Source organism: Dendrobates tinctorius, unplaced genomic scaffold (assembly GCF_039654945.1).
Source record: "Dendrobates tinctorius isolate UK_male_01 unplaced genomic scaffold, ASM3965494v1 ptg000012l, whole genome shotgun sequence".
Taxonomy (NCBI): domain Eukaryota; kingdom Metazoa; phylum Chordata; class Amphibia; order Anura; family Dendrobatidae; genus Dendrobates; species Dendrobates tinctorius.
This window is the reverse complement of record NW_027361680.1, coordinates 9,251,628-9,395,806: the sequence shown is the minus strand read 5'-3', so window position 1 is coordinate 9,395,806 and position 144,179 is coordinate 9,251,628. Positions and strand designations below refer to the sequence as shown.

Here is a 144,179-nt window from a genome sequence, read left to right as displayed (position 1 = left end):
AAAAATAACAAAGCTCCTGGTCCAGATGGTCTCCCAGGGGAATTCTATAAATTGTTAAATGAAGAAATAACAACAACCCTGGTTGAAGTGTTTAATTTTACGTTAGAAAACAAGATCCTTCTAGACTAGGGAAACATGGCTTATATTAAAGTTCTCCATAAGCAAGGGAAGGATGAGAAGGATCAAGGGTCTTATAGACCCATTTCATTAATAAATCAGGACATAAAAATCTTATAGAAAATATTGGCAGACCGATTGGCTGATATGCTACCAGATCTGATCGGCACACATCAAGTAGGCTTCATAAAAAAATAAGCAGCAGTATTTAATATCAGAACAGTATTAGCCATCCGAGATGGGTTCAGACGAGATGGGAGGGGTGGAGAATCCAGCTCTCTTGGCACTAGATGCTGAGAAAGCATTTGATAACACAATGGGAATGGTTATATAATGTTTTAGATACATTTGGAATAACTGGTACTCTCACAAACAATCTTATGGCATTATATACTGCACCGCAGGCAAAAATGTACACTCCAGGATATATGTCTGAAGCTTTCCAGCTACGAAAGGGAACAAGGCAGGGGTGCTCACTCTCACCGTTGTTGTTTAACCTTGCTGTAGAACCACTTGCTCGATTCATGATTAATTCTGATTGTTTTGAAGGTATAAAATTGGGCGAAGCAGAAATTTTGCGGACGATATGTTGCTGTTTATGTCAGATCCGGGGAAACACCTGCAACGATTATTAGATAAACTGACATGTTTTGACTCATTCTCAGGGTATAAAATAAATATAAGCAAGTGTCAACTTTTGTACCTGAGAGGAACAAAAGATCCTGGAAAAATCACTCAAGTTTCAGTTGCACAACAATATATTACTTATTTGGGGGTGAAAATAGGAAGGGACGCTAAGTCTCTCTATAGATTAAATTAACCTAATTTGATTGAAAAAATATTGAAAGAGCTTGAGAGATGGAGAAATCTAAACCTTTCATTGTTTGAAAGAATGCATTTGATAAAAATGATTAGTTTCTCACTATTATTATACCCATAGCAGACAATCCCACTCTTGTTAAAACACTCTGATAGAAAAAAAATTCCAATCGGCTTTCACAAACTTTATGTGGCAAGGTAAAAGGCAGAGGATTGCCTACAGTAAGTTGGCCTTACAAAAAGGTGATGGGGGAATGCAGATGCCATTGACTATAATTTTTAACTTGGCAGCTCTGATGAGGCACATTAGGGACTGGTTACAGGGCACATCATTCTTCTCTAACTTACTATTGGAGAGAGAACTAGCTAATCCACTGAATCTCAGCACAATTTTACACACAAAGTTTGGACTTCAACCAAGTTTTGTAAAAGCGAGTAGTTTGCATAGGGTCATATTATGTGCTTGGAAAGCAATCAGGAAATTATTTACACTGTGTTCCAAATTATTATGCAAAAAATATTTCCTCATATTTTCTCTAAATTACCGTCATTGTTATTTTCCAGTCATCTAATATTCTAGTATAATTGCAATGTTTTTGAACAAACTGCCTATGAAAACAGTATATTTTTAAAAATAAGAAACACTCAAAATGCATGTTCCAAATTATTATGCACAGCAGAGTTTTCAACCTTTTTATTTTTATTCTGAACAAAAAAATGGTCAGTTGTGAAATTATAAGCATTATCAGCTTATTACAAAATGAAATCAAACAGTTTTCAAGTCAAAACTTTATTCTAGGTGATGTTACATTTGCACATAGAACCCCTTGTTCGAAAGAAGCTTCTGAACTCTCTCGTCCATTGAATTTGTCAGTTTTTGGATGGTTTGTGCTTCACTTGTTTTGCATGTGGACAGAATACCCTCCCAGAGCAGTTGCTTAGATGTGAACTGCCTCCCGCCATCATAGACACTCCTTTTGATGATGCTCCAGAGGTTCTCAATGGGGTTGAGGTCAGGGGAAGATGGTGGCCACACCATAAGTTTGTCCTCTTTTATGCCCATAGCAGCCAGAGATGCAGATGTGTTATTTGCAGCATGAGACGGTGCATTATCATGCATGAAAATGATCTTGCTGCGGAAAGCACGGTTCTTCCTCTTGAACCATGGCAGGAAGTGCTGTTTTAGAAACTCCACATAGATTATGGAGTTCATCTTTACCCCTTCAGGGATCCAGAGGGGCCGACAATCTCTCTCCCCATGATTCCAGCCCAAAACATTACTCCACCTCCTCCTTGTTGGCGCCTTAGCCGTGTTTTCATGGGGTGTCCATCAACCAGCCATCCTCCACTCCATCCATCTGGACCATCGAGCGTTGCACGGCACTCATCGGTGAAGAAAACAGTTTGGAAGTCAGTCTTCATGTATCGTTTGGCCCACTGGAGCCGTTTCTGCTTGTGTGCAGTGGATAGAGGTGGTCAACAGGATGGCTTACGCACAGCTGCAAACCTCTGAAGGACCCTGCATCTTGTTGTTCGGGGGACGTTGGAGGCACCAGCAGCTTCAAAAACTTGTCTGCTGCTATGACAAGGCATTTTTGCAGCTGCTCTTTTAACCTGATGCAATTGCCTGTTGGAAAGAGTCCTCAATTTTTCCTTATCAGCACGCACACGTGTGTGCTGGGAATCAGCTACATACTTCTTGATTGTGCGATGATCACGATGAAGTGTCTTGGCAATGTTGATTGTAGTCATACCTTGACCTAAATACTCCACAATTTGTTGCTTTTCAGCAGCCGACACATCCTTTTTCTTTCCCATTTTGGCAAAAAATGTAGGCTGCTTAAAGGGAATCTGTCACCCCTTTTTTGAGATATCATATAATGATATCATTTAATTGTGTGTCACATAAGGATTCTCTTAGTAGTTTTGCTTCCCCCTGACCCCGCACCTTTCATGCATAAAAACCTTTTTTTACATCGGTTCAGATGTATGTAAACTGCCGTCCGGTCCGATGGGCGGGGCTTATTCAACTGCTCCCCCCTCCCTGTCTTGCTCTACACAAGAAATGCGTAGAGCAAGACAGGGAGGGGGGAGCAGTTGAATAAGCCCCGCCCAGAGGCAGTTTACATACATCGGAACCAATATAAAAAAGGTATTTATGCATGAAAGGTGCGGAGTCAGGGGGAAAGCAAAAGTGCTAAGAGAATCCTTATGTGACACACAAATGAATGATGTCATTATATGATATCTCAAAAAAGGGGTGACAGATTCCCTTTAATAATGTGGAACAGCCTTCTTAAGTAGTCTTGCCATTATTTGGACACACCTGCCAAACTAATTTGCACAGGTATCTGCAATTGCTTTCAGTGATATAAAGAGCCCTGACACACATCACCATCAATGAGTTTAAATGACAAACAAAAAAATTCTAACCTTATCACTCCTAAACTTTTTTGCATAATAATTTGGAACACAGTTTAATCTCCCGTTTTGTGTTTCCAAATATATGATGATCTAGAAAGATCCGAATTTTACACAAGGGACACAGAATAAATTATTCAAGGAATGGAAAGAAAGGGGAATCACACTAAAAGATATTTTGCAACCTGCAGAAGGAAGAGTGTTGAACTGGTCAGAACTGTCAAACAAATTCGGACTGCAGAACAATCAATATCCACAATATCTACAGGTTATAAAACATTACACAGCCTTAGTGAAAGACTTAGGGAAAGTGGAAAAAAACAAATAACTTTGATACCATGATAAGAATAAGCACAAATCTAGAATCGCTTGCTAAAATTTATGATCATATACGTAAAACGCCTTGGAGCTCCAAAATATTCAAAGCATGGAATAAACTTATTCCAGATGAAGACTTAGGCGACAAAATGCTGATTGGATGGACAAAAATAAGAAAGGTAATTATTAATGAGCAATGGAGGAAGATGCACTTTAAACTGATACACCAAGCGACATACACTTTTAATTTTCTCTACAAAAACACACCTGTCCACATTCTTACAAGTTGGCCAAAATCTAATTTACACAAGGCCAATTTGTTGCATGGCATCTGGGACTGCCCATTTATCCAAAGGGTTTGGGACGAAGCTATTAAGTACATACAAAAAATTTGGAAGGTTAAATTACCCTGAACTGTACAGGCATGTATCTTTCATTTTTTCAGTCTGATGCTCCTGATGTTATGCATATTGTATTACTGTACATGCAAGGAGAAAATATGAGTAACTAGGTGAGTATAATAAAAATACGTCTTTATTAGTTAGCATATGTATCACTTTATACAAAAACACAAAGAGTAAAGTGACACCACAGGGTAGAAAACAATATGACCCGGGAAGAACACCCAGCCACAAGATATCAAATAACAAAGCAGTGTATATAAGATATAGCCACATCTAGGTAAGTAACCAGTGTCTGCTAATTCCCCATCTCCCAATTGGGAGACTCCTACGCCACATTATAGATCCGTTATAGTAACCTAGTGTGCACAAATAGATCTCATATGGCCAGTTTAAAAAGATATCTTACCAGATGTACGAATAGAGGCTGAGTGGACCCGGGACCAGGTGAGGGGAACGCCCGACGCGCGATTCGCGTGACTAGAGGCACGCTTTCTCAAGGGAAGTATACCGGGGAGTGCGCACAGGACCTTCTTAAGCCCATGTGACTGATCACATGGTTCCCAATCAGCCAATCAAAGCGGTTTGACGCGGCGCATGCTCGCTGTACACCCGAAGGGCCGGACAATGCAGGAGAAAGCGTCATACGTTACCCCGGGCAGCAGGGGAGGAGGAGTCCCCGGGAGCCCGGAGGAAGGCAAAAGACACTCCTCCGCATGTCGGCCACAAACAGGGACAGTGGGCATGCGCACAACCACTGATACCAATGAATGTAAACATACATCAAGGTAGTGCACAGAATATTGGGCACAGGTCAAAAATGGACAGAAATATATAATTACATAACGCAGGCAAATGCAAGTAGAGGTTTATACATATACATCAGAGGATACTGGAAAATTCAAATATAACATCAAAGCGCATTTAATCTCTTCAAATTGCAGCATCCCATAGTCGTCCATAGACACCAATGTCCAAGATAGTGAGCATCCAGTATAGATATAAAAATTAGGGCCAGTGGAACAGCCAAGTATAAGTGTAAAATATGGGTCCAATTGATGGATGGAAAAGAGGTCCAGCATAAACTAAAAAAGAGATGAGTGAAACAACATACATTAAAAAAACACATAAAAAATAATGAATAAAACCAACCCAAAAACCTGGGATATGGGGAAACAGCGGAGGAGAAGGGGCACAAGATAAATAAATGAAAGGACCAAAAAAGCCCAATAGGAAATATTCAACGTTCAGGATACCCTACAAAAAAGAGGCAAACGACAATGATTCATTAAGCCCTTTAGGGGCCATTGTGTCAAGTGTAATAATCCATTTGGCCTCAATTTGAGCCAACCTACGTTTATAATTCCCCCTCACCCCTAAATGTACTTGATCAATCTCTCTAATTTTAAGGGAAGTTGATTCGCCATTATGATGTTGTCGAAAATGGCGGGGCAAGGTTTTAAGGAGGGACATATCGGTCACTGTCTTGGATGCACAAATGTCCCACACGTGTTCACGCACCCTCATCCTAAGTTCCCTTGACGTAAGTCCAATATAAATTTTTGGACAATCACATGTAGCGTAATAGATCACGTTCATACTGCCACAGGATATTCGATGGCGTATATCGAACTGTCTCCTTCCATCGGAGGTAATGAAGGTGGTGCAGCGCAGTACATTTGTGCATGCAAGACAGTGACCGCAGGGTATGGAACCAGGTGTAGGGCCCCTAGAGCCAAACGGATTAACCTGTACAGGTAGGTAGTGACTCTGCACAAGGAGGTCCTTAAGATTTTTAGACCTTCTTGGAGTCATTGAAGGATACGGTCCCAAAGATGCTCCCAGGGAGGGTTCGGTACCCAAAATAGACCAGTGTTTCATAAGGATCTGTCTCATATCCTCCCATTGATGATTGAAAGTAGATATAAATCTAATAGGTTCCTCCTTATTTGAACAAGAGGGCCTCTTCAGAGACTCCAGGAGACTGCCGCGTGGTGTGGCCCTTGCTCTTAAATAGCCTTTTTTAATACTTCTATTTGAGTATCCACGGTTCAGAAATCGCATCTTCAAATCAGCCGATTGAGTCTCAAATTTAGTATCCGAAAAGCAGATCCGCCTCACCCGTAGGAACTGTCCGACCGGGACGGCCCCTATGGTGGAAGGGTTGTGGGCAGAGGACGCATGAACCAAAGAATTAACGGATGTCGGTTTGCGATAAACATCCGTCTGAATATAACCAGAGTGATCAACACTCATGGTAATATCCAGAAAACTAATTTTAGTACTATCATAGGAATAAGTCACATGAATATTAAATTCATTATGGTTCAGCGTCCTCATAAAATCCCTGAGCTGCTGCACCGATCCGTCCCACAAAAAGAAAATATCATCTATATACCTGTGCCAGCACAGCACATGGGAAGCGGCCTGCACGCCTGCATCGCCAAAAATTAATCTCTCCCACGAACCGAGGAAGAGATTAGCATACGCAGGCGCACAGGCCGCGCCCATGGCCGTGCCGCGCTTCTGTAGAAAAAATTGATCTTTAAAGGTAAAGAAATTGTGGGTGAGGATAAAGCGCAACAGCTCGAGGGTAAGCCCACACAAGGGGCCACCCAGATCGGAAGCACCCAGGAAGAGGCGGACCGCATCCAAACCGTGAGAATGTTCAATACACGTATAGAGGCTTTCCACATCGGCAGTCACCATATGCATTTTGTATTACTGGTTGTTAAAAAAAAAATGTATCTTGAGACACTGGCTGGAAAAGCAAGTGCCTAAAGTCTCGGATATAACAGACACTGGACAAAATAGATACAGAATATCAAAAGGAAAGAAGTACTGGAAAATGTTTCAAAAAATGGAGAACTTTTATTGAATGCAGTTATACACAGGCAGAAATCAATCAATTGATGGTAGCATTCATTTAAAGGTACAACACGGTATAATCTTGAGGACCTAGTAGGTAATTTGGGGATTTTGAAGACATAATATTGTTTTCTTTTGTCGTTTTTATTTTCTTTATATCTTTATATTTTGGTTTTATATTGATCGGTTGAAGTACTGTTGTAACATTCAAAAAGATAAATTGAATATGGATGAGAACCTTGTGTCATCAAAGGTTGTACATTTGATGTATTTTTGATGGATCTTTGGCTACATGATTATATGTCAACTCATTTAATAAAAAAGTTTTTGAAAAAAATAAAAATAATTAGTTCAGATTTGAGGTCATCTATGAAGGAGGATCTGATGGAGGCAATACTGTTGTAAATATGCAAAAGTTGTTTGCTCTAGAGTTGTAATCCAATAAATATATTTTATGTTCTATCCAAATGGCTTGATTGCTGTATCATAATAATGATTAAAAGACTGATGTTACCATTTTACTACAGTAAATTTATCACTTAAAACTTAAACATGAGCCATCTATGAGTGAGTCGGAGTTGTGGAGTCGGAGTCGGTGTCATGGAAATTGAGGAGTTGGAGTCGGAGATTTGGCTTACCGACTCCACAGCCCTGCAAACAATCCAACATCATCATCAGATTAACACCGTATTATTGGCAGGGTGTGGCCTGAGGGAGATGTGAGTGGACGCGTGCTGAAGGAGCTCCCGCTCGACATAGGACAGTTTGATAGATTGAAGCCACTATTTAGCTGTCAAATTCACATTCCCTGGAGAGGGTGCTGACCCTGACTGCAGGCTCTGTAAATCAGGAGTGCACGAACAAATGGCAGGGAAGAAAGGAGGCAGAAGGCCGGCAGGGGAGTCGGAGAAGAAAGCTCAAGATGGCGCTGGCGGGGAGGACGTAATGATGGCGGGCCCGGAGGAGGATGGGGGATTCCCCAAGAAGTCAGACGCCGTGTCTAAGCTGTGGAGGTTTACCAGGCTGGAGGAAGACACGCCGAGCCCGGCACATGCAAGTGGAGGTCAGCCTGCGGAGGAGCCAGAGGAATCTGGTGTGGAGGAGGGTGAGGAGAGTGACTGTGGGAGCCGGGAGGAAGAGCAAGGAACCATGAGGTGGGAGAGCGGAGGTGAGCTGGAGAAATGTAAGTAGCAAATGGGGGGATGGTGATTCCAGAGGTGCCCACATTAAAAGACTTGTTCAGGCTGGCACTGCACTCTCACACTACTGTTACTGTTGTGGCAGCACAGATGGGGGTCCTGCAGGCCAGTATGTCTAAGTTACAACACTCTATGCATGTCACTAAGGAGAGGATGGGGGAAGCTGAGAAACCTATTAGCACTATGGAAGATACTATTGCAAAATCTGACAAGCAGCATCAGCGTATGGCCACTGCAATATCAGCTGTGCAGGTAAAGACTGATGACCTAGAGAACAGGTCAAGACGCAACAATATGCGGATCATTGGGGTGCCGGAAAAAACCAAAGGCTCTGCGCCCACCGAGTTCTTTGAACAGTGGCTGTTAAACACTATTGGCCAGAATAACCTGTCCCGTTTATACGCCGTGGAAAGAGCTCACCGCGTTCCCACGTTTTCCCTCCCCCCTGGTCGTCCTCCAAGCCAGGTGCTTGTCAAGGTTCTGCATTATCGGGACAGGGATGCTATTCTTCGCTTTTCCAAGAATCATCCGGACCTGAAAATCAACGGCTCCAGGATTTCCATTTACCCGGACTTCTCTATGGAGGTTCAAAAGCAGAGGACCAAATTCGTTGACATTAAGAAGAGGTTGAGAGCTCTGGGTGTGCCCCGTACGCAATGCTATATCCGGCTAAACTAAGAGTGGTAGATGAGGACATTGTCCATTTCTTCCCGGATGCAAAGGAGGCCCTCAACTGGCTGGACAGCAATGAGATGCATCTCCGCAAGGTGAATTCTAAGGACTCCGCTGGCTGACTGAGCTGACTTGTCCTTTAATCGGGACGGGACTTGTCCTTTAATCGGGACGGAATCCTACATATATTCGCTCTTCCTTCCTGTATACCTTTTTCTCAGGAGGAGGACCCTCCCTCTCATTTTGGGAAATAATCTTGCTGTGCTTTGGAGGGGGAGGGAGAAATTTTCCTAACTCTTTCTATTTTTCTAGTTCACATGTTCTAGACATGTTGAAGGTATTTAACAGAAAGTTAATGTGAATGTTTTATGGTTAACTGTTGAGAATTGTTTGGCTGCAATCACTAGTCATATGCTACTCCCAGAGATTGGGGAGTAAAGCGGGCTTGCTTCGGTGAAGTGGATACTCTGAATCGGATAAAGTACGCCCTCTCCTCCGTGACACCTGGAGGAGATTGAAAGCTTAAGTTGGGTGAAGTTTGGGTATTGTGTGGGTGGGGGGTTTGGGAGGGAGGGGTTAATGTTAAATTATTGTCTATGTCACACAGGTTTGAGTGGAGACAGCCTTACTAATTCACAAATGTGGAAATGGATGGCACGGTATTTGGGGTTGCAGGGTAATGGCGGATAAAATAAAGATAATAAGTTGGAACGTTAAGGGGTTGGCGTCCGGAGTAAAAAGACAGGCAATGTTTACGTTCTTGCTCGATGCCAAACCTGCAGTCATATGCTTGCAAGAAACCCACTTGATAGAGAGTAGAACGCATCTTTGTAAAAAAAGGTGGCTGCAGGCGGGGTATCATGCAATATATTCCTCATACTCACGGGGGTCAGTGTTCTTGTTCGCACAGGTATGCCTTTTGAACAGTGTAAAGTGATTATAGACCCGCTGGGATGGTTCGTATGCTTGCTATGTAAATTGTCTGGTATACTGATCTCGATATATATCCCTCCGCCAAATTGTGGGAAATTGCTGTACAAGGTCATGGAGGTAGTGGGCGATTTCCCAGGGATTCCCTTTCTGATAATTGGCGACTTCAACAATGTTCGTGATGCCCATTGGGACAGGGGTGGTCGGGAGGCGCGGAGACCAGGTGGTACCTGCACCCCCTTTGGGGCGGTTCTGAAGGAGACTGCACTAATAGACATATGGAGAATCCATCACCCTGGAACCTATAAGTACACCTGCTTCTCGCCCGCCTCTGCCTCGCTGTCCAGGATTGATATGGCTCTGGGGAATGGTCCGATGTTAAGTCTAGTGGGTGAGGTAACTTATTTGGCTAGAACTCTGTTGGATCACTCGCCTATGTGTGTGGTGCTTCAGGATCAGGGCTCCGAGTTTTCCAGGAGACCTCTGTGGAGGCTAAATCCGTTCTGGCTCCAGCTGATTGATCTGGACGGCCATGTGGGGACTGACCTGACAGAGTTCTTTAAAATTAATATGGGCTTGGCCTCGGTATTAATGGTATGGGAAACCATGAAGGCCTACTTTAGAGGGCTGTGCATTAAAGACATATCGCTAGTTAAGACCGAGACGGGCAGGAGAGACCAGTAACTGATTAGGTCATTAGAGGGAGCAGAGGCGGCACTAATTGAGGAGCAAACACCTGAGGCCCAGGACCGTTTGAGATGAGCGCAGAGAGAGGTTTGTAATATGACTATGAAAACTGCGGAGAGGAAAAGGCTGTTTTGCACAATGAAGTTTTTTGAAGAGGGAAAGAGAGTGGGTCACCTTCTGTCCAGGGTGGTGGTGGCCCAAAGGGAATCGGCGTATATTGCTAAATTAAAGGGGAAAGACGGATGTGAGCATACAGGCAGTAGGGTCATACTGGAGGTGATGATGGGATTTTACTCTAATCTGTACCAGTCACACGTGCAGCCGTCGGAGGAGGAAATTGATAACTTTTTAGTGGGGGTGCAGCTTCCACGACTCTCATTAGCGGAGCAGAGGCTTCTTGAGGAGCCCTTTGATATTGAGGAACTTGAGGCAGCTCTGGCCTCTGTACCCAGTGACAGGGCCCCGGGGAGGACGGTATCCCAGGGGAAGTCTACAAAAAATACAAGGAGGTGTTGCTTCCCAAGTTGATGGAGGTTTACGCTGCGGGTTTGGCGGGGGGAGCTGCCCCGGTCCATGCGAGAGGCGATAATTGTTGTCTTACCAAAGCAGGGAAAAGATTTGACGGACCCAGCTTCATATCGTCCGATCTCTTTGTTGACCACTGACATTAAGTTATTGGCCAAAATGCTGGCGAACCGACTTAACAAGGTCATCGAATCCCTAATTCACCAAGACCAGTCAGGGTTTATGCCCAATAAATCCACAGCTATAAATCTCCGGCGATTATACTTAAACATGCAGGCGAGGGCGGATAATGTGGGACAGAGGGTAATTGTTTCCCTAGATGCCGCTAAGGCGTTCGACAGTGTGGAGTGGAGGTATTTGTGGGCGGTAATGAGAACCATGGGATTTGGTGATCAGTTTGTGAGTTGGGTGCGTTTGCTATATACATCCCCTAGTGCTAAAATACGGGTTAATGGTTTGCTGTCTGAGAGTTTCTCTCTATATAGGGGAATGAGGCAGGGGTGTCCCCTGTCCCCCCTGCTGTTTGCGATTGAGGTAGAGCCGTTAGCGGCAAAGATTCGGGGTACTACGGATATCCGGGGATTCCAACATGGCTGCCACGTAGCGAAAGTGGCTTTATACGCGGATGATGTGCTGCTGTTTCTGGCTGACCCGAGCGACTCCCTGAGTTCGGCTATGGCAGTTATTGGTAAATTCGGCTCTATTTCTGGACTATCAACTGGGATAAATCCGTGTTGCTTTCCGTGGACTCGGCTGCTCCCCTAACGCTAGACCCTGGGACCCCTTTGAGGGTGGTTAGGGAGTTTAAATATTTGGGCATTGTGGTCTCGGCTAAATTGGAGGAATATGAACAGCTCAATCTTTCCCCCCTTATCAATAAGTTTCAACAAAAAATTGGAGCATGGAAGAAACTATTCCTGTCTGTGGCAGGTAGAGCAAATTTATTAAAAATGATCCTCATGCCCCAGCTCCTATATATACTTCATAATACGCCTGTCTGGTTGGCGCAAAATAAATTCTACCGGATTGATTCTCTTTTCCGGGACTTGATCTGGAAGGGTAGTAGGGCACGCATTAAACTTGAACATCTACAGAGGTCAAAAGAGGAGGGGGGCCTGGCAACCCCAAACCCGTGGGTTTATTATGTGTCATCCCAATGTCAGCATATGGTGGGGTGGGGGGAGCCAACTCAATCTACGTCGGCTGGGAAGGTCCTTGAGTTTATAGTGGGCAGAGGTCCGCTGCTGGCTAGTCTAGAGGCTGGTAGGTTCCGGGTGAACCCTAAAAGGCTCCCGACGATTGCTATGGCGGACAAGATTTGGCAAAGAGTTAGACAATGGAGGGGCATTACAGAGTTCACACGCTTTTCGTCGGTTTGGTTTGATCCGAGATTGGGGGAGTTAATACGTCTGAGGGGATTTGCTCAATGGAGAAGGGTCAGGATATGGTTTGTGTCACAGTTGTTGGTTGACGGCATGCTTAAGACTTTTGACGAGATCAGGAGGGAGTTCCCTCTGAGTCAATCCCTCTTTCAATATCTGCAGCTGCGGCATGCAGTCGATCGACAGCTTAAAACATCAAGAATAGTGGTGCAATCAGATGTGATGGTGAATCTTATAGGGTCACTGAGGGGCACTAAGGGTTTCATCTCTCTCGTTTATAGGGGTTTTTTGGATTCATTCCTAGTAAGGCACCCGGCTAAGTCCAGAGAAAAATGGGAAGAGGATGTGGGACCAATCTCGGACTCTCAGTGGGAGAGCATATTACAAATCATCCCCAAGGTCTCTATGAGTGAAGCCAGGAGAGTCTCACAACTCTACCTAACACATAGGGTATACAGGACCCCAGTCTGGACGAAGAGGGCGGGACTGAGGGGGGATTCTTGCTGCCTGCGTTGCTCTGAGGATGGGGCAGATCTCCTACATATGATGTGGTCCTGCCCTGCCCTACGGAACTTTTGGGTACAAACACTTAATTTGACTCAGGAGGTAATGGGAGTGGATCTTATAAGGAACCTGCTGACGTGTGTATTGGGATGCATGGAGGATATTGCAGTTGATGAGTGGGGGAAGCTGACAATAGCCAGAATCCTATATGCTGCCAGAAAGCTCATTGCGGCCCACTGGTTAGATGACAAACCACCAGTTAGACAGGAACTGATTAATAAGGTTAACTTTATTGTTTTGATGGAACAGAACATATATGCGAAAAGCGGTCAACACATGCAGTTTGAGAATGTGTGGGGTGGTTGGATGGAGCACCCAGGCCTGGCTTTGGAGGCTCTTATGAGAGAAAGAATGCATCTACCTAGGCGCCCTTGACCCTCTATGTTGGTACTTTAAACAGGGATCTTAAGTGGCTGTCTCGAAAAAAGATTCAAAATGTGACATGGTGTGTGATAAGTGCAATAATTTAAAGGGATGGGGTTAGGGTGGATGGTGGGAGGGTAGGGGATTTAGGATGTAAGTACAGTTATATCCCCTGTCAGGTTGAACATGGTTTATATTATATGCTAAAGTTAAATGTATTTTCAAAGTTTCATGCTGACAATTTTTAAATAAAAATCATCTGATTTAAAAAAAACCCACCGTATTATTGGCACTGGAGGATCAAGAGAACCAAAGCAGAAGAAAGAACATCCGCTTGAAGGGAATTCCAGAGACTTTTTGCCCCTGAATCCCTAGGGAAAATTGTTAAGGAAATTTTTACTTCAATACTTGGTCAGGAAAGGGCTGACATTATCATTAATGAGAGAGTGCACAGAGCCCTCAGACCTAGACCGAAACTGGCGGATCCTCCTAGATGTTATATGTGGTCTACTTAGTTTTGTGGATGCATCAGCAGTTTGGTCTGGAGCAAAGAAAAAACAACTGTAATGGTGGCTCCCATTTTTTGTTCCAGGACATTTCCCCAAGTACCCTAGCTAAAAGGAGAAAGATGAAATCACTTTTGGATACCTTAAGATCTAATAAGTTCATTTACAGGTAGAATTTTCCCTTCGGTCTGGGAATATTTAAAGATGGGAGGCATATTACTATAAGAACCCCTGAAGACCTCAACAAAGCTTGGGATATTCTGGAAATACCACATATGGATATGGAGCGCCCTCGCAGGGCCTGAGGTTACTCAGTACCAGGCCGGTCAGGTTCTTTAAAGAGGATGTGTCACGGTGGCAGTGACCCGGTCCGTGGCCCTGGGCGTCCAGTAAAAAATAAAGGAAAGTTATGTGGAATTTAATCTTGATGCCATCGGTGTTCGGCAACGGGTGGCCGACGCTGCGGTTTTGGTTCACTGGAGCTGATGGTGACGCAGCAAAGATGGTTCAGCTCCCCACAGGTAGAGCAGGGCCCCAGGGCAAATATATTTGATTGTTCAGATGGTGGTGAACGTTGGGGTGCAGAGAATAAGTGAAGGACACAGAGAGGTGCAGTTTTCTTTACCTTTTACTTGAAAGTAGTTGCAATCTGGGGTACCACATTACAGATGACAGATGGAGTCTGGCATGCCTCGAGGCATTCAGGGGATCCACCCTGCCAGGTGTGGTTGGGGACCTTCCTTCTGCGCTCTCTTTTTGGGTCCCTGCTGCTTGTAGCTAAGCTGCGGCCCTCTCCTGCGTGATGATTGCTAACATGTATGGCAGACAGCGTGAGCCTATATCACGGGCACTGTCCTTTTCACTGTCAGCCCTGGGCTCTTGGTCTGCTGTCGTGCCTTCAGGTGTGGCCAAGGAACTTGCAGTCCGCTGCACTCCAGATTCGGCTGTCAGGGCGTACAGCTCTTGCCCAGCCAAGGACTCTGGTGTCCTTTTTTTTAATCAGCGCTTCACTCTGGGGTCAGCTACATGCAATTTTTGTTCCCCAGAGCCCCTTGTCTCTGCTCCTGTCCCTTCCCTCTCCACAGACCAACTCCCAACTGTCTTGTCATGAGCCCCAACTGCCCAGTCATGAGCTCCAACTGCTCTTGTTTCCATGACAACTCTCTTGTTTACTCTCTCAGCTGTCTTCTTACTGACTCACTAACCCCACCTGCTGGCCAGAATTTGTAAGGAAGCTCCCCTTTTTGGCCTGCAGCAGGCCAACATTTATTGCAAAAAATATTAAAAACAGAGATCACAGGATAAGCTATACATATTCAGACATGCAACACGTTTCAAACAAACAAGTTTTTTTTTATCAAAGCTGATTACCATTAGGACATGATGAGGTTATATACCCAGGCTCCCCAATCGCAAGTCCCAACCACATCAAATGCATAATTGCCATAAACATGATAATAACGCAAGTTAAAACTTATGTCACTAAGAGAAAAAAGAAACAACACTAACAGCAAAAAAACAAAAACCAGCAAACAAAAAAGTATTAAACATATATACATATATTTCATGTCACCTAATAATGAAACATTATTTCTTTTCTGGCATTTAAGCCAGCAGGAAAGCATGTTTTCAGGCAAACCATCCAATACCCCTCTCGAGTCATGAGGCGTCTTTTGATATCTCCTCCTCTAGCTGGTATCGCAACTCTTTCGATTCCCATTACTTGTAATGAAGCGGTGCTTCTCTGATGTTGGGAAACAAAGTGCTTAGGCTACTTTCACATTTGCGCCGTTTTGCGCAGCGTTTCGTGCGCACATAAAGCGCAAGCAAAAATCGCTTGCAAACGCAGTGATTTTTTGACGCATCAGCGTACGCATGATGACAAAAAAACAGTGTTTGTATGTGTTTTCATGCATTTTTGCATGCGTTTGCGTTTTTTATGCGCATGCATTGTCTAGGTGTCACATTTCACAGGAGGAAAATCCTTGAAAAATTCTTGAAACAGACTCCACCAATGGGACACCAGTGGGCGTGTGTCATGGGAATTCTTTATTTATATCCTGTTTACAGCTGAATTCTTCAGATTAGGTTGCTTTTTCCTTTGTGATCATGGATCTGCGTTGGAAGAGTTTTCACTTTAACTTGGATTTGGACATCTCGCTGGCTCAGGCTTTTGCATTTGCTTGCCAGCAACAAAGGGAGACAGCGAAGACGGCAGCGGGGGCGTTTGTGGATACATCCGATTATTGAACTCCGGGAGAGCCGTGGAGTGTACCACACCCTCTACAGCGAGCTCCAGGGAAACCCAGCGAAATTTAGTGACTATACCCGGATGTCCCAAGAAAGCTTCATGGATTTGCTTGCTCGTGTTCAAGAAGCCATCCGGAGAAAGGACACACAGCTCCGTCGTGCAATTCCTCCTGAGGAACGGCTCCTGGTCACATTACGGTACGTAATATTTACAAACCAATGCCTGCATAATTTTCTTTGTTCTGCCATGTACTATTCCAAAGCCTGCAGAATTATTGTTCTACCATGTAGTAAACAAAAGCCTGCAGAATTATTGTTATGCCATGTACTAATGTTTTTTTATGTTAGTGTTTTAAAAAACCCTAGACATAAATATTAATTTTTGTTCTTTCTCTGTTTGGCAGATTCCTGGCTACTGGAGAGACCCTATCTTCACTCCATTTCCAGTATCGGCTTGGAATCTCCACCTTGTCGGGAATAGTTGCGGACACCTGCCGGGCTTTGTGGGACATTCTCTGTCCGGAATTTATGCCCCTGCCCACCGCGGAAAAGTGGATGGAAATCAGTGAAAAATTCTGGACAGTCTGCAATTTCCCCAATTGTTTGGGAGCGGTGGATGGGAAACACATCCGGATAATAAAACCCAAAAGAAGTGGATCGGAGTACTATAACTACAAAAAGTACTTTTCTACAGTACTCATGGGCATTGCGGATGCAGACTTTCTGTTTGTTGCAGTGGACATTGGGGCATTTAGCCGTGGGAATGACTCCCAGGCTTTTAAGAACTCTGACATGGGCGGGAGGTTGTATGGCAACCATTTCAATTTCCCCATGCCACAGCCTCTTCCCCACAACGAAGGTCCGCCACAGCCATTTGTAAAGGTTGGGGATGAGGCATTTCAAATGTGCCAAAACCTGATGAAACCATACTCCAGCCAGGACTTGGACCACACCAAAAAAATATTTAATTACAGACTGACCAGGGCGAGAAGAACTGTAGAGTGTGCTTTTGGTATTCTTGTCTCCAGATGGCGCATTCTCGGCACAGCCATTAATCTTAAAATGGAAACAGTGGATGAGGTGGTGAAGGCGTGTGTGGTTCTTCATAATTTTGTTATGGGTAAAGAGCACCGTAACTTTGAACTCGATGAACCAGCTGCAAACCCATTGCCTAAAATCACTCAGCACCCTCTCAGGTCATCAGTTGAAGTTGGCCAAATGAGGGACCAATTTGAGGCCTACTTTATCTCTGATGTAGGACGTGTGGAATGGCAAGATCAAAGGGTGTAAAATTGTTTTCTTGTGTGTATGTTAATAAAAAACCTGTTTTGAAACCTGTACCGAGTGCACTCTGTTTTTATACACTCCAATACAATAATCACCTGCCCAGGTGTTCCAGTGAATTCATGATGCTGTGTTTTGTGCATCATGAATTTACTAGGACTCCTGGCCAGGTGAATACATACACACAAGTTGTATGACCTTTATCATCTTTACAGTTTGTGTTCAATGTGCAGCAATGGTGGAGATAATACAACTAATATTTATATCACATGGCCTGATGTTACAAATAGTGATTTTATTTGTAGTGATTTTAGTGATTTCACTCTTTATGACACCTGACAATGTGAGTATAAATATTATTTGTAGGATCTCTGCTGTGGCTTCAGTATGAACGCAGACTGGAGAGATGATAAACTTTATACAACTTCTATAATCCCCAGGCCTGGTGTCATGGTGAAGTTATCACACCTGGGCAGGTGAATACACATATGAGTTAAACTCCAGCATCGCTCCAGTCTGCGTGCAATAAATAATGCAGACTGAAGGGACACTGCAGGTTAACTCATATGTGTATTCACCTGCCCAGGTGTGATAAATAGTTATGATACGAGGCCAGGGTATTGTACATATGACGTGTATTTTCTCCATCATCTCTTCAGTTTATTCACCATACACTGAATATAGGATGCGGTTAATTACAAGGTACATCAAGGTAAAAACACACCATCCTCAATTCACTCTTTATGATACCTGGCAATGTAACAATAGATATGCCTTGCACGCAACACCATCCTCTATTCAGTCTGTGCAATATTAGCAGACTGAAGAGACTGGTGGTGAAAATACAAGTCATATATTTGTGTTTTTGACTACACATATCTCCAGAACTGACAAGAAACATGTGTCAGTAATGGAGCTACGTGGTGGCAAGAACGCAAAGTGTACAGCGCAGTGTGTGTACGGCGCAGTGTGTGTAGGCAAGGAAAGACACATTAATCAAACAGTATTAGGGGAAACCAGAAATTGACATTTATTTAAAAAAAAGAAAAAAATAGCATGTTTTATTGGGACCGACGTTTGGGGGAAGATGGTGGCAAGTTGGGGGTGTGGAGAGACGAGGAACGGCTTAAAGGTGAGGAAGGGGTTCTAGGGGAAGGGGCGACTAAAGTAGTGGGGGAAGGGAGCTCAGGGATGGAACTGGAGGCAGGGTGAGACACAGTATGAGGAGAGGGGGGAGGAACAGGCTAAGTTTTCGGGTTTTTTGTTCTTCTGTGTCCTGGAGTGTCCTGCCTGGACCTCCTAGCACTGTGTGACCGCCTTGACCTGGGTGACGGCCTGGAGCTGGTGGATCTTGGCCTGGTTTTGGCAAAGATGGTATGCGGGTCACCCCTCTGCTGCTGATGCTCAGTGGTGGCGGTGGCAATGCTGGTCCAGGCAGGAGGAGCAGTGGTGGTGGTGGTGCTTAAAGCAGGAGTAGTGGTGGTGGTGCTCCATGCAGGAGCGGTGGCGGTGCTCCTAGCAGCAGGAGGAGCGGTGGCGGTGCTCCTAGCAGCAGGAGGAGCGGTGGCGGTGCTCCTAGCAGGAGGAGTGGTGGCGGTGACCCTAGCAGGAGGAGTATTGGCAACGGCGGTGCTCCTAGCAGGAAGATTGTTGGCAGCGGCAGTGCTCCTAGCAGGAGGAGTGTTGGCAGCGGCGGTGCTCCAAGCAGGAGGAGTGTTTTCGGTGGCGGTGCTCTAAGCTGGAGGAGTGGTTTCGGCAGCGGTGCACCAAGCAGGAGGAGTTGTGGTGGTGGTGGTACTCCAAGCCGGCGTGGTGGTGGTGGTCCAGACAGGAGCAGTGCTTGCCATGGTGGTGGCGGTGGAGTGTCCAGTAGCACTCGGCCTTGGGGTGGTGTAGTGGTGTCCGGCTTGGCTTGGAATGCAAGTGGCCATGCAGTGGTATGCAGCAGAAGTCGGTAGTGAGGTAAAGCAAGTCAGTGGTGGCACAGTTGGAAATGCCACCACTGACTGCTGCACGTACTGACTCTGCTCCATAGCCTGCAAGAAAGCAGTGTTGCAGGCCTGCATCACAGTCAGCTGGAGATGTGGACTAAGGTGTTCCACCATGGCCTGTTCAATTTTGCTGAAAAAATGGTGCGCTGGTCTGTTGAGGTCGGCTTCCAGACGGTCAAGGCGACTGTCGACAGACTGGAAGCGGTGGTCCATGTGGTTAAAACCGCTTTCCACTCTGTCTGACAGCGCCTTGATGCCATTCTGAAAGACCGAGCTCAAGTGAAGAAACTCGGGCATGACATTCCTGTCCGAGGCCCTCTGCTGCTGGCGGGAAATGCCCGCAAAACCAGTGGCAGAGACCTGGGACAGGGGAAGACCTGACATACCAGCTTCCTTATCTCTAGCTGTCTGTGTTGTCGACCTGCAAGCTGCTTCCTGGCTGTCAGATGGCTGGGACGGGTCCGAGGTCATTCGATGAAGGACCGCTCCAGGGACAGGTTGCAGGGTGCTGTTCCAGGTGCTGTGAAAAGAAAAGAAAAACATTACTATCATGTATTTACAAGCGCCAACTCCTGTGGAATAGAAAAGCACAGAGTAAAAAACAATACAATACAAAAAAATACTTATGTTCTGGTGGCAAGGACCGGTCTTAGGAATGCCAACGCCCTATGGTATCTGTATTTTTTTCTGGTCCTTCACACAGCACCACTGCGACCCTGACCCTACTGACGAACATCCCTGTTGAAGTGGTCCTTCATCGAGCGCCAACAGATTCTGACTTTGTTCACTGTGGGAAAAAGAAATAAAAAAAATTATACAATGCACTGATAGGCAAATCACTAGCATCACACACACTTGTGTGTTCACGGTTCAAGGTGACTGGCATCACACAGCAATACAATAGACAATGTACTGCTGGCCATGATAACACAAATGTGTATGATGCTAGAAAATCTCTAGCATCACACACCTGTGTGATCACGGCCAAGAGTCACTGCGGCATCACACAGCAATACAATAGACAATGCACTGTTGGCCATGATCACACAAATGTGTGTGATGCTAGAAAATCTCTAGCATCACACACACCTGTGTGATCATGGCCAAGAGTCACTGCCACATCACAGAGCATTGAAATACTTATGAAAATCCTTGCAGATTCGGGGAGAGGCATTGTCCCAGCCATCCATCAGCGCTGCGGCCACCTCATTCCAGAGCTGCCAGGTCACCACCTTGTCCACGTGCTGCGGATCACGGCTGTCCCACAACGGGACTCGCTCTTGGACCAAGTTGATCAGGGCGTCGTTGTCCAGGGCAATTTCTTCGTCCTGTTAGAAAAAAAAGGAAAAACCTTATAATCGTGGAAAGATTTGGAAATGAAAGAGATAGAAAAAGATACAGAAAAGAAGAAAGAGTGAAGATGAAAAACAGGACAGAAAAAAGGTAGGGGGAAAAAAAATAAAAAAAGGACATTCACAGTCAGTCTATACTTACAGGCCGTCTCCCCACCAGTACTTGGACTGGCTGCTCTTACTATTTGTCCTCCAAAACCGTGGCCGATGAGATCGGAAAAAGAACAAAAATTAGTTTGCCACATATGTGGCGCCCCTGATGCTCAGTAGTCACAGAGGTACTGTACCTTCTCCTAAGGTGTAGTGCCCCACCATCCAGGTAAGGTGGGAACTCCTTTTCACGCTCCAACACTCGCACCCCACACAACAGGGTAGTTCTGCACAACCATATTGCAGCTCAGTGCTTAGAGAGTTGCAGAGCACCTCTGGTGGTTCCCTGCATGGAACACTGGATGTGCTGGGAGGTGGGTGGAGTTTAGATATATGAGAGAGTGGGTAAGTGTATGATGAGAGATCAGTCGAGGTTCAGTCTGACAGAAGGTCAGAGAGGAAGGAAGCCACTCGGGAGGAGTGGGGATCCCTGGAGGAAGGGATGGAGGAAGGATTGCTGCAGCTGCCTCAGTGATCTGAGCATCTAGGCGCACACCTGGAAAAAGCGCATGCGCATGAAATCGCATATGAACGCGTGGAAGCACTAGAGCATGCGCCCGCCATGTTAAAAATAGGGGTGCATGGCGCATGCGACCGATAGCGCACGATGCACTGCATGAAAAAACGCTAATGTGAAACCAGCCTTAGAGGCAAATGATATCGCACGACTTGAGCTGTTGAGAGAAATTATGTCAGTGATATGTTCTGATATTCTTGTTTTTAACATGCGTGTTGTACAACCCACATAACTTAATCTGCATGCAGTGCACGTAATGAGATACACCACATTTTTGCTATTACAATTAATGAACTGTTTGATTTTATATTCATTGACATTATCACTATCAGAAAAAGAATGCTTCTTTATAGAGTGACTACATGTCCTAAACCTCGCCATACCATAGTGGTAAAAACCAGTGTGATGTAGTCTGGTGTGTTTTTTACTCATAGGGTTAAAGAAGCTTGGTGAAATGACTTTAGCCAATGTATTTGCTTTTTAAGATACAATCTGACACCCATCCGATAATATGGCAGATAGAATATCATCCTCATGTAAAATACCAATTTTTCTTTGGATTAATGCCTTTATTTCATTAAATTGTGGGCTGAATTGAATTGAACATACCAATTTTTTATTTGTGTTTTTATTACCCACTCTTGGTTCCAACAAGTCTTGACGCTTTTTTTTACTAACAGTATTTTTAGCCCACTCAAGTGTCCAATTAGGATAGCCTCTTTTACTTAATCTCTCACAGCAAGCATCCATTTTTTGAGTAAGTATATTTTTGTCACTACAATTTCTGGTGATTTGGGTTAATTTCCCCACTGGGACAGATTTCACAGTATGATTTGGATGACTGCTGGAGGCATGAAGGATACTATTGCCTGCTAGAAGCTTACAGTGGGTTGAGGTAACAATAGATTTACCTATCACACCCTTCAAATTTAGGTCTAAAAATGAGATTCCACAAGGATCAGTTTTATACGTGAAATGAAGGTTAAATATTTTCTGATTAAGAAATCCGACAAATTCCGGTATGGCAGACACATCACCACTCCAAATGAGGAGTGTATCGTCAATGTATCTGCCATACCAGAAGATGTTGGACACAAAAGGGTTGTCATCTGTATGCAGAAACAACTCCTCCCAATAAGCCATAACTAAATTGGCAATAGATGGGGAGTGTTTACCCCCCATTGAAACGCCCTTACATTGAAGGAAGAACTCCTGATCCAATGAAAAATAGTTACGTCCTGTAATAAAATGTATAACTTGAATAACGAATTCACATAAATCCTTGGTATTTTCACTATACTTATGAAGGTGAAATTCAATTGCTTCCATGACAAGTTGTTGCGGTATTGAAGTATACAATGCAACGTCGCATCCAATCCAATAAAAACCGTCTCTCCAAATAATTTTGGATAATTGATTTAACACATCTTTGGAGTCTATAAAAAAATGCAAGTGCGAGTGCAAAGAGGCTGCAAGAGAGAGTCAAGCCATTGGCTTAGACGTTCTGTTACTGACCCAATGCCTGATACAATCGGACGCATAGGAGGAGGTGATACACCCTTATGCACCTTGGGTAACCCATATAATATGGGGACAATAGGATGATCAATTTTTAAAAATTCTACCTGAGTTTTTGTAAACACCCCCAAAGTATATCCTTTATCAATAAATTGCAATAGTTGTTTATGGTAACCTGCTGTGGGATCTCTAGACATTTTTTTATATGTGGAACTATCATTCAACAAAAGACCAATTTGATCTCTGTACATACTAGTATCCATCACTACTATCAACCCACCATTATCTGTTTTACCGTAATTCCTGCCATATTCCTAATTTCCTGTACCGCTCTTCGTTGCCTTGAATTTAAGTTAAATTTACAGCCATTAGACATAGAAGACTGATGAAGTCATATCACTTTCCATAGCAAGCTGGAACCTTTCCATACAGTCCACTCTGGAGTTAACTGGATAAAAAAAAAGGATTTTTAGTAATTAAGTGTTCAGCCTGCTTGACATTTTTTGGGACATAGTGCTTTCTGCAGCAGAAATACTTTCCCTGCAGATTTTTCTTTACTCCTTTCCGCTTGACATTTTTTGGGACATAGTGCTTTCTGTATTGAGATCATATAAATTCTTTAAAGCACACTGCTCCTTGAACATAAGATTACAGAATTCGTTATCATAGAATAATTCTTGACTTCTTATTTCTTGTGTGTCTTCCCCCAAAAAATGTTTCCTCGCTGTGAGGTTGCACACAAACTTATTAATACCCAGGAGTGTGTGGAATAAGTCAAAATGCTGATCAGGGGCAAAATTGAGTCCCAATGACAAAACTTGTAACTGTTCCGTAGTAAGGGTACACTTAGAGATATAAATATTTTTTTTATAACATCATTTTTATTGATTTTTTTGAACATAACATTGGTAGGATAACGTAGCATAGGATAGGATATAGCATCAGCAATGACACTGTAAATTACCAAAAGTACATATACAAATCTTACTTGTCAGACTACAGGTCCACATAACTTTTTGAAATAATATATCGATACATAGATAGATCTCCGTCAATGCCTTGTAACACAAATTTTGGGGAAACAGTAAGAGAAAGAAAAGACTGACTACATAGAAGGGTAATAGGGGAAGGAAGAGAATTTCTTCTACTGTATTTTGCATTGTCAAGAGTGTCGTTCTACGGTAATATATGTTGTATCTTTAATAGACATTATACATCTGGAATAGTTCCCATGACCCCTAGTGTCCCTCTCAGATCCTCCAGACAGTACCATTCCGTGTGGCGGAAGGGACTAATCATTCTCGATATTTCGTGAGGGCTATAGTGAAAACCAATGAAAGTTTTCCACAGCGGAAATACTTTCCCTGCAGATTTTTCTTTACTCCTTTCCACATCTATTAATTCAATTCCCAGTAAATGTTTCATCTGGGCTATTATCATCACCATCGATGGGGTGCTTGGTTTAAGCCATTCGCCAAATAAACCACGTAAGGCTACAACTAAAAATGTGTGGATGTTTTTAGGGATCTTTGCTTTAACTCCTGTGGGTTGTGTCTCCGGGGGTCTTAGCTGGTGAAATAGCATAGTTTGTGGGAGATGGATTCCTCAGCACAATCGAGCCTGCTCCCCTACCTGTTTCCAGTACTCTTTAGCTGCCCTGCATTCCCACACCCCGTGCCAGAGATTTGTTGAAGGCGTTCCGCACAGGGCACGCTGTAATCCAGTCAGGGAATCTAGGGGAGGATGGGATATTGAAACCATATAATGCTGTATTTTTTTAACCTGTTCCTACCCCTGTAGAATTGCCTCTGCGATATCCTTATCCCCGGTCCATTTCTCCCAAGTCTTAAACAGCTTGTTCTGCTTTAGCTTCAGGAATTTATGTCTTACAGTGTGGTATATTGAGGATATGCTCACATTCTGAGTGCTCATACCCACTCTATTATCTAGAATATGTAGTTTCACTTTATTTACCAGCCTACGAAGTCTAGATAGGCAGAAAGAATGGACCTGCATGACCTGTAGAAAGTGTCTGCTTTCTATATGGAATTTGTCCATGATTTCTTGTGGGCTCAGCCATCGATTAACCTCTGTATACATAATATCCCCTGCTTTCTTCATGTTATCGCCTGCTTGTCCTATCGCTCTTTTGATTTCTGTTCCCTGGGGAAATTCCGGGTGACCAAATAGTGGCATATGTTTAGAGATCTGGAAGGGAAGTCCAAATGCCTTCCTTACTATCTTCCAGCATACAATAGTATCCCGAAGCAATAGGGAGGATTTTATATTTTGCCGGAGTTTGGCCTGTTTTGTATGTAAGTGGGCATTTAATTCCCAAGGCGCTGCCAGCTGTCTTTCCAGTTGGGTATTAGAGTAGCAGTTACTCTCCTGTAGCCAATCTATCACATGTCTAAAATGACTTGCTATGTTGTAGGCTCTGACATTCCGAAAATTGATCCCACCTTCACTCCTAGTTAGCATCAGTTTTCCCAATGCGATTCTGGGCCTTTTACCCGCCCATATAAAATGGGTAAAAGCTCTATTTATTTCGTTTATATCTAGATGTTTGAGTATCAGGGTTAATGTCTGTAATGGGTATAGTAGTCTGGCAAAGCTGATCATTTTAATTAAATGGCATCTTCCCAGAAGAGATAGAGGTAGATTCTGCCATCTCCGAAGTTCTCCTAGCATTTTTTCAATGAGTGGTGGGCAGCATGGTGGCTCAGTGAATACCACTGCAGCCTTGCAGCGCTGGAGTCCTGGCTTTGAATCCCACCAAGGACAACATCTGCAAGGAGCTGTATGGTCTCCCCGTGTTTGCGTGTGTTTCCTCTGGGTACTCTGGTTTGCTCCCGCATTCCAAAGACATACTGATAGGGAATTTAGATTGTGAGCCCCATCGGGGACAGTGATGATAATGTGTGCAAACTGTAAAGCGCTGCAGAATATGTTAGTGCTATATAAAAATAAAGATTATTATTATTAACTAGCTGAAGAGCCCGGCGCTGCCCAGGCATAGTAACTAACTACTATATCTATATATATAAAGCTGAGTGTATAGCCCCGCATAGCCCCATTCACTATAATATCCCACATCGCCCCGTCAGCCAGAGCCACAGGACTACTACCCCTAATATCCCACATCATCCCATCACAGCCGCTGGACTACTATCCCTAATATCCCACATCATCTCGTCAGCCAGAGCCACCGGACTACTATCCCTAATATCACACATCATCCCGTCAGCCAGAGCCACCGGACTGCTACTACTAATATCCCACATCATCCCGTCAGCCAGAGCCACCAGACTACCCCTAATATACCACATCGTCCCACCAGCCTGGGGTCAGAACAAGAACGCTGAGTGGAACGGTCAGTCGTAACTTCCATACCGGGGATCCCTTTAAGAGAGGCCTGGTGTTAGAACCAGAGCGCTGAGTGGATTTGCCCTGACTTGCATACCAATGATCCCTTTAATAGAACCCTGGGGTCAGAATCAGAGCGCTGAGTGGATTTGCCCTAACTTCCATACCGGGGATCCCTTTAAGAGAGCCTGGGATCAGTACCAGAGCATTTGAAGGCAATTGCCCTGACTTCCATACTGGGGATCCCTTTAAGAGAGGCCTGGGATCAGAACAAAAGAGCTGGATGGATTTGCCTGACTCCCATACCGGAGATCCGATTAAGAAAGTCCTGGGGTCAGTAGCAATGCACAGAGTGGATTTGCCCTCACTTCCATACCAATGATCCCTTTAAGAGACTCTGGGGTCAGAACCACAGAGCTGAGAGGAATGGTCCTAACTTTCATACCGATGATCCCTTTTAAAGAGGCCTGGGGTCAAAACCAAAGCGCTGGATGGATTTGCTCTGACTTCCATACCAATGATCCCTTTAAGAGGGAAGATGCCTATAGGATAAAGGATGTGTGATGGGTATATGGGCACGGGAAGGGGAATTCATTTCTGTCATGTGTTTTCTGCTCCTTTCTGGGGGCAGACAATGGCTGGGAAATGAAAGATGCTTCATGATTGGTTGGTGATACATATTAAATAGAAAATGGTAGCACACCAAATATGAAATATCTGAAATACGAATAGCAAAATGGCTTTAGTAATACATTTCATAATGGCTTTTGTAAGGCATATCAAATATGAAATAAGTGAAACATGAATAGCATAATGGCTTTTGTAATCTAGAAAAACATATGAGATACTTAGCACAAAATTTGGCCAAAAGATGTGAGCCCATTCACCAACGACAAGGTGATCTCAGATTGAATGGGTCCCTATACTGACTGCCTGGTGTGAACTGACCTCTGGCTAGTAACATGATAAAGCCTGTATATATAGGACGATAGGAACCAAACATGTGATTGAATGCGATTAAAATCACCACTTGATGAAGGGCGGAGTGCTCAGTCAGAAAACCAGTATACAAGTAATAGAAAAAACTGACGGCACATCTAGAACTAGTCTGAATAGGTGCATACCAAAATGCAAATTACATATTAAATAGAAAATGGTAGCACACCAAATATGAAATATGTGAAATACGAATAGCAAAATGGCTTTAGTAATACATTTCATAATGGCTTTTGTAAGGCATATCAAATATGAAATAAGTGAAACATGAATAGCATAATGGCTTTTGTAATCTAGAAAAACATATGAGATACTTAGCACAAAATTTGGCCAAAAGATGTGAGCCCATTCACCAACGACAAGGTGATCTCATGCTATTCATGTTTCACTTATTTCATATTTGATATGCCTTACAAAAGCCATTATGAAATGTATTACTAAAGCCATTTTGCTATTCGTATTTCACATATTTCATATTTGGTGTGCTACCATTTTCTATTTAATATGTAAGTTGCCTTTTGGTATGCACCTATTCAGACTAGTTCTAGTAGATTTCTAAGCTTAGCACTAGAATCTGAGTATTTTTCCGCTACTCTTTTCTTGAGTGAGGCCACAAACATCGTAATTTTGCCTCTTAGTACCGCATTCACCGTATTCCAGTACAAAGAGTGTTGGTTTGCATGTTCCTTGTTGTCCCATTCAAATTCCTCCCACCAGCCCCATAGTTTGTCATTAAATCCCTCATCTTTTGTAAGATAAGCTGAAAATTTCCATATGTAATGTGCTCCTTTTATCTGGTTATCAACCAATTCCAGAACATGGTCAGATATGACCAGGTCGTTGATCTCCACTGACTTCGTTCTATTTAATAGTCTCTCCGAGATCAACAGATAAGTCTATCCTTGACCAGGATTGGTGGGCATGAGAGAAGTGGGTAAACTCTCTATCCTCTGGATGGAGCCAACGCCAAGCATCTCTCAATCCAGTTTGTTCAAGGAAGGAGGGGAGAATAGTTATTTTTGAAGGGATCAGACTCTATCTCTTTCTGTCCTCCTCCATGTTGTGAACCGTGTTCAAGTCTCCCCCCAGGAATTATCAGAGGCGAGTTGTCCAAGACAATTTTCCTCTCCAGGTCATTAAAGAAGACTTTGTTTGGACCATTAGGTCCATATACATTGTAGATTGAATAGACTTCTCCTCTATGCTCTATGGTGACCCAAACCCATCTTCCCTGATCATCACACTCCTGGGACAGCAGATTAAATACAAAATTACGATGGAATAGTATTACTACCCCTGAGTGTCTGTCTTGAGCTACCGAACTCACTACTTTCCCTACCCACAGCTTGTTGAGCCTAGTAATATCCTCTTCCTTTAGATAGGTTTCTTGAAGTAATACAATAACTGGCGAGTACCTTTTCAGATGTGTCAGTATCTTTACTGTTTTATTCGGGGATCTTAGGCCTTTCACATTCCAGGAGATGATCTTCATAATCACTGTCACTACTGCCTATTTCCTCTTGCTTTGTTCTCCTTCTAAGGGTTCTCGGGATTAAAGGGAGATTCTCACGTGGTTAGAGAAGGGTAGAAAAGAAAGAAAAAAGACACAAAGATATGAAAGGGGATAGAGATTAAAACCTTAAAGCAAGCAAACAGTGAGTTCTCAATATCCTGTAGTGTATTTCTAGCTTCTTACACCAATTGTAGCGTTGTGGACTTTCCTTTTTTTCTGAGGAAGTAAGAACCACCAGAAGAAAAAAAAACGAAAAAAGAGAAAAAAAACGTGGGAAGAAACACATCCCACACCACGTCATAAATGATTGTCAAAATGCCATCTGCATCTTCTCCTCCGCCCTGGGCAGCACCTTTGCATAGCTCTTTGCCCTCCACCCTGCCAAAACCCGGGTTCCTTCCCCCAAATATGGAGCCGATGGACACTTCTTTCATCTTGGGGAGACATTGTCCTATTTGTAGGAAAGGTGTGTGTAGTGGTGTGGGGGGGGGAGAACCGTCAAGAGCAAGATGTATATGGTGCAGTCCATTTCTATGGTGCTTCACCTGGGCTGGCCATATGTCCTCTGAGGCTTTGGTGTTGAGGGGAAGCAGTCTTCTTCACGGCCTCTTCTTTGTTCGATGTTTTTTGCGTTGCGCAGTATTTTTTCCATGTCTTTTTCTGCATCATTTGGCAAGCTGTAGATGAGGTTATCACCTTCGTTTTGGAAAATCCTCAGTGTCGTCGGGTATTGTATTGCAAAGCTTTTCTTTGCTTGATAGAGTGCTGCACATATTTTACTAAAGACTCTCCTGCATTTTGCCACATCCGCGGAATAGTCTTCAAATAGTAGGATTTTCATCCCTCTCAAAGTCACTGGCTGGGAACATCTTCTATATGCTCTCATTATGTCAAACTTATCATTATAGTCCAGGAATTTCATGATTACTTGACATGGTCTTAATGTCTGTTCACTCGATCCTTGGTTGTGAGATCGTAGATTTGGCCCAACTCTGTGAGCTCTTTCAACCCTACAACCATGATTAATTCCCAGGGCCATTAGTAGGTCTCTTTCGCAGAGTCTTTGCAGTTCAGCTGCAGGGATCGACTCCGAGAGCCCCACTAGCCTTAAGTTGCTGCGCCTTGACCTGTTTTCCAGGTCCTCGACCTTCTCAGAGGTTTTGTTTCTGTAGTTGTCTCTTTCAACTGTGAGGAGAGCTGCAGGTTATCACCCTCCAGTTGTGAGACCCTCTGCTCCAGCTCCTCTATCTGTCCTTTATGTTTGCTCAGTTCCTCTTGACTGTGCTGGAGGGCCTTCCTGATAGCATGTTCTAGGGTCTTTTGCATGATGCTACTTGCCAAGTCAGCCGCCAGTTTGTTATAGTCTATTGTTATCAATCTTGAAGGGTCTTCCCTGCTGCACGCAGTTAAGTCTTCAATGTCCTCCCTACCAAGTGTTTTCTGTTGCGAGTGTGTTGCGGTAGCATCCTATCTTGTGGGGCTTGGGTCCATGATGTCTTCCCCCTTATTGTGGTTCCCACTGCTTGTTTGCATAGGGCTCTCTGGCTTTTGTGAGTTACGTAACACGTAGTGATCCATTTGCTGAACTGGTGATGTAAATGGGGTCAGCGTCTGAGCCCTCTGTTGTTGCAGTTTATCCTTTCTCCAGAGTTATCAATTCTTATGTTTCTTGGCAGCTATAGAAATATCTCTCCCTATAGCACAAAGCAGGTACTTGTAGTTCTTATTTTTGTCCACTAGGTGGCAGCAGAGCTTTTCCTTGGGCGAAAAGCAGTTGCAGTTCACTGTAGCGGCCAGCAGATGTCACCAGTTTTAAAAGGAGAAATGACCAGGGGACTGTGTATAACCTGCCTCCTGGGGCCCTGTCGTTGCTGGAGAGACCTTTTTCTCTCTGCTTTTTCTGGTCGCTGTCCCACTTTTAGGGGCCCCTTTACCAGTAAGCCTTTTTGGTGGGGGGGGGTTCTGTGTGCAGCTAGTCTATTGTGCCTTTAGTCACAGTGGGTTTTGCTGTGTGTTACCCTGGGGGAAGATAGCAGCCCCTCCAGGCCTCCCTGCAAGCACTTGGGTGGGCAGCCGGCCATGACCCTTGGAGGACACAGGAGTGGTCCAGGAAGGTAGTGACTGTCCTTTTTGGGTGATGTGGAGTGGGGGCCAGTGGTAATCTGTCTTTCTTGTCTAGGAGGTACAGATGTTGGCAGATTTGTTAGTAGGGTTTCTGTCTGGTGTGGGAGCTGCTCCTTCAACCGTGCTACATCCTCAATCCTCAGTGCCGGAACCGGAAGTCCACTTGGAGATCTTTAAAACATTAGAAAAATCATTAGAAAAATCAGTGACTTGAGATTCAGAAATTACTTGTTGTTTCGGGTGGCCATTCTGTTGAACATCCCGGTGCTTGCGGCCCCCGCGTTTCGTGTGTTTTTTTAAAACTGTTTTTTCAGTTTCCTGTAGTAAGAATTCTCATGTGTATCACAGTTAGAGACATTGACATTATTGTTCATGTCACTGAAACCACTATCCATCGACTCAACGTCTCTTGAACTAAAAGAAACATGCCGCTCTGATGTTTCAGCAGATCTGTTCTGGCGTTTTAAAATGGAACGAGGGGTCTGAGGCGATTTAGACCACCTGCCCTACTCTTATAGTGTTTGACATCGCTCTGAAATTTGATCTTTTTCTGACTCATAATACTCTCTACTTTGGAGATAGACTGTTGGATATTCAAAAGATCATTTTTGAATTTCACAGTGTCTTTTTCTTCCAACTTAGCTTTAATCTCCATAATTTCAACTTGGATGTTTTTCATTTTTTCTTCTTCATATTTTCATAATCAGCTGCATCATTTCGTTGACCATGTGCTGAGAATCAAGTTCCATTCTTCCACAAATTAATTTGAGTATAAGCTGTGGTTAAAATTTTCTTAACCCACAGTCCTCTCGGTATCATGTTTTTCTTTATGTAATTATCCAGCGTGGTGTGATCCCACCAGATCTTGGTTTTGTTAATCATCAGTTTTTCCAGTCTTTTAACTTCAACTGAGAATTCATCAGAGACGGACTCGGTGCCAGAAATAGAAGACTCTACAGTAAATAATTTAGCGGCTTTGGATGCTCTGTCCGGCTTCATATTTAAATTGTAAATATTCAAAAAACGATCATGAAAAAACTTCACAACCACAATACAAGTTGCCACACAGCTAGAAACGGCTATCTGGGCTAAAGGCGCTGAGTGCGTCATAACAATGAGCCTCTGAGCCATAGCTAACAGGTAGAGCACGGTAAAAAACTGTTCAGAAACCAATGAAAAGAGACTACATCACACTGGATTTTACCACTGTGGTATGGCGAGGTGCAGGACATGTAGTCACTCTATAATGAAGCATTCTTTTTCTGATAGTGATAATGTCAATGAATATAAAATTGAACAGTTCATTGATTGTAATAGCAAAAATGTGGTGTATCTCATTACGTGCACTGCATGCAGATTAAGTTATGTGGGTTGTACAACACGCATTTTAAAAACAAGAATATCAGAACATATCACTGACATAATTTCTCTCAGCAGCTCAAGCCGTGTGATATCATTTGCCTCTAAGCACTTTGTTTCCCAACATCAGAGAAGCACCGCTTCATTACAAGTAATGGGAATCGAAAGAGTTGCGGTACCAGCTAGAGGAGGAGATATCAAAAGACGCCTCATGACTCGAGAGGGGTATTGGATGGTTTGCCTGAAAACCTGCTTTCCTGCCGGCTTAAATGCCAGAAAAGAAATAATGTTTCATTATTAGGTTACATGAAATATATGTATATATGTTTAATACTTTTTTTGTTTGCTGGTTTTTGTTTTTTGCTGTTAGTGTTGTTTCTTTTTTCTCTTAGTGACATAAATTTTAACTTGCGTTATTATCATGTTTATGGCAATTATGCATCAGATGTGGTTGGGACTTGTGATTGGGGAGCCTGGGTATATAACCTCATCATGTCCTATTGGTAATCAGCTTTGATAAAGAACACTTGTTGGTTCGAAACGCGTTGCCTGTCTGAATATGTAAATCCTAAACAAGACCAAAATAATAGAGGACACACCTCAAACCAAAGTAGACACCAAAAAACGGAGGTGTGAAACCAAATATGTAATTAAAAGTGAAAATTTCTTGAATGTACAGAAAGGTGAAATCACATAAATATGAAGGGACTGAAACTGAACAAAATGAACTCCAAGGGGTCCACAGAAAATGAAAAATGCCAAAAAAAGAATAAATACCAGGTGGAACCTAATGAATTATGTGAGCTGTTTGCATAAAGTAATACCAAAATGGCTGCAAAGAACTAGCAATGTGACAACACATTTATATAGTAATAGGCAAAGATCATTTACATATAAAGTGCAATAGTGCAAAAATAAGTATACAGTGACAGTCAGCAAAGCATAACAAAAGTGCAATAGTGCAGCAATAGATTGAGGTAGTAAATCAAAGATGCATAAGACAGTGCAAGTGCACATAGAGATTGCTGTCCACTGGTTATGTGACCATGAACGCAGGCATCTAATGGAGCTGACTGTCACTAGGAGGCATAATTACCGTGTGGACCGGGCAAGGAGATAGCCCCAATACCACCTGGTATTTATTTATTCTTTTTTTGGCATTTTTCATTTTCTGTGGACCCCTTGGAGTTCATTTTGTTCAGTTTCAGTCCCTTCATATTTATGTGATTTTACCTTTCTGTATATTTAATAAATTTTCACTTTTAATTACATATTTGGTTTCACACCTCCGTTTTTTGGTGTCTGTCTGAATATGTATAGCCTGTCCGGTGATCTCTGTTTTTAATATTTTTTGCAATAAATGTTGTTCTTATTTTGGAAGCTGGATCCACTGGATTTTTTGCTGTTTCAAGGAGAAAGGTCTCTAAACCCTTGAGTGTTCTAGCAAATAGTGCAGGCTTGGGGCAGGCCAGAGATAGACCTGTTTGCCAGTTTAGGCTGGTTTCACATTAGCGTTGAAACAACGCTGCGCACTGCGTCGGTAAGCCCCGCCCCGATCCGGCTCCCTGCCCGCCCCATCCGGGATCACGCCTACTATCGCATTTGCACGCATGCGATCGGCGCACCCTAGCTTTAGCATAGGGTGCGCAGATCGTGCGCTGCCAGTGTAAAAGTAGTGTGCTGCGCACTTTTGACGGTGCGCCGTGCGCGCCGAAATGCATGTTGCATTTCGGCGCGCACGGCGCACCGTCAAAAGTGCGCAGCACGCTACTTTCACACTGGCAGCGCACGATCTGCGCACCCTATGCTAAAGATAGGGTGCGCCGATCGCATGCGTGCAAATGCGATAGTAGGCGGTGATCTCGGATGGGGCGGGCAGGGAGCCGGATCGGGGCGGGGCTTACCGACGCAGTGCGCAGCGTTGTTTCAACGCTAATGTGAAACCAGCCTTACACAACAGGAAAGTGAGGAACTTCTGCTCATTAGATCCATGGGAGAATCCATTTGTGGTAGATGCCCTTCAAATACCTTGGAAGTTCAGCATGGCCTATGTGTTTCATCTGATAGCAATGATTCCAGTGGTCGTGACAGAGATCAGAGAGTAATTCTCATTGCTCCATTTTGGTTCTCCCTTCTAAGGTGGATGTCTGTTACCGATCCATGGATCCTACCAGAGATCCCGGATCTGCTTACCCAGGAACCAGTGTGCCACACTCAAGTGAAGGGCTTCCATCTGGCAGCATGGAATTTGAAAGGGCGTTACTGAGTCGGCAGGGGGTCTCACCAGAGCTTGTCTCCACCCTGTTGAAGAGTAGGAAACCGATTACATCAAATATCTATAGTAGAACAAGGAAGAAATTCCTGGAGTTTTTAGGGCAACCTGTGGGGGATGACGCTCCGGTAGTGGCTATTCTAGAATGTTTACAGTCGGGATTGCAACTCGGGTTAGAAACTAATTCTCTCAAGTAACAGGTGTCGGTCTTGGGTGCCTTGTATAATTGCAGCCTAGCATCCAATAGGTGGGTGTCCTGATTTATTAAATCCTGTAGTAGATCTAGACCGGTTATAGTTCCGAAAATTCCTCCATGGGACCGGAGCCTAGTTTTAGAGGCGCTAACTAGGGAACCATTCGAGCCCTTACAGGAGGTATCTGGAAAATTCCTCACGCTTAAAACGGTATTGCTAGTGGCCTTAACATCAGCCCATAGTGTGAGTGACATACAAGCACTGTCTATATGCCCCCCCATACATGCAAGTGCTTTAGGACAGGGTGGGTCTAAGACCAGATCCGGCCTATCTCCCCAAAGTAGTTCTTAAATTCTATAGGAGGCAGGAGATCACCTTGCCCTCATTCTGTGATAACCCAGAAATCCAGGGGAGGAAGAATTCCATACTTTAGATGTGAGGGCCATGTTATAATACATGTCCGTGACTAGTCAATGGAGGAAAGATAAGTCCCTATTTGTAGCCTTCCAGGGTAGCAGAAAGGGGTAGGGGGGTATCTAAGGGTATCATTGCCAGATGGATGAGGGATGCCATTAGTCTACTCCGCGAATGTCGCTCCAGTTCATGAAGGCATCAAGGCTTACTCCACCAGAACCGTGGCTGCTTCCTGGACAGAAAATGCTGAAGTATCAATTGATCAGATCTGTAAGGCTGCTACCTGGTCCTCATCATCTACTTTATTTAAGCATTACAGACTGAACCTGTCCTCCTCGACTGATCTAACCTTTGGTAGAAGGGTGCTGCAAGCGGTGGTTCCTCCCTAAGGTGTTTTTCATTTCTCCAAAAATCTCTCAGGTGTACTGTCATGGGTGAAGGGAAAACACCAAGGTTACTTACCGGTAGCCGGTTTTTCTGGAACCCACGACAGGACCTGTATATTACCCCAGCTTCTCACTTCTTCAGTGTGCACTATAGTTTGGGTGCCTTTTGTTGATATAATGTGGTGAAGGATTGCCATGTGAAACTAACCGGAGGGCCTCTCATGCTCTGTAACCCAACTGAAGCGAGGGAGAGGTACCGCCCTTTTATTTTCAGTAGGTTTCCTTTTCTGGCTGGGCAGATCCCTTTTTCTCAGGTGTGCTGTCATTGGATCTGGAAAAAACGGCTACTGGTAAGTAACCTTGGTGCTTTTTGACTCTTTGTTTCATTGCATCCATTTGTAAATTCAAAAAAGTTCATTTTTTTCTCATTAATGTACACTCTTCACCCCATCTTGACTGAAAAAAAAACAAATGTAGGAATTTTTGCAAATTTATTAAAAAAGAAAAACTGAAATATCACATGGTCATAAGAATTCAGACCCTTTGCTCAGTATTGAGTAGAAACACCCTTTTGAGCTAGTACAGCCATGAGTCTTCTTGGGAATGATGCAACAAGTTTTTCACACCTGGATTTGGGGATCCTCTGCCATTCTTCCTTGTAGATCCTCTCCAGTTACATCAGGTTGGATGGTGAACATTGGTGGACAGCCATTTTCAGGTCTCTCCAGAGATGCTCAATTGGGTTTAGGTCAGGGCTCTGGCTGGGCCAGTCAAGAATGGTCAGAGTTGTTCTGAAGCCACTCGTTTGTTATTTTATCTGTGTGCTTAGGCAATTGTTTTGTTGGAAGGTGAACCTTCGGCCAAGTCTGAGGTCCAGAGCACTCTGGAAGAGGTTTTCATCCAGGATAGCTCTGTACTTGGCCGCATTCATGTTTCCTTCAATTGCAACCAGTCATCCTGTCCCTGCAGCTGAAAAACACCCCCATAGCATGATGCTGCCACCACCATGTTTCACTGTTGGGACTGTATTGCGCAGGTGATGTGTACTGCCTGGTTTTCTCTACACATACCACTTAGAATTATCACCAAAAAGTTCTATCTTCATCTCATCAGACAAGAGAATCTTATTTCTCATAGTCTGTGAGTCCTTCATGTGTTTTTTTTTAGCAAACTCAATGTGGGCATTCATATGTCTTGCACTGAGAAGAGGCTTCCGTCGGGACACTCTGCCATAAAGGCCCAACTGGTGGAGAGCTGCAGTGATGGTTGACTTTGTGGAACTTGCTCCCATCTCCCTACTGCATCTGTGGAGCTCATCCACAGTGATCTTGGGGTTCTTCTTTACCTCTCTCACCAAGGCTCTTCCAAGGTCAGTTTGGCTGGATGGCCATTTTGAGGCAGAATTCTGGTGGTCCCAAACTTCTTCCATTTCAGGATTATGGATGCTACTGTGCTCTTAGGAACCTTGAGTACTGCAGAAATTCTTTTGAAAAAATTAACCAGATCTGTACCTTGCCACAATTCTGTCACTGAGCTCCTTGTCCACTTCCTTCGACCTCATGATTCTCATTTGGTCTGACATGCACTGTGAGCTGTGAGGTCTTATAAAGACAGGTGTGTGCCTTTCCAAATCATGTCCTATCTGTTTAAATAACCACAGCTGGACTCCAATGAAGGAGTAGAAGCATCTCAAGGAGAATCAGAAGGAAATAGACAGAATGTGACTTAAATATGTGTCTGAACAAAGGGTCTGAATACTTATGACCATGTGATATTTCAGTTTTTCTTTTTAAATAAATTTGCAAAAAATTCCACATTTATTTATTTTTTTCAGTAAAGCTGGGGTGCAGAGTGTACATTCATGAGAAAAAAATAAACTTTTTTGAATTTACCAAATAGGTGCATTGAAACAGTGAAAAATTTAAAGGGATCTGAATACTTTCCGCACCCACTGTATACAGCATGAGCCCCACACAACCTCTCTATATATACAGCATGAGCCCCATGCAGCCTGTCTATATATACAGCATGAGCCCCACGCAGCCTCCCCATATACCGCATGAGCCACACACAGCCTCCCCCCATATGCCGCATGAGCCCCACACAGCATCCCCCATATGCGGCAAGAGCTTCACACTTCCTCCCTATATACAGTGGGGGAAAAAAGTATTTAGTCAGTCACCAATTGTGCAAGTTCTCCCACTTAAAAGGATGAGAGAGTCCTGTAATTGACATTATATGCAGACCACAACTATGAGAGTCAAAATGAGAAAACTAATCCAGAAAATCACCTTGTTTGATTTGGCACGATTTATTTTTCAAATTATGGTGTAAAATAAGTATTTGGTCATTAACCCAAGTTCATCTCAATATTTTGTTATATATCCTTTGTTGGCAATGACAGAGGTTAGACATTTTCTGTTAGTCTTCACAAGGTTGACACACACTGTTGGCGGTATGTTGGCTCATTCCTCCACGCAGATCTCCTCTAGAGTAGAGATGTTTTGGGCCTGTCGCTGGGAAACACAGATTTTCAAATCCATCCAAAGGTTTTCTATGGGATTGAGATCTGTAGACTGGCTAGGCCACTCCAGGACCTTCATATGCTCCTTATGAAACCACTCCTTCGTTGCCCTGGCAGTGTGCTTGGGATCATTATCATGCTGAAAGACCCATCCACATTTCATCTTCAATGTCCTTGCTGATGGAAGGAGGTTTGCTCTCAAATTCTCACGACACATGGCCCCATTCATTCTTGCATATACACAGATCAGTTGTTCTGGTCCCTTTGCAGAGAAACAGCCACAAAGTATGATGTTTCCACCCCCATGCTTCACAGTAGGTATGGTGTTCTTTGGATGCAATTCAGCATTCTGTCTCCTCTAAACACGACGAGTTTTGTTTCTACCAAACAGTTCTACTTTGGTTTCATCAGACCATATGACATTCTCCCAATGCTCTTCTGGATAATCCAAATGCTCTCTAGCAAACTTTAGATGGGCCCGGACATGTACTGGCTTAAGCAGGGGGACACATCTGCCACTGCAGTATGTGAGTCCCTGGTGGCATAGTGTGTTACTGATGGTAGCCTTTGTTACTGTGGTCCCAGCTCTATGCAGGTCATTCACTAGGTCCCCCCATGTGGTTCTGGGATTTTTGGTCACCGTTCTTGGGATCATTTTGACCCCACGGGGTGAGATCCTTCGTGGAGCCCCAGATCGAGGGAGATTATCAGTGGTCTTGTATATCTTCCATTTTCTTGATTTCATCACACCAAGCTGCTTGCCTATTGCAGATTCAGTCTTCCCAGCCTGGTACAGGGCTACACTATTGTTTCTGGTGCTCATCAACAGCTCTTTGACCTTTACCATAGTGGAGTTTAGAGTGTGACGGTTTGAGGATGTGCACAGGTGTCTTTTATACTCATAACAAGTTCAAACAGGTGCCTTTACCACAGGTAATGAGTGGAGGACAGAGGAGCCTCTTGAAGAAGAAGTTACAGGTCTGTGAGAGACAGAAATCTTGCATGTTTTTAGGTGACTAAATACTTATTTTCCACCATAATTTGCAAAGTAAATTTTGCCAAATCAGACAAGGTGATTTTCTGGATTCGTTTTCTCATTTTGACTCTCATAGTTGAGGTCAACCTATGATGTCAATTATAGGGCTCTCTCAACTTTTTAAGTGGGAGAACTTGCACAGTTGGTGGTTGACTAAATACTTTTTTTTCCCTACTGTATACTGCATGAGCCCCACACAGCCTCCCACATATGCTGCATGAGCCCCACACAGCCTCCCCCATATGCAGCATGAGCCCCACACAGCCTCCCCCATATGCGGCATGGGTCCCACACAGCCTCCCCCATATGCGGCATGAGCCCCACACAGCCTCCCCCATATGCAGCATGAGCCTCACACAGCCTCCACATATAGAGCATGAGCCCCACACAGCCTCCCTATACACTGCATAAGCCCCACACAGCCTCATTATAAACTGCATAAGCCCCACAGTCTCCCTATACACTGCATAAGCCCCACACAGCCTCACTATACATACAGCACAAGTCCCACACAGCCTCCCTATCTACTGCATAAGTCCCACACAGCCTCCCCATATATACAGCATGAGCCCCAAGCAGCATCCTATATATACTGCATGATCCCCCACACAGAATCCCTATATATACAGCATGAGCCCCACACAGTCTCATTTTAAACTGCATAAGCCCCACATAGCCTCCCTATATACTGCATGAGCCACATGCATGGTGTTGTTATGGTGAGATTCTCAGTAGTCAGCTGTCTAGAATGGAGTTATTACAGTGAGATCCTCATAACTCAGCTGTTTAGAATAGTGGTTATGGTGATATCCTCACTAGTCAGCTGTCTAGAATTGAGTTGTTACAGTGAGATCCTCACTAGTTAGCTCTCTAGCATTGAGTTGTTATGGTGAGATCCTCACTAGTCAGCTGTCTAGGATGGAGTTGTTATGGTCAGATCCTCACCAGTCAGCTGTCTATAATGGAGTTGTTACAGTGATATCCTCACTAGTCATCTGTCTAAAATGGAATTGTTTTGGTGAGATGGTCCCTAGTCAGCTCTCTAGAATGAAGACCCTTCTCCCCCCATTCTCCGCACAGCCCCTCCTCCTTCTCCCCATTCTCCGCACAGCCCCTCCTCCTCCTCCCCATTCTCCGCACAGCCCCGCCTCCTCCTCCCCATTCTCCGCACAGCCCCTCCCCCTCCTCCCCATTCTCCGCACAGCCCCTCCCCCTCCCATTCTCCGCACAGCCCCTCCTCCTCCCATTCTCCGCACAGCCCCTCCTCCTCCCATTCTCCGCACAGCCCCTCCTCCTCCCATTCTCAGCACAGCCCCTCCTCCTCCTATTCTCAGCACAGCCCCTCCTCCTCCCCCTTCCATTCTCCGCACAGCCCCTCCTCCTCCCATTCTCCGCACATCCCCCCTCCTCCCATTCTCCCCGCACAGCCCCTCCCCCTCTCCGCACAGCCCCTCCTCCTCCTCCTCCCATTCTCCGCACAGCCCCTCCTATTCTCCGCACAGCCCCTCCTCCTCCCCCTCCCATTCTCCGCACAGCCCCTCCTCCTCCCATTCTCCGCACAGCCCCTCCTCCTCCTCCTCCCATTCTCCGCACAGCCCCTCCTCCTCCCCCTCCCATTCTCCGCACAGCCCCTCCTCCTCCCCCTCCCATTCTCCGCACAGCCCCTCCCCCTCTCTGCACAGCCCCTCCTCCTCCTCCCATTCTCCGCACAGCCCCTCCTCCCATTCTTCGCACAGCCCATCCTCCTCCTCCCATTCTCCGCACAGCCCCTCCTCCTTCCCCCATTCTTCGCACAGCCCCTCCTCCTCCCCCCATTCTCCGCACAGCCCCTCCTCCTCCCCCCATTCTCCGCACAGTCCCTCCTCCTCCCATTCTCCGCACAGCCCCTCCTCCTCCTCCCATTCTCAGCACAGCCCCTCCTCCTTCCATTCTCCGCACAGCCCCTCCTCCTCCCCCTCCCATTCTCCGCACAGCCCCTCCTCCTCCCATTCTCAGCACAGCCCCTCCTCCTCCCATTCTCAGCACAGCCCCTCCTCCTCCCATTCTCCGCACAGCCCCTCCCCCTCTCCGCGCAGCCCCTCCCCCTCCTCCCATTCTCCGCACAGCCCCTCCTCCCATTCTTCGCACAGCCCCTCCTCCTCCCATTCTTCGCACAGCCCCTCCTCCTCCCCCCATTCTCCGCACAGCCCCTCCTCCTCCCCCCATTCTCCGCACAGCCCCTCCTCCTCCCCCCATTCTCCGCACAGCCCCTCCTCCTCCTCCCATTCTCCGCACAGCCCCTCCTCCTCCTCCCATTCTCCGCACAGCCCCTCCTCCTCCCATTCTCCGCACAGCCCCTCCTCCTCCCATTCTCAGCACAGCCCCTCCTCCTCCCCCTTTCATTCTCCGCACAGCCCCTCCTCCTCCCCCCTCCCATTCTCCGCACAGCCCCTCCCCCTCCCCGCACAGCCCCTCCTCCCCCCATTCTCCGCACAGCTCCTCCTCCTCCCTCCCATTCTTCGCACAGCCCCTCCTCCTCCTCCCATTCTCCGCACAGCCCCTCCTCCTCCTCCCATTCTCCGCACAGCCCCTCCTCCTCCCATTCTCAGCACAGCCCCTCCTCCTCCCATTCTCAGCACAGCCCCTCCTCCTCCCATTCTCAGCACAGCCCCTCCTCCTCCCATTCTCAGCACAGCCCCTCCTCCTCCCCCTCCCATTCTCCGCACAGCCCCTCCCCCTCTCCGCGCAGCCCCTCCCCCTCCTCCCATTCTCCGCACAGCCCCTCCTCCCATTCTTCGCACAGCCCCTCCTCCTCCCATTCTTCGCACAGCCCCTCCTCCTCCCCCCATTCTCCGCACAGCCCCTCCTCCTCCCCCCATTCTCCGCACAGCCCCTCCTCCTCCTCCCATTCTCCGCACAGCCCCTCCTCCTCCTCCCATTCTCCGCACAGCCCCTCCTCCTCCCATTCTCAGCACAGCCCCTCCTCCTCCCCCTTTCATTCTCCGCACAGCCCCTCCTCCTCCCCCCTCCCATTCTCCGCACAGCCCCTCCTTCCCCTCCCATTCTCCGCACAGCCCCTCCTCCCCCCATTCTCCGCACAGCTCCTCCTCCTCCCTCCCATTCTCCGCACAGCCCCTCCTCCTCCTCCCATTCTCCGCACAGCCCCTCCTCCTCCTCCCATTCTCCGCACAGCCCCTCCTCCTCCTCCCATTCTCCGCACAGCCCCTCCTCCTCCCATTCTCAGCACAGCCCCTCCTCCTCCCATTCTCAGCACAGCCCCTCCTCCTCCCATTCTCAGCACAGCCCCTCCTCCTCCCATTCTTCGCACAGCCCCTCCTCCTCCTCCCTCCCATTCTCCGCACAGCCCCTCCTCCTCCTCCCATTCTCCGCACAGCCCCTCCTCCTCCTCCCATTCTCAGCACAGCCCCTCCTCCTCCCCCTCCCATTCTCCGCACAGCCCCTCCCCCTCTCCGCGCAGCCCCTCCCCCTCCTCCCATTCTTCGCACAGCCCCTCCTCCTCCCATTCTTCGCACAGCCCCTCCTCCTCCCCCCATTCTTCGCACAGCCCCTCCTCCTCCCCCCATTCTCCGCACAGCCCCTCCTCCTCCCCCCATTCTCCGCACAGCCCCTCCTCCTCCTCCCATTCTCCGCACAGCCCCTCCTCCTCCTCCCATTCTCCGCACAGCCCCTCCTCCTCCCATTCTCCGCACAGCCCCTCCTCCTCCCATTCTCAGCACAGCCCCTCCTCCTCCCCCTTTCATTCTCCGCACAGCCCCTCCTCCTCCCCCCTCCCATTCTCCGCACAGCCCCTCCCCCTCTCCGCACAGCCCCTCCCCCTCCCAGCCCCTCCTCCCCCCATTCTCCGCACAGCTCCTCCTCCTCCCTCCCATTCTCCGCACAGCCCCTCCTCCTCCTCCCATTCTCCGCACAGCCCCTCCTCCTCCTCCCATTCTCCGCACAGCCCCTCCTCCTCCCATTCTCAGCACAGCCCCTCCTCCTCCCATTCTCAGCACAGCCCCTCCTCCTCCCATTCTCAGCACAGCTCCTCCTCCTCCCATTCTCAGCACAGCCCCTCCTCCTCCCCCTCCCATTCTCCGCACAGCCCCTCCCCCTCTCCGCGCAGCCCCTCCCCCTCCTCCCATTCTCCGCACAGCCCCTCCTCCCATTCTTTGCACAGCCCCTCCTCCTCCCATTCTTCGCACAGCCCCTCCTCCTCCCATTCTTCGCACAGCCCCTCCTCCTCCCCCCATTCTCCGCACAGCCCCTCCTCCTCCTCCCATTCTCCGCACAGCCCCTCCTCCTCCTCCCATTCTCCGCACAGCCCCTCCTCCTCCTCCCATTCTCCGCACAGCCCCTCCTCCTCCTCCCATTCTCCGCACAGCCCCTCCTCCTCCCATTCTCAGCACAGCCCCTCCTCCTCCCCCTTTCATTCTCCGCACAGCCCCTCCTCCTCCCCCCTCCCATTCTCCGCACAGCCCCTCCCCCTCCCCGCACAGCCCCTCCTTCCCCTCCCATTCTCCGCACAGCCCCTCCTCCCCCCATTCTCCGCACAGCTCCTCCTCCCTCCCATTCTCCGCACAGCCCCTCCTCCTCCTCCCATTCTCCGCACAGCCCCTCCTCCTCCTCCCATTCTCCGCACAGCCCCTCCTCCTCCTCCCATTCTCCGCACAGCCCCTCCTCCTCCTCCCATTCTCCGCACAGCCCCTCCTCCTCCTCCCATTCTCCGCACAGCCCCTCCTCCTCCCATTCTCAGCACAGCCCCTCCTCCTCCCATTCTCAGCACAGCCCCTCCTCCTCCCATTCTCAGCACAGCCCCTCCTCCTCCCATTCTTCGCACAGCCCCTCCTCCTCCTCCCTCCCATTCTCAGCACAGCCCCTCCTCCTCCCCCTTCCATTCTCCGCACAGCCCCTCCTCCTCCCATTCTCAGCACAGCCCCTCCTCCTCCCATTCTCAGCACAGCCCCTCCTCCTCCTCCCATTCTCCGCACAGCCCCTCCTCCTCCCATTCTCAGCACAGCCCCTCCTCCTCCCATTCTCAGCACAGCCCCTCCTCCTCCTCCCATTCTCAGCACAGCCCCTCCTCCTCCTCCCATTCTCAGCACAGCCCCTCCTCCTCCCATTCTCAGCACAGCCCCTCCTCCTCCCATTCTCAGCACAGCCCCTCCTCCCCCTCCCATTCTCCGCACAGCCCCTCCCCCTCTCTGAGCAGCCCCTCCCCCTCCTCCCATTCTCCGCACAGCCCCTCCTCCCATTCTTCGCACAGCCCCTCCTCCTCCCATTCTTCGCACAGCCCCTCCTCCTCCCCCCATTCTCCGCACAGCCCCTCCTCCTCCCCCCATTCTCCGCACAGCCCCTCCTCCTCCTCCCATTCTCCGCACAGCCCCTCCTCCTCCTCCCATTCTCCGCACAGCCCCTCCTCCTCCCATTCTCCGCACAGCCCCTCCTCCTCCCATTCTCCGCACAGCCCCTCCTCCTCCCATTCTCAGCACAGCCCCTCCTCCTCCCCCTTTCATTCTCCGCACAGCCCCTCCTCCTCCCCCTCCCATTCTCCGCACAGCCCCTCCTTCCCCTCCCATTCTCCGCACAGCCCCTCCTCCCCCCATTCTCCGCACAGCTCCTCCTCCTCCCTCCCATTCTCCGCACAGCCCCTCCTCCTCCTCCCATTCTCCGCACAGCCCCTCCTCCTCCTCCCATTCTCCGCACAGCCCCTCCTCCTCCTCCCATTCTCAGCACAGCCCCTCCTCCTCCCATTCTCAGCACAGCCCCTCCTCCTCCCATTCTCAGCACAGCCCCTCCTCCTCCCATTCTCAGCACAGCCCCTCCTCCTCCCATTCTCCGCACAGCCCCTCCTCCTCCTCCCTCCCATTCTCCGCACAGCCCCTCCTCCTCCTCCCATTCTCCGCACAGCCCTTCCTCCCATTCTCCGCACAGCCCCTCCTCCTCCTCCCATTCTCAGCACAGCCCCTCCTCCTCCCCCTTCCATTCTCCGCACAGCCCCTCCTCCTCCCATTCTCAGCACAGCCCCTCCTCCTCCTCCCATTCTCCGCACAGCCCTTCCTCCCATTCTCCGCACAGCCCCTCCTCCTCCTCCCATTCTCAGCACAGCCCCTCCTCCTCCCCCTTCCATTCTCCGCACAGCCCCTCCTCCTCCTCCCATTCTCAGCACAGCCCCTCCTCCTCCTCCCATTCTCCGCACAGCCCCTCCTCCTCCTCCCATTCTCCGCACAGCCCCTCCTCCTCCTCCCATTCTCCGCACAGCCCCTCCTCCTCCTCCCATTCTCCGCACAGCCCCTCCTCCTCCTCCCATTCTCCGCACAGCCCCTCCTCCTCCCATTCTCCGCACAGCCCCTCCTCCTCCCATTCTCCGCACAGCCCCTCCTCCCATTCTCCGCACAGCCCCTCCTCCTCATCCCATTCTCCGCACAGCCCCTCCTCCCATTCTCCGCACAGCCCCTCCTCCTCATCCCATTCTCCGCACAGCCCCTCCTCCCATTCTCCGCACAGCCCCTCCTCCTCCTCCCATTCTCCGCACAGCCCCTCCTCCCATTCTCCGCACAGCCCCTCCTCCTCCTCCCATTCTCCGCACAGCCCCTCCTCCTCCTCCCATTCTCCGCACAGCCCCTCCTCCCATTCTCCGCACAGCCCCTCCTCCTCCTCCCATTCTCCGCACAGCCCCTCCTCCTCCTCCCATTCTCCGCACAGCTCCTCCTCCTCCCATTCTCCGCACAGCCCCTCCTCCCATTCTCCGCACAGCCCCTCCTCCTCCTCCCATTCTCCGCACAGCCCCTCCTCCTCCTCCTATTCTCAGCACAGCCCCTCCTCCTCCCATTCTCCGCACAGCCCCTCCTCCTCCTCCCATTCTCCGCACAGCCCCTCCTCCTCCTCCCATTCTCCGCACAGCCCCTCCTCCTCCTCCCATTCTCCGCACAGCCCCTCCTCCCATTCTCCGCACAGCCCCTCCTCCTCCTCCCATTCTCCGCACAGCCCCTCCTCCTCCTCCCATTCTCCGCACAGCCCCTCCTCCTCCTCCCATTCTCCGCACAGCCCCTCCTCCTCCTCCCATTCTCCGCACAGCCCCTCCTCCTCCTCCCATTCTCCGCACAGCCCCTCCTCCCATTCTCCGCACAGCCCCTCCTCCTCCTCCCATTCTCCGCACAGCCCCTCCTCCTCCTCCTATTCTCAGCACAGCCCCTCCTCCTCCCATTCTCCGCACAGCCCCTCCTCCTCCTCCCATTCTCCGCACAGCCCCTCCTCCTCCTCCCATTCTCCGCACAGCCCCTCCTCCTCCTCCCATTCTCCGCACAGCCCCTCCTCCTCCTCCCATTCTCCGCACAGCCCCTCCTCCCATTCTCCGCACAGCTCCTCCTCCTCCCATTCTCCGCACAGCCCTTCCTCCTCCCATTCTCCGCACAGCCCTTCCTCCTCCTCCCATTCTCCGCACAGCCCCTCCTCCTCCTCCCATTCTCCGCACAGCCCCTCCTCCTCCTCCCATTCTCCGCACAGCCCCTCCTCCTCCTCCCATTCTCCGCACAGCCCCCCCTCCTCCCATTCTCCGCACAGCCCCTCCTCCTCCTCCCATTCTCCGCACAGCCCCCCCTCCTCCCATTCTCCGCACAGCCCCTCCTCCTCCTCCCATTCTCCGCACAGCCCCTCCTCCCATTCTCCGCACAGCCCCTCCTCCCATTCTCCGCACAGCCCCTCCTCCTCCCATTCTCCGCACAGCCCCTCCTCCTCCCATTCTCCGCACAGCCCCTCCTCCTCCTCCCATTCTCCGCACAGCCCCTCCTCCTCCTCCCATTCTCCGCACAGCCCCTCCTCCTCCTCCCATTCTCCGCACAGCCCCTCCTCCCATTCTCCGCACAGCCCCTCCTCCTCCTCCCATTCTCCGCACAGCCCCTCCTCCTCCTCCCATTCTCCGCACAGCCCCTCCTCCTCCTCCCATTCTCCGCACAGCCCCTCCTCCTCCTCCCATTCTCCGCACAGCCCCTCCTCCTCCTCCCATTCTCCGCACAGCCCCTCCTCCCATTCTCCGCACAGCCCCTCCTCCTCCTCCCATTCTCCGCACAGCCCCTCCTCCTCCTCCTATTCTCAGCACAGCCCCTCCTCCTCCCATTCTCCGCACAGCCCCTCCTCCTCCTCCCATTCTCCGCACAGCCCCTCCTCCTCCTCCCATTCTCCGCACAGCCCCTCCTCCTCCTCCCATTCTCCGCACAGCCCCTCCTCCTCCTCCCATTCTCCGCACAGCCCCTCCTCCCATTCTCCGCACAGCTCCTCCTCCTCCCATTCTCCGCACAGCCCTTCCTCCTCCCATTCTCCGCACAGCCCTTCCTCCTCCTCCCATTCTCCGCACAGCCCCTCCTCCTCCTCCCATTCTCCGCACAGCCCCTCCTCCTCCTCCCATTCTCCGCACAGCCCCTCCTCCTCCTCCCATTCTCCGCACAGCCCCCCCTCCTCCCATTCTCCGCACAGCCCCTCCTCCTCCTCCCATTCTCCGCACAGCCCCCCCTCCTCCCATTCTCCGCACAGCCCCTCCTCCTCCTCCCATTCTCCGCACAGCCCCTCCTCCCATTCTCCGCACAGCCCCTCCTCCCATTCTCCGCACAGCCCCTCCTCCTCCCATTCTCCGCACAGCCCCTCCTCCTCCCATTCTCCGCACAGCCCCTCCTCCTCCTCCCATTCTCCGCACAGCCCCTCCTCCTCCTCCCATTCTCCGCACAGCCCCTCCTCCTCCCATTCTCCGCACAGCCCCTCCTCCTCCTCCCATTCTCCGCACAGCCCCTCCTCCCATTCTCCGCACAGCCCCTCCTCCCATTCTCCGCACAGCCCCTCCTCCTCCTCCCATTCTCCGCACAGCCCCTCCTCCTCCTCCCATTCTCCGCACAGCCCCTCCTCCTCCTCCCATTCTCCGCACAGCCCCTCCTCCTCCCATTCTCCGCACAGCCCCTCCTCCTCCTCCCATTCTCCGCACAGCCCTTCCTCCCATTCTTCGCAGCCCCTCGGTCCTCTCTTCACACGGCTCCATGGAGCAGCCTGCTGGTCTTTTCCTCACACCCTCCATAGAGCAGCCTCTTATTTCCCTCCTGCTATCGGGTCTTCGCTACACTGGAGAGGCCCCGCCCCTTCCGGTGACGCTGCTCTGGTATGCTGCGGAAGCTCCACCCTCTCCGGCGGTGTCACTCTCAGGAGCCCAGCTGCCCACGACCTAGAAACGACCGAGGGAGAATGGCTGCGTCTAAAAGTGCTAGTCGTGTAGTTGGGATTGTTAAACCGATTCTTAGCCAAGATTTGTGCACCGCAAAGCGAAGAGTGCGGGAGTTGTACAGGGCCTGGTACCGGGAAGTGCCTAACACAGGTGAGGCGTGCGGAGTGAGCCTTCAGCGGCTGTCAGCATAGCTCTAGTGCTGATCGTCCAGCAAGTTGCAACCTTAGTGCGATTCAATACGAACAACATAATAAATGTGGTTAAAGTCCTACCATGTGCAGGGGTCGAACCCTCATCATCCAAGGGAGGCTGGGCGTGTGTCGGCGGCTTCAGCTCCCCTTGAGCTCATTAAAGGGAATCAGTCACCCATATTTCATGAGATCATCTAAACATATCACCCAATTGTGCGCCCCATAAGGATTCTAGTAGGGCTTTTGACTCCCCCTGACCCCGCACCTTTGAGGCATAAATACCTTTTTTATCTTGTTGGGGATGTATGGAAATTGCCGTGGTCCTGTCCGATGGGCGGGGCTTAGTCGCCTTCTCCCCCCGCCCCCTCGGCTTTGCTGAACGTAATCTTCATCTGTGAATATCACAGATAACGTTGGTTTCTGCGCTTGCACATTGTAAAGGCCGCCTGCGCTGTATGCTCTGCGCATGCGCCGGTATTTTCCAGCGCGGTCTATGCCCCAGAAGTCTTCACATGCAGGACACACTTTGACTTTTTGGGCTAGAATTGAGATCGGACGCCATGTCGCGTTTGGAAAGCCCCTGATATACCAAAACAGTGGAACCCCCCCCCCACAAATGACCCCATTTTGGAAACTAGACTCCCCAAGGAACTTATCTAGATATGTGGTGAGAAGTTTGAACCTCCCAGGGCTTCACAGAAGTTTATAATGTACAGCTGTACAATTAAAAAAAAAAATCACTTTTTTTCCACAAAAAAGATCTTTTCACCCCCAATTTTTATTTTCCCAAGGGTAGCAGGACCCTAAAAGTTGTTGTCCAATTTGTCCTGAGTACGCTGACACCCCATATGTGGGAGAAAACTGTATGGACACACGTCAGGGCTCAGAAGGGAAGTAGTGACGTTTTGGAATGCAGACTTTGATGGAATGGTCTGCGGGTGTCATGTCGCGTTTGGAGAGCCCCTGATGTACCTAAACTGTGGAAACCCCATTTTGGAAACTAGACCCCCTAATGAACTTATCTAGATGTGCAATGAGCCCCCAAGGGCTTCACAGAAGTTTATAACGCCCGGGTGTGAAAATAAAAAAATCATTTTTTTTTTTTTCCGCAAAAATATTTTTGCCCCCAATTTTTTATTTTCCTAAGGGTAACAGGAGAAATTGGACTCAAAAGTTGTTTTGCAATTTGTCCTGAGTACGCTGATACCCTATATGTGGGGGTAAAACACTGTTTGGGCGCATGGCAGAGCTTGGAAGGGAACGAGCGCCATTTGACTTTTTCAACGCAAAATTGGCTGGAATTGAGATCAGACGCAATGTTGCGTTTGGAGAGCCCCTGATGTGCCCAAACAGTGGAAACCCCCCCAATTCTAACTCCAGCCCTAACCTTAACCCTAATCTCAGCCCTAACCCTAGCCCTAATGGGAAAATGGAAATAAATACTTTTTTTTTTTTTTTTTTAATACTTTTCCCTTACTAAGGGGGTGATAGCGGGGGGTTTGATTTACTATTTATGGCGGGTTTTTATTTTTGGCTGCAGTCACACGCTAAAAGACACTTTTTATTGTAAAAATAGTTTATGCATCACCACATTTTGAGAGCTATAATTTTTCCGTATTTTGACCCAGTGTCATGTGAGGTGTTATTTTTTGCGGGACGAGTTGACGTTTTTATTGGTACCATTTTCGGGCACGTGACATCTTTTGATCGCTTTTTATTCCAATTTTTGGGACGCAGAATGAACAAAAACCAGCATTTCAAGAATTTTTTGGGGGGTGCGTTTACACTGTTCCGCGTGCGGTAAAATTGATAAGGCGGTTTTATTCTTCGGGTCAGTACGGTTACAGCGATACCTCATTTAGGTCTTTTTTTATGTTTTGTCGGTTTTATGCAATGAAAACCATTTTATATTAAAAATAATTATTTTTGCATCGCTTTTTTCTGCGAGCTATAACTTTTTATTTTTTCGCTGATGACGCTGTATGGCAGCTCGTTTTTTGTGGGATAAGATGACGTTTTCAGCGGTACCATGGATATTTATATGCGTCTTTTTGATCGCTCGTTATTGCACTTTTTGTTTGGCGGTATGATAATAAAGCATTTTTTGCATTGTTTTTCATTTTTATTTTTTAAGGGGTTCGCTAAAGGGGCTAACTAATGGGACAGTTTTATAGGGCGGGTCGTTACGGACACGGCAATACTAAATGTGTACTTTTATTGTTTTGTTTTTTTTTCCCAAAAAATGAATTTATTAGGGAGAATATATATATTATTTTTTTTTTAATAAATTTATTTTTACCCTTTTTTTTTTAAACTCTATAACATTGCCCCAGGGGGGACATAACTGTCACGTGTCAGATCGCTGATCTGTCACATCACAGATAGCTGTGACAGATCAGCGATCTCACACAGGCAGTGCTGGAAGCTTCCTCATGCCTGCGCTCTGCTGGCAGTGAGGAAGCCGGCTCCCTGCAGGCCCCCGAAGGTCCCCACCGCCATATTGGATCCGGGGACCTGCAGAAAAGGAGGCCCCCGCAGCAGCGCTGCACATCACGCTGCTGCGGGGGTCTCAGGGAAGCACGGAGGGAGCCCCCTCCCTGCCGATGCTTCCCTAAACCCCCAATACACTGCGATTGTGTTTGATCGCAGTGTGCCAGGGGTTAACGTGCCGGGGGCGGTCCGTCACCACCCCTGACATAGTGCCGGGTGTCAGCTGTGATAATCAGCTGACACCCGGCCGCGATCAGCGGCGCTCCCCCCGTGAGCGCCGCTGATTGCTATGACGTACTATCCCGTCCATGGGCATAGGGGGCCCGGGTCCCATGTACGGGATAGTGCGTCAGATGTCAGGAAGGGATTGAGGCTGTGTGCACACGCTGCGGAAAAGGTGCGGATTCATCCGCGCGGATTTTGTACAATCCGCAGGTGAAACCGCAGGTCAAAAGACCTGCGGTTTTACCTGCGGATTGCTCTGCGGTTTTGCCCTGCGGTTTTTCATCTCCTCAATGGAGGAGATGGCAAACCGCAGGAGAATCCGCAGAAAGAATTGACATGTCAATTCTTTCTGCGGATTGAAAACCGCAGATAATCCGCGCGGAAAATTCCGCACCGTCTGCACTGCGGTTTTTGATTCCCATAGGGAATCATTGTACTGTACACCGCAGCAGAAACTGCTGCGGGTCCACAGCGGCCAAAACCGCTGCGGAACCGCAGCAAAATCCGCAGCGTGTGCACACAGCCTAAAGGAATAGAATTGGGGAGAGAGAGAGAATTTTTTTTATGTGCCAGAAAGGCTTTTGGGGTTAAATTAAAGGAATAGAAATTATTCCGGGCATGCTCAGTTGCAAAAAACGGAATCCAGTGATTGACCGACAGCGACGGATCCTGCGCCCATAGGCTTCCATTATAGTCAACGACGGATGGCGCTGGATCCGTCACTGTCCGACTTTTTGACGTACACAAAAAACGTTCCTATGTCTGTTTTATCCAGCCGACGGACACAGAATTTCCAACGGATCCGTCGTATGACAGATGAAACGTGCAGCCATCTGTCACAATCCATCGCTAATACAGGCCTACGAGAAAAACACGGATCCAGCAGCATCATTTGCCGGATCCGTTTTTTTGCACAAAACAACGGATTGTGACTGATGGCAAAAAACTTATGTGTGAAAAGAGGCCATATATGTCTGCTTTTTCCAGCTTCCAGGGATCACCAACCATATAATTTGTCTGGAGACTATTACTAACATTACCCACCTAATGCACATTTTTATTGTAACCAGTATGTACTAATACAGCCATCTACCTCACTCTAGTTGCCACAAGTCCCCTTTCTGCTCTTATTTCAAGGTTTCAAACATACCCTTTTTATTAATTTCTTTGATATTTTAATATATATTCTATTACGCATTGTGTTTTATTTCATGTGGAACTGAAGTCTGTCATTTCTTTTTTTCTTAGCTGTTTATCACGATGGTATTTGTTCATGTAGTTCTCTACCATTCTGCATTTAGCCTAAATGTTCAGAAACATTTTAAGGAATGCTGCTAATAGAAATGACTAGCTTGGCCCGTGTGAAATTTTCACGCATTAGTCAGGGGCGCAGGCAATTTCAGAAAAAGCAAACTGGTCAAATGTAAATGTATTTCATGAGATGATGAACACAGACAGGTATTTATGTATGTGCAGCATATAAATGCATGTTCACATGGCCAAAAAGCATACAAAACCTACAAATGACAAAATGAAAAAAAACCCTGCTATAATAAATAAATAAGTAAAAAGCAAAAGTGCATTTAAATCATACAGAGTTCTTAGTAATACTGTATTTGATCAAACATAGCATAAAAGCCGTCCCACCATCGACAAGGTGACTCTGTGGTCGGGGCGGTCCTACACTGTCTAGTATTAATAAACTTATGTGTCAAAGGTCAAAGTTGACGTCTGTGTGAATAAGGGCAGACAAGGACCGGGTCCCAACCAGTGGACACCAGTCAGGGGAAGCCTTTAAATACAATTTCCAGCTCAGGAGAGGGAGGCCACACCCCAGCTTGCACAGAATGCAAAAATGCAAAGAAAAAACACAAAAATTGAGCTTGGTTTGAGTTGGTACACATGCATCATATAAATGCATGTTCACATGGCCAAAAAGCATACAAAACCTACAAAAGACAAAATGAAAAAACCCTGCTATAATAAGTAAAAAGCAAAAGTGCATTTAAATCATACAGAGTTCTTAGTAATACTGTATTTGATCAAACATAGCATAAAAGCCGCCCCACCATCGACAAGGAGACTGTGGTCGGGGCGGTCCTACACTGTCTAGTATTAATAACCTTATGTGTCAAAGTGGGGGGACCACCCCGACCACAGAGTCACCTTGTCGATGGTGGGGCGGCTTTTATGCTATGTTTGATCAAATACAGTATTACTAAGAACTCTGTATGATTTAAATGCACTTTTGCTTTTTATTTACTTATTATAGCAGGGTTTTTTCATTTTGTCTTTTGTAGGTTAGTTATATATGTAGATTGGTAATACAATAAATCGGTTTGATAAGTACAGGCCAAAAAATGTTTTCCTGTTGAGGTGCCACCTGCAGGTCATTGTGTCTTCCTGCAGGTTTATGAAAATGAATGTTTAAACTGTATTTGGTGATAAAATCTTGGTGGTGTGTTTTGTTTGGCTGTTTTGTTGCTCATGGGAGCAAGTTTATCTTTCAAATGGTGTATCATTTGTGTGTGGGGTGAAGTAATCATCGAAAAAGCAGTGCATGTTTACAAATATGTTGTACAAAAATAGAGATTGCGGACGGTACCGCTGTTACCAGATATCCGCTGGTGGTGTATGCCTGGCAGCACGCTGTCGTCCAGAGCTCCCGGGTGCTTGACCTCGCAGCGATCAACTCATTGAATCCTTGTAGAGGAAAGGTCGCACTCAACAGGATAAAATGTAACACATTTATTGACATATAATTACATGTCAGGTCGGAGTGGAAATACAAGAGTACTCACAAGCTGGCCGTTTCGCGCTGCTCTAGCGCTTCCACGGGTCAAAGAGCAGGAGGAAATGATGGACTCATATGCTGTGTGCATCATCTCTCCTCCCTCCTGCCACATTCAGTGACAAGTGAATTAAAAACATGTGCACAACACAATAAGGCTGGTTTCACATTAGCGCATTTTCAGCGCGCGCACGGCCGGGGGTAGCTCCGCCCCCGAGCCGGCTCTCTGCCCGGCGTGCCCGCCCCTTGCTTGTAGCGCCGCCTACTAGCGGACAGCGGCGCCTGCGATCGGCGCACCCTATCTTTAACATAGGGTGCGCAGATCGTGCGCAGGTCGTGCGCTAGTTGCGCTTTGACCTGCGCTGCGCACTTTTGACGGTGCGCCGTGCGCGCCAAAATCAAACTTTTCGGATTTTGGCGCGCACGGCGCACCGTCAAAAGTGCGCAGCGCAGGTCAAAGCGCAACTAGCGCACGGCCTGCGCACGATCTGCGCACCCTATGCTAAAGATAGGGTGCGCCGATCGCAGGCGCCGCTGTCCGCTAGTAGGCGGCGCTACAAGCAAGGGGCGGGCACGCCGGGCAGAGAGCCGGCTCGGGGGCGGAGCTACCCCCGGCCGTGCGCGCGCTGAAAATGCTCTAATGTGAAACCAGCCTAAACCATGAAATACACATTTCATTGCCCACCAAACTGCGGGATAAGGATTCCTCAAATAGCTAGTAAATAGCAATTCATTTCTTCTGCTGTTACTTCTATGTATACTTTTTTGGACTATAATCTATTATAATTTCTATAGTTATTTTCTGTGGAATAATTAAATAAAGGCTATGCTTATTGATGTAAACAATTATAACACATGTACATCACAATTCTGCCCAACACATTCTCATAAATGTTCATAGTGAACGATGCAAGAAACACGTTATGTAAAAAGTTATACAAAAAGTTATGCACAAGATTATGTAGAAAATTATGCAAACTCTATCAGACTGCAAGGTAGATGTTATATACCCACCTATGTGTGGCTCAAGGAGAACATACACGCTCTCATCTCACATATATAATATTAACCCCTTCACCCCCAAGGGTGGTTTGCACGTTCATGACCGGGCCAATTTTTACAATTCTGACCACTGTACCTTTATGAGGTCATAACTCTGGAACGCTTCCATGGATCCCGGTGATTCTGACATTGTTTTCTCGTAACATATTGTACTTCATGTTAGTGGTAAAATTTCATTCAAATAACTTGCGTTTATTTGTGAGAAAAACGGAAATTTGGCGAAAATTTTGAAAATGTCGCAATTTTCCAACTTTGAATTTTTATGCCCTTAAATCACAGAGATACGGCACACAAAAAACTTGATAACTAACATTTCCCACATGTTTACTTTACATCAGCACAATTTTGGAACCAAAATTTTTTTTTGATAGGAAGTTATAAGGGTTAAAAGTTGACCAGCGATTTCTCATTTTTACAACACCATTTTATTTTTAGGACCACATCACATTTGAAGCCACTTTGAGGGGTCTATATGATAGAAAATACCCAAAAGTGACACCATTATAAAAACTGCACCCCTTAAGGTGCTCAAAACCACATTCAAGAAGTTTATTAACCCTTTAGGTGCGTCACAGGAATTTTTTTGAATATTTAAAAAAAAAATGAACATCTAACTTTCATAAAAAAAATAATTCAGGTTCAATTTTTTTTATTTTACCAAGGGTAACAGGAGAAATTGGACTGCAAAAGTTATTGTGCAATTTGTCCTGAGTACGCAGATACCTGATATGTGGGGGGGAACGACTGTTTCGGCGCATGGCAGAGCTCAGAATGGAAGGAGCGCCGTTTGACTTTTTCAGTGCAAAATTGGCTGGAATTCAGATTGGACGCCATGTCACGTTTGGAGAGTCCCTGATGTACCTAAACAGTGGAAACCCCCTACAAGTGACCCCATTTTGGAAACTAGACCCCCCAAGGAACTTATCTAGATATGTGGTGAGAACTTTGAACCCACAAGGGCTTTACAAAAGTTTATAACGTACAGCGGTACAATTAAAAAATCATATTTTTTCCACAAAAATGATCTTTTCACCCCAATTTTTATTTTCCCAAGGGTAACAGGACCCTAAAAGTTATTGTGCAGTTTGTCCTGAGTACGCTGATACCCCACATGTGGGGGTAAACCACTATTTGGGCGCATGGCAGAGCTCGGAAGGGAAGCAGCGCCATTTGACGTTTTTGGCTGGAATTGAGATCGGACACCATGTCGCGTTTGGAAAACCCCTGATGTACCAAAACAGTGGAAACCCCCCACAAGTGACACCATTTTGGAAACTAGACCCCCTAAGGAACTTATCTAGATGTGTGGTGAGAACTTTGAACCCCCATGGGCTTCACAGAAGTTTATAACATAAAGCCATACAATTAAAAAATCATATTTTTTCCACAAAAATGATCTTTTCACCCTCAATTCTTATTTTTCCAAGGGTAACAGGACCCTAAAAATTATTGTGCAATTTGTCCTGAGTACGCTGATACCCCACATGTGGGGGTAAACCACTATTTGGGCGCATGGCAGAGCTCGGAAGGGAAGCAGCGCCATTTGACGTTTTTGGCTGGAATTGAGATCGGACACCATGTCGCGTTTGGAAAACTCCTGATGTACCAAAACAGTGGAAACCCCCCACAAATGACACCATTTTGGAAACTAGACCCCCTAAGGAACTTATCTAGATGTGTGGTGAGCACTTTGACCCCCCCAGTGCTTCACAGAAGTTTATAACGCCCGGGCGTGAAAATGATCTTTTAGTCACCATTTTTTTATTTTCCCAAGGGTACCAGGAGAAATTGGACCCCAAAAGTTGTTGTCCAATTTGTCCTGAGTATGCTGATAGCCCATATGTGGGAGAAAACTACTGTATGGGCACACGTCGGGGCTCGGAAGGGAAGTAGTGACGTTTTGGAATGCAGACTTTGATGGTATGGTCTGCGGATGTCATGTTGCCTTTGGAGAGCCCCTAATGTACCTAAACAGTGGAAACCCCCCACAAATGACACCATTTTGTAAACTAGACCCCCCAAGGAACTTATCTAGATGTGTGGTGAGCACTTTGAACCCCCCAGTGCTTCACAGAAGTTTATAACGCCCGGGCGTGAAAATAAAAAAATCATTTTTTTCCACAAAAATATTTTTGCCCCCAATTTTTTATTTTCCTAAGGGTAACAGGAGAAATTGGACCCCAAAAATTGTTTTGCAATTTGTCCTGAGTAGGCTGATACCCTACATGTGGGGGTAAAACACTGTTTGGGCGCATGGCAGAGCTTGGAAGGGAAGGAGCACCATTTGACTTTTTCAACTCAGAATTGGCTGGAATTGAGATCAGACGCCATGTTGCATTTGGAGAGCCCCTGATGTGCCCAAACAGTGGAAACCCCCAATTCTAACTCCAACCCGAACCCCAACATGCCCCTAGCCCTATCCCTAACCCTAGCCCTAACCCTAGCCCTAACCCTAATATGGAAAAATGGAAATAAATACATTTTTTTTATTATTTTTCCCTAACTAAGGGGGTGATAACGGGGGGTTTGATTTACTATTTATGGCGGTTTTTATTTTTGGCAGCTGTCGCACGCTAAAAGACGCTTTTTATTGTAAAAATAGTTTTTGCATCACCACATATTGAGAGCTATAATTTTTCCGTATTTTGACCCACCGGGTCATGTGAGGTCCTATTTTTTGCGGGACGAGTTGACGTTTTTATTGGTACCATTTTCGGGCACGTGAAATTTTTTGATCGCTTTTTATTCCGATTTTTGGGACGCAGAATGAAGAAAAACCAGCGTTTCATGAATTTCTTTTGGGGGGGTGCGTTTACACCGTTCCGCGTGCGGTAAAATTGATAAAGCGGTTTTATTCTTCGGGTCAGTACGGTTACAGCGATACCTCATTTAGGTCGTTTTTTTTATGTTTTTGTCTGTTTTATGCAATGAAAACTATTTTATATAAAAAATAATTATTTTTGCATCGCTTTATTCTGCGAGCTATAACTTTTTTACTTTTTTCGCTGATGATGCTGTGTGGCGGCTCGTTTTTTGCGGGACAAGATGACGTTTTCAGTACCATGGATATTTATATGCGTCTTTTTGATCGCGCGTTATTACACTTTTTGTTTGGCAGTATGATAATAAATCATTATTTTTTGCTTCGTTTTTTATTTTTATTTTTTAAGGGGTTCGCTAAAGGGGTTAACTAATGAGACAGTTTTATAGGGCGGGTCGTTACGGACGCGGCGATACCTAATATGTGTACTTTTATTGTTTTTTTTTATTATTATTATTTCCAAAAAATGGATTTATTGGGGGAATATTTTTTTTTTTTCTAATTTATTTGGCGATTTTTTTTTTAAAATTATTTTTACACTTTTTTTTTTTTTTTTTACTTTATTAAATAGTCCCAGGTGGGACATCACTGTCCTGTGACAGATCGCTGATCTGTCACATCACAGATCACTGTGACAGATCAGCGATCTGACACAGGCACTGCAGAAGGCTTCCTCATGCCTGCGCTTTGCAGGCACTGAGGAAGCCAGCTTCCTCAGGCCCCCGTCGCCATCTTGGATTCGGGGGCCTGGAGGAAAGGAGTCCCCCGCAGCAGCGCTGCACATTGCGCTGCCGTGGGGGGCTCAGGGAAGCACGGAGGGAGCCCCCTCCCTGCCGATGCTTCCCTTTAACTCCCGGTACACCGCGATCATGTTTGATCGCGGTGTGCAAGGGGTTAACGTGTCGGGGGCGGTCCGTGACCGCCCCTGACACATTGTGCCGGGTGTCAGCTGTGATAATCAGCTGACACCCGGCCGCGATCAGCGGCGCTCACCACGTGGGCGCCGCTGATCGCGCCCGACGTACTATCCCGTCCATGGGCATAGGGGCCCAGGTCCCATGGACGGGATATACAGTCGGATGTCAGGAAGGGGTTAAAGCTAAATCTCTATATTACCTCTAATTCACACAATTTTCTCAGAGAAATATGTTTATGATACAAAAAATTTTTTTTGACACATTAGACTATATCTTAGATATGTAGATGACGTGTTCATAATTTGGGATGGCACCAGGGACGCTTTTGAAGAGTTTGTTAAATATGTAAATGTGAACCAGATGAACATGGTATTTACATATAATTTTGGTGGATCAAAGTTAGAATTTTTGGACGTTCTGGTTGAAATAAAAGAGAATATTTGTACATCGGTTTTTAGAAAACCGTTAGCTACTAATTCATTACTACGTTATGACAGTTCCCATCCCCCACATAGTCAATTCTTTGCCATATAGTCAATTCTTGAGAATTTTTCGGTTGAATAATACACTTGAAGGAGCAGAATTGCAATCCAAGGAATTATATGAAGATTAAAACAACGAGGATATCCTGATACTCTATTAGACGCTACACTTATGAAAGTGAAATCGCAATGGGCAGATAAAAAGAGAGAGATGATGCATTTGCAATATAAACCTACTAAGAAAGAAAAAAGATTTACTTTCTGCTTTCGGTATGGTCCTATGGACCAACAAATTAGATCTGTAATCAGAAGGAATTGGCATATTTTGGAACAGGACAGAGAATTAATTGATATAGTGTCTAGAGGTCCGTTAATTTCATGTAAACGCAGCACTAGAATTAAAGATATATTGATCCGGAATCGCATAGTAACTGAACGAGATACTTGGGTGGAGCGAAGTATCCCTAAGGGCAATTTTAAATGTAGGCATTGCTCATATTGTCAATATCATTGCATTGACCGCACATTACAGATGGGCGCAATTAAACACAGTGATGGATTTCATTACATGTAAAACGGACCATGTAGTATATGTAGCTTTCTGTACGTGCCGTTTTTATTATATAGGTAAAACAATAAGGCCTCTATGTGTCCGATTTCGTGAACACTTTAAGTCAATTACAACAGGTAAAGGGGTTCCGCGTTTGATCTATCATGTTAGGAGCGCACATGGAGCAGATCCTAGCATTTTGTCGTTTGCAGGGATTGAAAAAGTAGTATTACCCCCGCAAGGGGGGAATCTTAATAAATTACTATTGAGAAGGGAATCTAAATGGATCCTGAATACAAAAGCAATGGGTCCAGCAGGTTTTAATGATAGAGTTGACATGACTATCTTTTTCTGACAATAGATATTCATAAATATCGGACCCTGAGAAAATTGTGTGAATTAGAGGTAATATAGAGATTTAGCGTTAATATATATGTGAGAGGAGAGCGTGTATATTCTCATTGAGCCACACATAGGTGGGTATATAACATCTACCTTGCAGTCTGATAGTTTGCATAATTTTCTACATAATCTTGTGCATAACTTTTTGTATAACTTTTTACATAACGTGTTTCTTGCATCGTTCACTATGAACATTTATGAGAATGTGTTGGGCAGAATTGTGATGTACATGTGTTATAATTGTTTACATCAATAGGCATAGCCTTTAGTTAATTATTCCACAGAAAATAACTATAGAAATTATAATAGATTATAGTCCAATAAAGTATACATAGAAGTAATAGCAGAAGAAATGAATTGCTATTTACTAGCTATTTGAGGAATCCTTATCCCGCAGTTTGGTGGGCAATGAAATGTGTATTTCATGGTTTATTGTGTTGTGCACATGTTTTTAATTCACTTGTCACTGATGTATCAGCTGTGGCAGGAGGGAGGCGAGATGATGCGCACAGCATATGAGTCCGTCATTTCCTCCTGCTCTTTGACCCGTGGAAGCACTAGAGCAGCGCGAAACGGCCGTTGTCAGCTTGTGAGCACTCTTGTATTTCCACTCCGACCTGACATGTAATTATATGTCAATAAATGTGTTACATTTTATCCTGTTGAGTGCGACCTTACAAATATGTTGGTAGTGTGCTTTGGGGTACTGTGGTGCTACCTGCAGGTCATTGGGGGGTCATCAGTTCGTCGACATAACAACCAGAAGTTTCCTTGAGAGCTCTATGGTTGTTGATGCTGGATTGCTGTGAGTGCCACCCTGTGGTCGGCGCTCATAGCAATGCAGTAATTCTGCTACATAGAGGCGACCTGAGCATCGCCTCTATGTAGCAGAGCCGATTGGGCTATGGCAGCTTCTAGTCTCCCATGGAAACTATTGAAGCATGTCAAAAGTTAAAGAAAAATAGTTCTAAAATATAAAAAAAAATAATAGTTTTGGGCACCCCCCTTTTGCCCCATTCAAAATAAAACAATGAAAAAAAATCAAACATACACATATTTGGTATCGCCGCTTTCAGAATCATCCAATCTATCAAAAGAAAAGGATTAACCTGATAGCTAAACGCCGTAGCGAGAAAGAAATCAAAACGCCAGAATTGTTTTTTTTTTTTTGGTCGTCTCAACTTTGAATTAAAATGCAATAACAGGCAATCAAAAGAACGTATCTGCAAAAAGGGGTGTCATTAAAAACGTCAGCCCGGCACGCAAAAAATAAGCCCTCCCCCAACCCGAGATCACGAAAAATGAGGGCACTACGGGTCTCGGGAAAATTGTACAATTTGTTTTTTTTTTTTTTTTTTAAGCAAACTTTGGAATTCTTTTTCACCACTTAGATAAAAAAGAACCTAGACATGTTTGGTGTCTATGAACTCGTGATGACCTGGAGAATCAGAATGGCAGGTCAGTTTTGGCATTTAGACTGTGTATCCACGATGCGATTTTTTAAGCGTTTTTGCCGCGATTTTTGGCGCAAAAATGTTTAAAAATCTTGTACAGAACGCACCCCATGCATTCCTATGGCATTCCGCACATGCTGTGCTAATGCTGCGCTTTTTTCCACGGCGGAATCGCATCGCGGAATAATCGCAGCATGCTCATTCTTTTGTGCGGAATCGCAAAGAATTGCCGCGATTCCGCACCCATAGGAATGCATGAGAACCGCTTACTTCCCGCATGTGGCTATGCCCACCATGCGCGAAGTTAAGCGTCTCATGTGCGGTTGGTACCCACCGTGTGGAGGAGAGGAGACTGTCCTCCAGGCCCTGGGTACCATAGCCCTGTAAAAAAAAAAAAAAAAATTGGGGTTTACCTTCCGGTGTCACGCGCAGCCTTCCCGGGCCACAGCGTTCCCAGTAATGCCTTGCGGCAAGGTCCTGTGATGACGTAGTCTTGCGTGACTCTAGCGGTCTCGTGAGATCGCTATAGCAACGCGAGACCGTCATCGCTGGGAACGGGAGCGTCGCTGAGACTGCGCGGGATGTCGGAAGGTAAATATACCCCAATTTTTTATTTTTTTTTAAATTATTTTTACATTCTTTTACTATTGATGGCGCACAGGCGGCCTCAATAGTAAAAACCTGGTCACACTTGTCAAACACTATGCTTGACGAGTGTGACCAACCTGTCAATCACTTTCCAAGCGATGCTTGGAAAGTGCTTGAATATCGCACGTGAAAATCGCGGCAAAATCGCAAACATAATCGCGGTAAAAAAACGCGCGATTTCTGGGAAGGAGTCCGGTTTTCAGTGTCCGGATTTAAACGCAATGTGGGCACATAGCCTTAGTGAACCTAGCAAAAAAGCCAAGCAAAAAACAAGTGTGGGATTGTGCTCTTTTTGCAATTTCACCGCACTTGGAATTTTTTTTCCTGTTTTCAAGGACCCAGCATGCTAAAACCAATGCTGTCCTTCAAAAGTACAACTCATCCTGCAAAAAATAAGCCCTCACATGGCCATATTGACGGAAAAATAAAAAAGTTATGGCTCTTGGAAGAAGAAAAACGAAAAAAAAAAAAAGCTCCGGTCATGAAGGGTTTAATCACTGCATGGGGTACATGAGAATTCATCTCTCATGAATACACTTGACCAGGGGTGGGCAGTTAATTTTCCCGTGGGACCACATGACACAGTGACTGCTGTGGAGGGCTGAAATCAATAGCCCATAGTTAATTTTGCTCATTATTAACATAATTATTTTATATTAATTATAATTAATATCCCTTAACATTGATCAGAATTAAGTATGCTGACATCTCACTCTATACTGTATAAGTTCACATACAGCCCCCTAAATAGAGTATGAGCCATCACATAGCCTCTTTATATACAATATGAGCAACCACATAGCCTCCTGTATATAGAATGAACCCCCAAATAGCCTCCTATATACATGGAAACGTGACATACGCAAAACAACCCATACCTCACTCCAGTTTCTCCGGCGCCCTGCTTCAGTCTCCAGTGCACCGACTCTTCGATGTGATAATGTCATTGCGTGTGCGGTCTGTCATACACGCTGATTGGTGGAAGAAGGCGCTTCACCAAGCGAGTGGCGCTGGCCGGACATGGGGCGAGTGCATAGTGGGACCGGTGGGCTACTGTTTACAACGGTTTATGGGCCGGACTGGAGCAGGGTTGGTTGTGGCCCACAGGCTTCACTTTGCTCAGCTCTGCACTAGACTGTTATGTTATAATTGTGTCTGTAATATGCGAGCTTTACATTGGGTGTCATGTTCAGATTGCCGATCCTCATACTTTTCACTTAATTTGCCGCTATAAAGTGACATACTGATTGCTGGTCTCACTGCTAATTTTTAATGATTTTTTTGCTTTGCAGTCCAGGTGTTTCAGTTGGATATTACTGTGAAACAAGGAAGGCAAATGTTGAGAGAGAAGTTTCAAACCCATGCAGACGTAACAGATCCTAGAGTCATAGACATTCTCGTAATAAAGGTAAAACCTTTCCTTGCTTTGTTTGTACAATTCCATCTGTTGGTCACAGCCATGCAGAATCTCTTCTTTCTCTGACAGCCTGCTGTGACAGGAAAGAGATGGTGTGGCCTTATCCTGTTCCTCTAGCAAAGTCAAGTTTTTGGACATAGAAAAATTGAATAAAAAGCGATGGTCACAAAGCCAAAAATTCTACCAATTAAAATTTACAGTTCATCCTGCAAACATCAAGCCCTCCTACATTCATGTCGCCGAAAAAAATAAATTCAGACACGGCCATTACACAGTACACAACAGGGGCACATTTATGAGATTATCTCAGCACAGGAACATTTTATTTAAGCACATCAAATTGTGGAAGTGATTATTATTCCAAGATCTATTAATTAAAATGTGCTTTGTTCTTGGGAAAACCCCTTTAAATAAGCACTGTTTCAATATGCAGAGGAAACTTATGAAGCAGTGTGGGAAGACATTTTACTTGTCACGTATCTGGTCCTCAAAAACCCAATTCTATTGTATGTATTTCCTAAGATGTGATTTTTCTAGGGGATATCCAGGACTCTTATATTTTTTTTCATGGGGGGGGGGGTCTAAGAACCTACAGGCAGGTACTGTCCTTATGTGGAGCTACATTTCATTGATGGTATCATGACTTTACGGATGTGCTACTCTATATTGAAAGAGAAAATGTTACCATCGCTTTGTGCCCTAGGTAGACATGCAGTTTGCCAACATAACAATGATCCAAAACACATCTAAGGCAACTGTTGCATTTCTAAAGAAGAACAGGATGAAAACGAATCGGGTCCATCAGGTACTGTATATCTCCTGATCTGAACCTAGTCAAACACCTCTGGTGAGACAAGTTGTCGTCACTCTTCATCCAGCATCCAGGCTTTAAAAGAAGTCATTCTTGAAGAATGGAAAAAGAATGTTGCATTATGTCGCTAACTTGTTCATTCCATGGCTTGGTGCTGTCATTAAAAATCATGGAGATCATACAAAATATTACTTGCAGTAGTGTTTGATGTGGGGTGTATTCACATTTGCATCAACTAATTTGAGCAAAGCTAAAGATTTTGTAATGAAAAAATTATATTAGCCTTTCATGTTATGGGTTAAGTGTTCCATGAAACTGTCTTGTCCAAATTTAGGACATTGTTAGTGTTCAGTGTTTCAAAGGGGGTGTGCTCGTTTATGCCGAGTACTGTCTATATTTGTATTTGGATAAACTTTCAAGAAACAGCACTGTGTCTTGTCAGAGAGCATGTCAGTCAAAAGAACAGGAAGGAAAAAATGGCGACCTGAAGGCACGGTCTCCCTGCATATAGTATAAAATTCTGTTTTGAATTAATAAATTGTGTTTCTAGAGCGGACAGCTCTCCATCAGGTACAAATAAAAACCTACAAAGTGAGTTGTATTCTCATAAGCCCATAGACCAGGTGTAAGTATTTAGATTTAATTGTTTAACCCTTACCATGTAATCACATATTAGTATAACCACATACCCCAAGATACTAAACAGAGCGATTAGCAATAACAAACAGATATTAATGTATCACTGTCCAGCCTGTATGGTCTATACATTCACTCAATCCTTCAGTAACTAATGTGGACAATTTAAAAATCCAGGAACTTTCCCTATTCACCAATCTTTCATATCTATTAGTATGATTATCCGGTATTTGTTCAGTTATAAGAAGCTCTAGATTAGCGTTTTTTTGTGGACATGGAATCAAAAAATTCCTTGAAAAACTGGTAGAAAGCAATTTGTATCAGTTGCTACAGGGGAACAGTTCATGTTATTTCTTTATTGCAGTGTCAATGTAAATTGCAATACGTGGGACGGACCACTGTGCCAATACATCTCCTGATGAATGAACACAGGTCTAATATAAAAAATGGGCTTAGGCTACTTTCACATTTGCGTTTTTTTTGAGCTGCGTTTTTTGCGCACACAAACACACTAAAAAAAACCAAAAAAACAAACGCTGCATTTTTGTGCGCATGAAGCAAAAAAAACAGCGTTTGAGTTTGCATGCGTTTTCAATGCGTTTGCGTTTTTTTGCACATTGTTTTGTCTTCACCATAGAAAAACTAGATAACAATCTTGCAACACACACCACCAATGGGACATCAGTGGCGGTGTGGTATGGTAATATATAGACCCTGTCTACAGCCGTATTCTTCACATTTGCTTGATTTTTCTCATGTCAACATGGATCTGCGCTGGAAGAGTTTTCTGTTATGAATGAGTCACCGTAGGAGGCAAAAACAAAAATAATAGCTAAGTCCAGAAAACCAGAGAAGTTGGCAGCTATCGGATTGCAGACCCCTGAACCTATCAACAACAACTAGCCGTGGGGGGTTCCTACGGTGCCCTAGACCTCTCGATCACAGCCAGAGAACTAAATAGCCTAAAGACAGAAAGGGAAATCTAAACTGCCCCAGAGCAGACCCCAAAGCAATAGGCAGCCTCCACGGTGAAGCAAGATGAAAAAACACTCACACCGATAGAAAGATAGGCTGAGCAAATGATGGGGCCCAAGCTAACTAAATAGGACAGGATAGAAAAGCTGCTGTCTGCAATCCGCCCAAAACCCTATCAAAACAAGAGCCAACCGACTGATGGGGAAAAAAAGCCCTGAAGACGCTAGGCTTCAAAAAGACAATATCAGTACTCAGGTATTTTCTGAAGACAGAGCAAAAAGGAATTCAGCTCACCCCAGCAGGGAATGGCAGAAATCCAGAAAAACAAGGCAAAACAAAACCAAAACACAAATGCAAAAAGCAGAGCAGAAAACTTAGCTTTTGAGGAGCAGGAATCAGACTGGTCTCCTAGAATCCCTCTGAGAAATCACCAGCAAGGCAGAATGGCGTCGGCTGCCTTATATCCAGTCAGCAATTCCAGTCACCCAGTCATCATCATCCTGCCCCGGTGCTTGGTAATCAGCCTCACTACCTTCCTTCACCAGAAGAGGGAGTTCATCAGACCTCAATGGTAAAGGGGAAAATGAACTCACAACAGTTCTCACTTCAACTTGGATTTGGACATTGCGATGGCTAGGGCATATGCAGTTGCTTGCCACGAACAAAGGAAGAGAGAGAGACAGCGAAGACGGCAGTGGCGGCGTTTGTGGATACATCCGATTGTTTAACTTCGGGAGAGCCGTGGGGCGTACTACACCCTCTACAGCGAGCTACAGGCAAACCCGGATAAATTTACAGATTATATCCGGATGTCCCAAGAAAGCTTTAGGGATTTTCTTGCTCGTGTCCAAGAATCCATCCGGAGACGGGATACACAGCTCCATCGTGTGATTCCTACTGAGGAACGGCTCCTGGTGACATTACAGTACGTAATACTTAAAAACCAAGGGGGTGTGTCTGGTTTTTTTTTTTTTTTTGGGACATGTACTATTCAAAACCTGGCCCAATTATTTTTCGTGAATGTACTAATCTTTTATTTTACTGTTTTAAAAAACCATATACAGAAATATTAATTTTACTTCTTTCTCTGTTTTGCAGATTCCTGGCGACTGGAGAGACCCTATCTTCACTACACTTCCAGTACCGTATTGGAATCTCCACCTTGTCTGGAATTGTTGCGGACACCTGCCGGGCTCTCTGGAACGTTTTTTGTCCAGAATTTATGCTCCTGCCCACCGCTGAAAAGTGGATGGAAATTGCTGACAAATTCTGGACAGTCTGCAATTTCCCCAACTGTTTGGGAGCTGTTGATGGTAGACACATACGGATCATCAAACCCAAAAGAACTGGATCGGAGTACTATAATTACAAAAAGTACTTTTCAACAGTACTCATGGCCATTGCGGATGCCGGATGTATGTTTGTAGCTGTGGACGTTGGAGCATTTGGCCGTGGTAATGACTCCCAGGCTTTTAAAAACTCAGACATAGGCCGGAGGTTGTATGGCAACCAATTAATTTCCCTATGCCGCGTCCTCTTCCCCACACCGAAGCTCCGCCACTGCCCTTTGTAATGGTTGGGGATGAGGCTTTTCAAATGTGCGCAAACCTACTGAAACTCTACTCCAGCCGTGACTTGGACCACACCAAAAAAATCTTTAATTACAGGCTGACCAGGGCCAGAAGAACTGTAGTGTGCTTTAGGGATTCTTGTCTCCAGATGGCGAATTCTCGGCACAGCCATTAATCTTAAACTTGAAACAGTGGATGAGGTGGTGAAGGCGTGTGTGGTTCTTCATTATTTTGTGATGGCTAAAGAGCACCCGACCTTTGAACTCAATGATGCTGCTCCTAACCCATTGCCTGAATTCACTCAGCACCCTCTCAGGTTATCCGTTGAAGTTGGCCAAATGAGGGACCAATTTGCGGCCTACTTTATCTCTGATGTAGGACGGGTGCACTGGCAAGATGAAATGGTGTAAAAATGTTTTCGTGTGTGTATGTTAATAAAAAAAACCTGTTTTGATACCTGTACCGAGTGCACTATGTCTTTTTACACTCCAATAAAATAACTTCCCATGTATACCTGAGAATTCATGATGTTCTCACACCTGGGCAGGTAAATGAACATACGAGTAAAACTGCAGCATCGCTAGTCTGCGTGAAATGTATCGGTACGTAAGCGACGCTGCAGGTTAAACATCATATGTGTATTCACCTGCCCATGATTGATAAATAGTTATGATACTAGGCCTGGGTATTGGCCATATGACGTGTATTTTACCCATTAGTTGATTCAACACACACTTAGTAAGAGTATGTTGTTAATTACAAGGTATATCTATAATCTCCCTGGCCTAGTATCACAATAAGTGAAATGAGGATGGTAAAAACAGCCCATCCTCAAAACACTTTTTGTGACATCTTGCAAAGTTTAAGGCGCAATGTGTGTACGGCGCAAAAAATATTAATCAAACTTTATGTTAAACCAGAAATTTGAATTTATTTTTAATCAAAAAAATTATAAACTTTTTTTTTCTGCGTTTGGTGGCAGATGGTTGCAAGTTGGGGGTGTGCAGTGAAGATGAACAGCTTATAGTGGATGAAGGTGTTCTAGGGGAGGGGGCAACAAAACTTGTGGGAGAAGGGAGGCCAGTGATGGGAATGGAGCTAGACACACTAGGAGGAGAGGACAGAGGTTCAGCGACAGTGGTCCTAACTGTTTTTTGTCTCCTTAAACTGACCTGCCTGGAACTCCTTGGGCCCAATGCCAGCCTTGATTGTTGGCCCCGCCTGGAACTTGGGGCAAATAAGGAATGTGGGTCCCCCGTCTGCTGCTCTGCCTGCTGCTGTTGCTCTGTGGTGGCGGTGGCAGTGCTTGTCCTTGCAGGAGGACTGGTGGCGGCAGTGATGGTCCAGGTTTGCGGAGTGGTGGTGGCAGGGCTAGTACATGTTAGTGTTGGCGGCAGGGCTGTTCCACGTTTGAAGAGTGGTCACGGTGGCTGTGCTCCAAGCATGCATGGGGGTGGCGGTGGTGCTCCAGACAGGAGCAGCGCTTGCCATGGTGGTGTCGGTGAAGTGACCAGCAGCACTCAGACTTGTGGTGGTGTAACGGTGGGTGTCCTGGCTTTGAATAGAGGTGTCCGTGCGGTGGTATGCAGCACAAGTCGGTAGTGAGGTGAAGCGAGTCAATAGTGGCACAGTTGGAAATGACATCACTGACTGCTGCCTGTACCGATTCTGCTGCATAGCCTGCAAGAAAGCATTGTTGCAGGCCTGCAGCACACTCAGCTGTTGCTCAGGACTAAGGTGTTCCGCCATGCCCTTTTCAATCTTACTAAAAAAAAAAATGGTGCGCTGGTCTGTTGAGGTTGGCCTCCAGACGGTCAAAGCGCTGTTCGACAGAGTGGAAGCGGTGTTCCATGTGGTTAAAACCACGTTCCATGAGTGAAAAACCGCTTTCCACTCTGTGTGACAGCGACTTGAGGCTGGCATTAAAAGCCTCGCTCAAGTGTATATCTTTGTACCGTGTTAGCCAGTAGATAGAAAAATATATATTTTTCGCTCAAGTGTATAAACTCTGGCAAGACATTCCTGTCCAAGGCCCTCTGCCGCTGGCGGGTAGTGCCCGCATAACCAGTGGCAGAGACCTGGGACAGGGAAACACCTGATTGACCAGCTTCCTGGTCAGCAGCTGTCTGTGTTGCAGACGTGCAAGGTGCTTCCTGGCTGTCGGATGGCTGAGACGGGTCCGAGGTCGTCCGATGAAGGACCGCTCCAAGGCCAGGTTGCAGGGTGCTGCTCCAGGTGCTGTGGAAGAAAGAAAAAACATTACTATCATGCATTTACAAGAAGCATCAGCTGTGGAATAGAAAAACACAGAATAAAAATAAAACCCAAAAAATTTTAATACTTACCCTCTAGTGGCAAGGACCGGTCTTAGGAACTGCAAAGCTTGATAGTACTGGTATTTTGTTCTGGTCCTTGTCGCTGAACCACTGCAAACCTGCCCCTCAACACGAACATCGGTGTTGAAGCGGTCCTTGATCGAGCGCCAACGTGTTCGGACTTTGTTGGCTGTTAGAAAGAAAAACAAACAATATTTAACAATTGCGTATGACGCACGATATATGCTCGATATATGCTATCATTAAACCCAACAGTGCCATCACGAACAAGAGTCAATGCGGCACAATACAGCAATACAATACCCAAAGCAGTCACTGTTGAGGCAGATGACACTGTTGGGTTTCCTGCTAGAATATATCTAGCAGGAAACACAACAGTGCCATCAAGGACAATAGTCACTGCGGCATAACAGAGCAGGGAAATACTTACTAAACGCCTTTTTGGAGGTTGCAGGGGCGCTGGTCCCAGCCATCCATCAATGCTGCAGCCACCTCATTCCATAGCCGCCGGGTCACCACATTGTCCTTGTACAGCTGGTCACGGCTGTCCCACAACGGGGCACGCTCCTGGACCAGGCGGATAAGGTGCTCATTATCCAGGTAGACGTCTTCATCCGTTGTGGAACCTAGAGAGAAAACATTCATTAGAATATTTGAATCTTGTGTGAATAAAAAGTTAAAAAAGATCCAGAAAAGAGGATAGAAGATAAAAAAATAAAGGACATTACAAATCATTTGATACTTGCATTCCGTATCACCACCGGGACTTGACTTGGCTTGGCTGCTCATGCTGTTCGCCCTCACTAGTCGCGTCCGCTGAAGATGACGATGTCTGAAAAAACCCCCAAAAATGTTAGAGATTTTGAGAAGCAGCAGATATACTTACCAAACGCACGAAAATAATCACCTCACGGTCTGCTTGCGCCAGTTCCTGCCGGGATGGTGAATATTAAGATTCCGAAGACATACTGCATGAAAAAATAATACAAAGCATTAGTTCATATACAATTTAAAAGGACAGGCATACATTAGATGTAGTAATACTCACATTCTTGCCGCTGAAGCTGGAATTGAAAATGGTGTCGTCTTTTGCAGTCTGTGTCTAGACAATGTTGACTTAAAAAACGGATGCGCAAAAAAAAGCATACGTGCGCATGCGCACCCATAGACTATAATGTTAATTTTTTACGCAAAACGTGCGCATGCGTTTTTTTTAAAGCGGTTGGGCGGACCAAAAAATGCAACATGTAGCGTCTGCAAATTATGGCCACGCAGCGCACGAAAAACGCATACCAATGCGCACCCATGTTAAATATAGGGGAGAAAAAACGTATGCGCAAAAAAAACGCAAGTGTGAAGCCAGCCTTATGAACCATAGTTTGTTGAGGCATTTTTTCATTGGCAAGGTTTTTTTCATGCATATCTAGAACTTATTATAATAGAACAAACACTGGATAGTCTAATGATATACTAATAGAGATCAAATATTGGTGAATAAAGAAAGTTTCTGGACTTTTAAATTGTCCAGAGATTAGTTCCTGAATGAATGAATGAATATATAGACCATACGGGTTGCATAAGGATACATTGATATATTTGTTATTGCTAATTGTGTAGTATCTGTGGGTATGTCACTGATATGTGATTACATGGTAAGGTTTAAATAATTAATGAACCTAATACTTACACCTGGTCTATGTGCTTATAAGAATACAATTCCCTCTGTATGATTTTATTTTTACCTGAAGAAGAGAGCTGTCCGCTCTAGAAACGCATTGTTTCATTAAAGGGAATCTGTCACCCTTTTTTGGACTATCAGCTGCGGTACCGCCATCAGGGGCTTATCGATGTAACCTGAAAGATAAGAAAAAAGAGAGATTATACTCACCGGGGAGTGGTCCGGTCCAAGGGATGTTGAGGTCCTGCACCTCCCATCTCCATACGATGCCGTCCTCTTCCCTTCCTGTCGTGGCTTCGGCGCAGGCACACTGCAGGACTCTGCTCTGCCCTAGCAGTGCGCCTGTGCCGGAGCCAGGACGGGAAGTGAAGAGGAGGACGTCATCGTATGAAGATGGGAGGCACCGGACCGGACGGCGACACCCATTGGACCGGACGCTGGGGTGAGTATAATGTAACTCTTATCTTTCAGGTTACATCGGGGGCTTATCTACAGCATTACAGAATGCTCCAGATAAGCTCCTGATGTCGATGCCGGCAGCTCATAGTCCTAAAAAAGGGTGACAGATTCCCTTTTAATAGAAACAATATTATGCTTTATTCAGTGAGACAGCGTCTGCAGATCGTCATTTATTTCCTTACTGTTTGGTCCTTCTTTTTTTTTTTTTTTTTTTTATATCACAGCTGGGACAAACGATGAGTGCGGCAGTCTGCGTTTACCAGAGTTGTGCCTGTAATTGCACAACTTGTCCTGGTGAACCGGTTCTTCATTTGGCTCCTCTGTCAGTTTGAGCAGGCTCACTCATGAGCGCCTCTGTTTCTTTTCTTGTTAGAGAGAATGTCAGTGGTATTTTCTTAATTCTTTTAGTCAGTGGGCTGATTGTCTTTTCCCAAGCCATCTGGGATCCCACTCTCGGCTCCCAAGATTGAAATCTGCGCATACGCTGCCTTCGGCTGTCCAGCGCCGCATTGAAACCATGGAAGTGCGGAGGCTCTTGGCTTTGGCTCTTGGCTTTCTCAAAATATCGGCGCAGGCCCCCACACCACCTTCTACCAGCCTGGCATGGGACTCTCAGCGTCACATCTCCTTTGAGACTGCTCCACCATCGCCGCCTCCCAACCCCCTCCCCTACCCTCCTTTGCCGGTAAACTGAATTCGGACTGTAAGACTGACCCGCATTTAACGCGTTAAATTTTTTTCCTCCTGAAAATTTGGGGTGAATCTTATAGTCCAAAAAATACGGTATATATACTTACAAATATTTACAGATACACACAATCACACAATATATGTATATCCAGACAAACCTTAAACAGCGACTAACAAAACGTTAACAATGTCTTGAATTTTTTTACTTTTAACAGTATCTGACCATCCACTGCTGCTTTGATCATGAGACAGACGAGATGGTCTACAAAATGATGGCAATCTCATGCATAAATTTGACTTGCAACTGTTTAGCATATGATTATTTATGCAGATTCTTGTCATGTCACTGCTTTGGTACAGTTTTACTCCTAAATAGCTAAATTTTAATTTTGGCAGTGTTTTGTAAATCCACCTTTGGCTTTCAACACTGCTGAATCCTTCTGAACATTCTCTCGATCAAATTCAAACTTGTCTCAATCAAAATCTGATCCGAGGTCTCTTCTACATGTTCCCAAAGTTGATGCATACTGGTTGACTCACTTGGGTTGGGTATGTATACAGTTTTCTCTTTAATTCTACCCACAAGTGTTCAATTGAGTTGAGGTCTGGGGACTGCAGAGGCCAATACAGCACCTCTAGTTAATTGTCATTGAACCATTTCTTCGCAAATCTCAACACATGCTTCTGGTCGTTGTCCTGCTGGAAAACTTGTGATCCTTTTCATTTTTTTTCATTCATAGTACTCAAGTGTACGAAGTAACTCTTCTTATAGGACACTCATATACCTCAGCATCAAGACTACCATTGATCCCAATAAATTATCCAACGCCTTTGGCTGTGAAACAACCCCATATCCCCAAGCTTCCTCCACTGATCTTGACCGTTCCTTCAATTTCTTGATTCGATAGCCCTTTTTTTTCTTGTTTCATCCAGACCTATTTGCACCTATCAGAGCATAGTCTATTGACTTTTGTCTCATCGCTCCTAATCACCCGTTTCCATTCTTCTGCTTTCCACTTTTGGACTTTTTGCAAACTCTATCCAAAGCGTTTTATGACGATATTAAAAAAGAGCTGTCTTCACCTTTTTTCAAAACACTATTCCAGATTTGTGTAACGTGTCACACTGTGCCTGCATGGTTGTGGATGATTTCACTATTACAAAGCAAAGGAGCCACCTCCACTGCCATATTTCTTAACAGAACCAAAAAAAGAATAATCCCTAAATATTAACTTTTAATTCAATCACTAAAAAGCATAATACAGTAAAATTACCTCAATACATAGGGAGGTAGATAAATAAAGGGTTAGGTAACCAAATGGTTCAATAATTCACAGACAATAAGAGCCAAAAACTACTTCGCCCTAGTATGCTCTACCAAGACCCTTCCTGACCGCGGAAGTTGGCACCCTAATTGACGATGTGGCGCCCCCGCTCAACGTCGGCGTCCTTAGTAACGCCCTAGACCTCCCTACATATACAAAAATAGGGGACACAAAAAATACACTCACACCCACAATACCGAGAATAGTGGAGAGACAATAATTGTCTCCTGCTAGGTGCTGTAAACTTATCTCGTAGTGTAGGACTCTAAACTTATCTCGTAGTCTAAAAATTCTTAATTCACAGAATGGGTATCAGCAGAAAAAATAGAACTTCTCGTAGTCAAATTATACTACCCTGCTGAAATAAATCAAACCCATAATAGAAAATCTTAGAAAAAACGTATACAGAAAGATCAATGTCGCTAGTCTACAATAAAAGTACACATATTTGTTCAAAATTGAAAACCAGCAAAAAACACTGTAAACACTGCACACTTAAGTAATGGAAAAATAGTATCTGTTAGACAGCTGTTGCACATGCGCATAAATTTAATCAGCCCAATATGTCCTGAGGCTCAGTCAACCTCAAAAGATGCACACAATGTCAAAATGAGCAACAGTATTGATATAAGGCAGTACTTCATGAGGTTTAAAGTTGAATCACCTCCATACGCCTAAATTCCTCATGGGGCACAATAAAATATAACACCGTGCAGTAACCCTTCATATATGCAAGCAAAATAGATGAACTATATCAGACATCCTCCCCATGGCAGTCTGGGGGACAATGAGAAATTCATATAAAACATCGTATTGCACTCTTCAGCTTTTCACATTTCATATATAGTGCAAGGAAATCTCAGTCTTGCAGGGTTAATACTGCTCTTTAACCCCTTCACCCCCAAGGGTGGTTTGCACGCTCATGACCGGGCCAATTTTTTCAATTCTGACCACTGTCCCTTTATGAGGTCATAACTCTGGAACGCTTCTATGGATCCCGGTGATTCTGACATTGTTTTCTCGTGACATATCGTACTTCATGATAGTGGTAAAATTTCATTCAAATAACTTGCGTTTATTTGTGAAAAAAATGGAAATTTGGCGAAAATTTTGAAAATGTCGCAATTTTCCAACTTTGAATTTTTATGCCCTTAAATCACAGAGAAACGGCACACAAAAACTTGATAAGTAACATTTCCCACATGTTTACTTTACATCAGCACAATTTTGGAACCAAAATTTTTTTTTGTTAGGAAGTTATAAGGGTTAAAAATTGACCATCGATTTCTCATTTTTGCAACACCATTTTATTTTTACGGACCGCATCACATTTGAAGCCACTTTGAGGGGTCTATATGATAGAAAATACCCAAAAGTGACACCATTCTAAAAACTGCACCCCTTATGGTGCTCAAAACCACATTCAAGAAGTTTATTAACCCTTTAGGTGCGTCACAGGAATTTTTTTGAATATTTAAAAAAAAAAAAATGAATATCTAACTTTTTTTCACAAAAAAAATACTTCAGGTTCAATTTTTTTTTTATTTTACCAAGGGTAACAGGACAAATTGGACTGCAAAAGTTATTGTGCAATTTGTCCTGAGTACGCTGATACCTGATATGTTGGGGGGAACCACTGTTTCTGCGCATGGCAGAGCTCAGAAGGGAAGGAGCGCCGTTTGACTTTTTCAATGCAAAATTGGCTGGAATTCAGATCGGACGCCATGTCATGTTTGGAGAGACCCTGATGTACCTAAACAGTGGAAACCCCCCACAAGTAACCCCATTTTGGAAACTAGACCCCCTAAGGAACTTATCTAAATATGTGGTGAGAACTTGGAACCTACAAGGGCTTCACAGAAGTTTATAACGTACAGCGGTACAATTAAAAAATCATATTTTTTCCACAAAAATGATATTTTCACCCCCAATTTTTATTTTCCCAAGGGTAACAGGACCCTAAAAGGTATTGTGCAATTTGTCCTGAGTACGCTGATACCCCACATGTGGGGGTAAACCACTATTTGGGCGCATGGCAGAGCTCGGAAGGGAAGCAGCGCCATTTGACGTTTTTGGCTGGAATTGAGATCTGACACCATGTCGCGTTTGGAAAGCCCCTGATGTACCAAAACAGTGGAAACCCCACACAAATGACACCATTTTGGAAACTAGACCCCCAAGGAACGTATCTAGATGTGTGGTGAGCACTTTCACCCCTCCAGTGCTTCACAGAAGTTTATAACGCCCGGGCGTGAAAATAAAAAAATCGTATTTTTTCCACAAACATGATCTTTTAGTCACCAATTTTTTTATTTTCCCAAGGGTACCAGGAGAAATTGGACCCCAAAAGTTGTTGTCCAATTTGTCCTGAGTACTCTGATACCCCATTTGTGGGAGAAAACTACTGTATGGGCACACGTCGGGGCTCGGAAGGGAAGTAGTGACGTTTTGGAATGCAGACTTTGATGGAATGGTCTACGGGTGTCATGTGCATTTGGAGAGCCCCTAATCTACCTAAACTATTGAAACTCCCCACAAGTGACCCCATTTTGGACACTAGACCCCCCACGGAACTTATCTAGATGTGTGGTGAGCACTTTGAACAACCAAGTGCTTCACAGAAGTTTATAACGCCTGGGCGTGAAAATAAAAAAAATCATGGTAACAGGAGAAATTGGACCCCAAAAGTTGTTTTGCAATTTGTCCTGAGTAGGCTGATACCCTACATGTGGGGGTAAAACACTGTTTGGGTGCATGGCAGAGCTTGGAAGGGAAGGAGCACCATTTGACTTTTTCAACTCAGAATTGGCTGGAATTGAGATCAGATGCCATGTTGCATTTGGAGAGCACCTGATGTGCCCAAACAGTGGAAACCCCCAATTCTAACTCCAACCCTAACGCCAACACACCCCTAGCCCTAGCCCTAACCCTAATGGGAAAATGTAAATAAATACATTTTCTTTTAATTTTATTATTTTTTCCCTTACTAAGGGGGTGATAACGGGGGGTTTGATTTACTATTTATGGCGGTATTTATTTTTGGCGGCTGTCGCACGCTAAAAGACGCTTTTTATTGTAAAAATAGTTTTTGCATTACCACATATTGAGAGCTATAATTTTTCCGTATTTTGACTCACTGAGTCATGAGGTCTTATTTTTTGCGGGACGAGTTGACGTTTTTATTGGTACCATTTTCGGGCACGTGACATTTTTTGATCGCTTTTTATTCCGATTTTTGGGACGCAGAATGAACAAAAACCAGCGTTTCATGAATATCTTTTGGGGGGGTGCGTTTACACTGTTCTGCGTGCGGTAAAATTGATAAAGCGGTTTTATTCTTCGGGTCAGTACGGTTACAGCGATACCTCATTTAGGTCGTTTTTTTATGTTTTGTCGGTTTTATGCAATGAAAACTATTTTATATAAAAAAATTATTTTAGTATCGCTTTATTCTGCAAGCTCTAACTTTATTTTTTCGCTGACGATGCTGTATGGCGGCTCGTTTTTTGCGGGACAAGATGACGTTTTCAGCGGTACCTTGGGTATTTATATGCGTCTTTTTGGTCGCGCGTTATTGCACTTTGTTTGGCAGTATGATAATAAATCATTTTTTGCTTCGTTTTTTATTTTTATTTTTTAAGGGGTTCGCTAAAGGGGTTAACTAATGGGATAGTTTTATAGGGCAGGTCGTTACGGACGCGGCGATACCTAATATGTGTACTTTTTTTTTTTTTTTAATTTAAAAAAAATGGATTTATTGGGGGAATATTTTTTTTTTTTTTTTTTTTTAATTATTATAACACTTTTTTTTTTTTCTTTTAACTTTATTACATAGTCCCAGGTGGGACATCACTGTCCTGTGACCGATCGCTGATCTGTCACATCACAGATCACTGTGACAGATCAGCAATCTGTCACAGGCAGTTCTGCAGACTTCCTCATGCCTGCGCTTTGCAGGCACTGAGGAAGTCAGCTCCCTACAGGCCCCTGTCGCCATCTTGGATTCGGGGGCCTGTAGGGAAAGAGACCCCCGCAGCAGCGCTGCACATTGCGCTGCCGTGGGGGGCTCAAGGAAGCACGGAGGGAGCCCCCTCCCTGCCGATGCTTCCCTTTAACCCCCTACACCGCGATCATGTTTGATCGCGGTGTGCAAGGGGTTAACGTGTCGGGGGCGCCGCTGATCGCGGTAGACGTACTATCCCGTCCATGGGCATAGGGGCCCGGGTCCCATGGACGGGATAGTACGTCTGATGTCAGGAAGGGGTTAAAGAATAAAAAAAAGCCACATGAAGTCTGTCATAAAGAAAATGTGTAGCGTATACTTATCAGCCATAGATGTAGGCAGAAACCCGACGTGTTTCCCCCTCAATATTCATGAGGGTTCATCAGGGGTCAGTTACTAGGGGCTCAATCTCCCTGGCCAAAGTGACCATGCAGTGTGAAGCTTCACACTGCATGGTCACTTTGGCCAGGGAGATTGAGCCCCATGAGGAATTTAGGCGTATGGAGGTGATTCAACTTTAAACCTCATGAAGTACCGCCTTATATCAATACTGTTGCTCATTTTGACATTGTGTGCATCTTTTGAGGTTGACTGAGCCTCAGGACATATTGGGCTGATTAAATTTATGCGCATGTGCAACAGCTGTCTAACAGATACTATTTTTCCATTATTTAAGTGTGCAGTGTTTACAGTGTTTTTTGCTGGTTTTCAATTTAGAACAAATATGTGTACTTTTATTGTAGACTAGCGACATTTATCTCTCTGTATACGTTTTTTCTAAGATTTTCTATTATGGGTTTGATTTATTTCAGCAGGGTAGTATAATTTGACTACGAGAAGTTCTATTTTTTCTGCTGATACCTATTCTGTGAATTATTAAGAATTTTTAGACTACGAGATAAGTTTACAGCATAAGTTTACAGTCCTACACTACGAGAAGTTTACAGCACCTAGCACTTTTTTTTAGCACGAGACAATTGTCTCTCCACTATTCTCGGTATTGTGGGTGTGAGTGTGGGTATTTTTTGTGTCCCCTATTTTTGTATATGTAGGGAGGTCTAGGGCGTTACTAGGGACGCCAACGTTGAGCGGGGGTGCCACATCGTCAGCAATTAGGGTGCCAACCTCCGCGGTCAGGAAGGGTCTTGGTAGAGCATACTAGGGTGAAGTAGTTTTTGGCCCTTATTGTCTGTGAATTATTGAACCATTTGGTTACCTGACCCTCTATTTATCTACCTCCCTATGTATTGAGGTAATTTTACTGTATTATACTTTTTAGTGATTGAATTAAAAGTTAATATTTAGGGATTATTCTTTTTTTGGTTCTGTTTAGAATACATAATCCTGAATATATAATCTACTGGAGGTTTGCCACTGCCATATTTCTTGCCAGAACTGATAGACCTTGTGATGAGCCGACTTGTTGATTTTGATATTTTGCCTTTATTTCATATTCTTTCAACTGTCATGGCATTCACATGATGAGTTTGGCAATTTTCTTGGCCGAGAGATTATCAATGAGCTGGATGTTGCGGTTTCTTTTTTTGTTGGGTAATCTTCATCGCTTCTCCTCAATTTGAACCAGTGACTTTTTGCTTGGAAAGCGTCCTAATATCACACTGAACTATTAGAGAATATGAGAACAGGTTTTATTTTGTAGTATACATGAAAAAAAAAGATTTTCTCTAATAATCCCTCACGACAGCACACAGAAAGATGTTATCTCATCCTAATAGGGACAGGAAACACGAAAGAGGTTATGTAGCCCCTCCCTCCTACTTTCCCCAGTGTTTTTCTTGACCCTATAGGGATGAAGAGGTCATCCTAAGAGTGCTCTGAGGCGGCAGACACTGGAAGAAAATACTAGCCGGACAGCGGGAAATCAATTGGCTTACTTCTGCTTTCCTTGCGCTGTTTCTGACTCGCGTGGACTCGGGACTCTCCCCTCCAGTCTGCGCCTTCGGGTAAAGTCTCAGGGGTCCTCAGGCTGGGGGCCTCTCTGATCTCTTCAGTCCATCTTCTCTCCTCCTTGGCCCGATCGGAGAAGCCGAGACGCGACCGGGAAAGCATGCTTCCGTCGCTGGAACTCCAGGTGACCAGAAGTGACGTCAGACGCTGGGTGCCTTTTGATTGTGTCACTTCTGGGTTTTGCGTTCCACGGTGGAAATGCGAAAAGTGCATGAGGCAGACGGATACCTCCTGATGGTTTCCTTCAATACTGGAATGAAGGAGGAGTCGTCCCTCTGACTCAGAGGAGGTGCTGGTCCGGTCCCCTGCCTAAAAGAGCGCCAGACAGAGGACCATGTAAGGTAGGACAAATCTATGGTGGTAGCGTGGAAACTTCAGGTCCTTCCTGCTCTGCATCTGTGGGGCCCAGTGCTGTTCCAGTCCCTGTAAGTATACAGGCATTGGATCCCCTCCATGGTGCAGGTACAGGACATAAGAAGGTATTTACTTCTCCCCTCTTTTTCAGGGGGATAAGGAACCTGCACTAAGGAGCAGATCCAAGACCATGAGTCGCAAGTGTGCAATCTGTTCGAAAAGACCAGTATCTTCCCATAGAAAGCCATTATGTCAAGAGTGCACGGATAAAATAGTCAGAGAAGACCAGCCCTCCTTAAGGGAGGAAACTAAAGGGATTGTCCGCCAGGAAATACAGTCCTCCCTGTCTTCCTTCTCCAAGCAATACCTGCTCCCAGCTGCCCTCCAGTGCCAAAACAAGAGGAAAATCAGTCATGAAGAGGATTCTGACTCCCCTAGAGGAGATGTCCGTACCAGAAAGCTTCTGGAATAGGGCGAGCTGAGAACCCGGTCCTGACACCAATCGGGATAGCAAGTACTATTTTTTCCTTGGATAACATGGAATAACTCCATGGACCATGGAGGTGGAAGAGAAGACTACACATACAGTGCAGGAAGAGATGTTCAGTGGTTTCCAGTCAAGAAGGAAGTTGGTGTTCCCCCATACATAAAAACATCTGAGAGTTGGTTCTGGAAGAATGCGATTCCCCAGAAAAGAGGTTAAGCACCCCTTCAGAACTTAAGGACAGATTTCCAGTGGATGAGGAAACTGCAGAATGCTGGTCTGAGGTGCCTAAGGTAGACTTTCGAGTTGCACGGGTGTATGACTACCTTACAATTTGAGGATTCCTCCTAGCGAAAGGATCCTCTAGAGCGCGAGATGGAGGGCCCCCTGGGAAACCTCAGCCTGCTAAATACTAATGCGGTCTCTATGTCCGTAGCCAAATGTATGTCTCTTTGGCTCGTTCAGCTAGAGGAACATCTTGCTGTGGGTACTCCCAGGGAAGACATTATTGTTTCATTGCCCCCTCTCCAAAATGCTCCTGGATTTCTGGCGGATTCCTCGGTAGTTACTAAAAGTAGCGGCAAGATCATCAGCCTTATCCAATTCCGTGAGACGCTCTCCCTGGGTGAAGTCATTGGGTGGTGACGAAGCCTCAAAGATGAAGCTGTGTTCTATTCCCCATGTTCGGACCAGCCCTAGATTTGTTGAAGGCTTCGAACAATAAGAAATCCCTGCCTGAGCCAAGAAGTTCCAGGAAGAGGTCCTTTTGGCCCCCTCAGGAGCAACATCCCCAGTATAGAGGTAAAGGGAAAACCGGGAGGTGGTGCTATCGCAAAGGCGGCCGGGGCAGAAATGTATTTCTCTCCTAGGGCCAGTGTCAGGATAAGCCATGACGCCAAAGGAGAGTGGGAGGTCGCATTGCAGAATTCTTTCCACAGCGACAAGAAGTGTGCACCAACCCATGGGTCCTAAAGTCCATCCAGGAGACAGTAAAGATAGTTTGCCTTCTACCCCCCACAGAGTGTGTAATTCGACTCTCTTCACAAGGGCTCTAGACCACCTTTAATCCCGGCCTAAAGCCCCCGTCACACTAAGCGAGATCGCTAGCGAGATCACTGCTGAGTTACAAGTTTTGTGACGCAACAGCGACCTCAGCAGCGATCTCGCTGTGTGTGACACCTATCAGTGAACAGCCCCCCCCCACCAGGTATCGCTGATCGTTCAGGAATGTCCTGGCCTTTTTTTGATCGTTGGTCTCCCACTGGCCAGCACGCATCGCTGTGTGTGGTAGCGGGAGACCATCGATCAGCGAGCTCCCAGCGCTGTAAGCAGACCCTGGGAGCTGGTATCCAAGGTATACAGCGCGGCACTTAGTTACCTGCTGTTTACCTTGGATACCAGCTCCCAGCACGAGCACGCTGGTATCCACGGTACACAGCGGGTAACTAAGCGACGCGCGCGCTTAGTTACCCGTGTCCTCGCTGGTCCTGATCTCTGAGTCTGCCTGCCTTGACAGCTCACCAGCGATCATGTAGTGACACACCAGCGATCCTGACCAGGTCATATCGTTGTCGGGATCGCTGGTGCGTCGCTATGTGTAATGGGATCCCTCAAGGCCTGCTTGCCACAAGTGGTCTCGCTAGTTCCAGAAATTGAGAAGAACAAGGGGCACTACTCCCGTCTGTTCTTGATAAATAAACCAAGCGGATCCTACAGGATCATAATCAGCTTAACGCCTTTCTGACCGCTGATGGGATAGTATGTCAGCGGTCAGAGTCCCCTGCTTTGAGGTGGGCTCCTGCGGTTTCACCTGCGGATTTTACAAAATCCGCACTGATAAATCCGCACCTAATCCGCAGCGTGTGCACACAGCCTCAAAGTGACTTCAAATGTGATGTGGTCTCTTTAAAAAAAAAAAAAAATTTTTGTAAATTTTGTTGTAAAAATGAGAAATCGCTGGTCAACTTTTAACCCTTAACTTCCTAACAAAAAAAATTGTTTCCAAAATTGTGCTGATGTAAAGTAGACATGTGGGAAATGTTATTTATTAACTATTTTGTGTGACATATCTCTCTGTTTTAAGGGCTTAAAAATTAAAAGTTTAAAAATTACAAATTTTTGCCAAATTTCCATTTTTTTCATAAACGGAAGTCACATCGAAGAAGTTTTACCACTTAATGTACAAGATACTTACTGCTGTATATCCATGTTGGGGCCAGTAGAGATGTTATCAGGTGCAAGGTGTTACTAGCATATGGATGTAGCCAGGCCCTGTGCCTTTGATTATGTAACCTCCCCAGGTGTGCTAGGCAATTGGTAATTTATCCCAAATCAGTTCCCACAATCCCTCTCACCTGATCCTCTACTCAGTCCTATATATTCAGATGCCTCCTAAGTGGGCACGTGTGCGGGTCAGGCACATGTCTCCCTGCAGCATAAGTATCACTGCAGCAAAAGTATCGTGAAGATGCAGTTATTACAACGGCAGTTAGTCACGGCAGGAGTGAGGACCCCACACTATGTACCCGTCTCTTTTGGGTATGTCTGCTGAGTACGCACTTCTTATTACTTGTATCTAGCTTTTCTATTCACCCTCCTACTCCTTCACCATGTTTCCATATGCCCTCACGGTGTTTGCTCCTTTAATTCTCACTCTCCTTCGCTATCCCCAAACCCCAGCACCCTCTAACCAAATAATCATCTCCCCTTCCCTCTTTCCTCCCCACCTGACCTCCTCTGCTGAACTGCTCCTCAACCTCAAATCTGTCCTAATGAAACCTAAAACAAGCTACCCACTCTCCTCCCATCTGCTCTCCCTTTCTCTGCTTCTCCTCACTGCTGGTGACATATCTCCCAATCCTGGAACCCCACAGCTCATAACCCCCATTACTACCCCTTCCTACCGCTCCCTATCTAATAAAAACTACCGCAATCTTTCCAACTTAAAACCCGTGCCATTGACACCCGACCCCCTGCTCCCTCTCTCTAAAGCACTTTAGAATGCCCGCTCCATCTGCAATAAGCTTCATGTGATTTATGACCTTTTTCTCTCTCATAATCTTGCCTTTCTCGGCCTTACAGAAACCTGGCTGACACCCTCTGACACCTCCTCCCCTGCTGCGCTGTGTTACGGCGGCCTCCACTTCACCCACACTCCTCGCCATGGCAACAGACATGGTGGAGGAGTGGGCCTTCTCCTTTCTTCCAACTGCACCTTTAACCCAATCCCACTTCTTCCCTCCCTAATCCTCCCCTCTTTTGAAGTCCACTCTGTCCGCATCTACGCTCCCTCCAACCTCCAAGTGGCCGTCATATACCGACCTCCAGGCCCGACCACTGCCTTCATTGACCAATTCTCTACCTGGCTTCTTCACTTTCTTTCAACTGACATCCCCACTATCATCATGGGTGACTTCAACATCCCCCACTAATACCCTTCAGTCAGCAGCCTCCAAACTCCTGTCCCTTACTTCATCCTTTGGACTTTCTCAGTGGTCCTCCTCAGCCACCCACACAGACGGACACACACTAGACCTGGTCTTCACCCGTCTCTGCTCCCTATCTAACTTAACAACCTCCCCTCTCCCTCTATCTGACCACCATCTACTCACTTTCTCATCCCTGTCCTCTCCTGGCAACCATGTTCAGCAACATGCGCACCCCCGCAGAAACCTTGCACACCTAGACACCCACGCGCTCTGACTCTATTCTACCACTGGCTTCCATATCCTCACACCAAGACACAGGCAGTGCCACTGCTTTCTACAGTGCCACTCTCGCATCAGCTATTGACACGGTCGCCCCTCTCGTTCATGGCAGAATGCGACGTACCAACAGACAACCCTGACACTAACACCACTAAAAAGCTCTGGCAAGTGTCCAGCGCTGCAGAGCGGCATTGGAAAAAAAACAAATTCGCAAGATGACTTCACTGCATTCAAACAGGCAACACTCGCTTTCAAATTTGCCCTCACCTCTGCTAAACAGGCCTACTTCACAACCCTCATATCTTCCCTATCCTACAATCCCAAACATTTAATCAAAACTTTCAACTCCCTCCTCTGCCCACCACTGCCCCTCCAACCTCCCTCATCTCTGCTGAGGACTTTGCCACACACTTCAAAAATAAGATCGACCAAACAAGGCAAGTCTTCATTGTTCAACCACCACACAACCCCTTTGTATACCAGACCAATGCCCAAACCCCATAACCTCCCTCTCCAACATCACTGAAGGGGAGCTTAATCGCCTCTTCTCCAAATCGCACCTCACAACCTGTGCACTTGACGCCATCCCATCCCACCTCCTCCTCCCAACCTCACCACCACACTTATCCCATCCCTAACCCACTTCTTCAACCTATCGCTCACGTCCGGTACCTTCCCTTCCGCTTTTAAATATGCCACAATCATGCCTATCCTTAAAAAGCCAACCCTCGACCCAACCGCTATGTTCAGCTATCGCCCAATATCACTGCTCCCATTCACTTCCAAACTCCTGGAGCTGCACGTCCACGCTGAACTTTCTCCCACCCCTCATCTAACTTGCTCTTTGACAATCTACAATCTGGTTTCCGCCCCCATCACTCCACTGAGACAGCCCTGACCAAAATTACTAACGACCTACTTACTGCCAAAGCAAACGGACAATACTCTATTCTCCTGCTTCTAGACCTGTCCTCTGCATTCGACACAGTTGACCACTGCCTCCTACTACAGATCCTCTCCTCCTTTGGCATGAAAGACCTCACCCTATCCTGGATTTCCTCATACCTTTCAAACCGCACATTCAGCATCTCCCACACTACCTCCTCATCCCACCCTCTCTTTGTTGGAGTCCCCCAAGGCTCTGTTCTAGGACCCCTACTCTTCTCAATTTATACCCTTGGCCTGGGTCAACTCAAAGTCCCATAGATTCCAGTACCACCTTTATGCTGACGACACTCAGATCTACCTCTCTGGCCCAGACTTCTCCTCTCTGCTGCCCAGAATCCCGGAGTGTCTATCAACCATATCCTCCTCCTCTCGCTTCTTCAAGCTTTATGTGGACAAATCTGAACTCATCATTTTTCCTCCATCTCACAGATCTTCCTTACCTGACCTATCTATCACAATTAATGACGACATGCTTTCCCCAGTTCCGGAAGTCCGCTGCCTCGGAGTAACCCTTGACTCTGCCCTGTCCTTCAAACCGCACATCCAAGCTCTTTCTTCCTCCTGTCGCCTCCAGCTCAAAAATATTTCCAGAATCCATCCTTTCCTCAACCTATTAAAATGCTTGTGCTCGCCCTCATCATCTCCCGCCTTGACTACTGCAGCATCCTTTTCTGTGGTCTCCCTGCTAACACCCTCACACTTCTCCAGTCCATCCTTAACTCTGCTGCCCGAATAATTAATCTCTCTCCTCACTGCTCCTCCGCTTCTCCCCTCTGCAAATCTCTTCACTGGCTTCCATTCCCTCAGTGTATCCAGTTCAAATTGCTAATAGAAAATAACCAGCTCACCTGTCTTGGCTGGTGGTGCATGGGAAGCACGGACACAAATTACTAATACTGACCTACAAGGCCATCTATAACCTGTCTCCTCCATATGTCTCTGAACTAATCTCCCGATACCTTCCCTCACGTAATCTCCGGTCATCCCAAGACCTCCTTCTCTCCTCCACACTTATTCGTTCTTCACCCAACCGCCCTCAAGACTTCTCCCGAATAGCCCCCATCCTCTGGAATTCTTTGCCCCAACATGTCCGACTATCAACCACATTCGGATCTTTCAGATGGAACCTGAAAACCCACCTCTTCAAGAAAGCCTACAGCCTGCAATGACCCCGCTGGCTCCTCACCACTACTGGAGATTTAACCTCCACCAACACCGGAACTGCTGCAACCCATCAACCTTCTGTCTCCTTCCCCACCATCCTGTAGCATGTAAGCCCAAAAGGGCAGGGTCCTCTCCCCTCTGTATCAGTCTGTCATTGTAAGTTTGTTTACTGTAAGTGATATCTGTAATTTGTATGTAACCCCTTCTCATGTGCAGCACCATGGAATCAATGGTGCTATATAAATAAAAAATATTTCTGATTTTAAAGTTGTTGAGGGCCCAGTGGAGTCTCTTAATTCCCCTTCTCACATAGAGAGATTGCTGAAGTGTCACCGATTTTGTGATGCAACGGCGACGTCGCCAGTGATCTCACTACATGTGACACGCAGTGGCGACTGCCCCCCCCCCCACTGGATATCGCTGATCGTGCTTGAATGTCCTGGGCCATTTTTTCGTTGTCGGCGTCCCGCTGGCCAGCTCACTTCACTGTTTTTGACGCCGACGAGCAACCTTGTTGGCGACGCAGAACTCAGGGACGCAGGCGGGAATCGTCTGAAAAGCTGCTGTGACAAGGTACCAACGACTGGCAAGGTTGTTACACGGCTCGCCGGATCGTTGCTGCGTCGCTGAAGAGATCTGCCTGTTTGGCAGCTTACTAGCGACCATTTAGCGATGCACCAGCGATCCTTACCAGGTCGTATCGTTGTCAGGATCGCTGGTACGTCGCTAAGTGAAACGGGACCCTTACAGGTTATATCTCCCTGAGCTAATATCTCCTGCTTCTGCTCACATGCCTGGTCAGGCCAAGATCTCATGGTGCCGATGAGGTTAAAGAAGAAGTCCCCACACTCTGTCAACCATCTAGATGCTGTAGGCATTTAAGGCGTTAAACTATTATAGTCTAACACTGATCGTGGTTGATGCAGCAAGTTGTAAGCTGTAGAGTACTGTTGACAGCTGCTGGATTGTCACCCATCAGGGGATACTAGTCTCTCAAAATGCACGGCAATAAAAAGACGTATTGGTGGTCACTAAAGGGTTAAACAATGGGCTGGATGTTTTCCTTGATGCACATAACATTGTGGGCTATAGTTAAATTAGTGACAAAATGTACAATTAGTGGAGAAAGGTTCATATTGATGGACCTAGGTCTTTTTCAACCTTTCTGAGTGGAAATGAGCGGGTCCTTTGAAATTCAAATTTGCAAGGTTTGGTGAATTTGTCCTAAAAACTCAATTCATGACAAATCGCAACTGTAATGGCCATAAAGTGAGAGAGAACGTGAACGGAAAAGGATTTTACATTCACAGGTATTATAGTGCTGTGAGGATATGGGAAGGATGTGTGTCATTTGAGTACAATTACAGAAGAACAAATAGACAATTTCAAAAACCATTACACTAGCACTGCTGCAAAAGTCCTCGCTGTTTTGCCTTATTGACTGCAGCTCTGTATCATACACTACTACACTCATAGCATTGCAGTTGTTTTACATATTCATGACTAGAGTATTTGGTAAATGTTTTAGGGATGGTCTCCTTGTACTGATTGCTGAGGTCTAATGTCATCACAGTAGCTTAAAATAGCCATCGGATTACCTGCCAAGTCTTGTAGATAATGTCTGTAATCCCCCTGATTGGCTGCGCTAGGCCATGTAATATAGCTGTAGTGTATTATGGGGAACCACTCTTTGATGCTTCATCAGTGTGTGAAATAGCACTGGCTTTTTTTTTTTTTTAATTTATTTTGCAAATTTCGTGAGTCTACTTGTAAAGTGTTCCAAGTCTCAGGAACTTGCAAATTTCATTAAATTTTACTCTGAAGTCGATCCTTTTTATTGATCCACTCATCTTTAATTAATTGTAAGAAAGGGAATATTTATGATTTTGCTATTTTTCATTAATATTTACAGATCAGAATTGGAATTTTTTATAAAAAAATTAATGTCAATCTTTTTCTTTATGCTGTGATTTTTTTTTTTTTTTTTTTTTAGGGAAAGATGGATCTAGAAGAAACCATAAAGGTTTGGAAGCAAAGGACACACATTATGCGATATTTTCACGAGACAAAGAGTGCACTGCCTGCTGATTTTCTTTCCAACTTTTATGCTGGCCAGGAACAATGAGTGTTATCACAATTGTTTAATGTTGCTTATACAAGACTGTATGTTAAATATAAAATTGCAGATTGTAAATAAAAAATAAAATGTATGTATGTTAATTGTGTGTTTGTGCGCGTGTTTGTAACGAAAAAAACTAAAGTTAAGACACCCTGATTTTTAGACAGTACATTATTTCACACTGCCCACTTAATACAATTGCCTAATATGAATGTTTAAACTTGGTTGTCCCTCCGCGTTCTTTGATTCCATGTCATACCAGATTAATGCTTTGGTGCGTTCTGCTATCTTGGTTTGCAGAATGGTTTGCCCACAAATATGTAAAACTGTGCACGGAAAGCCGGTTTTTGCAATCCACCTAAAAATATTAGAATGCCCAGCATTCTTTCTTTGATATACTGCTGAGTAAAACACCCAATCCTGTTAATCGAAGATGGAACTCTTTGTCACACTATGAGATGATGAAAGATTGGCAGGTAAAAATTTTATGGGCAAATCAGTCACTCATAGTGCAATGTTTGGGATACAATTAACTAGCGTTCGCCCTTCCTGAAATAATTAGAAAATGTGACTTTCTCTAAGGGCCTGTCACACTAAGCGATATCGCTATAACGTCACTGGTTTTTGTGACGTTATAGCGATATTGCTAGCGATATCGCTATGTCTGATACTTACCTCCGACCGGCTCCCCCGCTGATTATTGCTGATCGCGTGAGACCGTCCTGGGCCGTTGTTTGTCGTCAGCTTCCTGCTGTGGAGACGAGCGACGCGTGGACGCAGGCGGGAGGTCGTCAGGGGATCGCCTCGTCTGACAGGTAAGTAGCGACCCCCCGACCACAGTGGTGGTGCTGGTGAGATTTGCCTGTGTGGCAGCTCATTAGCGACCACTTAGTGATGCACCAGCGATCCTGACCGCGTCATATCGCTGGTCGGGATCGCTGGTGCATCGCTAAGTGTGACAGTACCTTTAGTGAGCTCTCTTGGAGTTTCCTTTTCTTCATTATGTGCAATTTGTTTCTGTTTGGCGACCACTTGGTTAACGTAATAGAGCTTTTATGCAACTCCTCCAGTGCTGTCTCTCCTCTGCTCTAGTGGGTAATGTAAAAGCTGAAGTAGAATCGTCATGGCTACCCTGGCCATTGTGGTAAAATAACGCTATTTCTGGTACACCCCTTTTATTAGTTTGGTAGATGCCCTACGTGTGAACTGAGGCTATAATTAACTGCTTACCGACATAGGTTATAGATTTACATCATATGTTGTTCTAAAATTACAGATGTGAGAGTTTTCAGCAATTTTATGCTTTTAATCTTATGCTTTCATGGATGATTCCAGTTGTGGGCATGGGTTATAAAATTGCATCTGCTAGAGAAAAATTAAAATTCATAAAATCTCCTGAGAAGGTAGAAGAGCTGACACTTCAACCTCCAAAGAAGCAGGGGCCTCTTGCGGTGACCACACAATTGCAGCAGGGATATTTGCTGGGAAGAAGACCACAAGTCAGATCAGTATATTAAAGAGGCAGATAAGTGAAAAAGCTAACACCTTCAGAGGTAACTTGTTCTCTTCAAAGAAAAACTGAACAATTGCAGTTAGACACTCAGTCTCCGGATATGAATATTGGGGTTTGCATTGATCCAATATTTATGGGAGATATGTTTTCGGTGTCAAAGCAAAGGGATGAACAGAATGCATTCTCGCATCACCGCAGGGCCACAGAACTCCAACTTAATATTGGCCCAATAGATGGTGATATCCATATCTCTAGATAAAGGTAAAATCGCAATAAGGATCATGACTACAATATCTACCACCTTGAGACCTCCTGGGCTGAAGATATCCTGTAGGTTGGGGATCTCATAAAATTCTGCAGCTCAGCCCATAATCAGCCCCCATATGAACTCATCAAGGGGAGGTGTGTTGAGCTAATAAAAAAAAAAAAAAAGTTTGGGTCTCATGTCTTCCAGATTTACAAAGACAATCAGGCAGCTGGGAATGGGTGGGACATTGCCTTTGGGATCGGGACCAGCAAGGGGCCCCGCCTTGCACGTGTACTCTTACTGGAGACCGGGCATGGTGTGGTTGGGAGGCGGTATGCCATTGCTCCCAGCGCTGACTGTTCCGAAAAGGCCGGGTTCTCCAGCATCAGCTGCTGCCAGTAGATGTGGGATGCTATGTCTCCTGGCTCAGGTATGTGGTAGAAGGTTCTTTTCACTCAGCCCTCCTTGCCCCTATCGCTGACTCTTTGGGCAGAGGGTGGAGATTGGACATTACCTTAATGGTATAAACACTACTCGAGAGACAAAATAAAAAGGTACATATGTAAAATTAAAAACAATTTTTATTAAAAAATTCTGTTAAAAATAGGATTATAGAACAAGCAGGGTTTTCAATATGTAGCATATAGACCAGATCTAGGCACAAGTATAAAAATGTTAAATAAATGACCAAAGTAATATCAGAGTGTAGATATATGAAGTTAAAACATCCAGATCGCAGCAGTAATAAATATTAAGAAATAAAAGCATTCAAATCAGGAATATGTAGATCCATAAATACATTGTTTTTTTACAACGTCCCTGTTCATTGGTTAGGATTGAATGTTAATCTAGTAATGGTATAAAACTACTTGAGGTAGAGAAAATCAAAATTGGTCAAGGTTTATAGTCTTTTTTTTTAGCTAGAATTTATTCTTATGACAGCAGGTTTGTCTGTCTCCTCTTAAAGGAAAATATGCTTCTTATCATATATGTTCTCAATAGTCAGCCATAACGTGTTCTGGGTACATGGTAAACAAGGTATGACCCTGGGTAAATGCTGGGGGCCACATGAGCTCCATAGAATTACATATTGTAAATGGTATAAAAGATTGCCTTGTGTTTCATTACGTCAGATAAAGTGACTTGCCCACAATCTGTGTGCAGATTTCTTTTTCTCCAAGCGCTTGTAAATTAAGGGCGTAAACTGTTAGGCTAAGTGCACACGCTGTGGATTTTTTATATGCGGAACAGCAGGTAAAATGACCTGCGGTTTATCATCTACAATGGAGGAGATGGTAAACCGCAGCAGAATCCGCAGAAAAGAATTGACATGTCATTTCTTTCTGCGGATTCAAAACCGCAGCTTTTCCGCAGTTAAAAATCCGCAGCATGTGCACAGCAGAATGTAAATCCCATAGGATAGCATGCTACTGTACACTCTGCAGAACTGCGGCCAAAACCGCAGCGGAACCGCAGCAAAAACCGCAGCGTGTGCACATAGCCTTAGGTGTTGGGTTCCGGTCGCTGAACAGCAGGAACCCCGAGCCTTGCATTTGGCAGTCTCCCATTCCTCTCCGGCCGCACAGGAGGCTACTCAGCAGACTCGTCGATCCAGGTGCTCTTCTCAGACCAGCTGGTTTAGTTGCTGCTGCCACCTCTGGTCCAACTATAGCAATGCAGGCTGGTCAGCAGTGAGCTTCTCCAGGGACTAAGTCCTCCTTTCGGTTCACTGAGCATGCCCGTGGGATGATCTCTCATTGGGGATCAGAGGTCACATGCTCAGGACCTCCAGCTCGGATTGGACTATCAGGAAGGTCCCGGAAGGACGCTGCTATAAAAGGGTCGCATGGCTGCTTGGCCATGCGCTAGTATAGACTCAAATAGTTTGGAGTGTATGATGATGGATGCATGTATCTGGTGACTGACTCATTATGAAACCCCTTCCCTTTTGATACGTATGGTGGTAGCGTTTAGAGTCCGAGTCAGCGCCTGTCAGTGGCTAGTCTATAGGCCACAGTGCATACTAGCAGTCTGCACTCAATGGTGTCACCCACTGCAGGGCACTATCGAACCGCGGCAAGTGACAGCCACGCCGGTGCAATGCCTTGTGCAACCTGTGCGCTTATCTGGCCCAACCCAGGGCGATTAGTGGCATCTACCTGAGCAGCACTGTGCACACTTGCACGCGTAATTTATTTAACCCTTGCTGGCATCACAGTCACGGGGCCGAGCGCTAGCGGGCTTGAGGGATTTCAGTCCTGCGGTCTAAGGGCTGAGTTCTGTGACTATATGCTAGCATTCACACTGCCGAGTTCTGTGAGCAATAACATTTATTATTTGGTGGTTGTGCGGCTCTGTGAGATAAGAGTCCGCCTCTGTACACATTGGGTGAGGTTAACCCCGTGTGTTCCGTTATTATACCGCCATATTGCGTTTGCCATTACCGAGCAGCAGTTAACATCTCTGCACGGTGGACCCCGGGCTCCAAACGCACCTAAATACCATCTTTATTATTTGGTGCATTCCGCCAGCCCGTAACATTATACTTATAGAAAAGAAAGTGGATAGGTACATTCCGTCCCGTGCAAAATAATCCTTTATTGTGGCATCAAGTTACCAACAGCAGGCAGATAAAACCATGGAGCAAGTACAGACGACGATCGTTTCGCGCTTACATTGCGCTTCAACAGGTACATCCAGGTTACCTCCACCGAGGTCCCCGCAGATCTTTCCTCGCTTCCCAAACACTATCGACAGTATGCGGACGTGTTCTCCAAAAAGGCGGCGGAGACCCTTCCACCGCTTTGCCCCATGACTGTCCTATTGACCTTGCCTGGTGCTGAGCCTCCCCGGGGTCGAGTCTATCCCCTATCTCTCCTGGAGACAGAGGTCAATGTCTCAATACATCAGGGAGAATCTGGCAAGAGGCTTCATTAGGAAGTTAGTGTCACCAGCGGGGGCGGGATTCTTCGTCCAGAAGAAGAGTGGGGAATTACGTCCTTGCATTGATTACAGGGTTCTTAACGCCATCACCGTTAACAATAAGTATCCTCTACCCCTGATATCGGAGCGGTTTGATAGGCTACGGGGAGCGAGAGTGTTTACCAAACTTGATCTGCAGGGGGGCTTACAACCTGATTCGCATCTGTGATGGGGACGAATGGAAGATGGCATTTAACACCAGGGACGGGCACTATGAATAGCTGGTGATGCCCTTCGGGCTCTGTAATGCCCCGGTCGTCTTCCAAGACTTTGTGAACGATATCTTCCAGGATATGCTTACCACCTCGGTAGTAGTCTATCTGGATGATATCCTCATCTACTGTCCAGAGATGTTTGCAAAGTTTTCAACCTCCTGTGGGTAAACTCCCTCTATGCCAAGTTGGAGAAGTGTGTGTTTGAGCAGGAGTTCTTGCCTTTCCTGGGCTATATCACCTCCGCCCATGGATCCTGCCAAGCTACAGGCGGTGATGGATTGGCAGGAACCCCATTCTCTCAAAGCAGTGCAGCGCTTTATGGGGTTCATAAATTACTAACGCCAATTCTTCCCCCACTTCTCGACTTTGGTAGCCCTCACCAAGAAGGGTGCAAACCCCAAGTTGTAGTCAGAACCTGTCTCCAAGGCCTTCTCTATTAAATCCCATTTAGCTAGCGCTCCCATTCTACATCGCCCCGATGTGGATAAACCCTTCATTCTGGAGGTGGATGCCTCTTCCGTCAGTGCTGGAGCGGTCCTGTTCCAGAAGGACTCGCAAGGCCGGAAGTACCCATGCTTCTCCAAGACCGTCATACCGGCAAAGTGGAATTATTCCATCGGGGACAGGGAGTTGCTAGCAATGAAGTTGGCCTTTTCAGAGTGGAGACACCTCCTGGAGGGGGCTCGCCACCCTTTCCAGGTGTTCACAGACAACAAGAATCTGGTTTATTTACAAACCGCCCAGCGGCTGAATTCTCGCCAGGCCAGGCGGTCCTTGTTCTTCTCCCGATTCCACTTCACCCTGCATTTTCTCTCCGGGGAGAACGTCCGGGCCGATGCTCTCCCGCTCCGTGGTGTCATAGGAGGAGGAGGAGCCTCGGCTGATAGTCCCATCTGAGAGCCTGAGGACCGTGGCTCCAGTCGCCCTTGAGTCTACCTCCAGGCAAGAATTTTGTCCCTGCCTGTCTGCGACCGGAGGTCCTCTCTTGGGCTCACTCATCCAGGGAGGGTGGACATTTTGGGACCAAACGGACCTCTGATCTTCTGGCAAGGACGTACTGGTGATTGGTAGATTGGAAGGGTCATGGTCGAGGCTCGGACCTGGGAGCCAGTGGAGAACATCCACGCTCCGCTCCTTATTGCGGCATTTGAGCGCAGCGAGGCGGGGGGTAAGGTTAGGCATTGGGTTCCGGTCGTTGCACAGCAGGAATCCTGAGCCTTACATTTGACAGTCTCCCATTCCTCTCCGGCCGCACAGGAGGCTGCTTAGCAAACGCGTTGATCCAGGCGCTCTGCTCAAACCAGCTCTGTAGGTTTAGTTACTGCTGCCACCTCTGGTCCAACTATAGCAACGCATGCTGGTCAGCAGCGAGCTTCTCCAGGGCCTGTCCTCCTTTCAGTCCACTGAGCATGCCCGTGGGACGATCTCTCATTGGAGATTGGAGGTCATATGCTCAGATCCTTCTCCAGCTCGGACGGGACCATTAGGAAGGTCCCTGTAGGACACTGCTATAAAAGGGTCGCATGGCCGCTCGGCCATGCGCTAGTATAAACTCAAATAGTTTGGAGTGTATGATGACTGATGCATGTATCTGGTGACTGACTCATTATGAAACCCCTTCCCTTTTGATACGTATGGTGGTAGGGTTTAGAGTCCGAGTCAGCACCTGTCAGTGGCTAGTCTATAGGCTACAGTGCATACCAGCTGTTTGCACACTAGCGTCCGATGGTGTCGCCCACTGCAGGGCACTATCGAACCACGGCAAGTGACAGCCACGCCGGTGCAACGCCTTGCGCAACCTGTGCGCTTTTCTGGCCCAACCCAGGGCGATTAGTGGCGTCCACTTGAACGGCACTATGCACACTTGCCCGCGTAATTTAACCCTTGCAGGCATCGCAGTCACAGTGCTGAGCGCTAGTGATCTAGAGGGACTTCAGTCCTGCGGTCTAAGTTCTGTGACTATACGCTAGCGCTCACACTGCCGAGCTCTGTGAGCAATAACAGGCTACGGCATTTATTATCTGGCAGTTGTGCGGCTCTGTGAGATAACAGAGTCCGCCTCTGTACACATTGGGTGAGGTTAACCCCGTGCGCTGTTGTTATACCGCCATATCGCGTCCGCCATTACCGAGCAGCAGTTAACACCTCTGCCCGGTGGACCCCGGGCTGCAAACGCACCTAAATACCATCTTTATTATTTGGTGCGTTCCGCCAGCCCGTAAGATAAACTCCTAATTTGGCCTCACTGGTGATCTGTATGTCTGACTTTGGGTCCGAACGAAAACAGTTACAACAGTTTTGGCGCCCAAACAGGGACCGTGGTAACCAGCCTATTCGGAATCCGTATGTGGGAGATTGGACATGCAAATCCAGCTGCAGCAAGGTGAGAAATTTTATTCTTACCTTGTTTTGCATTTGCAATCTCTCTGGCACTCTACATATCTCTGGGTAAGGCTGTACAACACGGTTCAAAAGATCCTACATCACCAGTGAGCATGTCCGTATGAGAATTGAGTAATAAGATAATAATTGTCATCTGTATTATCTGTCAATCTGTTCTGTCAATATACGAACTGGTTGTGTACTGTGTAGCACAGAGCTGGGATAGTAAATCATATGAGGCTGTATTTTGTATAGGGCTGTGGTTTTTGTTGATTCTTGTTGTTTAAGAAGTTGGCTTTGGTGTTCTCAAGAGTGTCAGTAGACACTGCTGTAGTTTCATAAGGTGTTAATTCCAAAGTGCAAAATAGGCAGGCAGTGTGAATCCTTGTATGTATGTCTGAGAACCTCTGAATGAGATGAGAGATGAGTAATTGAGTATAAGGGATATGAATAGGTCCCTGATTGAGTGGTTCCATTAGGTGTGGTCCTCTGTTTGTGACAGGACATTATTCAACTCACTTTGAGCTGAATTAGGTGGAGTGATTGAGATAAGGGATTTTTGTTCTCTTCTTTTTGTAAAAATCAACTGACCACTGAAAAGTGAAAGGAAAAAAAAAAATCCCTGAATGAGCACGCATGAATGAATGAGCACGCATGAATGAATCATCACACATCATTTTGTGTCCAAAGATTACCTTTCTAGTTCTTGTGGGAGATCCCGGACAGATGCGTTATAGATATTTCAAATCCACATCTGAGACTGAATGAATTGAGTAATGATATAGCTCGTGTTATATGTGGCATTACATAGTAAAGTTTCCTGGATGCATTTGGCCAGAAAAGGGCAAGACTCGGTTACCCACGTTATACAGTTATCTGCTCTTACAGTGAAATCCTGTGGTTTTGAGGGTTGTATAGAAATTGATTTTGTCTAAGAGCTGCTGCATTCTGTTACTATGTGAAGGACACTAAATTTCTAAAATTCTGATGGGAGGGGTGAATGAAAAGGCTGCGCAATTGCTTGTTTCTCCTCTCTTATCTATGCTGAGTGTCTAATGGGAAGGGGCACAGAGATGCGCTCAAAATTCTCTGTATTTCAGTCCTTGGTGTAATGCTCGCTAGGAGATTTGTGCATTTCAAAGCAACAGTACTTAATTGAAGTGTAATGAAATTTTGTAAGTTGAAGTTGAAAGTAAAATATGGTGCCTAATTTAGAAGGACACTTGTGATTGTTTGGTCATTAATGTGTATGTACCTCCTTCTACAGTTGTGGCCAAAAGTATTGACACCCCTGCAATTCTTTCAGATAATACTCAGTTTCTTCCTGAAAATGATTGCAAACACAAATTCTTTGGTATTATTATCTTCATTTAATTTGTCTTAATTGAAAAAACACAAAAATAATTGTCCTAAAGCCAAATTGGATATAATTCCACACCAAACATAAAAAAAGAGGGTGGACAAAAGTATTGGCACTGTTCGAAAAATCATGTGATGCTTCTCTAATTTGTGTAATTAACAGCACCTGTAACTTACCTGTGGCACATAACAGGTGTTGGCAATCAGCGTCGGACTGGAACACCTTGGGCCCACCAGAGAAAATCATTCTTGGGGCCCACTATGTAGCTGCATAGAGTTAAATACCAGACCACCAATTATGCGGTAAAACACGCTAATATCCGGGTATAATATAAGGTTGTACATGTCTTAATTATGTAGCAGGGGTTGGGGTAGCCCCCTCACATAGTATAATGCAGCCATCTCATAGAATATAATACTGCCCCCTGATAGGGTATAATGCACCCCCTCATAGGGTATAATACTGCCCCCCTCATAGGGTATAATGCACCCCCTCATAGGGTATAATGCACCCCCTCATAGGGTATAATACTGCCCCCCTCATAGGGTATAATGCACCCCCTCATAGGGAATAATGCAGCCCCCCTCATAGGGTATAATACTGTCCCCCTCATACAGAATAATGCACCCCCTCATAGGGAATAATGCTGCCCTCCTCATAGGGTATAATGCTGCCTCCTCATAGGGTATAATACTGCCCCCCTCATAGGGTATAATGCTATATATAGCGTTAGATAGATATAGATAGAAAGATAGATGTAGAAATAGATAGATATAGAGATAGATAGTAGATAATGGATATAAAGTAGATAATGGATAGATATAGATAGAAAGATTCATAGAGATAGAAAGAAATATAGATAGATAGATAGAGATATACAGATATAATAATAATATTATAATGGCGACAGCTAGCTAGAGAGGCGACAGCTAGCTAGAGAGGCGACAGCTAGCTAGAGAGGCGACAGATAGCGATAGATAATAAATATAGAGATAACAGATAGATATAGAGAGTAAGATAGAAAGATATAGAGATAGGTAGATATAGATAGAGCTAGCTAGATAGACATAATAGATAGATATAGAGATAGATAGAAAGATAGATATAGAGAAAGATAGATATAGAGATAGATGTAGAGAGAGCGATAGATAGAGATAATAGATAGAGATAAATAGATAGAGAAATATAGATAGATATAGAGATAGAAAGATAGATATACAGAGAGATAGATATAGAGATAGATATAGAGAGATAGAGAAATAGATATAGATATAATAGATATAGAGAGAGATAGATACAGAGAAAAGATATAGAGATAAATAGAGAAAGATAGATAGATATATAGAGATAGAAAGACAGATATAGAGAGAGCGATAGATATACAGAGAGATAGATAGAGATATATAGATAGATAGCTATAGAGAGAGATATAGAGATAGATATAGAGAAAGAGATAGATATAGAGATAGATATATAGATATAGATATAAAGATAGATATAGAGCTAGATATAGAGATAGAGCGATAGATAGCGAGAGATATAGATATAGAGATAGATAGATAGATACAGAGAAAAGATATATAGATAACTGATAGATAAATAGATAGATAGGTATAGAGATAGATAGATATAGATATTAGATAGAGATATATATAGATAAAGATAGCTATAGATGGTAGCTAGATAGATAATAAATATAGAGATAATAGATATAGAGATAGATAGAGTAAGATAGATATAGAGATAGATAGACATAATAGATAGATATAGAGATATATATAGAAAGATATAGAGATAGATAGATATAGAGATAGATGTAGAGATAGATATAAAGATAGAGCGATAGATAGAGATAGATACAGAAATAGATAGATATAAGATAGATATAGAGATAGATAGATAGATATAGATAATAGATAGATAGAAAGATAGATAGATATAAGAGATAGAGAGAGATATATAGAGATAGATAGATAGAGACAGATAGAGAGAGCGAGAGAGATATAAAAAACAAAACAAAACACAATACTCACCTCTCCTCCTCGCTCCCACGCTGATCCCGGCTTCAGTGTCAGGAGCTGCCCCCTCTGCCAGACACACAGCGGGTGCGCGATGTAGTGACGTCATCGCGCACTGGCTGTGAGCCAGGAGCAGAGAGGACTGAGGGCGGCGCCGGCCCTGATTTACAGATGCAGAGCGGCTTACTGGGCTGGGGGCGGGGCCTCTGGGGGTGGAGACCTGAAATGATATTCACTGCTTCGCAGTGAATATTCATTTCTCTTTAGCAGCGGGGACAGGGACTTCTGCCTCCTGACACCCGATGCTGCTCCGCTGGCAGGGGCCCCCATAGCAGCTGCATGGTGTGCGACACACCACTGGCTGGGGGCCCCTGGAGCAGCGGGGGCCCTAGGCAACTGCTGGCCCTGTATGCCAGCAGGTGCCAGGGCCCACCGGAGAATCCACCGGTTCTCCGGTGGGCCAGTCCGACGCTGTTGGCAATAACCAAATCACACTTGCAGCCAGTTGACATGGATTAAAGTTGACTCAACCTCTGTCCTGTGTCCTTGTGAGTACCACATTGAGCATGGAGAAAAGAAAGAAGACCAAAGAACTGTCTGAGGACTTGAGAAACCAACTTGTGAGGAAGCATGAGCAATCTCAAGGCTACAAGTCCATCTCCAAAGACCTGAATGTTCCTGTGTCTACCGTGCGCAGTGTCATCAAGAAGTTTAAATCCCATGGCACTGTGGCTAACCTCCCTAGATGTGGACAGAAAAGAAAAATTGACAAGAGATTTCAATGCAAGATTATCCAACATCCGTACAAAGAACCTTGCCTAACATCCAAACAAGTTCAAGCTGCCCTGCAGTCCGAGGGTACAACAGTGTCAACCCGTACTATCCGTCGGCGTCTGAATGAAAAGGGACTGTATGGTAGGAGACCCAGGAAGACCCCACTTCTTACCCCGAGACATAAAAAAGCCAGGCTGGAATCTGCCAAAAATTACCTGAAAAAGCCTAAAACGTTTTGGAAGAATGTTCTCTGGTCAGATGAGACAAAAGTAGAGCTTTTTGGGCAAAGGCATCAACAGAGTTTACAGGAGACAAAAAAAAAAAAAAGGCATTCAAAGAAAAGAACACGGTCCCTACAGTCAAACATGGCAGAGATTCCCTGATGTTTTGGGGTTGCTTTGCTGCCTCTGGCACTGGACTGCTTGACCGTGTGCATGGCATTATGGAGTCAGAAGACTACCAACAAATTTTGCAGCATAATGTAGGGCCCAGTGTGAGAAAGCTGGGTCTCCCTCAGAGGTCATGGGTCTTCCAGCAGGACAATGACCCAAAAAACATTTCAAAAAGCACTAGAAAATGGTTTGAGAGAAAGCACTGGAGACTTCTAAGGTGGCCAGCAATGAGTCCAGACCTGAATCCCATAGAACACCTGTGCAGAGATCTAAAAATGGCAGTTTGGATAAGGCACCCTTCAAATATCAGGGACCTGGAGCAGTTTACCAAAGAGGAATGGTCTAAAATTCCAGCAGAGCATTGTAAGAAACTCATTGATGGTTACCGGAAGCGGTTGGTCACAGTTATTTTGGCTAAAGGTTGTGCAACCAAGTATTAGGCTGAGGGTGCCAATACTTCTGTCTGGCCCACTTTTGTGTGAAATGATCAATGTTTTGCTTTTTGCTTCATTCTCTTTTGTGTTTTTTCATTTAAGACAAATTAAATGAAGATAATACCACCAAAGAATTTGTGTTTGCAATCATTTTCAGGAAGAAACTGAGTATTATCTGACAGAATTGCAGGGGTGTCAATACTTTTGGCCACAACTGTAGTTGTGTGATTGATATATAGCAAAATGAGGATAAGAAGGAGGTAGCCAACTGCACGGCTGATAAAGTAGGTTAGAGGCCTATCACATCTGGGCCTTCTTACTTTAGTCAGCGGGTTTTTTGTTGTGGGTGAGAGGCGAGGCCAAGGAGCGTTCTGGCTACACCTTGGCAGGCTCCTTCTGACTTGCTATATGTGGCCTGAAAGACAAGGTCCAGGCACACTGAGAGGGGAGTTCAGAATAAAGGTGAGCTGTCTAAGTTGAAGCAGCCATCCCACGTTCCATGGAGCTGGACTAGTAGGTAAAATGCCTATTCCTATTCTAGTCAGCTGATCTAACGGGTGAGAGGTAAAGAGCCTTCCCGTTACATCCTGTAGGTCTACCGGGTGAGAGGCAAGGAGCCTTCCCGCTACACCTTGGCAGGCTCGCTCTGACTTGCTACGTGTGGCCTGTAAGACAAAGTCCAGGCACACTAGAAGGGCATTTCAGAATAAAGGTGAGCTGTCTGACGAATACGTTGAAGCCATGGCAACTTATTCTGTGTGCGCAGTCAGGGCCTCCCAATGGGATTCCACTATTCAGATTGTAAAAGACAGCGAAGAAAGGAAGCAGTAAAACAAGTGGGACCAATATCGAAAAAAAGCAAAAATGCTAGAGTGTGAATGTTTGGATGTACATAAAAAGGCAAAGACAAGGAAAGAAAATAGCAAATGAATAAATGATGTTTGAGAATGTTTATCAGTATGGAAGTAAGGTGTATTATGAATGTTTTGATTGACAAAGTTTAACCAGAGACCCAGACAAAACAGATGGACTTGTAAACACTGGTCAGACTGAGACAAACCCAGACTGAATAGCTACTTGTGTGACCTGTGCTACCGACCTAAGCGAGTTGCGCTAAAACCTGTCCGGACAAGATCATATGTAGTGACATAAGAAGCTGACATAAGTGTGGTTAGTGGGGTTGTTGACCTTTGAGGAGTAAGCAGACACCAGACGACCAACCACATCAGGACCTAGAAGGGTGACTAGAGTAAGAAAGACGCAGGAGTGTTATCCCTGGAGCCCCTCTGACCAGCTAGCTATGCTGAAGCAGCTGCTTGACCCTGAAAACTAACCATTCTCATTTACAGACACAAAGGAAATACAGTGGACATATAAGTGTACCTGGGCAGACCTAGAGAGGTTGGTGAGTTTAAAGGCAGGTGACGTACTAGGACACATACAGATGTGGCAAAGAATCAGGCTTGGGGCATGGATGATAAATCTGCACGGTGTAGGGAGACGTACTGTGAGTCACTAAAACAATTGGCTGCAGTGAAACAATGACAGCAGTCTGTACTCCTGACTAACGTGACACAGCAAAAAGGAGAGAGTGTAGAGATGTACTTTAGCCGGTTACAGCTGAAATGGGCAGACATGGGGTACAGTCGCATAAACCCACTTGATGTTAAAATACTGGTAAATGCATTCATTGACGGTATGAACAAAGACTTAAGGCCCCGTCACACATAAAGATGCATCAGCGATCCCGACAACGATACGACCTTGTCAGGATCGCTGGTGAGCTGCCAAACAGGCAGCTTCACCAGCGAGGACGCTGGTATCTAAGGTAAATATCGGGTTACTAAGCGGCGCTCATCACTTAGTTACCCAATGTGTACCTTAGAAAACTGCGTGCTCGCGCCGGGAGCTGCCAGCACACAGGTTTCTATGGTACACATCGGGTAACTAAGTGACGCGCGCTGCTTAGTAACCTGATATTTACTTTAGAGACCAGCTCCCAGCGCCTGCTTAGAGCACTGGGAGCCTCGCTGATCGTAGGCTCCCGCTGCCACACGCAGCGATGCGTGCTGGCCAGCGGGAGAGCAACGCTGAAAAAATGGCCCAGGACGATGTTGCACGATCAGCGATACCCGGCGGGGGGGGCCCGAGATCGCTGTGGCGTCACAGATCAGCGATCTCGCTAGCCTTTACGAGATGCAGTACAGGCAGCCAGACCTGAATGGAGAAATGTAGATCTGAAAGACCTCCTTAACCCCTACGTGACAGGGCCAATTTTTTAAATTCTGACCAATGTCACTTTATGTGGTCATAACTCTGGAATGCTTCAACAAATCCCAGTGATTTTGAGAATATTTTTTCGTGGCACATTATAATTTATGATAGTGGTAAATTTAGATTGATATATTTTGTGTTTATTTATAAAAAAAAATATCAAACTTGACAAAAATATTAAAAACATTGCAATTTTCAAACTTTGAATGATTATCCCTTTAATCCAGATAGTCATACTACAGAAAGACATTAAAAATAACATTTCCCTCATGCCTGCTTTACATCAGCACCATTTTTAAAACGCTGATTTATTTTGTTAGCTTTTTAGGTTTAAAAATGTAGCAATAATTTTTCATTTTTTCAAGGAAATTTACAAAATTTATTTTTTTGAGGGACCTATCCAAGTTTGAAGTGACTTTATGGGTGCTATATATTGGAAAACCCCAAACATGATACCATTTTAAAAACGGCACCCCCTGACATTGAAAACTGCTGTCAGGTAGTTTATTAACCCTTCAGGTGATTTTCTGGAATTAATGCAAAGTGGTATAGCCGGAATTAAAAAGTGTTTACCACCTAAATGTCACTAACTTCTGAACTGGCCGCTATAGCCGGGAGACTCTAAGGCCGCTATTTGACCATGAACTGCTATGACAAATATCAGGACCACACAATCATGATCTCGGTGTGTCAATTAGATTAAAGTGCAAGCCCCCACAATCTATTAACCATTTACTTGATGTAGTCACTTTTGACAGCAACTAAGGGGTTAAACAAATATGGATGGTGCCAACACCTATCATTTGTGATACAGCAAGTTGTCAGATATAGTGGACTGTCGACAGCTGCTGTATTGTCACCTGTATGGGGATGATATTCCCTTTTATCTCAGGTCAGTAAATATACGTATTGGCTGTCATGAAGGGGTTAAGGTAAAGTAGTTGAGCAAACAAGGACGATAAGAAAACCTGTCATGTATAATATATCCAAAATATCAAGCCTACCAATAATGGCACTTCAGAACAAGAAATATCCAAAACGACAGAAAAGCATTGCCATTAAAAATAATTTTTATTAAAGCCAAACCATAAAAACACATAAAAGGAGATTCTGGTCCAGAGAACCAAACATAGCTTAGAGTACACGTGTGAGAACAGATGTACCAGTGGAAGATACAAAATAGGAATCTATTATAAGCTTGTCATAATGACTGTGGAAAGGCCTTCCACTACGGTTCACACTCTCCTCTCTGCACAGACCAGCATAAATTGTAAAAGATACTACATATGCATGTATGCTGCTATGCCTAGTTTCACATTAGCGTTTTTTTTGCGCAGTGCATCGGGCGCATAAAAAACGCAAAACGCGCGTTTTTTTAACGTCATGCGCACGCTGATGCGTCAAAAAAACGCAGCGTTGCTTGCGTTTTACATGAGTTTTGCATGCGTTTGCGATTTTTATGCGCATGCGTTTTTAGGTGTGACATTTCACAATAGAAAAATCCTTGAATACCAATGGGTCACCAGTGGGCGTGTGTCATTGGAATGTTTTATAGACCCTGTTACTGCTGAATTCATCAGATTTTGCTGCTGTTTCCGGTGTCAAAATGGACCTGCGTCTGGATAATTTCCGCTTCAAGTTGGATCCTGACATCGCGCTGTCTCAGGTGTATGCCTTTTGTTGCCAGCAAGAAAGGGAGAGGGAGAGACAGCAGAGATGGCAGCGGCGTCGGTTTTGGAGGCATCCAATAATCGAACTCCGGGCAAGCCATGGAGCATATCACACGCTGTACAGCGAGCTCCAGGAAAACCCGGAGAAATTTGCTGACTATACCCGGATGTCCCAGGAAAGCTTCCTGGACTTGCTGGGTATGGTTGAAGGAATCATCCGGAGACGGGACACTCAGCTCCGGCGTGCCATTCCTCCCGAAGAAAGGCTCCTTGTCACCTTACGGTATGTATGTTGTTATGTTTGCATAATTTTTTTGGCTTTTTCCATTTTTTTATTTGTTGTTTTTTTGGCTAAAAATTTCGGTATGTTTTTTGCTATTGAATTTTAACATTATTTTTGGGAAATTGCTTTTTTGCATAATGGTTTTTCTTCTGTCATGTACTAATCCCAAGCCTTTATAAAATGTTTTTTTGCTATGTTGTATTAAAAAAACATGCAAAATAGTTAGGCCATGTACTTTTTATTTTCAGTGTTTTTATTAATACCCAAGACAGAAATATAATTATTTTTTCTTTTTATGTTTTGCAGGTTCCTGGCAACTGGAGAGAGTCTTTCATCCCTGCATTTCCAGTACCGGCTGGGAATCTCAACTTTATCCGGGATTGTTGCCGACACCTGCAGGGCTCTGTGGGATGTTCTGTGTCCGGAGTTTCTGCCATTGCCCACTGCCGAAAAGTGGCTTCAAATATCGGACAAATTCTGGGCAGTCTGCAATTTCCCGAACTGCCTAGGAGCGGTGGACGGGAAGCACATCCGCATCACAAAACCTGCAAGAAGTGACTCTGAGTACTACAACTACAAGAAGTACTTTTCCACAGTACTCATCGCCATTGCGTATGCAGACTGCCGGTTTGTGGCGGTGGACATAGGGGCATTCGGACGGGGCAACGATGCCCAGACTTTTAAGAACTCTGATATGGGCCGGAGGTTGTACGGCAACCAGTTCAATTTTCCACTGGCACGGCCTCTTCCCCAAACCCAATCTCCACCACTGCCATTTGTAGTGGTTGGGGATGAGGCATTTCAGATGTGCCAAAACCTGCTGAAGCCGTACTCCAGCCGTGACTTGGACCACCCCAAGAAAATTTTCAACTACAGGCTTTCGAGGGCACGCAGGACTGTAGAGTGCGCCTTTGGCATTCTAGTGTCCAGATGGCGAATTCTTAGCACCGCCATCAATCTCAAAATGGAAACAGTGGATGAGGTGGTGAAGGCGTGCGTGGTTCTGCACAATTTTGTTATGGCAAAGGAGAGGCCGAACTTTGACATGAATGAACCTGCTGCCAACCCTTTGCCAGATTTTACTCAGCACCCTCTTCGGTCATCAGTCGAAGTTGCCCAAATGAGGGACCAATTTGCGGACTTCTTTTTATCCGATGTGGGTCGTGTAGCATGGCAGGATCAAATGGTTTAATAGTTTTGTTGTTTGGTAAAAATAAAATACATGTTTTTTTTATACCTGTACCCAGTGTACTGTGTCTTAATACACTCCACTACTCACCTGCCCGCCCAGGTTAAAGGAAAGAAAGGGAAACCACCATAAAAAAAAAAAAAAAATAAAATTAATATATACAGTGGGGCAAAAAAGTATTTAGTCAGTCAGCAATAGTGCAAGTTCCACCACTTAAAAAGATGAGAGGTGTCTGTAATTTACATCATAGGTAGACCTCAACTATGGGAGACAAACAGAGAAAAAAAAATCCAGAAAATCACATTGTCTGTTTTTTTTTCATTTTATTTGCATATTATGGTGGAAAATAAGTATTTGGTCAGAAACAAAATTTCATCTCAATACTTTGTTGGCAATGACAGAGGTCAAACATTTTCTGTAAGTCTTCACAAGGTTGCCACACACTGTTCTTGGTATGTTGGCCCATTCCTCCATGCAGATCTCCTCTAGAGCAGTGATGTTTTAGGCTTTTCGCTTGGCAACACGGACTTTCAACTCCCTCCAAAGGTTTTCTATAGGGTTGAGATCTGGAGACTGGCTAGGCCACTCCAGGACCTTGAAATGCTTCTTACGAAGCCACTCCTTCGTAGCCCTGGCGGTGTGCTTTGGATCATTGTCATGTTGAAAGACCCAGCCACGTTTCATATTCAATGCCCTCGCTGATGGAAGGAGGTTTGCACTCAAAATCTCACGATACATGGCCCCATTCATTCTTTCATGTACCCGGATCAGTCGTCGTGGCCCCTTTGCAGAGAAACAGCCCCAAAGCATGATGTTTCCACCACCATGCTTTACAGTAGGTATGGTGTTTGATGGATGCAACTCAGTATTCTTTTTCCTCCAAACACGACAAGTTGTGTTTCTACCAAACAGTTCCAGTTTGGTTTCATCAGACCATAGGACATTCTCCCAAAACTCCTCTGGATCATCCAAATGCTCTCTAGCAAACTTCAGACGGGCCCGGACATGTACAGGCTTAAGCAGTGGGACACGTCTGGCACTGCAGGATCTGAGTCCATGGTGGCGTAGTGTGTTACTTATGGTAGGCCTTGTTACATTGGTCCCAGCTCTCTGCAGTTCATTCACTAGGTCCCCCCGCGTGGTTCTGGGATTTTTGCTCACCGTTCTTGTGATCATTCTGGCCCCACGGGGTGGGATTTTGCGTGGAGCACCAGATCGAGGGAGATTATCAGTGGTCTTGTATGTCTTCCATTTTCTAATTATTGTTCCCACAGTTGATTTCTTCACTCCAAGCTGGTTGGCTATTGCAGATTCAGTCTTCCCAGCCTGGTGCAGGGCTACAATTTTGTTTCTGGTGTCCTTTGACAGCTCTTTGGTCTTCACCATAGTGGAGTTTGGAGTCAGACTGTTTGAGGGTGTGCACAGGTGTCTTTTTATACTGATAACAAGTTTAAACAGGTGCCATTACTACAGGTAATGAGTGGAGGAAAGAGGAGACTCTTAAAGAAGAAGTTACAGGTCTGTGAGAGCCAGAAATCTTGATTGCTTGTTTCTGACCAAATACTTATTTTCCACCATAATATGCAAATAAAATGAAAAAAAAACAGAATGTGATTTTCTGGATTTTTTTTTCTCAGTTTGTCTCCCATAGTTGAGGTCTACCTATGATGTAAATTACAGACGCCTCTCATCTTTTTAAGTGGTGGAACTTGCACTATTGCTGACTGACTAAATACTTTTTTGCCCCACTGTATATATATTAATAAAAAAAAAAGAAAAATCTGAAATATAGTATCCCTTTCAGAGTTGGATGGTATAAAGTAAAGAAAAACAAACCATGGTGTACGGCGCAGTGTGTGCAGGCGGCGAAAGACACAATAACCAAACATTATTTTGAAATAAAACTTTAACATTTATTTTACTTAGTTGGTGGAAACTGGTGGGTGTGGAGGGATGAGGAACGGCTTTGGGTGGAGGAAGGGGTTCTAGGGGAAGGAGGAACCAAAGAAGTGGGGGAAGGGAGCCGAGGCAAGGAAAGTTGTGAAGTGGGAGGTGAGGGAGGGTCAGAGTCCTCCTCTTTTTTTTTTTTTTTTTTATGACGGTGGCCCGTCGTCTTGCTGCTGTCCTGTCTAGAGCGGCTGGAGCCTTAGGACTGGCTAGACCCCGGGGACCGCCTGGAGGCTGTGGACCGGCTGGAGGCTGTGGCCCGCCTGGCGCTTGTGGACCGCCTGCCAGGATCTTGTAGCTGCTGTGGCATGCTGGTGGTGGTGGATGTCCTGGCAGGGGCCGTAAATATTGAATGCGGGTCCCCCAGCTGATGCTGCTCCGAGGTGGTGGTGCTGGTGGTGGTCCATGCAGGCGTGGTGGCTGTGGCGGTCCATACCGAGGTGGTCCTCCCGCTGGTGGTGGTGGTGGCGGCGCTCCAGGCAGGGGTGGTGACGACGGGCCATCCAGTGGTGGTGGCGGCAGCAGTGGTGGGCCAGGCAGGAGCAGCGCTTGGCATGGTGTTGGCGGGGAAGTGTCCAGCTGCACTCGGACTTGGAGCGGTATATTGGTGTCCGGCAAGGCTTGGAAGTGTGGTGGCTGTGCAGTGATATGCAGCAGAAGTAGGTAATGCTGTAAAATGAGTCAGGGGTGGCACCGGTGGAAATGCCACCGCTGACTGCTGCATATACCTACTCTGCTGCATAGCCTGCATAAAAGCATTGTTGCAGGCCTGCATGACAGTCAACTGGAGGTCAGGGGTAAGGTGTTCCGCCGTGTCCCGAGCTATTTGTGTATAAAAATGATGCGCTGGTCTGGCGAGGTCGACTTCCAGGCGCTCAAGGCGACCCTCGATAGACTTGTAGCGTTGGTCCAAAAGGAGGAACCCGCTGTCAAGTCTATCGGAGAGTGCCTTGAGGCTACTCTGAAAGACCGAGCTCAATTGAATGAACTCGGGCATGACAGGCCTGTCCGAGGTCCTCTGCCGCTGCTGGCGGGAAGTGCCCGCAAAACCAGTGGCAGAGACCTGGGACAGGGGAACACCTGAGCGACCAGCTTCCTGGTCTCCAGATGACTGTGGTGCAGACCTGCAAGGTGCTTCCTCGCTGATGGATGGCTGGGAGGGGTCCGGGGCAGCTTGATGAAGGACCGCTTCGGGCACAGGTTGCAGGGTGCTGCTCCAGGTGCTGTGAAAAGAAAAGAAATAATTTAATACCATAAATTAACAATCGCCAACTCCTGTGGAATAGAAGAGCACAGAATTAAACACAATACAACTAGAATATACTTACGTTCGGGAGGCAAGGACCGGTCTTAAAAATGCCAAGGCACGATGGTATCTGTATTTCGTGCCGGTCCTTGCCGCAGCACCACTGCGAACCTGCTTCTCCTGACGGATATCCCTGTTGAAGCGGTCCTTCATCGAGCGCCAACGGGTTCTGACTTTGTTCACTGTGGGGAAAAAAAAAAAAGAAAAAAGTAAGACTATGCACTGGAGGCCGTGATCACCCAACTGTGTGTGATGACAGAAACTCCATGGAGTTAATAGCATCACACACAGTTGGGTGATCCCGGCCAAGATCACTGCTGCATCACAATGCATTTAAATACTTACGAAAATCCTTGCGGACCCGGGGAGAGGCGTTGTCCCAGCCATCCATCAGCGATTCGGCCACCTCGTTCCAGAGCCGCCGGATCACCACGTTGTCCGAGTGCAGTTGGTGACGGGTGTCCCACAACGGGACTCGCTCCTGGACTAGATGGATGAGCTCGTCGTTGTCCAGGGCGAGGTCCTCCTCCCGCTGTGGAGCCTAGAAAAGAAAGACAAACATTAGGCTGAGTTCACAAGTGGCGTTTTTTTCGCGTTTCCGCAGCGGTTTTAACCGCGCGATTTTGCCGCGAAAAATAAGCATCCCATGCATTCCTATGGGATTCCGCAATGCTGTGCTAATGCTGCGGTTTTTACCGCGGCGAAATCGCTTCGCGGTAAAAACCGCAGCATGCTCATTAATTTGCGGAATCGCGGCGATCCCGCACCCATAGGAATGCATTGTTCCGCTTATTTCCCGCATGTGGCTGTGCACACCATGCGGAAAGTAAGCAGAACAATTGCGGATGGTACCCATGGTCCGGAGGAGAGGAGACTGTCCTCCGGGCTTTGGGTACCATATCCCTGTAAAAAATAGAATTTAAAATAAAAAATATTGTTATTCTCACCCTCCGACGTCCCGCGCAGCCTTCCCGCTTCTCTTCACGCTCTCGTTCCCAGTAGTCCTTTGCGAAAATGCTCGCGATGACGTCCGTTCTCGCGGGATCGCGAAGTCTCGCGGTCATTCGCGCAACGTCATCGCGAATTACCGCGAGACGTCGCGATCCCACGAGAACTGACATCATCGCGGGCCTTTTCGCAAAGGATTACTGGGAACGGATGCGCGGGACGTCGGAGGGTGAGAATAACACCGTTTTTTATTTTTTTTTTTTACATGCTATATTTTACTACTGATGCCACATAGGCAGCCTCAGTAGTAAAAAGTTGGTCACACTCGTCAAACACTATGTTTGACAAGTGTGACCAACCTGTCAATCAGTTCTCCAAGCGATGCTACAGATCGCTTGGAAAACGCTAGCATTTTGCAAGCTAATTACGCTTGCAAAATGCTAGTTTTTCCGCGGGAAAATCGCGGGAATTTAAAATGCGATTTTCCCGCGGACTGGAATTCCGGAATTCTCACGGTAATTTCCGCGAGAGTTCCGGTACGTGTGCACTTAGCCTTAATCTTTGAAAGATTTTAAAATGAAAAATATAGAAAACTAGCTGAAGAGCCCGGCGCTGCTCGGGCATAGTAGCTAACTGTGGTTAGTTATAGAAAATTATAATTATCCTCCATCCCATAGTCCCGTGCCCATATACCCATCATACATATCCTCCATCCCATAGTCCCGTGCCCATATACCTGTCATACATATCCTCCATCCCATAGTCCCGTGCCCATATACTCATCACACATCCTCCAATCCATAGTCAACCATTATGACATAATGAGCGGCGGCAGGGCTTGCAACCTTTGATGACATCAGCGTCGCCATGGCAACCATTGTGACATCATAATGAGGAGCGGGACTTGATACGCACACACTGCTTCCCCAGTATGCAAATAGGGGCATTGTGACATCACAATGAGGGGCGGGGCTTGACGCGCACACACTTTTTCCCCCAGTATGTAGATAGGGGCAACATTGTTTGGTGAATTGGAGCGCGCGGGGTTAAAATTTCGCCTCACAACATAGCTGACGCTCTCGGGGTCCAGACGTGTGACTGTGCCAAAATTTGGGGCTGTAGCTGCGACGGTGCGGATGCCTATCCCGGACATACAAACAAACACACACACACACACACACACTTTGAGCTTTATATATTGATACACAAGCCATGAAAAAATTTTTTGTTTTAAATGAAAATAAATGCAAAAAAAAAAGCAAAAAACAGAAAAAAACAACCATGAAAATTAAAAAAAAATACATTAAAAAATGATTACCAAAAAAAAAAAAGAAAATAAACCAGCCTAGAAATTAAGTTTTAAAAAAATCTGTAACCAAAAAAGCAGCAAAAAAAGAAGGAAAATTACCAAAACATACTAATAAAAATTTACCAAAAACATAAAAAAAATAAACACCTGAAAGAATTATTTCAATACAGTTCCAAAAAAAAGGAAAATAAACCAGCATAGAAATTAAGTAAAAAAAAAAAAAACAGTCCGTCTGTACTTACATCCCGTCTTCCCGCCCGCACTTGGCCTTGCTGCTCCTACCGTTCCTCCGGTGGTGGTGGCGTGGTGGAGGATGAGGTCTGAAAATTAAACAAAAAAAAATTAACCACATGTGTATATTTTTACCAATCCATACGGAAGCATGGTACTCACTTCTTCTGCCTCTTCCCCTGTCCCGGGGACATATTCGTCACCAGATGAAGACATGCTGCAATAAAAAAAAAAAAAGAGACATAAGTACATAGAAATGTATTGAAATTTCAGCCAGACATTAGGTTTTTCATACTTACATTGGTGCAGCTTGTGCTTTTTGCTGTGTGTCCACTCTTGGAGCAGTCTGTAAAGTATTGTGGAATCCCAGTGCCCACACAATTTTATCACCTTGTTTTTAGTTTTTTTTTTTTTTACTGTCTAGACCACATTCCAGACGTGTTTATCTTAGAAACGCATGCACATAAAAACGCAAGCGTGCGCAAGATCATGCGCACGCATGCGTTCCCATAGGCTCCAATGTGGTGTTTTTGCGCATTCCGTGCGCAAGCGTTTTTTTGACGAGACAGGGCGGAACCAAAAATGCAACATGTTGCTTCTGGCGCGCCTGGCGCGAAAGACAAAAAAAGCATGCGCACGAAAACGCAAGTATGTGCAAGACCATGCGCACGTCATGTTAAATATAGGTGCACGATGCGCTGCGCACAAAAGCGCTAATGTGAAACCAGCCTATTACTGCACCTATTCAGTATATACAAAGTGCCCTACCTCCTGTACAGTAACCGCAGCCCCTATTTGTACCAAAAGGTTTTACTGAGTAGTCAGTGTGTAGAGGCATGCAAAAAAACAGCACATATAGGGGGTGTGTACTGAGTCACCTTATAAAGGTACAATAAACATAGGTATACATGTGGCAGGGTATAGAGTATGAGCCCATAGTGCTCTAAATGATGTCAACAACTAATAAAAACGCTGCACACAAGTATAAATATCTATGCATATAGTACAGTCAACCTAAGTGTACATGTGGCAGGGTATAAAGTATGAGCCCATAGTGCTCTGAAGAAATTTTTGCCAGCAGCAACTAATGTAAACGCTGCACACAGATATGTACATCTATGCATACCAAATAGACTACAGAAACGCTAATATAGCAGGCTGAGAGATGAATAGTACAAAGTGCAGAGTGCATGAGAAAAATATACAACCTTGTTGGTCACTATCCCCGACGCGCGTTTCGCCACAGCTTCATTTAAGAGGGTCGGATGAAGATGAAGCTGTGGCGAAACGTGTGTCCTCGTTTAAAGCAATACCCCTTGAGCCTAGCCAAATCAATGGCCCGGAGCAGGAATAATAAAAGAGTACGGTATATTAAGGCAGGGGTTCTGGTGCAAAGATTTTCTCCCTGCAACACCCCTTTGTATCCCATTCTGAAAAAAGGACCCAAGGGTTTGCTGATACTTACAGAAAGGTTCATGACTTAAGGGCTATTAATGATGTTACAGAGAGTGTGACCTCAATTGTCCCTGACCCACACACATTACCGTCACAGATCCCAGCAACGTCAACATGTTTCACAGTCATTGATTTAGCGGGTGCATTTTTCTTTGTCCAGCACCTCCCCTAGCATTCCTCTAACGTCCTGCATGTCCACATATCTATTGATGGAATTTATGTGAAATAAAGACGCACAGTTTTTCAGCTATATCGGTGAGTGCTGCATATTTCTCCTTTTTTCGTTTCACATTGAAATATTCATGTTTTTTCATGCAAGCACCTCCGTTTTTTTACTGAAATATATACCACAATACTTCAGATAAATAGCTCCGTCTGTTAATGTGGTGATTTGTGTGTCCTAGTATGCCGTTTATCTGTTTGCTCTTTGCTGGGAGCATTTTTCTCTGTACCCCTGCACCCTGGTTGTCAGTATCTTTTTTTCTTTACTCATAAAGGTAAACAATATTGTTGGACAGTCCTCTCACAAGGGGGAAAGAAATCCCCTGCAGGGGTCCTTTATCAATGGCAACCACCTCATTCACAGATAGTACTATTACAGTACATGGATGACCTTTTGCTCTGCTGCCTGGACCAGATGTCCTGCAGGGAAGCTACAGTTTACTTGCTATGTTTTTCGGCAGAAAAAGCAAGGTCTCACATGACAAATTACAGTATTGCAAACAAAAGGTGACATTTTTGGGACATTGTATTGCCGAAGGTACAAGACACCTGACTGAAGACAGGAAACAGGCAATTCAAAATCTCCCTCTACCCAGGTGACATCAGCATCTACCCACTTTCCTAGGCTTGGTGACCTACTGCAGGCCTTGGATAAGGTCTGCTTCACAAATGATGCAACCACTTTATGACTGCTTGTCATCAGACCCCTATGATCTCACTCAAGAAGCAATTGATTCCTTCCATTCTCTCAAATTGCTCATTGTATCAGCCCCGACCTTAGGCATTCCAAACAATGACCAGCCATTTTTTTCTTGTTTTGCAGAGCAGGGAGGACATGCTACCGCAGTACTGACACAACAACATGGAAGGAAACAGAGACCAATAGCTTATTACTCAGCACAATTAGACCCAGTGATCAGAGGGTCACCTACGTGTGTCCGTGCAGTAGATGCAGCTAAACTACTAAAAGGAAAGGCATGGTGAGATCACGCTGACTTTTCCTTTGACAATTTATTCCCCACATGACATCCATGCCATACTCGTACAAACAAGTTCAACCAAAACATTTGTCTATGGCCAGACAGCTCCGACTTGAATGCGCTCTACTAATTCCTGAGTATGTCACCCTCAAAAGATGTAACGTTCTGAATCCAGCCACCCTCCTGCCTGTGGATTCAGAAAAGGGGGAATTGGTGACTGTATTAGCGAGTGAGGAAGAATACTTTGACATGACGCATGAACATGACTGCAAAGAACTGATGAGTCAGGAGACAGTGGGTTTTGCACACATTCATGAAAAGCCTGTTCCTAATGCAGATTGAGTTTTTTGTAGATTGCTCCAAATACCACCAGGATGGACGATTCTACACTGGATATGCAGTAGTATCCTCACGAGGTAGCCGAGCTGAACCACTCCCTCCTCACATGTCAGCACAGGAGGCAGAGTTGAAGGCACTCACTGAGGCGTGTAGAGCCGCTGCAGGTAAAGTCGCTAATATTTACACTGATTCGAATTATGCATGGGGAATGGTCCATTGTTATGGCCCTATCTGGAGAAGCAGAGAGTTTCTTACATCAGCCGGTAAGCCCATTAAGAATGCAGAGCTGGTGAAACAATTGATGGAGGCATTGATGTTACCAGTCCAGGTTGGCATTGTCAAGGTAAAAGCACACACGAACGGTGACTCCATGGAGGTAGAGGGCAACAGAAGGGTGGACGAGTCTGCTAAAGTAGCAGCAAGGCGGCCTAGGGAGCAGTGGACGATTGTGGGGAGTCAGCGTATTCCAGCCACACTGAGCCTAGATATCCTGAAATCCCTCCAGCAACAGGCTGCCCAAACAGAGAAGGAACACTGGGGGAGACGGAGCTGAGCTGAGCTCAAATGAAGCATGGTAGAATAAGGATAAGTTGTGCCTACCGAAGTCCCTGTTCCCAATTATGGCGCAAGCAACACATGGCCCCACTCACGCCTCAAAAAGTCACGTGTGCCACGGTAGATGCCTTCTGGATCACTCCTGGTTTCAGTTACGCAGCCGTGAAACTTGTACAATCATGCCTCATCTGTGCACAGCACAACCCAGGTAAAACAGTAAAAGTCCCCAAGAAAGCGACACCTAGGCCTCTCTACCCATTTCAGAGACTGCAGATTCACTACATACAGCTACCAAGATAGGAGTGTATGCAAATATCCTAGTATGTGTAGATCTCTTCTCTGGTTGGCCGGAAGCCTATCCGGTAAAATGTGAAAATGCTAAAACGACTGCAGCCAAACTGATGAAAGAACTGATCTGCAAGCATGGTGTCCCAGAAACCATAGAAAGCGATAGTGGTACACACTTCACGGGAGAAATAATGAGGGAAGTCATGCAGGCCCTGGGTGTACAGCAAGCATTTCATACACCATATAGTCCACAAAGTAGTGGGAAAGTGGAAAGATTAAATGGGACTCTTACACTGAAAATTCAAAAGGCCATGGCAGAGACAGGAAAGAGCTGGGTAGAGTGCTTGCCTCTTGCATCTTTTCAGTCGGACACACTCAAAATAGAAAGACAGGTTTTCTCCTTTTGAAGTCCTGTTTGGTAGTGCACCAGACTGGTCTGTACTTCCCACAGGTGCTACAAATGCAACACGGTGCTATGACAGCCTATGTCCAGGCCTTACAGGAAAGACTTAATGTGGTACATAAACATGTGTTCTCATCCATTCCAGATCCTAATGAAAGTGCAGACCGTGCATCAGCTGAATCCAGGTGTTTGGGTGGTCATACGCAGACACGTGAGGAGTCTAGACCCACGATTTGACGGCCCCTTCCAAGTCCAGCTGACCACATCCACCTCAGTAAAACATGAGGGAAAGCCCACCTGGATCCACCCAAGTCACTGCAAGAAGGTCTTTTCAACAGCAGAATGACTGTTCTCCTAATCACCTTGCTGGCAGTGACAGGATTACTGCACTCTACAGAGACACAGGATAAACTCTTAAATGCTGACTGGGACAACAAACTTATTCGACATCATGCTCTTCTCATAAAGGATATGGAAGGACAGAAACCGAAAGACTTGGATCTGTACACACAGCCCAGTATCTGCAAGGACTATGCCGTACTTAGCCTTACCTTTGGTGCCATGGAAGATATTAACCCCACACTGCATACACAATGAGACTTGGACTCAATCTAGGTTTTGAGGAAAAGATGTGCCCCGTGATATATCTGCCTCTTTGGCTATAATCGGATGGGCCGCTAATCCCTGGTTTCAGTTTAATATAACGCGGCCTAGGGTACAAATGTGGTGGTGGAAATATGATTCAGACGTCGGAAATATGGCCGCCAGGAGGAGGACTGAAATCCCTCACTCAGACCCCATTCCCAATGATGGACTGTGGTTCAGTCTTCAACACACTGGAGCAAATACCTGTGGCGAGGACAATAATTGCTTCCGCATATACACTCATGATCAAACACAGGTTAATGATACGGTGTACCAAGATGGTGTTGAAGGCTGTAAAGCATCTACAGGTAAAATAATAGGGAAAGAAAGGGGTAAATGTTCATTTGGTATAAATAGAAAACAAATGAATAATACTTGGTGTGCCCATAAACCTATGTCAGGACTTTTGAGTTTGTACCAATGTATACAGACCCCTGGTCTCGTTTGTGTTCTCCCAGAAGAAGTATTCTTAGAGTGCGGACATCGTACCTACAGGTGGTTGAGCCCAGACATAAGAGGAGTTTGCACTCTTGCCAAACTAACACCAACCACTTTCATAGTTCCTCATAGTAAAATAGACACTGCAGCAGTTCCAATTCATACTTTGTATAGAAAGGCTGCAGACAATAAGCCCCGTCCAAATGGTAGGCTGCATCTAGTAGAAATGGGGATAAGAAATAAAACATTCAGTAGTATGTTAATATACCCCTTCATAACACAAATGTGGGATAAATTAGTGGAAGCTACCGACTACCTGGATGATCAGATTTTCCAAATTCTTGAAGTTCTTAATGAAGCGAATACAATACAGAGACAATTATTCATAGTTACTAACCAACATACTATAGTACTAGATTACCTGACAGCAAAAGAAGGAGGAATGTGTCATATAATTGGTCCCACCTGTTGTAATTATATTGAACCTGCTGGCAATCTCCAGATCAGGGCCAGTATAGACAAAATAGGTGAACTTAGAGACCAATGGTTAAAACAACACAGTGCAAACAGAGACTCCTGGTGGGGTAACACATTCTCTTTTTTAAATCCAGCAAATTGGTTTAATGGCCTAGCAGGATGGATTTTTGGCATGGTACAGACTTGTATGCAAATTTAGTTGTTTTGCTTATTGTTTTATGTAGCCGTAAAAGCGCTAATATACAGGGGTTGGACAAAATAATGTAAACACCTGGGAACATCAACAAAAGTTAGTTTAATATGATGTAGGTCCACCTTTTGCAGCGATTACAGCCTTAATTCTCTGAGGTATGGATTCGTACAAGGTGTGAATTGTTTTCAAAGGAATTTTAGCCCATTCTTCAGTTAAAACACCTTCCAGTTCTTTGAGCGACGATGGCGGCGGAAATCGACGTTTAACTTGAATTTCTAAAATCGACCATAAATGCTCAATAATGTTGAGGTCTGGGGATTGTGGGGGCCAGATAAGAAGCTCAACTTCATTAGAATGTTCCTCGTGCCATGCTTTAAGGATTCTAGCTGTATGAATTGGTGCATTATCATCCTGAAAGATGGCGTTCCCCTCCGGGAACAGTGCTTGAACCATAGGATGCACTTGGTCGCCCAAAATGCCTAAATAATCTCGGCTGTTAATTCTTAAAAGGAGGCATATCATTGGCCAGGCGGATCTCCACGAAATAGCACTCCAGATCATCACAGAACCTCCGCCATGTTTTATGGTTGGGAGAAGGCAGGCTGGATGGAATGCTTCTTTCGGCTGTCGCAAAACGTACACCCGGCCAGAGGTCGGAAATAGAGTAAACGATGATTCGTCTGAGAATATCACGTTTCCACTGCTCGAGGGACCAATTCTGGAGGTTTCTACACCACTCGACGCTTGGAAACATTTGTCATTGAGAGCAGCGGTTTTCCAATTGCAGCTCTTCCGTGGAATCCAGATTTGTGCAGCTCTCAACAAACAGTTTTCGTGGAAACTGGGTTCTATAGGTGTTCATTGAGCTCAGCAGTGATTTTCGGAGCTGTGGTCTTGCGATCCTCTCTCACAATTCGCTTTAGAGTCTGACAGTCTCTCTCTGTCAACGTCAACTTTCGTCCGGACCTGTGCTTTGCTGCTGACATTTTTCCTTCTTTCAAACGCAGTCATTACTTTGGGGACAGTACCTCTTGACACGCCAAGCATTTGGGCACTTTCTGTTACACTAGCACCTGCCATACGAGCACCAACAATTTGGCCTCTTTGAAAATCCTAGAGGTCTGCCATTGGTATCAGGTTCTCATCAATTTTCTTACAATTCTGCAAAAAAACAGTTAATTTACATACACATATCACAAATCAACTACAAAACATAACCATATGTCACGGTTTGCATGTTTATAACATGTTCGAAGATTATGATGCCAAAACGTTAGGTGTTTCCATTATTTTGTCCAACCCCTGTATGTATTACTTAAGCTACTGAATAATGTATGTGTGAAAAAAGAACCTAAGGCTGAACCTTCTGTAGTGTATCATAAGCCCCAGATAGCCATTGCTGACGGGGAAAGTGAGTGTCCACACTGAGGGTGGATGGGCGAAGCAGGTAGGAAGCCCCCTTATGGGTACTAGACCCATGAGACAGTAGCTCCTTTGTGGACATCAGCTGACCCTGTGGCAAAGGTTATACTATTTACAAAAGGGGGAAATTGATATAGAAGGGTTAAGGGTTTGCCTTTAAATGCTTTTAATTGTTCAATTGCCTTTTGCCTTCCATTGCTAGAATTCATTCTTATGACACAGCAGTTTTGCCTGTCTCTTCAAGGAAAATATGCTTCTTATCATATATGTTCTCAATAGTCAGCCACAACGTGTTATGGGTACATGGTAAACAAGGTATGACCCTGGGTAAACGGTGGGGGCCACATGAGCTCCATAGAATTACATATTGTTGTAAATGGTATAAAAGATTGCCATGTGTTTCATTACGTCAGATAAAGTGACTTGCTCACAATCTGTGTGCAGATTTCTTTTTCTCCAAGCACTTGTAAATTAAGGGCGTAAACTCCTAATTTGGCCTCGCTGGTGATCTGTATGTCTGACTTTGGGTCAGAACGAAAACAGCTACAACACCACCATCTACGGAAACAGCCACTCTTAGGAAGTGTTGGTGTGCTGTATGAATGGGCACATGGTAGTATGCGTCTTTTAAATCTAAAACCACCATAAAACAGTTTTGAAACATCAACCATTTCCATTTTGAAGGGCCAAGCCACTAGGAACTTAAGGGACCGGAGATTGATAATGGGTCCTGTAGGAATTATCCAGTTTCCGATCCAAAAACGGGAGAGTAGAATCCTCTACCCTCCTCGGATTCCGGCACTCCCACTAGGACTTATTTTGTGGCATAATTCGACAATTTCTGCTTCAAGAGCCGTTTGTTCTATTTGAGAGAAAAGGACTGGGGTTATCCTAAACATATTTCCTGGGATCGAGACAAACTCAAGCTTATGCCCTGTTGATATTACATCCTGCACCCAAATGCTTTTGGTGATAGGAGGAGTCCTGCTGGATAAAAAGCTGACAGTCTAACCCCCACGGGGATCGCTAGTTATTGGGATGGTTTCTTTCGTTCCCATGATGAACGCCTAAACATGAAGCCAGTACCTCTTTTCTTGTCATCCCATCTGGAACAGTCTCTTGCCGGCCTCCTCTGACCAAATTTCTTCCTGTTGAAGGGATGTTGGTAAGCCGTGGATGTTGGGGAACCTTTTTTTCCCTCATCCCCTGCCTTATCCAGTTCATCCATGTCTGGACCAAAGAGATACTCCCCTTCACATGGGATGGCGCAGAGCTTAGACCTTGCTTGCATATCACCTGGCCAGCATTTTAGCCATAGTGCTCTGCGGGCTGCGTTGGAGAGGCCTGCTACCCTTGCCGCCATTCTGACCGAATCCACTGAGGCGTCTTGATAGAAAGGCTGCGGCCCCTTGGGATGGCTCCCAGAATAGTTTCCTGGGGGCTCCCTCTTTTAGCGGAGACTCAAGTTGGTCCAGCCAGACCATAATATATCTGGCCGTGCAAGTGGATGCCACCGCAGGTCTCAGAGATCGGGCCACCTCCCAGGTCCCTTTAAGAAAAATGCTCTCTTTTCTAAGGGATCCTTGAGAGCCCCCCCATATCCTCAAAAGGCAAGGACGATTTTTTTGATGTTTTGGTCATGGCTGCATCTAATTTAGGGGCTTTCTCCTAGGCGTTAACAGCTGGGTCGTCAAAGGGATATCTCCGCTTGAGGGCCGGCGGTAAGGAACCCTTCTTTTCCGGCCTCTTCTACTCCCGGACAATCAATTCCTGAATCTTTTTATTCAAGGGAAAGGATCTTCGTTTCCTCTGATCCAATTCCTTAAACATGATGTCTTGCATGGATAGTTCTGCCTTGGGCTCCACTATCCCCATTGTTCTCCTGACTGCCTTCACTAGTTTATCTACCCCGTCTAGGGGCAGACAGAAGCAGCACGAGTCCTCTTCAGATGAAGAGGCTGAAAAGGATGATTCGGGGGAACTGTCGTCACTCCTCCATTCAATTGATGAATCCGATTCCGGGGGATCTTCCTGCTAGAGCTCTCACCTTGCGTCAGGGATTTTATGGACTCCCTTACTTCTGTCCTGATGTCCGTCAGACTTGAGGTGAAGTTGGGAGTCTCTTCTGCCACCTGAGGTGAACATTTAACGGGCACTATAGACTATGTGGGTAAAACCACTAGAGAACTCAGACTGAGTGTGGGCGAGCACCCGGGTGATATTAAAAACAAACGTGATACCCTGGTTGCACGGCATATGAATTTGACCCATAATGGCCGCCTGAATGAGATCACCTTTCACATTATTGAGCTAATAAAACCTAGAGTGAGGGGAGGGAACTTGGACAAAATTATCTTAAGACGGGAGTGTGAATGGATCTTTAGATTACAGTCCCTATCCCCAGGTGGGATGAACGAGTGCATGTCTTACACCTGCTTTATTTAATATACCCTGATTCGAAAACTGTGTCTTAAATCGATATATGGGGGAGCATGATGGAATGTCAGAACATATTTGATATGTGCCACATTGTATGGCTTTATTTATGTCTTTATCTATATTTGGGTTCTTGAATATCTGTTTTGTGTGGTATCTATTTGTTCCACATCTACTCCGCTATAATGTTTATTCTGATGGCCTTTATGATAGGTCATTTATGTCCATCAAATATCATGTGGGGTATGCGCCGTGTTTAAAGTGTCTATCTATAGAGATATAGTCTCTTTATTTATCTTTGGCTAATCACATGTTCGGCGTACTACATCTAATGTCTAAATATGTGGGCTTGCGCAGGTTTCTATCTATGCATGGTGAATTGTAAGCTCGGTAATCTGCGCTCGACTTCTAAGTGTTTGGGCATGCGTAGTTGAGATGTGACGCGCTACCGTGTCATCTTTATTTCTGGCCCTATGGTGACAGTACTGACTTCCAGGCATGCGCATTGTGGATGTAAATTACACTGGTGACCGGAAATTGCCGCGGCCATCTTTGTTTGCGTTCCATACTGGAGCGCACGCTGGTGCCCGGCGGCATTGTACATCCAGAATACACATGTGAGTGACCGTGCGGTGTGAGTGGGACTAATTATGTTTTTTCTCCGTGATTTGAACATCTGCAACTGGGCAGGTGTGGCTCATTGCAGTAACTATCTGGGGGCTATACAAGTCTGGCCTCCCCTGACGACCGGTGCCATTACTCTTCATCTCAGTATCTAACATGACGGACATCATATGCATTTTCTGTGCCTCCTGATGAACCGCTGGTGCGGGGAAACGCGTTGGGGTTACACCATACATGATAAGTGGCCACTTTTCTAATCTCTATGTATGCTCCATTGTTAGGGCACATTGAATATGGTGGACTTTTTAAGATCATGATGTGGTTATTTGTGCGTTTTTAAAAATTTTTCTGGGATTGCTTACAATAGCTCTAGGGCATTTTTACCATTCATCTCTGCACTATCAATTATTGTTTTCATACCTGTGATATCAGGGACTGGCAGGGTAATGAGGGATAGTCCTCGCTGAGTGGGGGCGCCAAAAAAACCCCCCAAAAAACAAAAAACTCGGGATCTTTTAGGGTGCCAACTTCCACGGATAGGAAGGTATCAGAGAGGCCTATTCCAGGGCTTTGTAGCATCTCAGTTGAGGTCTATTTATATTGTGGCATTTGCCATACTTTTCACTGGGAAAATGATGTTTTTTATAGTATGAAATAAAACTAATTTTTATAGGGATTGTATGTTCACTGCACTATAGACTCTAGGCCTAGCGCAACTCCCCCTCCCCAATCCCTGAGACCTCACCGTCTGCTGGATACAGGGGGGGGGGAATAATCTCCTTGGACAAGGGTCCGGTAGGGGGCATATACAAGGGGCGCATTCTCTGTCTCGCCTGATCTGTGCATTTCTTCCCCTAGGACAAAAAAGGGTAAGGGGGAGGCTGCATCACTGGGTGAACATTCACGAAGATCACTTACCAATGCTTGCAGAAATAGGTACCAAGATACAAGAGGGGAATTTTTCAGCTGGTAATGTCTACGGTCTGGAAGAATTCTTCCGGCTGGACCAGTCACTCACTTGGCCCCGATTTGTACTCCGATTCTTCTGTCGGGACTCTGCTGCTTGCTGCTCAGTGGTTTCTATCTGCTGCAGGGGTTGCTGCAGCTGCTCATCCTCCAAGGTAGTGAAAAATGGACCAGAAGCATGGGTTCACCTGCTTAGTGGCCACATATACTCCCTCAGTATCTGGCCAGCAGGGCATACCGTCCCCACAAGGGCCCCACCCCCCGCAGGTGCATCCTGTTTTCAAAATCAGGCTCCGGTCCCAGGCACGGCAGCCGCCATTTTTCCACCACCACCAGAATAGCCCCGCGCATGTGCAGAAGGGAGCCTGCGCCGGTGACCCGGAAGCGACCACCGGCCCCGCCCTCCAACGTCGCCAAGATGGCGCTGACCATGTCTGAGGCCGCTCCGGGACGCCCGGCAGGGAACCACGTGCGCCCCCGCATCTGACACCGCCGGAGCGCAGAAGAACCCAGGGACTACTCACCTCGCGCTGCTGCCTTACAGAGACAGCGATCCTCCGGACCATGCTGTACGCACACTGCCATGAAGTCCATTGAGGACCACTGTGGCGCTTCCAGGGACTCCGCACCGGTCAAGGTAGGAGACCCCCCGCTACCTGAGCTGCCCGGCCGGGCCTGGAGACGTCCTGAATCTGTATGATCCGGTCCCATCAGGAACAGGAAACGAACTGATGCGTGGGGTAGGTGCCTCCCTTTTGCATCTGTAGGTTTCCTGTTCCCGAAGGGCGGATCCCCTCTCTTGTGGTGCTGTAATGGGAGTTCGAATAAAGGGCAGATTCTAGAGATGTTCTTTAGGTGTAAGCGGCAAGAGATTGTATATAGGATGTGGAGAGATTGGTGTCAAACATAACACCCAGACAGCGATCCTTCTGCCGTGGTGTTATTATGGTGCCACCCACAGAGGGAAATGTCAGATTTAGAGAGGTTAGTAGACGGCGGGAGCACAAGAAGTTCAGTTTTGGAGAAGTTGAGTTTCAGATAGAGAGCGGACATGATGTTGGAGACTGCGGACAGTCACTGGTGTTATGTTGTACAGTGGGGGTAAGGTCAGGAGATGACGTGTATAGTTGTGTCATCAGCAGAAAGAAGGTACTGAAAGCCAAGTCTGCTGATGGCCTGTCCAATTGGGACCGTGTAGAGAGAAGAGAAGTGGCCAAGGACTGAGGTACCCCAACAGGGAGAAAAAGAGATTAAGTGGAGCCAGCAAATAAAACAATGAAGGAGCGGTCAGAAAGATAGGCAGAGAACCAGGAGAGCGCAGTGTCCTTAATGCCTAGTGCCTGGAGCCTAGAGAGTAGGAGACAGTGGTCAACAGTGTCGAAAGCTGCAGAAAGGTCGAGAAGAATGATCAGAGAGTGGTCACCGTTACATTTTGATGTCAGTAGGTCATTGGTCACATTGATGAGTGCAGTTTGTCGAGTGTAGGGGCGGAAGCTGGACTGTGAAGGGTCTAGGAGTTAATGAATGGAGAGGTAACGAGTAAAGCTGGAGTCACAAATAGCGACTCACCAGCGATCCCAACAACGATATCAACGTGTCAGGATCGCTGGTGAGTCGCTATGTGATTGCTGGTGAGCTGTCACATAGACAGCTTCACCAGCGATCAGCACAGCGACGTCGAGCGCGCGGCATCGCTGTGTTCGTTAGTTACCAGCGTGCTGATGCAGGGAGCTGGTAACTAACGTACACATCGGGTATCCAAGGGACGTGCATCCCTTAGATACCCGATGTGTACGTTAGTTACCAGCTCCCTGCATCAGCACGCTGGTAACTAACGTACACATCGGGTATCCAAGGGACACACGTCCCTTGGATACCCGATGTGTACGTTAGTTACCAGCAGATCGCTGGTCTCCCGCCTGTCACACGCAGCGATGCGTGCTGGCCAGCAGGAGACCAGCGACAAAAGAAATGTCCAGCGGTTTCCTACAGCGATATTGGCAGGGGGGGGGGCGGTCGCTGATCGCAGTCACACACAGCGATCTCGTTGGTGAGATTGCTGTTGTGTCACAAAACTTGTGACTCAGCAGTGATCTCGCTAGCGAGATTGCTATGTGTGACTTGGCCCTAAGGCGGGAGTAGACAAGGCGCTCCAAGAGTTTAGATATGAAGGGGAGATTGGAGACTGGTCTGTAGTTATTTGTGCAGGATGGGTCGAGAACGGGTTTCTTTAATAATGGAGTAATGATGGAGTGTTTGAAGGAGGATGCGAAAATGCCAGAGGAGAGGAAGAGATTAAAGATTGTAGTTAGGCGAGTTGTGACTGGAGAAAGACTGGAGATGTGAGGGAATGGGGTCGGTAGCGCATGTAGTCGAATGAGAGGAGTCTGGAGACGACTTCTGTGATGGGATCAAATGTGGAGAGTGAGCCAGGGGAAATGCAGGGAGGGATGAGTCACAGCACTTGGGGGCTGGGAGTGGATTTCCTGATGGATATTATCTATTTTCTCAATAACATGGGAGGCCAGGTCATCAGCACAAATATCTGTGATTGGGGCTTGTGCTTTCGGCCTGAGGGAGTGAAAGTTGTCTAAAAATTTCTTGGAGTTGTTGGATAGTGATGAGATTTGAAGTGGATGTAGTTGGATGGAGCTCAATATAAACTTATCACTCTCACCCATGGTTCAGCACCACCCTACATCTCCCTCCCTTGTCTCAGTATACCACTCTACCCATGCCCTCCGTTCTGCCAATGACCCAAGATTAACATCTTTAACGACCTGAACCTTCCACTCCCATCTCCAAGACTTCTTGCATGTGTATTGCCAACTGTTTAGCAATAAGGTTCGGATACGGCTTTAAAGAAGGCTACTACTTGGATATAACACAATTTTATTATACAATGATTATAAAACACCAAATTAATGGAATGGCAGATGTTACCCTGTCTTGTTTACATAGAGAAATAAGTATTCATACTATACATTACCAAGCAGTATTGCAACATCACTTCTCCACTGGAGGGACCACAGTGTCAAATGAGAAGGAAATGCTCTGGTCTTGTCATCACAGAAACCGTGCACCCACGATAGCTTCTGGAAAATGTCCCTTGCTGGAAATTGTCCCTACCTCACTGAACTGGGTCCACCTTTTTATACACAACACTCCCACATTACAACTGTGCAGTATGTTTAGTCTGCATCAGAATCTTGAAACTGCATAAGACTTCAAGGTCTGTTTGTTATACAGTAGACTACTATAATCTTAGTTTGTTTGAGATTCGTTTGTCATTAGCATGTCTCTTAACAATAGCACAATGTTTTGCTACTGATTATAACCCAGGCTCTGTTTGCCTCTGGTCAACTTGTCAAAGTTGTCTGTCACTGTTCAAAGTTCAACATATGTTGCTTGTTACAAAGTTAACTCTTCATGCTCATAGCATAACACTCTAAGATGGCAGCCTATGGGCAGCATGACTTCCATTCTGAAAACTGGATACCTATGTAACTCACACACTCATACATGTCAGATATGTATCACAAGCGGTCCTAGATCATGGATGTCATGCATGACCCAATATTGCTACATGAGACCATAAAACATTTTGGTCTCTCGTCTTCGAGCATCATACTATTATTGAGTACAAGACTTCCTTGTTCAAGCAGCATATTAATTATCTATACAGTTGTTATTCCTATTGTCCTAGAATATACCACACAACTCTTATATTAGAATACCACACAGAATTAGTTGGAAAGCTTCTTTCCATCAACCACCCCCAAGTGAAGGTATTCAGTCAAAGCAAATATCACTTGTGTGCAAATCAGGATAAGGAATCTTTGAAACACAGAGCGTCAAAGACCACAGAACAATTCCTTGTCTTACGGTATTGACACAGAGCAAACGCTTTGTGTCTCAGTATCAAAGTCCAGATTACACCCTAGTATTGCAATATAGTGTTTGGATTCAAACAACCATATTTCATATTTGCAATGCTTTCTACCCTTGGTCTAATGACCACACTATATCAAAGCATATAAACAATATATTACAATATGTAGGCTATAAGATATCCATATTTTTATTAGCACCACAGCATGCTGCGCCAATTCTTTGGAATGCATTACCCAGTGAAACTTGATTAATCCTCAATACCCAGTTTTAAAGTGTGCCCTAAAAACGCATTTCTTCAGACTGGCCTATCCCCTCAACATATCTTATTATCCACATTTGGTCCAGTCAAAATTTTTCTTCAAAACCAGGACCTCTTATCTGTTCTCACACCCTTCATGCAATTGTGGCGCCCCTGAGGCTCAGTCGCCACAGAGGTACTGCACCTCCTGAGGTGTGGTGCCCCACCATCCAGGTAAGTTGGAGGCTCCTGACCACGCTCCAACACCTGCATCCCACACAACACGGTAGTTCAGCAAAGCCAAATTGCGGCTCCCTGCTTGGAACATGAAACGTGCTGGGAGGCGGGTGGAGTTAGAATACATAAAAGAGCGGGAAGGTTTAGGATTTGAGGTCAGTCAGAGTCACTCGGTGAGGAGTGAGGAAAGAAGATCCCTGAGAGAGGGATGGAGGAAGAGGTGTTGCAGCAGATCTCAGTGACCTGGGTCTGCTGGCACGGGAAAAGAAAGGATAAAGACATTGAACCGAAACCTGATCTTCCATAAGAAGGATAGACTAGTACGGAACGAAGGAGTAAAAGGGAACAGAGGACGTGGGTTAGGAGAGAACCCTGCCTAGAAGTTCTAAGCACAAGGTCGGGGCCCGGTCCCCAAGGTTGTATGGACACTAATGGTTCTACAGCAGACACCGATGGAGTAGTGAGCTGTATATGCACTACTCCCATCTAAGACTTGGGGGCACAACAGCAACTTGGATAGTGAGCCGGGACTCAGGCGTAAGGAGTCCCCGAAGCAGGCTACAGCTGTCTGCCGTACAAGTAGAGTTCTTGGGAACATCTGTCAGGAGGCACTCCATTGTAACTCAGTACTGGGAGTACTTCACACTTAAAGGCGCTATAAGAGGAGATGTTCAGAAAGGCACATGTTGGCAGAGCGTTGGAAGGGAGCATTCCATCTGGCCTGGAGGTTGATTGAGTCCCTGACCCGGAGGACACAGCACGGAGGCAGGCACCTGTGTGTACTAAAGACTGAATAAAGCTTTGGAACTACAAGCCTGGTGTCCTCCATTGATTCTTGCGCCAACACACCCAGCACCGCTACATCTGGGTACCAGCTTCTACACCGCTTGTGCCTCGCCTCTACCCCTACATCTACACTGCCCTGGGACTACAGCTCCACCTGTGGGGAGCTTCACCATCTTGGCTGCAACACACCACCAGCCCCAGAGGATCTGCACGCAGTGTCGGCTCAACATCTCACTTGCCGAACACCACAGGTGGCATCACGAACTATTCCATTAATTCCATTCCACCATTCAAACTTCGCCTGTTAATTGGGCGCCCAGGGCCACGGACCGGGTCACCGCTGCTGTGACCCATCCTGCCGACGCCGGCCCGGTACCAAGTACCCCACGGCCCTGGGAGGGCGACCCACAATTAATATCCCTCTATAGTGTCTGTACTTTTACACATACTGGTTAGTAACCGGTTTATGCAGCAGTATGTGAACACCCTATTCATTATATTGATGGCTGGACCGTACAATGCACGCAATTGTTAGCATCCACCTTTTGTGTCTCCTCCATTTCCTCAGATTGTAATAATAATATTTATTTTTATATAGCGCTAACATATTCCGCAGCGCTTTACAGTTTGCACACATTATCATCACTGTCCCCGATGGGGCTCACAATCTAAATAAGCTTGAGAGCAGGGCCCTCAGTCCTCTTGGCATCTGTTTATGTGATTATCATTCTGTAATGTCTTTTATTGTCTGTACAAGTCCCCTCTAAAATGTAAAGTGCTGCGGAATATGTTGGCACTATAGAAAAAAAATTATTATGTGTGCACTTTAAGCAAGAGAAGCTTAGTAAATTGTAATCCCTGAACACCCAGGGGGTACCGTATTTTCTGGCGAATAAGACGAATGGGCGTATAGGACGACCCTCAACTTTTCCAGTTAAAATATAAAGTTTGGGATATACTCACCGTATAAGACTACCCCTCTTCCAATGCACATAAGGAAAAAAAAAAAAAAAAAAAAATCAGATTTGACTTCAATATGGTAATTTTAATTCAAATGCTTATGACATGCAGGTACTTAGCAGGAAAAATGTCACTTATAATCATAAGGCTGTTAATCATCAAACATGTATAATAAAACAGTGCAAGTGGATTAAACTTTTCCTAATTTATTCAAAAGCTGAAAGGAAGGATAAGACAATAAACCCATGGGAGCTGCCATGAGGTTTGTTTTGTAAGCTGTCAACCAAACTGGAACGGATAATGATAGGAGGAAGATAAACAAGAGAGAGAATAAGTGCTGGGCAAGTCCCAGTTAGCAATGCCCATCATAACTGCAAGTTACGGTATTGTTACAGGTTTTGCTGCAGTGACAGTTTCCATTTAAAAGCCTTCAAAATCCTCCTGTTTGTCATCTGATATCATAAGTACATCAATGACATCTTGTGATACATCTGTAAGGCAGTCATCATATGGATTGAATTCCGTATCAGATGGTGTGGGCTTAGCTTCCTCTTCATTTTGCTACAAGTAGTCGTCCTCCATACAAACTAATGAATTTGATATGCCACTCTTCTTGAAAGACTTTTTCTGCATCAATATCATTCAAGGCTTTTATGACAAACTTGCACAAAACATCCAACTGTGGAGCAAGCATGTTTCATCCTTTTGTGAATGACTTTTCGCCACTAACCATCCATTCATTCCTCTGTTCTCAATTACGATCTTTAAATGGCTTGTTTAGGCACACATCCAGTGGCTGTACCAACTATGTCAATCCTGCAGGAATAACTGCCGTATGTGTGTTTAGTCTTGCAAGCCTTTGCTTGGTGCTGGGAGTTAAGTGAGCCCTGAACATATCCCACACCAGTAGACATTTTTGAATAAGTCCACCTAGTCGCCTGCTCCATACATTATCAAGCCATAGCTTTACCCCTTCCTCATCCATCCAGCCTTTTTCATTCACATGTACAAAACAATCAACAGGGAACTTGAATTTCAGCATTGTTTTTCATTTAAAAATTATCATTTGTCTGTTTGGCGCCATCAGCTGTGCATCCTAACACCACTGTAAAACAGGACTTCTCATGCCCCGTTATTTTAATTGTTTCTTCACCTTTTTGATGGACAGTTTTATTTCCAACCATATCAAAATTCATTGGAGTATCATCCATATTTCCAATATTACTTAACCGATAGCCATGTTTATTGCGCTGTTTTATTACGCATCGATGGAAACTATTTAGCTTGCTATCAAGATCTGCAGGTAATTTTTGGGCAATTTTTGTCTTTTGCCTCCGTACCATATGCCTTGCCATGAACGTAGTACACCAGGATACAGTGGCCTTAAATCTGTTGCTGTGATCTGGGTTAGATTTGGCCCACTGAAGTGCAAACAAACGTATTTGATTTCGTGTCACTACATAACTGTTTTGGCGATGCTCATTCATCATGTCTGCTACATGTTTTTCAAGTTCCGGCCAATGTGGGGTGCCTCTTCTTAACGCACACTTAACCCTCAGGATACTCTTTAAGGCTGTGTTCACACACCGTTTTTTTAGCGGTTTTTACTATAAAACCGCTAAAAATAAGCTGCAGTCTTTTCTATGCATTTTTCACTTTTTGTGAACATTGATGCGTTTTTTACCGCGAAAAAAACGCATCGCGGTAAAAAACGCAGCATGCACATTAATTTTGCGTTTTTTTTCCGCGGTTTAGGCTTCTCCCATGCTTTTAGAAACCGCTGCGGAAAAAAACGCATCAAAACCGCGCAAAAAAAATAGGTGCGGTTTCTGGGAAGGGATTCAGGTTTTTGTGCAGAAATTTTGTGCAACGTGTGCACTTAGCCTAATGCTTTTTCATTTGCTTTCCAGTTCCGAACCATCTTTTCTGTTACTCCATATGGTCTTGCAGCAGTGCGGTTATTATGTTCCATGGCAAAGTTTACAACTTAAGTACAAAACTGGCTTCATATTTTTCTTCTTGCTGGTGGAGCTATGGTGGGGTTTAGACTGCTGGACATTTGTATTGTACTGTACGTACAGGTGAACAGGTACAGATACTGGTGATGTACTGGTAACCAGTATACAACCAGCCAATGTACCTTAAAGTGATTGGCCGGCTGTTGTAAAATCCTGCTTGGATTGGTCATCTCTCCTCGTCTGCCCAGCCCCCCAGTGCCCAAGACAGAGAGCATCCCTTGTACCTATTACTGGTACCTCCAGAGAGAGCTGTGTCCAGAAAAACACCAATCTGCTCTTCCTACCTGCCCAGTCCCCCCGTCCGCAAGACAGAGTGCATCCCTTGAACCTCCAGCACTGTGCCCAGAAAAACACGCTTCTTTCACCCATCTGGCCCACCCTTGTATCGCTGCCTTTCACCTCTCGCTCCTAAGGTAAGGGCTGCACGGTGAGACGGCGTAGGCGCGCGATCCAAGTGGCAAAGATACAAATGCGGGCCGGACGGGTGAAAGAGGCGTGTCTTCGGGGCACAGCGCCGCTCTCTCCATACCCGGGACGCCTGCAGCTCGCTTCACCGGTAAGGTGCCCCCTCACCACTCCCCCCGTCGTATAAGCCGACCGCTCCACAACCGCCGTATCAGGCGATACCGGCGTATAACACGACCGACTTTTCTGTGGATTTTAGGGGGTTAAAAAGTAATCTTATACGCTGGAAAAATACTGTATTTGTTTTAGAATTTCCATATTTTTGGTCCCCTTCTTCCCAGAGCCATAACTTTATTTTTTTCAGTCATTTTGGATATGAGGGTTTTTTTTTTGCGCGACAAGTTGCACTTTGAACGACACCATTGGTTTTAACATATCGTCTACTGGAAAATGGGAAAAAAATGTAAGTGCAGTGAAACTGCAACAAAAGGGCAATTCCAGTTTTTTTTCTCTTACCATGTTTGTTAAATGCTAAAACTGACCAGCCATTATGATTCTCCAAGTCATTACAAGTACACAGACACCAAACATGTCTAGGTTTTTTATTTTTTAAAGAGGTGAAAAAAAAAAAAAATAAAAAATCCAAAAGGCGCCATTTTCCAAGATCTGTGCCTCTCCATCTTTCATGATCTGAGTGAGGGCATATTTTTTGTGCGCTGAGCTGACTTTTTTTTTTATGAATACCACCTTGGTCTAGATGTGATCTTTTGATCATCCATTATTGCAATAATGTAGCGGCAACCAAAAAAAAAAAAAAAAAAAATTCTGGCATTTTTCTGGTTACACCGTTTAGCGATCGGGTTCTTTTTTATATTGATAGATCTGCGATTCTGAAAGTGGTGATACCAAATATGTTTATATTTTTATTTTTTAATTCTGAATGGAGCGAAATTTGAATAGACTAGAGCTTTTATGAAGAGGTAAGTTCTGGACTGGACCGGACCAAGGGAATGCAGTGGACGTGGTGTACATGGACTTTTCAAAAGCTTTTGATACGGTGCCACACAAAAGGTTGATACATAAAATGAGAACAATGGGGATAGGGGAAAATATGTGTAGGTGGGTTAAGAGCTGGCTCAGGGATAGGAAACAAAGGGTGGTTATTAATGGAGCACACTCGGACTGGGTCACAGTTAGCAGTGGGGTACCACAGGGGTCAGTTTTGGGCCCACTTTTTAACATATTTATTAATGACCTTGTAGGGGGCATAGAGTAGAATTTCAATATTTGCAGATGACACTAAACTCTGCAGGGTAATCAATATAGAGGAGGACAATTTTATATTACATGATGATTTATGTAAACTAGAAGCTTGGGCTGATAAATGGCAAATGAGCTTTAATGGGGATAAATGTAAGGTCATGCACTTGGGTAGAATGAACAAGATGTATAATTATGTGCTTAATTGTAAAACACTGGGCAAAACAGTCATTGAAAAAGACCTGGGTGTATGGGTGGACGACAAACTCACATTTAGCGGCCAGTGTCAGGCAGCTGCTGCAAAGGCAAATAAAATAATGGGAGGCATTAAAAGAGGCATAGATGCTCATGAGGAGAACATAATTTTACCTCTATATAAGTCACTAGTGCGACCACACTTAGAATACTGTGTACAGTTCTGGTCTCCGGTGTATAAGAAAGACATAGCTGAACTGGAGCGGGTGCAGAGAAGAGCGACCAAGGTTATTAGGGAACTAGGGGGTCTGCAATACCAAGACAGGTTATTACACTTGGGGTTATTTCGTTTGGAAAATAGAAGGCTTCGGGGTGATCTTATTACAATGTATAAATATATGCGGGGACAATACAAAGACCTATCTAATGATCTTTTTACTCTAAAGGGCCTGTCACACTAAGAGATATCGCTAGCAATATCGCTATAACTAGTGACGTTATAGCGATATTGCTAGCGATATCGCTATGTGTGATACTTACCTACGACCGGCTCCCCCCCTGGTTATCGCTGATCGCGCGAGAACGTCCTGGACTGTTTCTCGTCGTCAGCTTCCTGTGGCGCTTCCTGCTATGAGGACGAGCGACGCGTGGAGCCGGGCGGGAGGACGCAGGATCGCCTGGTGTGACAGGTAAGTAGCGATCCCTGTCCCCAGCGATGTCGCTGGTGAGATCTGCCTGTGTGGCAGCTCACTAGCGACCACTTAGCGATGTACCAGCGATCCTGACCGCGTCATATCGCTGGTCGGGATCGCTGGTACATCGCTAAGTGTGACAGTACCTTTAGACCTGTGACGGGGACAAGGGGGCATACTCTAAGTCTGGAGGAAAGAAGGTTTAAGCAACCTCACAGACGCGGATTCTTCACTGTAAGAGCAGTGAGACTATGGAACTCTCTGCCATAGGATGTTGTAATGAGTGATTCCCTACTAAAATTTAAGAAGGGACTGGATGCCTTTCTTGGAAAGTATAATATTATAGGGTATACACACTAGTTTCCTTATTATTGCATTGATCCAGGGAGCTAGTCTGATTGCCGTATGTGGAGTCGGGAAGGAATTTTTTTCCCCAATGTGAAGCTTACTGTTGCCACATGGGGTTTTTTTTGCCTTCCTCTGGATCAACAAGTTAGGGCAAGTTAGGATAGGATATGGGTTGAACTAGATGGACTTAAAGTCTCCCTTCAACCTTAATAACTACGCTACTATGTTACTATGTAGACAAGGGCAATAGACATGGTGGAGGAGTGGGTCTCCTTTCTTCCAACCGCACCTTTAACCCAATCCCACCTCTTCCCTCCCTTATCCTCCCCTCTATTGAATGAAGTCCACTCTGTCCGCATCTACTCTCCCTCCAAGCTCCAAGTGGCAGTCATATACTGACCTCCAGGCCCGACCACTGCCTTCATTGACCAATTCTCTACCTGGCTTCATTTTCTTTCAACTGACTTCCCCACTGTCTTCATGGGTGACTTCAACATCCCCACTGATACCCTTCAGTCAGCAGCCTCCAAACTCCTGTCCCTTACATCATCCTTTGGACTTACTCAGTGGTCCTTCTCAGCCACCCACACAGACGGACACACATTAGACCTGGTCTTCACCCGCCTCTGCTCTCTTTCTAACGTCACCACCTCCCCTCTCCCTCTGACCACCATCTACTCACTTTCTCATCCCTGTCCTCCTCACCTGTCACCCATGTCCAGTAACACACACACCCCCGCAGAAACCTTGCACACCTAGACACCCACACGCTCTGACTATTCTACCATATCCTCACTCCACGACACAGACACTGCTTTCTACAATGCCACTCTCGCATCAGCTATTGACGCGGTTGCCCCTCTCGTTCATAGCAGAATGAGACGTATCAGACAACCCTGGCACAATAACACCAGTAAAAAGCTCCGGCAAGTGTCCAGGATTGTAGAGCGGCGCTGGAAGAAAAATTCGCAAGACGACTTCACCGCATTTAAACAGGCAACACTCGCTTTCAAATCTGCCCTCACCTCTGCTAAACAGGCCTACTTCACAACCCTCGTATCTTCCCTATCTTACAACCCCAAACAGTTATTCAAAACTTTCAACTCCCTCCTCCGCCCACAACTTCCCCCTCCAACCTCCCTCATCTCTGCCGAGGACTTTGCCACACACTTCAAAAATAAGATTTACCAAACAAGGAAAGTCTTCATCGTTCAACCATCACAACCCCTTTGTATACCAGATCAATGCCCAAACCCCATAACCTCACTCTCCAACATCACTGAAGGGGAGCTTAATCGCCTCTTCTCCAAATCGCACCTCACAACCTGTGCACTTGACCCCATTCCATCCCACCTCCTCCCCAACCTCACCACCACACTTATCCCATCCCTAACCCACATCTTCAACCTATCACTAACGTCCGGTACCTTCCCTTCTGCTTTCAAACATGCCACAATCACGCCTATCCTTAAAAAGCCAACCCTCAACCCAACCACTATGTCCAGCTATCGCCCAATATCGTTGCTCCCATTTGCTTCCAAACTCCTGGAGCAGCAAGTCTACGTTGAACTTTCCTCCCACCTATCATCTAACTTGCTCTTTGACAATCTACAATCTGGTTTCCAACCCCATCACTCCATTGAGACAGCCCTGACCAAAATTAATAATGACCTACTTACAGCCAAATCAAATGAACAATACTCTATACTCCTGCTTCTAGACCTGTCCTCTGCATTCGACACAGTTGACCACTGCCTCCTACTACAGATCCTCTCCTCCTTCGGCATCAAAGACCTCGCCCTATTCTGGATCTCCTAATACCTTTCCAACCGCACATTCAGCGTCTCCCACTCCTCATTCCACCCTCTCTGTTGGGAGTTCCCCAAAGCTCTGTTTTAGGACCCCTACTCTTCTCAATCTATACACTTGGTCTGGGGCAACTCAAAGTCCCACGGATTCCAGTACCACCTTTATGCTGATGACACTCAGATCTACCTCTCTGGCCCAGACATCACCTCTCTGCTGTCCAGAATCCCAGAGTGTCTATCAGCCACATCCTCCTTCTCCTCTCGCTTCCTCAAGCTCAATGTGGACAAATCTGAACTCATCATCTTTCCTCCATCTCACAGATCTTCCTTACCCGACCGAGCTATAACAATTAATGACATCACGCTTTCCCCAGTACCGGAAGTCCGCTGCCACGGAGTAACCTTTGACTCTGCCCTGTCCTTCAAACTGCACATCCAAGCTCTTTCTACCTCCTGTCTCCTCCAGCTCAAAAATATTTCCAGAATCCGTCCTTTCCTCAACCCTCAATCTACTAAAATGCTTGTGCATGCCCTCATCATCTCCCATCTCGACTACTGCAACATCCTTTTCTGTGATCTCCCTGCTAACACCCTCGCACCTCCAGTCCATGCTTAACTCTGCTGCCCGACTAATTCATCTCTCTCCTCGCTACTCCTCCGCTTCTCCCCTCTGCAAATCTCTTCACTGGCTCGAATTCCCTCAGCATATCCAGTTCAAATTACTAATACTGACCTAGAAGGCCATCTATAACCTGTCTCCTCCATATGTCTCTGAACTAATCTCCCGATACCTTCCCTCATGTAATCTCCGGTCCTCCCAAGACCTCCTTCTCTCCTCCACACTTATTCGCTCCTTATCCAACCTGTCCTCTGGAATTCTTTGCCCCAACAAGTCCGACTATCAACCACACTTGGATCCTTCAGACAGAACCTGAAAACCCATCTCTTCAAGAAAGCCTACAGCCTGCAATTACCCTGCTACCTCCTTCTCTCTCACCACTACCGGAGATATCACCTCAACCAACACCCACCAACCTACTGTCTCCTTCCCCACCATCTGTAGCATGTAAGCCCCTCTGAATCAGTCATTGTTAGTTTACTGTAAGTGATATCTGTAATTTGTATGTAAACCCTTCTCATGTACAGCACCATGGAATCAATGGGGCTATATAAATAATTATAATATATATGAAAATGGGGTATATCTTATAATGCATATACCTTACCGACCACAGTGGAGCAGGGTCTCAGGGTCGCTGCTGGAGGAGGTAAGAGCTCCACTTTACTGCTGCAGGTCGCAGGCTGGGATGAGGGGGTGTTCCAATGTGCGCTGCTGCAGGTGAAAATGGCTGCGGTGCTCTGTGGTGCGGGGGGGGGGGGGCTCCAGTGGCATTTTGTGAAAGCCCGAAGCCCTCCGCATATCCATTACTGTGATGCGGTGGCCTCCGGGAAAAATCGCTGCCAGGAGCGGCACATGCTCAGATTGAGATCTCGGCATTTTTTGTTTACTTTTTGCACTTGGTTTACTTCTTTCAAATAGTCTCCATGGACTAGAAGCTGCAATACTTTGATCACCTCTGCTACATATCAGATCGCCTGTGTGTAGTAGAAATGCTCACTTGCTATGAGCACAGACCACAGCGCAGCGCTCATAGCAATCTGGAAATGACAACCATATAGATCTGCTGCAGACCTCTGGTTGTCATGGTGACTCACGATCATGTGAAGGGGTCACCGATGGGCAGTATTAGCGACGCGCTTCCTCTAAGCACAAGTTAAATGCCACTATCCGATTGACAGCGGCATTTTAGTTAACAGCTGCGGGTGGATCACTATTCCACACGCAGCTGTTACGGGCACATGTCAGCTGTATAGATGAGCTGTCATGTGCCCGGAAAGGTGCGGTCTTCGGCGCACAGGGGTAAGTCCAACACGGGCGTACTATTACACCACATGTCAGAAAGGGGTTAATTTTTATGGCCATGCAAGAAATTCTGATAAAAACTGACAATGAACAAAGTTTGATCCAGCACACCTATTTTTTTTTTATTATGGAGTGAATTTCAAAGAAGAAACATCAACACAACCCAGAAATTTATATTCATATTTTTATTAATAAAATGTATTAAATTGTCTCATAATTCAATGATACATAGGCCTATTCCACCCCTCATGTGTCAATCGGGGTGAAGCAGGGTTTAGTACAGGTTTTACAGGCTCCTCTGTTTAACCACTGTCAGCAGTTCAACACCAGGTTTTTGGGTGAAGGGACCAGTCAAGAAGCTTGAATGCAGAGCAAACAGTAGTGCCAAAGAGACCGAGCAGAGCAAAAGAACCGATTGCTCCTCTGGAACGTTTGCGTGGATCTAACCAGAGAGAAGAAGGAAAAAAAAAAAAAATGGTTCTAATTCTGTTTATAATACCTAAAAAAAGTAGAAGTATACACTATTGTACAAAGTCTCCTAACACACTATAGGAACAAAATTCAGTTCAGGCACCTGCCCATACAGGAGGCAATGTGAGCCATAAAGAGCATTGCCCATACAGGAGGCAATGTAAGCAGATATCTAGTTGCTAAACAAATTGTCTGATGAACATTGTTTTTGGATTGGAAAACCTTGCCGAAAGATCAGATTTATTCATAGAAATTTGGAAATATCCATACCACAAAACACCATGCTTAACATTATTTAAAAAAGTAAACATTCATTATGGCATCTTCTAACCATTGCTGGAATCCAATAGCTGAATATTCCATAAAAAGAAACCATGTGACAGAGTCCTTATAAAAATGTCATTTTAATGATTGGATGGGATGCCACACAGATTACTTCCCCCATTAAGACAGGCTGATCTCGGCCCATTAACTAGTGCCGATCGACTGTGTACTAGTGGATCAGGACTTTGTTTGACCCCATACACCATTATGGCAGATTTCACGTTTTTACAAGACATGAGCTGATCACCTGATAAAGATTTCCTCGCTTGTTAGTCGATCACTGGCATGTTTACAAGGGCTGATAATTGGGAATGAGAGTTCAGCAATTGTCAGCTCCACTAAATGAGTCTTAGGCCTCTTTTACAAGTCAGTGTCTCCAGTATGTGTGGTGACAGTTTTCAAACGCACCGGAGACACTTACACACGTAGACACACATTCAAGTGAATGGGTCCGTGCGCATGTCAGTATGTTTACACTGACCACATGTCCGTAGGCAAAACATCCTGACATGTCCGTTTTAAACAGTCGGCACAGGCCGCAAAGTGTCTCGCACACGGATGACTCACTGGGATGTCATCTGTGTCACACGTCCCGGCACCTGAGAAGCATTGTTTTCCTGTGCCAGGTGCTGAAGATGGCTCTCATGATTCTTCCCTGCTCTGCCTGTGATCTGCACGAGCGGGGAAGACTGATGAGAATTATATTCAAGCGAGAACAATGACAGCAGGCGGCGGCTGATGGGACCATTACTCCCATCAGCCTACACCAGCTGTCACTAATAACATTGACAGCAGGAGCGGCTGATGGGAGTATTCATCAACCCCTGCCTGCGCTATAAATAAATGATAAAAAAAAATCTGGCGTGGATTCCCCTGTATTTTCGATAACTAGTCAGGCAAAACTAGTCAACACTAGAGGGGTCCCCAAGTTTTTTTTTTTGTTTTTTTTTAATTATGTAAGAGGCAAGTTCCAGACTGGACCAAGGAAATGCAGTGGACGTGGTGTACATGGACTTTTCAAAAGCTTTTGATACGGTGCCACACAAAAGGATGATACATAAAATGAGAACAATGGGGATAGGGGAAAATATGTGTAAGTGGGTTAAGAGCTGGCTCAGAGATAGGAAACAAAAGGGTGCTTATTAATGGAATTAATGGACACACTCGGACTGGGTCACGGTTAGCAGTGGGGTACCACAGGGGTCAGTACTAGGTCCGGATCTTTTTAACATATTAATGACCTTGTAGGGGGGCATAGAGAGTATAATTTCAATACTTGCAGATGACACTAAACTCTGCAGGGTAATCAATACAGAGGAGGACAATTTAATATTACAGGAGGATTTATGTAAACTAGAAGCTTGGGCTGATAAATGGCAAATGAGCTTTAATGGGGATAAATATAAGGTTATGCACTTGGGTAGAACGAACAAGATGTATAATTATTTGCTTAATTGTAAAACACTGGGCAAAACGGTCACTGAAAAAGACCTGGGTGTATGGGTGGATGACAAACTGACATTTAGTGGCCAGTGTCAGGCAGCTGCTGCAAAGGCAAATAAAATAATGGGATGCATTAAAAGAGGCATAGATGCTCATGAGAACATAGTTTTTCCTCTATACAAGTCACTAGTGCGACTACACTTAGAATACTGCGTACAGTTCTGGTCTCCGGTGTATAAGAAAGACATAGCTGAACTGGAGCGGGTACAGAAGAGTGACCAAGGTTATTAGGGAACTGGGGGGTCTGCAATACCAAGACAGGTTATTACACTTGGGGTTATTTAGTTTGGAAAAACGAAGGCTTAGGGGTGATCTTATTAAAACGTATAAATATATGCAGGGACAGTACAAAGACCTTTCTAATCATCTTTTTACTTTTAGACCTGTGACGGGGACAAGGGGGCATCCTCTACGTCTGGAGGAAAGAAGGTTTAAGTATAATCACAGATGCAGATTCTTTACTGTAAGATCAGTGAGACTATGGAACTCTTTGCCATATGATGATGTAATGAGTAGGGATGAGCTTTCCGATATTGAAATATCGGAAATCGGCCCGATATTTGCGATATCGGAATTCCGATTCCGATATTTTTTTCACATCGGAAATCCCATAATCCTTCAGCCTCTGAGCCTCTAACCCTAACCAACCCTAACCCTGCTAACCATAAGCATAACCGTAACCCTTACCCTGCTAACCATAAGCATAACCGTAACCCTAACCCTACTAACCATAAGCATAACCCTAAACCCTAACCCTACTAACTATAACCATAACCCTACTAATCATAACCCCAAACCCTTACCCTACTAACTATAAGCATAACCCTAACTGTAAACCCTGACTCTACTAACCCAACTAATCCTAACCCAAAGAAAAAACCGCTGTTAAGAAGATGGCGACCAGTTTTCCTGCAACAGCTTTCGCTCTGTGCATTTTTCTAGCGATTTTTTTTGCTCCTCTGCAAACTCCTTCCCCATTATCCTGAGGTGTTTCCCCTCTATTGTATCCATTATATAGCACTGTAGTGGTCATTTTGTAATTCCGATTTTTTTCTCCCATTGACTTGCATTGATATCGGAAATTCCGATATCCGATGTTTTCCAATATCAGAAATCTGATACGATATTGGGCAATATCGCTCATCCCTAGTAATGAGTGATTCCCTACTAAAATTTAAGAAGGGACTGGATGCTTTTCTTGAAAAGTATAATATTACAGGTTGTATACACTAGTTTCCTTGATATTGCGTTGATCCAGGGAGCTAGTCTGATTGCCGTATGTGGAGTTGGAAGGGAATTTTTTTCCCCAATGTGAAGCTTACCGATTGCCAGATGGGTTTTTTTTGCCTTCCTCTGGATCAACATGTTAGGGAGGGTTAGGATAGGCTATGGGTTGAACGAGATGGACTTAAAGTCTTCCTTCAACCATAATTACTATGTAAACAGGACCCCCCATTTTTGACAAACAGCCTTGCTAAAGCTGACAGCTGGTATTCTCAGGCTGGAAAGGGGCCATTGATATTGACACCCCCCCCCCCCCCCCCCCCGCCCCAGACTAAAAATAGCAGCCCGCAGCCGCCCAGAAGAGGCACAACTATTAGATGTGCCAATTCCGGCGCCTTGCCCAGTTCTTCCCACTTGCCCTGTAGCGGTGGCAATTGGGGTTCATGTTTGTGGAGTTGATGTCACCTTTGTATGGTCAGGTGACATCAAGCCCACGATTACTAATGGGGACACGTATCCATTACTAATCCTATAGTTGCATTGTAAATAAGCACACAGCCAGAATAAAGTATTTTATTAGAAATAAAACAGTTTTCCATTTTTGTTTAAAAATAACAAACAGATATAATCACCCAACGCTAATTCCACCAAATCCCTCGTCTCTTTTAATAAAACTAAAATAAAAAAACAATATCCCTCACCTGTCTGTCGTACTGTACCACGCCGTAATTTATTTCTGGGGGATGAATAGTTTTCAACCTGGACATTGCCAAGATACGAATGTCCAGGCTGAGAACCACTCGTGAATGAGCTGCTGCGAGCACAGAATCATTGTGGTCGCCGCTGGTCAATGATGCTGCACTCGCATCAGCTCATTCACCAGTGGTTCGCAGCCTGGACGTTCATATCTTGGCACCGTCCAGGTTGAAAGCTATTAATCCCCAGACATGGATTACGGCGTTGGACAGAATGACAGACAGGTGAGGGATATTGTTTTTTTTCATTTTAGTTTTATTAGGAGGGATTCAGTGGAATTAGGCATTTTTTAAATAAAAAAGTAAAAAAGTGTGTTTTGTATCAAATAAAAGATTATTTACAATACAACTATAGGATTCGTAATGGAGAGGTGTCTTATAGACCCCTCTCCATTACAAATCTGTGGGCTTGAAGTCACCTGACAATACAAAGGTGACATCAATCCCACATCAAATAGATGTGCCTTTTCTGGGCAGCTTCGGGCTGCTATTTTTAGACTGGGGGAATTAATATCCATGGCCCCTTACCAGCCTGAGAATACCAGCCCCCAGCTGTCAGCTTTGGCAAGGCTGGTTGCCAAAAATAGGGGGGACATAAAGCTTTTTTTATTATTTTAAAAAAAAATAAAAAATTATAGGGGAACCCAAGCAGTTTTTTTCATTCCTTCATTTATTGCGCAGGCAGCGGGTGAGTAATACTCCCATCAAGCGCTGCCTGATGTCATTGTTCTCACTTGAATATAACTCATCATTCTCCCCTGCCCATGCTTATCGCCGGCAGAGCAGGGGAGAACAACGAGAGCCGTCTTCAGCACCCAGTGCTGGGAAACAGCACTTACTGTACTGCTTCTTTCCTGGCACTCGTCCGTGTGGTACTGATGTGGCACACTGTTGCCGCAAGTATTACACACATGGACACTGACATCTCCGGTACAGTTTATTCTGGTACCAAAAATATCAGGAAGTCTGAAACCGGTCTTAAAGTGATGTTCACATGTTTTATTTGCAGAAATTGTGGTAAAACTTCACAGATTATTAATGCAAGTGAGGGAATTCATTAAATGCAGTAGATAAAGTGGCAATTGTCTTGTGGATTTAACCATGTAGTTAATCACCTTCTTAGGCTTCTAATACAGTAGTGATGGGCCAGCTGTCTGTCAGTCAGTGTCAGGGGCACGGTTATAGCCACCACTCTCTATGGACAGAGCGGTAATTGAAACCTTGCGGATACTGCCCCTGTTACTGAAATAGCATGGTCATTTCCTTGCGGCAGTGGGGCCTTTAACTGCGGCGGCCGCACGGCGACAGAATGCCATTAACCTGCAGATTCACAGCATTCTTTT

General features: G+C 45.5%; 3 protein-coding genes and 2 long non-coding RNA genes across 7 annotated transcripts in view; 2 read left to right on the top strand and 3 right to left on the bottom strand.

Annotated features, from left to right (window-relative positions):
- The first annotated feature begins 47,970 nt into the window (after positions 1–47,970).
- NDUFA6 (NADH:ubiquinone oxidoreductase subunit A6) lies at positions 47,971–88,978 on the top strand. Of its 2 annotated transcripts, XM_073557977.1 has the most exons (4): positions 47,971–48,349; positions 63,525–63,640; positions 64,353–64,454; positions 88,752–88,978. In XM_073557977.1, the coding sequence occupies exons 1-4, from the start codon at positions 48,139–48,141 to the stop codon at positions 88,881–88,883; spliced, it is 561 nt and encodes a 186-aa protein (XP_073414078.1). In that variant the 5' UTR covers positions 47,971–48,138; the 3' UTR covers positions 88,884–88,978. The 2 variants fall into 2 exon arrangements, with proteins under 2 accessions (XP_073414078.1, XP_073414079.1); XM_073557978.1 differs by lacking the exon at positions 64,353–64,454 and having other exon boundaries at positions 47,995–48,349.
- Positions 88,979–91,200: 2,222 nt separating this feature from the next.
- Positions 91,201–97,514, bottom strand: LOC141066425 (uncharacterized). The gene is made up of 2 exons (XR_012226432.1): positions 95,166–97,514; positions 91,201–92,292 (listed from the first exon to the last, which is right to left on the bottom strand). It is a non-coding gene; the product is annotated as an uncharacterized lncRNA (long non-coding RNA).
- Positions 97,515–108,358: 10,844 nt separating this feature from the next.
- On the bottom strand, positions 108,359–110,912 carry LOC141066347 (uncharacterized). 2 transcript variants are annotated; one of them, XM_073557976.1, is made up of 3 exons: positions 110,209–110,912; positions 109,886–110,045; positions 108,359–109,780 (listed from the first exon to the last, which is right to left on the bottom strand). In XM_073557976.1, exons 1-3 carry the CDS (start codon positions 110,252–110,254, stop codon positions 108,757–108,759), a joined length of 1,230 nt encoding a protein of 409 aa, XP_073414077.1. In that variant the 5' UTR covers positions 110,255–110,912; the 3' UTR covers positions 108,359–108,756. The 2 variants fall into 2 exon arrangements, with proteins under 2 accessions (XP_073414077.1, XP_073414076.1); XM_073557975.1 differs by having other exon boundaries at positions 109,886–110,912.
- Positions 110,913–111,026: 114 nt separating this feature from the next.
- On the top strand, positions 111,027–120,201 carry LOC141066373 (uncharacterized). Its single transcript, XR_012226431.1, has 2 exons — positions 111,027–115,511; positions 116,739–120,201. It is a non-coding gene; the product is annotated as an uncharacterized lncRNA (long non-coding RNA).
- Positions 120,202–138,729: 18,528 nt separating this feature from the next.
- Positions 138,730–144,179, bottom strand: part of MGST3 (microsomal glutathione S-transferase 3) — a 102,970-nt gene continuing 97,520 nt past the window's right edge. Inside the window, exon 6 of the mRNA XM_073557974.1 lies at positions 138,730–139,001. Coding sequence (XP_073414075.1) covers positions 138,880–139,001 — 122 coding nt within the window. The 3' untranslated portion in view covers positions 138,730–138,879. The remainder of the gene's footprint in view (positions 139,002–144,179) is intronic.

What these genes read in the sequence shown, in the direction of transcription:
- NDUFA6 (XM_073557977.1), top strand. Translation starts at nt 48,139, where the DNA reads ATGCTGCGGAAGCTCCACCCTCTCCGGCGGTGTCACTCTCAGGAGCCC. An exon ending in CCGGGAAGTGCCTAACACAG is followed by an intron (nt 48,350 to 63,524) that starts GTGAGGCGTGCG and finishes TTTGCTTTGCAG; the next exon opens with TCCAGGTGTTTCAGTTGGAT. An exon ending in TAGACATTCTCGTAATAAAG is followed by an intron (nt 63,641 to 64,352) that starts GTAAAACCTTTC and finishes TTTGTGCCCTAG; the next exon opens with GTAGACATGCAGTTTGCCAA.
- LOC141066347 (XM_073557975.1), bottom strand. Translation starts at nt 110,196, where the DNA reads ATGCATTGTGATGCAGCAGTGATCTTGGCCGGGATCACCCAACTGTGT. An exon ending in CCGGTCCTTGCCTCCCGAAC is followed by an intron (nt 109,781 to 109,885) that starts GTAAGTATATTC and finishes TTCTTTTCACAG; the next exon opens with CACCTGGAGCAGCACCCTGC.